Here is a 120,940-nt window from a genome sequence, read left to right as displayed (position 1 = left end):
TGGTCTTGGCTGTGTATGCCTTTTCATCTACCTCAGGCAGCGGCGTAGACGTTGGTGACGGGTGCTCGGCTATCGGTGATGGGAAGGTGGTCCGTGACCAGATCGTGGCGGCGGCAGGCCATGAATTGTATGGCACTGGTCTCTTTTCTGAGGCGAATGACTAGGTGGAGGTTCGAGTTTTTGAAAGGGGTTCTCGAATTGATGGGAAGCCTGTTTGGTTTCAGGTCAGTTTGGGACGGATTTGCATAATGGGTCTGTAATGAGTTCAGCCAAAGAGGATGGGGGTGGCCAAAGATCCCAAGCTTGTCGTGGCAGAGTACTTGGCTTAGGTGTCTTCGATGGGGCGCGCTCATTTGGCTAAACTCATGGTGGCTTGCCGGCGGTTTGTTGTCAATAGTGAGGAAGATGGAAGTGGTTCATCATAGCTTAGTACTTTGTTTTATTAGGTTTTTATGTTTTGGTTTTTGGTTAGTTTTAATAAGTCCCTCCTCCTTTGAGCGAGGGTTTTGGTGGTTTTCCCTATTGGTTGTGCCATTGTTATGGTGTCATATCCAGGGACTAATTGTTTTAATTTCGATGTTTTCTTGTTGTCAATGTCATGGAGAGATCGATGTCCCTGCACATATACTGGCAGTATTGGTATATGGTGTGGAAGGGGATTAGTCTTTTCTTGAGGTTGGCTGTAAGGATGTATCGGGACTCCTAGAAAAAGTTGAACGGTTGTAGCCCGGAAGAAATGGCGATTCATGTGGTTAGAGTTGAGCCCCTATCGGCTCATGGTATCTGTAACCACCGGTTCTATAGTAGGGGTATGAGTAGGTCCTATTCGATCTCTAGTTGGAGTAGTTGGGATTTTACGATGTCATCCCCGTCTTTGTAATCTTTTGGATTAATGGAATTTCTTATTTTCTCCAAAAAAAAAAAAAAAAATGGTAAACGCATGAATGCTTTTACTCGGAATCATTCTGATTCCTTTATGTGTTAGTAGACGTAAGAATAGTTTTACCCCGTAATCATTCCCTCCCATTCCAAGTAAGTAAACGTGCCTGTAAGTCGTTGGAATAATTCATTATATGAAATGAAGTACATTGTATATAATAAGTGATGTAATAGTTCATCTCTTCATATCAACTCTCCGGAGTAAATAAAACTTTCAATATTCTTGAATTCACCTATATATCTTAAGAAGCACACTTGCAAAAGCTAGGCTGTCCTACAGGACCTAATCCCATTAATCCCACCCAGAGGTTTGGTTTAATTTCTTGTTGGACGTAGTTGGAGCTTAATTATTTGGATGACCAATATCAAAGTTCTAGATTTGTTTCACCAAATGACAAAAACTAGCTAAGATTTAGATTTCCCAACTAATTAATCATGCAAATACAGTTGATCACATTACAATTTGGTTTCTCAAATCATTTGTAACATCTTGCCAGAAAAAAAAAATCATTTGTAACATGGATTATGGAATATTTTGCATGCCAATGCTAGCAGTGCAGCCTAGATTGGAGAGTGACTGCATAACTAGCAAAGATTTGACCTTGTCACCCCTCTACCTACATATTCGTCTCTCACTCGAATCCTGCAAATATAGATACATATATTGCTTATTTATTATGCCCTCTTTCTCTCTCTCTCTTCTCTCCAGAATATCCTATTAGGGTTGGGCATTTTAACCCGGAAACCCGAAAAACCGGTCCGGACCGCCGGGTTCGGGCCGGGCTTTGTAAAAAAAAACACGAAAATTTAAGGCCCGGACCGTTTATGAATAAAACGGGCCGGTCCCAGGCCTGATATCTCAGCTATGTAAAAACCCGGATAACAGCCCGTATAACCCATATGCCATATGTCCCTCTGTGATAGGCTAGTTATTTGAGTATACTGTGGAATTGACCACAGGTGATCACTGAAGCCTACTCAATACTCACCTAAACGACTCGTATTGGAAAACCCTTTCGTTCAGCACGACCTCAGGTCCTCAACTCTCTGCCTCTCTAATCTCTATTCTTCGAACCCTAAAACCCCCAATTTTAGATTTCCAATCCCAGCCTATTTTCACTATTCGTTCAGCACGACCTCAGGCCCTCAACTCTCTGCCTCTCTAATCTCTATTCTTCGAACCCTAAAACCCCCAATTTTAGATTTCCAATCCCAGCCTATTTTCACTATTCGTTCAGCACGACCTCAGGTCCTCAACTCTCTGCCTCTCTATTCTCTATTCTTCGAACCCTAAAACCCCCAATTTCAGATTTCCAATCCCATCCTATTTCCAAAATCAAGCTTCGATCAATTCGGGTATAGCTTCATCAGCCTATTTCGTCCAATATCCAATTCAAAGCACAATCCAGTTAGTAATTCATCATTCATCAGTTCGAAATAGCCACTTCTGGGACTGAGATGGTGCCGGTTAATCCAGCCACTGAGGGCGGTGCGGCGATTGATGGCGGTGGGGCGACTGGTGGCGATGCAGCGACTGATGGCGGTGAGGAAACTTCAAGCCAGGTGGACACAGCAAAGAGAAAGAGGGAGGATTCGATTCGGACTTGAAGCAGTAGCTGTCGCTCTAATGTTTGGGAGCATTTCAGGCTTTTTTTCCAAAAATTATTTGGGCCCGAAAAGCCTAAAGGACCGGCCCGTTTGTTAACGGTCCGGGCCTTCCCGGTCCCTAGATGTTGAAAACTTAATATGGGCCCGGCCCGAACTATTCGGGCTCGGTCCCGGGCCCAGTGAAATACCAAACGGGCTCGGCCCGTGCCCAGGCCTAGATCCTATTGTATTCATTTCTATTAGGTGACCCTCTGTATTAGCCTTGGCCAAGAATAAAATCAAAGAAATTGTTGGTGACCATGTCCAATCATTCGTTTGGTGTTGTCCTTAAGTGAACCCTTCTACAGTCCCCAACTATTGATCCATGCTTCACCATGTGCTCTCCTTACTGCCAAATAGATCAAAATCCAATTGAAATCGCTTCATACATTTAAAATACAGAACTGTCAGTAATAGGACATGTTAAGCTTACTCGTCTCTGTAGATTGGTTCTCCATCCAACCAAATTGTAGGGCTGTGTAATTAAAAATTTTACGCCTCATTTAAAATGTTAGTTTGATATCTATTGTTAATTTATTTTTTTATAATTTAATTATTTTTTATAAATTGGTTGTGTAACATGGTCACAAAACTATACTCACCTTAAGTCCTAGACTTGGAGAAATCCCTCAATTTTATCACTAAACTTGATTGATTTGTAAAATTTATGTATTATAAAATGAATCAACAATGCATATTATACTAACTTTACAGTTAACTGCATGTGAGAAGAGGAGGTATGAAATTTCTATGCTATGAATCCTATTGAGTGACATGTATACTTGTACCAGCTGATGGCCGACAAATCCCTCTCTTTCTCTAGTGAGTCTAGTCTCAACTACCATCATACATGCATGCACAAATTTCGTTTATATATATATTCCAAGAGACTCCATGCCAATACCCCATCTACCATACAATTCTCTGTCACCAACTAATCCCTATTCTGCTCTCCTCTCTTTCTCTCTTTGTTTCTCAATATGGGAAATGCAGCAGCTTCTTGTGCTCCTTCAATACTCTCGAACAGTACAACAGTCAAGGTCCTATTCTTCGATGGAAGATTGGAAGTCTACATCAGACCAATCAAAGCAGCAGAGCTAATGCTAGAGCATTCAGGCCAGTTTGTGGTTGAGTCTAGCAGCCTCAGAGTAGGGAACAGAATCCATGGCCTTACAGCCGATGAAGAACTCGAAAGACGAAGATTCTACTTCCTTCTTCCCATGGATCTGCTCTACTCAGTTCTCACTCATGAAGAACTCAGCTCCCTAACTTACAAGGCTTCAAGGGCACTCAAGCACAGAGGAAGCTTCAACAACTTCAGCAAGATTTTTCCGGTCCTCAGCGAGTTTTGTATGTTTCCCAACTCAGAATCAAAGACATTGGATGGTTCTGATCATCACAGTCCTGTAAGCAATTCGTTAGTGCCATTGTTGGAGAGGAGGTACTCAAAGCAAAGATCATGGAAGCCTGCATTGGAGACCATTGTTGAAACCAGTACTACATGTCCACATTGATCCTCCTCATTTCTTAATAAATTAAATTTTGGTGTTACCTAATGTATAATTTGTCTTTGAGTTTAGAAATTGTTAGTTTATTAGCTTCATGACCTGGCTTAAATGGATGAACAAGTTAAGTGAAGCCGAGTCAATTCATGTAATGAGGATTCTAGTTCAGGTTTCCAGCATGTACAAGATTAGCTGTTTCTTATATATATATATATATTTTCTATCAAAGGAATGTGGTTGGGATCATATACATAATACAGAGCTGTCTTGTTTGTCTTGATCTAATTCTGAAAATGAAAGGTGAACCTTTTTGCTATTTAGAGACTCCAGCCAGAGCCAATCAAGCAAAGCATATAATTAAACAATTAGACAGCTCATCTGCACTATTTAGTCTCTTCTCAATTTGGTACGGTTTCCAAGTTTGTAGATTCCATATATTAATAATCGGTGCCGTTCACCTGGTCACTAGCTGACCAGGGATTATATGGTCAGTGACCTTCCGATTGAAATCGGACGGTTGACAGTTCTCTAACTTTTTAAAAGATAAAAGCTGTCAACCGTCCGATTTCAATCGGACGGTCACTGACCATATAATCCTTGGTCAGCTAGTGACCAGGGGAACATCTCTGTATTAATAATAACCTTGGTATGATTAGTGTTCCACCAACATCATTATTATTTGCAAATGATGGGATCATAGTCATCATACATCGTTTTGAATTTTGTTTTAAAACATTGCTGAAACCGTTAATGACTTCCCCAATCTTTGAAATGGATTGAATTGGACTGGATTTATATTTCATAGTTGTCAATGTCTCTTTCTCATGGCCCTTCACTTGGTGAACAACCCACCGCTCCTTGGTCCTTTCACAACTTGGGCTAGCTAGCTAGCTTCTTGAATTGATCAAGGACTTTGAACACTTCCAATTCTATTTCTTCTACCCGCTAGAAATGAGACTCTTTCGGTTTCGTGGGGGCGGTCAAACAAAGCTGTTGGTCAAACTGTCTTGATAACAAATTTTATACATATGAGTTTGTAAGGTGAGGCTCTCATCAGAATTCCATAAACCTACTAAATCAATTGTTAGATGACTTGTGTGTTGTAGAATTAATATTTCAATTAAAATTAAAATCACCCATCCCACCGTTGATTTGAAAATTTTCATTGAGTCATCACTAAAGCCTCTTGTGAGTTTGTAATCAATAAAGGGTATTTTTAACTCTTTGTTGGCAAAAATTTATCTAAAACACGTTTTATGCTTCTGATATTCAATTGATGAAAAGAAACAAATTCCACACGAGAAAATTTTAACAAAAATTAACCAAACAAACTAATTAGGATATCAAATCAAATAAATTATCACCAAAGTTGTATTATTGCTACCATAAGCAACTTGTAAAGCAGCGCATTATACTCTAAATTGCGACTTTACACAAAGCAAATCGATAACTTTATGTGACTTGGCACTTCTTCAATGTGACATGATGAGGATTGAGGAAGAAAGCAAAACACACCAATAACCAAAACTCTGCTTTTCTTTTCTCCATTTTTGATTTTCCACAATAAGAAAAGTTAAATACACCGAGACAAAATAAGAGATTTAATATCGTCATTAAAAATTAAAAATTAAAAATAAAAAAGATTTACGCTAAACCGCCACTACAGATGGCAGTGAGAGCAACGGGAAATCTACACAGAACGCCGGCCGTCGACGAAGAAGCTCCGTCGTCCACATTCGACGGCGGCAGAACTCTCCCATCAGCAAACAACATCTGCCCTCCATTTCTCGGCTGCTGCGCCACCATCACCCCTTCAAGCTCCGCCGCCGTATTGTAAAACGCGCCATCGCCGAACCGCCTCTCCACCTCCAGAAACTCTCCAAGAGACGCCGGCTTAGTGCCGTCGTCTCGGCAGAGCCTCCACCACCTCCGCCGCCGCTCCGTCACTCCGGCAACCGCGGCCGCGGCGCTCTTCTTCTTCGGCTTCTTCGCCTTCCTCGAGCCGCCGCCGCCGCTGGTGCTGCCGGCGGACTGGAGCTCGCGGCGGCTCTGGCTCGGCGCTCGGAACGTTATCGCCGGGAAACTCACTCCCATTAAAGTTCCCAAGGTGGTGCTCCGATCATGAAAAAATGAGCCCGTAGACTATGATTGAAAAGTAGAAAAAAATCCGAAAAATTCATGGCGAAATTTACGATAAAAATTAGTGACGCAATTTAGTGATTCGAAAAAACTAGACATGATATGGAAATGAGAGATACCTCAGTGTCGAGATCGGAGGAGGAGACGGAGGAATTGGTGGGAGATGAAGGTGGAGGAAGCAGGTCATTTCTTGGATCTAGCATATTTCTCTTCTTTCTGGTCCCGGTCCTCTTCTTCTTCGTTTTTGAAATTTGAAGGCTTTTATGTCTTTATGCGAGAAATGTGAAGATGATAGAGTCTGGGCCTTTGTTTTTGGGTGACTGGGTCTGATAGAGAGAGTGAGAAGTACCCGAGAAAGATGGTGATGGATCCGATTTAATATAAAGTTAACTGGAACTGGGATTGTGTTTCAAATCATTATTAATGTTGCCAACTTTGTCCTTGTCATCAATTTCTATTTTCGTTCTTTTGAATTAATATCAAATAAGTCCTTTTTTTAGATTGGTTTATTTTTACTAATACGAACTATTCATTTTCTTGATAACTAAGTGTTTGATGCGTGAGAAAAAATATTAGCACTGAAAGTCTAATCGATTCATCTCACTGATCTTAATTATTATTAAAATCGTTTATTTATTTGATACAATTAGATAATCAAATTATCTTCAATATGAAAGATGGGTGGGTGAACGAACAAGCTTAAGAATCGTCCCTTTTGTTTTTGTTGGGTGGCTAGTGTTCATTGCATTTAACCATCTAAAGGTTGTCTTGCTTTAAAAGATACGTCAATGAATCTAGTATATGTTCGATTTGTTTGGTATAAGTAACTTGATATTGTGCATTTATTATTACTCTAAGAGGTTGTACTTGTACCAAAGCTCAGGTCTTGTCCAAAGTAGGAAAGCTGCCGACACCGGAGACCAGAAGAGTCATGGCCCCAGTTCCTGTTGGACATGGTGCTACAATTACTATTTTAGTCAAGACCATCCATCCATTAAAAGCTTCTTTGATGCGCGCATCGTTATGGTTAAGGCCTTAAGGGTACGTACTGGTAATGTGACTCCTACTAGGTCCTCATTTGAGCCCAAAGCATCTTCTTCTAGGCCATGATTCATGGTCTGATGGTCTTAACTCTTATGGGGTCACAAGCAACAAACTTACAGCTACAAATTGGGGGCCATGATTCATGTGAAAAAGTCTTGAGTGCAGAAGTGGCACTCATTGGCGTCACATGAAAAGTCCTGCAGATTATGATTCTCCAATGGACCAATCTTGCTTCTTAATGATCGATCGGGGCTTGAGAATCCCATGCAATCAAGTGATCAAGAGAAGGATTGTAAGACATTATTCCGCGCTTAATTAGACTAATCAGAAAAAGAGACGAGTACAAGACCTATGATAAATACCTTCCTGATTAATCACCCTTGCAAATGAAGCTATCATTGATCATGTTCATGCATGATGCTCAATGATCAATGCACAGATCCTCACTATGGAAGAATGGCAGAATGCCCAAATGGTCCCCTTGAGCAAGTGATAAGATTCCCTTTGTATCACTGGCAAAGATGAAAGACACACTACAGAAGAGACTTTACTTTGCATAACTAAGACTAGTTTATTTGGACCCACGAGCTACTGAGACTACTGAGCTAAGCAAGGATGAATCATTCTATAACAGCCTGCTATGTTGTTAGAAGGGTTACTTTAGAAGGACCCAAAAAAAAAGGGTTACTTTACTTGGTGTCCTAGGTTGTACTATTGGCAGAAGAAGGAATAACACGGGACCAGGCTGTGTATTTGTCTATATCATATTTCACAGGCTGCCCCAATTAGGAGGGAGACAAGCTTCATGAATTGTCAAGCTCAACAAAGCTTGAGCCTCATAGCTCGCTTCATTAGAATCTTCTTCTAATCTAGATTGAAGAATTATTCAAAAATTCGAAGTGTTATGAATGCAGAGTGCAAACAGTAACAAGAGATTATACCTCCTTTGCATCCGCCGTTGGAGAAGTGGCGGGGGCCATGGTCCTCGTGAGGCATGAGGAGTAATAATTTTCTGCCTGATAGTAGCCACCGCAGTGCGATATTCAGTTTCTGATAATGTTTTCCATGTACCGTTGTACTCGTGGAATAGAGGTAAGAAAGCTCGAAATGTCACATTAAACCTGCGAAGTTACAAGGAAATAAGAGAACATATATAACAATTACAAGGGAGACCAGACTTCAAAATAGTGAAGAGAAAACTACAAGAATGATCAAATCAACTACTGAACCAGTTGGTTTACATGGAATTGCAGATCAGCATTGTAATCATTGCTCGATCTGTCACAATGTATTCCCTACAACACATGCAAGCCATCTTCGCAATTGCCGACACCATTCTGAAGTTCATCTGTAAGACTAAGGTGTAAGAGACTACAATATCAACCCTTCCAAATGGCTGTTCTTTTTGTTAGGGAAACAATATATATATTTCTTTTGCTATCAACGAAAGTTCCGATGTATATCCACATGCATAACCAAAATCTTTCATTTAGTTTTGAACCCAAAAGAGTTTCAGACCTAGCTTGAAACTATGACCGGAATCAATTGATCTAACTAGGAGATAAGTCATGGATATAGTCCTCCCACATTTCAGCTGCAATCTAGTCCCGCAACTGTGAAGTAAACTCTAGCTGTTCTGTCTCAAAAGCAATGTCCAAAGCAGAGTGCCTAAACTGCATGATTGGTTCCACATCTAATGGGGTTAACGATTCTCCAATTGGCAGTATGGTGTCCTTTTCAAACATTTTAAAAAGCAAGTCATCTGGATTCTCCCTACCAATAAAATTGTGCAGGGCACATGTTACCACAACCAGCTTGACTTGTGTGTTGCAATGGGTATATATGGAGGAGCCAACAACAATATAGGGAAGCTATGTCTTTAAAGCCCCAGAATACGATCAGATGCATCTCATAATAAAGAGTGTCGTTGATTGACTAGCTCTTTTGAATTCTCAGGATGATAATCACTAGGAAACTCCTTCAAGTAGTAAGGTACACCACGATATGGAGCAATGAAGCCAGGCATATATGTTTGCATACTTGTAATCCACAAGGTAGTATCTACCTGCACAATTACAAATTTTGAACCCAAGATGCTTGTAATATCTTACAGGAGAGACCAAAATATGGACAGTCGAAGATTGTTTCCAATGTTTGACAATCCAATCCGACATTGACTTCTACTGTTTTGAAAAACATGCATATACCAGAAATAGACTTTAACTGGCATGGTATGTAAAAACATTGCAAAGAAAAAGCATTGTGCCACATTAACTGGGTGTTCGATCAAAGTCCAAGTCTGGTTACCAATACCTTCTGTGGTCTGCAAGTTTTTACGTCGATCGTCTAAGTGCGCAAATGAAAGTGGAGGAGCTGTTGCATCACAAGCGTTCTACACTAATTATACTCTTGTGAATCACAATTGAAATAAGAAATTATATGAATCCGCCAGGAAGATGTGTACAGTGATTTATATTACAAAGAGTTTTTTTAACAATGTTAGGACCGTAACATTAATTCACCCGATAAAGAGGAATCCAAAGACTACCCTTACGACTCTTGTCTATAATAACTTGTTAGAATCAACATGGACTTGTCACACATTAACATATAGTAAATTGATAATTAGTTTAATGTCAAATAGTAAATTGATAATTAGTTTAATGACTACAAACTGATAATCAATATTGTAACTTAATGAAAGAGTGTATCAATTCATTAAGCTAAGTAATCCAATTCTTGGTCTGCAAGAAAGACTACAATGATGTGATATATTAAGAATCTAACTAGGAAACCTAAACCGATATGAACTGCTTTAATGAGAAGCTTCTTGAGGTTTAAGTCTCCTATATATATGGATGAATTGGTCCCTGTTGCCACCACGATTATTGCATTAGTTCTGTCCATTAAGAAGCAAGGTTGGTAAGCAACAGAAGGCCATATTCAGTGATCGAGTTTAGAAGCTACAGAAGATGGAATCCATGCCTGTGATTGCTGAAGGTAAGCCTTAATCATTTTGTGATTGTTGTCGAGTTGATGTGCATATGTTGTAAGCATGAATATGATTTTTACATAACCTTCATAAGTTAAAATGGCGGAAATCGAAATCAAACCTTGCACTTTAACGCTCAGTGAGTAGTGACCGACAATAGTAAAAAGACAAATGGCGGAGGCAGAATTGAACCCATACCTGAACTGGGGCTACTGCTGCTTGGGGAGGCAAACGACGTCGTTCGGTAGAGCAAAAGAGAGGGAAATGTGATTTCTGGCGACTCGCGCGAGCCTTTGTTCTTCGGTCCCTCCAGAATTCGTGCTAGTCTCACTCTTTATATGACAAAGGAAAACACCGTCACTCTGTGGGCTTATACCCGACTTCGTTGGCAATTGGAAGAGGCCCAAGTAACCCCCTAAAAGCCCATTCCTTCAATAGGTCAGATAGGATAGTGTCGGGTTTCTACGTTGCGGAGGCCCGAGGGAAGAAGATGAGCTTCTTTTTTTCTTTTCCATAAGGATACTTACGTAAAATAAATAAATAAAAAAGTTACATTGTTACAGAGACGCAAATGAGAGACATATTTCTCCGTATATAGATTAAAGATGAAATCCAAAATATTGATGATCCATGGTTAGAATAGACTCTAACTCACGTCAACGAGAGAAACACATTTGCACCAGCCCACAGTAAAAAAGTGGCTGAATAGTAGTTATTCGGGCGGTTGGGTTTGGCATGACAACGAGTTAATAGTTTTTGAACCATGACAATTAAGCCATATACATACATACATACATACATATATTTTTTCCTCATAAAACCAATTGAGAGAGAGAGAGAGAGATGTATTCCTCCAAGTTTTATTGTGATTGGTGAGTTGGTCCAAATTTGACTCGAAATTAATAAATTTGGCATTGTTTCTTGGTCATATAAAGTTCATGTCAAGAATTACCACTCATTCTCATTGGTGGTATATTTCTATTACGTAATGTAAACAACTCGGACGTATCGTGGTCTAACCACAATTAACATGCCATTCGATAACGTAAGACAAGCATGATGCGGAGAATCAAAACAACTACAATTCAGCTATAAAATTAGAACATAACTGATTTAAAAAATATATATATATATATATATATATATATATATATTAATAATATTATTAAGAGAAAAGGTTTTGTTAACCAAAACTGATTTTTTTACCTTTTCAACCGTCAGAGCTTAAAATATCATGGATAACATTTTATTCATCAAGGACAAAAGTGTCAAAACATAATAAACAAAATAAAAAACTAATTAAAAAAATTTCCTAAAACTACCCACTACTCCCACACCGTAGGCAATTTCTAGTATATTATTAACACACTCTAAATAAGTAAATATCAATCTCCAAGGTCTTTATGTTATGGCCAGCATTTGATTGTTAAAAAAAAAAAAAAAGTGTCAATAACAACTTGCTTAAACCAACGAGGATGAGAATCCTTTCTCCTACAAGATTTGGAATACGTCTTCAATTTGCATAGCTAGCTACTTGGTAAAATAGGAATGTTCCAATTAGGTATGCAAATTGTATTGCATACGTTTTCTCAACGTGTAACACCCTCACCCAAGTATATATTTGGATTGCAACACTTGAAAATTAAAGCCTTGAATTTGGCCATTTGTTTCTTCTTTTTGGACCGACGGCAAGAAAATTACGGATCGGATATACGTAGACAATGACGTAGCAAAATAAACAAAAACAGATTCGAGTCATTCCTTGCAGAAGTGAAATTGCCTAAAATTGTCGTTCTGCAATCAAGAAGCTAGGTCCCCATCTTTTGTCTTCACACACCTCTCCTTTTCTGTAGCTCATATGAAGCTTCATTGATCCACATAAAAACGACAAGTTGAAACAATGGTTTACTCGATCACATTCAACGCCAGAAATTTCTGAGTAACCTTCCATCTGCAACCATGAGTGACTCGAACAAAAACACAGATTCGTTGAACAGATAAAATATCTAAGAATATTTGAAGATTAATTATGAAAATATAAGAACAAATTTGGATAAACATGTGTTTTAATTAAAATGGATAAGTACGTGGTCAATGCCTCATCATTGCCACTTCAAATGTGGATGTTGGCTTTATTCATGGTCCAGCAAGAATCTAATCGCACGCGCAACAGTCCACTTTCTCCTCTTTCTTTCTTTTTTGTTTTTCTACTTTTATTTTTAATCTGTCTACTTTTAAGAAACATTAATTTCAAAAAAAAAAAAAAAAACATTTTATGGCTTTCAACCAAAGAAAAAAGAATATTTGTGACTGTTAAAACCTCTCCAACATTATTGTTTCAGATAATCGTACAATTCGTCTCAAAATCTTAAGGCAAAGCGTATAGAAACTCAAAGTCATTATTTTTGAACAAATGAATAATTTGGAATCCGGCATTCTTTTTGCACACAAAAATTATGAAAAAAGTTGGATTCACCCTATTTAGCAATACCAGATGCCTTTGCATAACTTTATGAACTATGTCTCATACAACCGACTTTTTTTTTTTTTTTTTTGTTATATTTTTTTTTACTCTTACTCACTCTTATATTCGAGGCGAAATGTTGTCTAATTAAACCGCGAATTACAATGTCTGAAAAAAATCTAATGCTATTTCGTGAGGCAATCCACATCGATATAATAAAAGCAAAAAACCTACAACAATAATAGAACGCCCCCGAATTATCAACTCGTTTGCCGGGCAGATTGTCACAAAATATTCCATCTTTTCCTTCAATTACATATGAAAAATATAGATCATTATAGGTACTTGGTGGTACGATTTTTTAACTTGAATTTTCATTCATAATGTGTATTACCATAGAGATATGGGTCCACAATTTTTTTTTTTTATCAATTTACAAATCTTTATCCTTGCATCACGGGATTGGAATTCATCATTTATATGAGAATTAACATCACATATCAAGGGCAAAATCCTAAAATTAAAAAGTTCATAATGATGATTCCTTAAATATACGATCACATTAGTTACAAAATTAATCGGCTAACACTCAAATAATTTAAAACAGCTTTCTCTAAAAAGAAAATTATTATACAATTAATTAGGAAGAGTAAATTTCCTTGTTCCAGAAGAAAAAGGACATTATGTCATTATTTTATGAAAAAAAGAAAAGAAAAGAAAAAAAAAACAAAATAAGAAGGGTCCTAGCCTTAACCGTAGATTTGACAGTACAGGCGCGTGTACAGAAAATAGCTCAATGGAAACGTGGAGGCTTAGGACACCGTCGTATGTGTCTCTTCTTCTATTTTGATTTTGATGAATTCCCTCGTACAGTCGTACACCCCCTGACACGACTTAATAGCACTCCGAGAAATCACATTTTGTTTTATTTTCGGTTTCAGAGTCAGCCTGACGTGCAAAAGGAATCCACTTTATACACACATGTTTGGTTCTTCTCGTTTTTCATGTGATTCCATTTCTATACAAAGCTCACTTTCCTCCTCTTGCTATTGGGTTCTCTCATAAAGTTCCATCAAACTGAGTCAGTTCCTAAGCCAAAACCACTGAGCAGGTCTGGCTGTAATGGCGTTTCATGGTGTTGTTGGGTTTGTGGGATTGGATGACTTGAGCTTGGACCTGGCTTCTTCACTTCTCCGCAGCGGTTACAGAGTTCAAGCATTTGAGGTTTCCCTTTTCGATCTCACTCTATCTTGATCTTTGCTCTATCTATCTGTTGTTATATTTTGTATCATGCTCAGTGTTCTCTCCAGCCTAGCCTTTGGACTTGAACTTGTCAGATTAGTAGTTATGATATTGCAAGTGTAAACTGTACTTGCTTCACTGTTTTGAAATGACATTGTCGAATTAAGACCATTTGGCCTGGGTGGGTGGTGGAGCCACCATGCCCACCTGGTTGAACCCCAATCCAATCATACATTCATTGATCCTCAGCTCTCTTGGATATGGGGCCTCAATTTGGGTCTTCACTGTCTTTTATAATTTCGGTTTTGAAACTAAAAAAAAAAAGTTTCTCATGGTTTTGGTTAATGTTTAAGCTAATCAGTTGTCTGGAGATTTATCGATGTATTAAGAACAAGAAGAGTGTCCTTTGGTAAAGTTATAAAATTTATCAAAAAGCTATAGTTTTAATCTTTACATTGATTATTGATGCATTTGAGATGGATGACATCTTTGATCTCAATGCCACTAGGGAGTGATCTAATGAACCTAATTTGAGATTTCATCCTTGAAATTCATAATGTGAATATGGATTCTTCACTCCTTTGGCCAAACCATTGTGTGTGAAAGTGAAATATGCAGCATAATCATACTAACAAATTATGAGGCGTTTAATTGCTCTTTATTAGTTTATTTAGAGAAATGATTAAGCCAAAAACATATATGATACGACTTCATATGTGAATGAAGAAATATCTATAAGCCCTGCACATAAACCTAAAATGATGTGTCATTTTTCTCTCTATGTATAGACATGGTAATAATCTCCTTCATTTTTTTTGTTCGCGTAATTTTTCTCTCTAAAAACAAGAATTTCCTATGTGGAGGGTTGTCATTTCTAATGCAGTTGTTTCATCTGTAGACATATGAACCTTTGATAAATGAGCTTTTGAAGCTAGGGGGAACAAGATGTAGCAGCCCAAAGGAGGCAGGAAAAGGTAAAGCGATGTCCTGACTCTTATCTGATCTGAGTCATTAAGCTGTCTAGTAGTAATCTTCATTTCTAATATTCATTTACTTTTTCTGGTTCAATATGATCATTCTTAGGGTTGACACTCTAATCTTACTTACAAAAGGCTTGGGACACTGATATTCCTATTTCTCTGTCTGTCTCTTCTATGGCTTGCAGATGTTTCAGCTTTGGTTCTGTTAACTTCTCAGGCAGATCAAATTAATGATGCAACGTCAGGTAATGAGGCTGCTTTTAAAGTTCTTTCCAAAGCTTATATCCCGTATCATCTCTTTTTCCTTGTTTACTTTATTGATATACTGATACTTAACTGCATGGGAATGCAGGATTGCAGAACGATACTGTTCTCATTTTTAATTCAACAATGTTACCGTTGTACATTAAGAATTTGCAGACGTGTTTCACAGGTAATTTGTTTCTAACAGCTATCAACTTGAGTACTTTCAAGATACAGCATACAAGCATCGATTTTTTTTTAATATATAATATCTATTTTGAAATTTGAGTTGATGTTGACCATTTTATTTTTCTTGCAGCTGATTATAAGCCAGCTTATGTTGTAGATGTATATGCCATGAAGGCAGTATCTGATAGTTTAAATGGAAAAATCATGGTAAAATTATTTGCTTTCTTATCTTCCCTGACTTCTTGTAGAGGTGGTTGTGAAGGTTCTCTTCTTCTCAGCCGCTCTAATAATTTAGTCTATTTTGAGTAGATTGCTCACATTTTTTTTCCCTTGACTCCTTAGATTGCTTCTTCAGGAAGTTCAAATGCCATTTTAAAGGCACGACCAGTTCTCTCTGGTAATTATTCAATCAATAAACTACAATTTTCACATTGGAATGTATTTTTGATAAGCATTGTCATTTGTCAAGCGTCTTTATATCATTTCTCAGTCAACTTACTTTCTTTTGATTACAGCAATGTGTGAAAAGCTTTATGTTTTTGAGGGTGAAGTTGGTGCTGGAAGGTAATGTATTCTCTTGATCTTGAGAACCTTTTTATATAGTTGAGAATGCATATAGACTCAAGTTTTCTATATAAGTGGATATGGTACATGTTACTTGTTCTTAATGTGTCATTTGAAGGGATAATTTCTCAATTAATGTGTGAGAGTTCTAGGTCATGCTCAAATATATGTTTCTCATAATCTATATTGTAGTGCAGCAAAATTAAGATGGTTAAGGAACTGCTTGAGGGTATTCATCTTGTTGCATCTTTGGAAGCTATTTCTCTTGGTACCAAAGCTGGTATTCATCCGTGGATAATCTATGATATCATATCTAATGCGGCCGGAAACTCATGGTGTGTGCTTATGCATTAATGTTGTATCTGTATTACATTAATGACTGTGTTTTATGTCAAAAGTCAAAGTTAAAGCACAACTGAGGATATATTTTGTAGTTAAATCCCATACAGTAATGTAACTGACTAGAATAAGTAAGATTCTTAATTTTATTTTTTCTGAACTCCTGTCTATAAGAATTCAGTTTGAGATAAAATAGACCATTTTATATGTAGTGCATAGTTGACGACATCAGATTTAGGTTTATGAGAATATTTATGAAAATATATCAGTTTCTAGTGGTTTTGAATTTTCTTTAAAAGAGATTGACAAAATTTATCCAGAAGTTCGACAATAACCCAGACTTTTCTTGAGCATGTAATTGCATAGTCTTCCATTGATTGGGATTAGATTGTATGAGAGCAAACTCGTAAGTTTACTTTAACAGTAGGGAATAGAACACAGGAAATCGATGTGCCGGAGCAATTTTTTTTCATCCACTAATGAGATACTTATTATGTCTAATGTATGTTTTCTTCATTTCATATGTTACCATAAGTTTAAGCATTTATTATTGATTTAATTGATCACTTCTGATTGCAGGGTTTTTAAGAACCAGGTGCCCCAGCTGTTAAAGCACTCAAAGGGTGCTCCTAAAGATCATTTACGCGACACTCTGGTTCAAAAATTGGTAAGATTTACTGCAATTATATGTATATTGAGATTTGGGTGTCCTTTTTTTTTTTTTTGCCCTAATGATAGCAGATCACTAAGTAAAGATGAGTTTATGTTTTCATGCATGATTAGATTATACTCATTGGTATTCTTTAAGTACGCAAAATACTAAAAAATGATGTAGGTTTGCTTAGCAGCACTGGATTGACATTTAAATCAAGCTTAACTGAACTCTTATCTAAATTGTGGTAATGTAGAAGCTGTTACTGAAGCAATCATTATGAATTCAAGATATACAGAATGAAAGTAGGAAGAGAAGTAGGAATAAAATGTGTGAAATAGAACTAAAAAAAATCCTGACTTAGCTGTAACTTAAGAACTGTTGGTGCCAGAATCAGTTTACATATTACTTTGTTGTATAGGGTTGGGCTTGAATGAATGTAGCTTTCATTGTAGTCTTTGTCTTGGTGCTTTGATTATGTCTTCTCGTAATATAAGTCCAATATAAATTTTCCATATTGTAGGGGGTTATATTGAATCTTGCCAAATCGCTTACTTTCCCTCTGCCACTTTTAGCAGTAGCTCACCAACAACTTATTCTTGGTACGTGTACACAAATCACTTATAAAACTATCAAACTACTTGCTATTGTTTGATGTTTGGAACTGACCAGCTTTGTTCTATATACTTCCTAATACATTTCCTTTTTCAGGGTCTTCAGATGGTAACACAGATGATCAAGATGCCACATTGATTAAGGTTGGTCAATGTTTTAGCTAAAGTAAATGTGATTACCTCTGGTCTGAGTTAATTCCATGTCACATTAATTTATTTTAAGATATGTATTTCATATATTAACTTCTGCTTGTTATCTCTCATTTGTATACTGTCACTGGTCTACAGGTTTGGGAAAAGAAACTTGGAGTAAAAATTTCGGATGCAGCAAATGCTGAGACTTACATCCCTGAGCAATTGGCGAGCCATATTGTTGCTAAATCAGATATGGTGAAGCGGATTGGATTCATTGGTCTTGGAGCAATGGGATTCGGCATGGCAACTCAACTTCTAAAATCAAACTTTTGTGTTCTTGGTTATGATGTAATTCCTCGTTAGATTTTCAATAATCAATTGATATAGAATGGAATCAAAACAAAAGCTCACCAATATAGTCACTCTTTTAGTCATTCACTGTACGTGTGTTTGGTTTCTTTCTCCTTCACTAGAACTAATCTATTTTTTTGTGTCTTTTGGGATGCAGGTATATAAACCAACACTAACGCGATTTTCCAATGCTGGTGGCTTGATTGGAAGCTCTCCAGCAGAAGTATGTAAAGGTAATTGGAAGCTTATTCAATTTATAGAATTAGAAAGCAGTAAATTATTTAACAGTTATTCAACGAAGCAGTATTCACTTTTGGTTTTTTTTTTTGGCAATAACAAAATTAGTTTCAGGAATCCCCCTCTTTTTTAATGATGAAAGCGGACCTTTTTGTGTGTGTAAACTAAATTAAGGAATTAATCTATTTTTACCTGATGCCTTTTCTCTCATAGATGTTGATGTTCTGGTAATAATGGTCACAAATGAAGCTCAAGCTGAGAGCGCTTTATTTGGAGATTTTGGTGCTATTTCAGGTACCAAATTCTACTCAGCATTCCTACTCCCTTTTATATCAACACTGACCCCATATTCCTGTGTCTTATAGCACTTCCATCTGGAGCTTCTATTATCCTTTCATCCACTGTTTCTCCTGGATTTGTGAGCCGACTAGATCAACGCTTACAAAGTATGTCGTATGTGCCATATCACACCATGTCACCGTGCTTTACTTTGCAGTTGAAATCATAGTATTCATTCTGCAAATGTTATTGTTATAGATGAAGGAAAGGATCTGAAGTTGGTGGATGCTCCTGTTTCTGGTGGTGTTGTGAGAGCCGGCAATGGGACACTTACGGTTTGCAAAAACAACCATTTTTAAATAGTTATTTTATACCAACATTTTGCATAAATATTGGTTACCAATCTTCGAACCTATGTGTCTTTCTCAGATCATGGCATCTGGCACAGATGAAGCTCTTAAGAGTACTGGTTCAGTCCTCTCAGGTAGTAAGCATGTACGATAATGTTCAGGGTGTAGGGCTCTTTTACAGAACTTTGTGGCTGATACTTGGCTTTCACTATGAACAGCATTAAGCGAGAAGCTTTATATTATCAAAGGAGGCTGTGGAGCTGGAAGGTACTCCTGGGTTGATGTTTGTTGTATTATTATTGTTTATGTATATGATTATGTCTATGTTCTTCAATTATGATTCATATTGTTCTGATTTCCTAGTATCATTACTTTTTTCCCTACATATTGTTTTCTGTAGTGGTGTAAAGATGGTTAATCAATTGCTAGCTGGAGTCCATATAGCATCGGGAGCTGAGGCAATGGCGTTTGGAGCTCGGTTGGGTCTTAATACAAGGATGTTATTTGATTTCATCACAAATAGTGAGGGATCATCCTGGTAACTATCTTTCTTGTTCTAGTTCTCAATTCCATCCAAGACCCAAATTGGATTTTTTTTTCTTTTCAAGTTCAATTAACCTTGTACTAGCAATCCCTGTGCAGGATGTTTGAAAATCGTGTTCCACACATGCTGGACAATGATTATACACCACTTTCTGCGCTTGATATCTTTGTGAAAGATTTGGTCAGACTGACTTGCACCCTGTGCAGTGTTTTCAATAGAAACAGCGTATAATTACAATAATTGGTGATTATCAGGTTACCATAATCATATGCTAATCATGTACAGGGAATTGTTACTCACGAATGTTCAATTCGAAAGGTTCCACTTCATGTATCGACTATTGCTCATCAACTATTCCTATCAGGTTCTTTCTCCTGAAAATACAGTCTCATGACTCTCATATTTTCCTAGCCAACCTATTTACGAATTAGTAGGTTGCCTCACATTCACTTTCTCAATTAGTGGAGAGAAGATGCATGACTTATTGTTAATAGGCATGTGGCAAAGCACATTTCTTCTTGTTAGCTTAATAATGTGTCATAAATATGTGCTATACAAACTATAAAACTTTTAATGGGATAGGATAGTATAAACTAGTGTTTATACTTGCAAAAGATATTGGAAATTCGGTAGACAATTGTCAGGTGATAAATATAACACTGAAATATGTAATAGGAACCAGAAATACATACTAGTAACTATGTAAGAAAAGAGTTCTGTTATTTTTAAGTTGTTAGCATGCTCATGGAAACTAATACTTGATATAACTGTCTGGCAGGCTCTGCTGCAGGCTGGGGTCGACAAGATGATGCTGGTGTGGTTAAGGTACGGGCAAGTTTTAATGGTTTTCTCTTTTAGCTGAGGGAGATAGTTTACTGGTTACAGAGAATAATTACAAAATTCATGTACCAATCCAAAATAATTTCATAGATGATAATTCGCTATTAGATTCAATTAACTGGATTCATAAAGACTTACGATGATATCAGAGTGCTAAACCAAACCTCAGCACTGAAATGAAATTCCTCAGTATCTGACCCTTGTTTTCGAAAAGCTTTCTTACACAATCAATACCGTGAAACAACTTTTCTCAGAATCCAGATTTATGGATAACGACATAGAGATTCACCACAACTTATTACCTGTTACCAGTTCATAATGTGTAAAATATATTATCAAAATTGAGTAGTGAAACTTATCATTTGAATTCATTTCCTGTCCTTATCATGCATTTAGTATGCACAGTGTAGTCCATTCTGAGAACAGTTGGAAGTTGGAACATGGCTGTTGCATTTTTTCCCCTCAACTAGAACTTTTGTTTGTTTGTAGGTTTATGAGACACTCACAGGCGTTAAGGTAGAAGGAAAACTTCCGGCTGTTAAGAAAGACTTTGTATTGCAATCTCTCCCAGCTGAATGGCCATTAGATCCCATAGGTGAAATACAGAAACTAAATCAGGACACATCAAAGACTTTGGTTGTTCTTGATGATGATCCGACTGGAACTCAAACTGTGCATGATATTGAGGTCTTAACTGAATGGTGAGTGTCTTTAATTGTCTAATATGTAACTCTAATTACACTGCCATTCTGAAGAAAATAAAAAGAAATAAAATAAATATGGGCTAGGCACTACTGATAATGGATCATATATTCTATATGGTACTCTAAAGTGTAATTGCTGCAGAGTTTGTATAAATGTTGCTTTTCTTTGCTACACATATTACATTATGTGATGGAAACCATCAGTACCTGTAACCAATATATCATAAACCGAGCAGACATTCAGGAGTTGTTATGAACTGTTCATTGGTTTTTTGCAGGACTGTTGAATCACTAATTGAGCAGTTCAGAAAAAGCCCGAAATGCTTTTTCATTTTGACCAACTCCAGGGCAATGAGCTCTGACAAGGTAAGGGTTTTGTGCAATTATAAAAGAAGAAGAAAAAATCCTTCTTACTCCAAGGAATGTATTTTGTATACATTTTTCCTTTCACTGTTTCAACAATTGATGTTGTTTTACAGGCCACCACATTAATCAAAGACATCTGCACAAACTTGCATACTGCAGCCAAATCAGTTCAGGACGCTGATTATACTGTAGTTTTGAGAGGTGATTCGACTTTGCGTGGTCATTTCCCAGAGGCAAGTGATGTAACTATATTTAAGTATTTACATTAGAGTCACTCAACACTATAGAGACTTGTCATTTAATGAATGAGGATACTATGTGTGTTTAGGAAGCTGATGCTGCTGTTTCAGTATTGGGTGAGATGGATGCATGGATCATCTGCCCCTTTTTTCTTCAAGGCGGGCGTTATACCATCGGAGATATACATTATGTGGCTGATACTGATCAGTAATATTCATTCTTTTTGCTTTAGGAAATTCTTAACAATGAATTAATCCTGTATCTTAACATCTGTCATGGTTCATGGATCTTTAGGCTTATCCCTGCAGCAGATACAGGATTTGCTAAAGATGCTGCTTTTGGCTACAAATCTTCGAATCTTCGCGAGGTCTGTTTATGCTATCTGCTTAAATTTCATGGCTTTAATATCCATATTACCCAAGTATGTTAGTTTGAATTGTGAATTGCAATTTCTTTGAAGTGGGTTGAGGAGAAAACAGCTGGTCGCATACCAGCCAGCAGTGTTGCATCCATTTCTATTCAACTGCTGAGAGAAGGTGGGCCAGATGCTGTTTGTGAGCATCTTTGCAGTTTGCAGAAGGTACAGGCTACGGATTACCACACAAAATCGTGCAATCTTTCACTCCCCCATGCATGCAAAATAAATGACTATCTTGTACATGGCTTGACATAAATCAGGTGGATTTACATGTGGATATGGCAGTCTTATTGCTTTTATTAGCTTGGGACATAGATACATACTGCCATACTGTTGGGGAACATCTGAAATTGGGTTTCTTTTTGTTATAGAAATGGTAGCTTCTGTAATATGGTAACTGACTTCATGTGAAACAAGTGTGTGATTACACAAGGATCAGATGAAGTGATCCTGTGATAGATGAAGTTGATGGTAGAGAATAGCTTGTTTTGCTTTTCTATGCCTGCAACTGGTGGTTCCAAAATCATGAAATTATATTGGTTTACATAAGAAACAAAGAGTCCATTCATGACCAGAGAAGTAACTGTTGATAGGAACATCTGCATAAGGATGAGAAATTGGTAGGATCAGGAAGAGAAAGTAGACAAACTAAGAAGGGGAGTCTTCCTGTATAAAATAAAAAAATATCAAAAGTTTCTGTCAACTGGTGGAGTTTTCTTTTTGGATTAGTGGCATTTATGCCTGCGTTACATCCTATTATTCTAATTTTCACATGGAACAGGGATCAACATGCATAGTTAATGCTGCTAGCGAAAGAGATATGGCTGTTTTTGCAGCTGGAATGATCAAGGCACGTCTCTTCTATACTTATTTATTTATCCATTTTTCAAATTTCCTCTGGTATATTTTGATCAAGTTGTTGAGATGTCTGCTTATGTCTTTGTGTGTGATGCGACAGGCAGAACTGAAAGGCAAGCAATTCTTATGCCGCACTGCTGCTAGTTTTGTTTCTGCAAGGATTGGAATTATTCCCAAAGCTCCAATTTTGCCCAAGGATCTAGGAATAAACAAGGAACGGAATGGTGGTCTCATAGTTGTTGGATCATATGTTGCAAAGACGACAAAACAGGTTGAACTGAAGTCTAGATCAGTGGATAATGTATCACATCCTATCCCCTTTTCTAATTTCAGCTCATGGCTCACTCTTATAATTCTTAGGTAGAAGAGCTTAAGTTACAATGTGGCCAGATTCTGAGAAGCATTGAGGTGAGCAGACAGAATCTCTGTCTCTTGAATTTATTTAGTTGATGTTGATTCCAAGCACACTGTACTACATTTTATGACCTATTAAAGAGAAAAATACACAAGAATTGTGTGTACATTTATATGTGTGTGTGTGTGTGTATTCTTATACGAATATATATAATATATATATTGTATATAATAATTGAAGCTGAAATAAGAGCTTGGAAACAACTTGCTTACAACTTTTTCTTCGTTGGATGCTGATTCGATTTTGTCTAGTCAACTCCAAGTTTGACCTGTTCATATCCCAAGTCCACGTAATATGTAACTTTATTTTAGCATGAGGGATCTGAATATGCCTTCTTCATCATAATCAGGTTTCGGTTGCTAAAGTTGCAATGAGGTCTGCAGAAGAGAGGGAGGAGGAAATCAGTACAGCAGCTGAGATGGCTGATATTTTTCTTGCAGCTCAGAATGACACACTAATAGTAACCAGTCGGGAGCTTATTACCGGCAAAAGTTAGTTTCCTGTTACTTTTATTTAAAGAAATATATTAATGTACCCTGTTTGCAAGAATTCTGAAAAAGGAGAAGAGCATGATATCTACAAGAACCAAAAAAGAGCTTGCTCTGCTGTTTTGTATATCAATTTTCCAAAAGAAGAAAACACATAATTTTTTTCCTTTTCTTTCAGACAACATTGGTTAATAGTAACTGCTCATTGCCTCCATTAGTAAGAGTCATTGTGATGGACTGTCTGTCCATCCCTCTTGTGGATCTTTTTTGTTAAAGTTATATTTCCTATTTCATTGTCAGAATAAATAAATGGAAAAGTTTGGTAAAGTATTTTGTCTATATAAGAAAAATGTTCTGTATGTATTCTGTCCTGAAATGGCAACTAATTGCTCATTGTGCAGGTCCCTCTGAGAGTTTGGAAATCAACTTCAAAGTTAGCTCTGCACTGGTGGAAATAGTTAGGCGAATAACTAAAAGACCTCGTTACATCCTTGCAAAGGTACTTTGCACTTTCAAATGACACCATGCTCTTTCCTTATCTTGTTTTTTTTTTTTTGGTTATGAAAGTTATTCATTAATTTGTACTTTTATTTCTTATTATTATTTGTTTATTCCTGTGTATCTGTCAATTTATCACAACATCTTGCATTGTATACAACTATGGGTAATGAAGTTTTAGTAACGGTCACTATTTATCTGGATCTTGTATGCTCATGCTGAAGTTATTTCCCCTTCTAGGGTGGAATCACATCTTCTGACCTTGCTACTAAAGCCCTTGAAGCAAAATGTGCTAAAATAGTGGGACAAGCCTTGCCTGGTGTTCCCTTATGGCAGTTGGGTCCTGAAAGTAGGCATCTGGGAGTTCCATACATTGTTTTTCCCGGTGAGTAGCAGGGTCACATGCACATTCTAACAGTTAATAGTTTTTGGGAATCAAGGTAAACCAAAACAACTAAACATATTGATATGGGGCTTCCTCCCTTCTTCATTCTTAGGTAATGTTGGTGACAGTGGAGCATTGGCCGAGCTAGTGAAATCCTGGGCTCGTCCAATCAGATTTTCAACGAAAGAGCTTCTTCTGGTAAGGGCCATTAATTTGATGTTCATACATTTTTTTTTTTTTTTTCACGTACTAACAATTTCATCTGTGTAAAGAACGCAGAAAAGGGTGGATATGCTGTTGGAGCATTCAATGTTTATAATTTAGAAGGAGTAGAGGCAGTTGTTGCTGCAGCGGAGGAACAACAGAGTCCTGCCATATTACAGGTTAGAAGCAGTAGAACATCTCATATTACGTGACTATTTTTCTGAATTGTGCTCTTTTCAAGTGTGAGTTTCAAACGTAAGCTTGTCTATAAAAGCTACTTCCAAGTTCTGCATTAACATTACCTGACGATATATATATGCTAATTTCAAGTTCTAGATCCTAATAGAACTGCAGATCTTTAGTGACTTTAAGATCCCAAAAAAATAAGAATACCAATGCACTTGGTTCAATCTTTTTAAACATGCAACATAGTTAGAAATTCTCAATATATTTGCTGCATGAGGTGATTTCACAATTACACATATCTTCAGGGAAACAAAGCAGCATCCAATATATTTATGCTAATTCCATTCATGTAGTCTTTCTTACATGTATAACTGCATCATAGATTTAATCAATATTCAATAACTTATTGATTGTGATTGACTATCTAGATCCATCCCGGTGCCTTGAAGCAAGGAGGCATGCCGTTGATTGCTTGTTGCATCTCTGCTGCTGAACAAGCCAGTGTAAGTCACTTGAACTGTTGAACAACTGTAGTTTGCGACTTTTTGTTAATGACAAGATAATGTACATATAACGGCAGGTACCCATAACTGTACACTTTGATCATGGAACTTCAAAGCAAGATCTGGTGACAGCTCTTGAGTTGGTAAGTTGACTTCTACCATTTGATGTCGTGTTCCATCACTTTCTAGTCAGAATGTAATCTGTTTATCATTGGCCAATGCTAATCTTGATTCTTGACTTTGACATTGCCAGGGATTTGATTCTGTCATGGTAGATGGTTCACATCTTTCCTTTACAGAAAATGTTTCGTACACTAGGTTCATAACATTCTTGGCTCACTCAAAAGGCTTGCTAGTAGAAGCTGAACTAGGGAGATTGTCAGGGACAGAAGATGATTTGACTGTTGAAGATTATGAAGCAAGGCTGACCGATGTTAAGCAGGTTATTTTTTCTTTCTAACAGTTTTAAGACCAGCTTTCCATTTTATGTTAGACATGTCCAAATTCATCAGAAGGCCTCACAAATTTCAGGCTCAAGAGTTCATCGATGAAACTGGTATAGATGCTTTGGCAGTGTGTATCGGAAATGTCCATGGTAAATACCCTGCAAGTGGCCCAAATCTGAGACTCGACTTGCTTAAGGTAAACTACAGTTACTTGTTATACAGTGTTGTTCTGAATGTGCATCAACTCCAATATGCTATCCCCTCTCCAGAACCACACAATATTTCTTCATTATCTAGGTTACTGACTTTACTTCCACGTTAGGAATTGCACGCGTTGAGTTCAAAGAAAGGAGTCTTTCTGGTGCTTCATGGAGCTTCTGGTGTGCCCAAGGAACTTGTAAAGGTATAATGTCTTTATGTAACAAGGCCCTCAAAGATGTTTCCTCTGTAATGCGTTCTGATGTTTACAGACATTATGTTGTTACTCCTTGAACAGGGATGCATAGAGCTAGGTGTGAGAAAGTTCAATGTAAATACCGAGGTACGGAAAGCTTATATGGATTCCCTTAGCAACTCAAAGAAAGATCTGGTCCATGTTATGGAGTCAGCGAAACTAGCCATGAAAGCAGTGATTGCAGAGAAGATGATTCTATTTGGCTCAGCAGGAAAGGCATGATGGTCTGTGCATTCTTATATGTGATTTGTGAAATATATGTATGATGTATTACATATGAGCATCTACTCACATGTTCCCAACAATTGGAAATTGGAAATTGGAAATTGGAAATTGGAAATTGGAAATTGGAATTGGGGTGCAAAAATAACAGAATCAATTCAAGTCCATGAATAAAAGTAGAGCCTTTTCATTTCTCCTAGTTTAGCTCATGTTGATAATGATTTGGCCTAACCTATGCTCAATCTGAAAATCTTCTGCATTTCCTCTCGGCTTTCTTGGATTCCAAACTTCCGTATTGTTCGTTTAAGAGCCAAGCGAGTCCACCGACGAATCGAAGTTGGGAAATCAAACTCGTTTAATGAAGTCATCCGAAACAATTAAAATCGAGGATGTATATATATTTCAAGTTTTTCAACCAAAAAAAAAAATGTATATACGAGGAATATTTTTACCGACGAATTATTTATATCCTATCAAGTCAAATCAGCTCAAATTCCTATTTATCAATATTAAGTCAAAGTCATTTTTTTTTTTTTAAGGAAGTTGAGTGTGAATATATTAATCGTAAAAATATGTAACACAACTATCATAATTGGAGGGCACGACAGAATTGTATCACTATCTAGGTAGCCCTAAAGCTCTAAAAATTAGTAACTTGACACTATTAGGGTAATCAACGAACAATTCAAGTTGGAAACTTGGAATCGTACTTGGATTATGGGATTGAGTACAAAAATTTGAGGATAAGTAGAATAATACGAGAAGAAGAGAGAGATCGCACAGGATACGGATTTTTCTACAGTACAGGATAAACTAGGAAACATACGTGGCAACATATCTAGAAGACATGACGTGACCATTCCGTTTAAAACTAAAGCTGCACACGTATGTATATATATAATCCAATCCAATCCATGCCCCAATAGAAACAGAAACAGAAAAGAGAAACAGAAAAGAGGCATATGGCAGATCAGAAAGCAGAAATCTTTGAACTCAACAATGGCACCATGCGAGTCCTCATCTCCAACCTGGGCTGCACCATCACCTCCCTGTCCGTTCCTGGCAAAGACGGTGAGAAATTACCCTTCACTCCCTGTTTGGTTGTTGATTTCACTGTAAAGTTCCAGTTTTTGATGAATGTTGCTGATGTTTTGGATTCGATTGTGGGCTTTTGAAGGAAAATCGGCTGATGTTGTTCTTGGATTCGACTCTGTTGAGCCCTATTTGGTAAATTTCTCATATTATTTTTTTCGATCGGAATTTGATTCTGGGGTGTTTGTATGTTGGATTTAGATTTGATGATGTTTGCATGTGGATGGTAATCAGAAAGGGCTGGCTCCTTATTTTGGCTGCATTGTGGGCCGGGTCGCCAATAGGATCAAGGATGGCAAGTTTACACTCAATGGAACTGACTACTCTGTGTCTCTCAACAGGCCTCCAAACAGTCTCCATGGTATGGATCCCTCTGTCCTGTTTCGATTAGCCGAGATCTGCTACGTAAAAAGTTGAGAATCAAATCATGGAATACTTAATTGGATCTTTGCATGTTTTATGTGCAACTAATGGACTGATCTGCATATTGCATTTGTGGAGGAACAAGGTTTGTGATTGGCATTGATATCATAGTAATAATGATGCTTACAGGAAGATGGGTCTGATTGTTATTAATGAATCATCATATGCGGTTTGCTTGGTGTGTTTTGGAACAACTGAATTTATGTGGTGCATTTTCTGATGTTGCCTGTGTTTCTCTTTAGGTGGTAACAAGGGTTATGACAAGCAGATATGGCAGGTAGCCGAACATAAGAAGGGCGACAAGCCATCCATTACTTTCAAATATCAGAGTCATGATGGGGAGGAAGGTTATATCTCTGTCCTTTTTCTTTCTTTCTTTCTTTCTCTGTGTTGCGGTCTGATGTTTTTTGCTGGAAATAGGTTACCCCGGGAGTGTTTCTGTGACTGCAACTTATACACTTACTTCAAGCACTACCATGCGACTCGACATGGAAGCAGTGCCTGAGAACAAGCCTACCCCTATCAGCTTAGCTCAGCACACTTACTGGAACTTGGCTGGCCATAACTCAGGCGACGTACTTGACCACAGAGTTCAAATATGGGCTAACCACATTACCCCTGTGGATGAAAACACAGTTCCCACAGGTGAAATCATGCCAGTTAAAGGCACCCCCTTTGATTTCACTGCTGAGAGGAGGGTCGGTGAGTCCATCCATGAGGTTGGACTAGGGTACGATCACAACTATGTGCTTGATTGTGGGGAAGAGAAGGAAGGTTTGAAACATGCTGCTAAAGTGAGAGACCCTTCCAGCTCAAGGGTCCTTAACCTATGGAGCAATGCCCCTGGGATGCAGTTTTACACTGGGAATTATGTCGATTGTGTTCAAGGTAAAGCAGGTGCTGTTTATAATAAGCATGCAGGGCTCTGCTTGGAGACTCAGGGATTCCCAAATGCAATCAACACTCAAAACTTCCCATCTGTTGTTGTCCAACCTGGTGAGAAGTATAGAAACACCATGTTGTTCGAGTTTTCAGTTGAGTGAGGTAGTGTAAGTTGTTGCAGTACTCTTTTGAGGAGTAGACATCGGGTTTGGTTTTACATATGGTCTGCTTGCTGGGTTCAATTGTTAAGGAGACGAATCTCTTGATAATAAAGTCGGTGAATGCATTGTCTGAGTACTTTCTAGTTGACCTTGTTCAAAATTTCAATTTCATGAATATTTTGATGAGTTTGGCATGCTGATGTGCAAATTATTATCGACTACAAATCTACAATCCAATTGAGAAAATCAGTTTATCCGAACTAAAGAATTCTAACAATACATGGTAAATAAGGACGTTCATTCATCAAAGATTTTTTGTTTCAAACTCATTTTTTACAAAAAGATCAGCATCTCAAGGCAGGTACCCATACAAAGAATTGGACTCGCCTAGATGAAGCTAAAATTACCATACAGATTTCGAATGTGCTTATGTTATTCTTTTTGGCAAGGGGCATGAAGCCGAAAAACTTGACACAAATACCAAGAGGCCTGACATCTGGGGAGTCCTCACCAAGATGGGTCAAATGAGGGAAGGGAGGAGTTCAACGAACCCTGTAGATGTTTCAATCCTGTTTGTAACCTTTGTCCAGCTCATCTTACCTTGTTCTAACAAGTTCAAGCGGTAGAGTCTCCATTGCAAGCTGAGATTGGGGAAGAGAATTACAACAGCACTAAAATCTATCAGTTTGAATCAATATCTAAAATGATGCTTACCCATAGTCTGGGAGTTGTAGGATCAGATTTTGAATGCAATTTGGCTACCTCTGACTGAAATGTTATGACTATGACAACTTTAAATTCAATCGAGAATGGCCTGCACAAATAGTTAACAAGGATTTGTGACATTTATCTTAAACAATATCAGTCATTCCTAAATAACACAAGCATGGAGAAAAACTGTATGGCAATCAGAATTATTCTTTACTTGATCCCAAAATACTTCAATCAAATGCCATGTTGAGTTTTGTAAGCATGGTACTACCAATTAGGATTGCTCTATTCCGGTTTTCAGTATAATTTAATATTTCAAAAACAATTCACACTAAAATAGGATTTTGAGGTGAATATATTTTGTTATTGGCAACTCACCCTGCTGAGACTGTAGGACATGTCAAAAGACGGGGAAGTATAACATGAATGGGCAGAGTCATATTATGACAGACGTCTCCATCTGCTATCTGATATATGAAAAACAACCGGTAGAGTTGTTATGACAAGTAAATTGAGTTATATATGTTGAAAAGATAAGAAAGGGTACATACCTGTGTAGTCTGAACCACAGACTTCTCAGTCACAATTTTCTCCCCTAGAAGGATTGACTCTACACGAAGCAAGTGTATATCAATGGAAGAAATTGGAACTGCAGATGCTTCTACTGTTAGTTCACCACTAACAGGATCCGATAAAGAACATTGAGTGGCCATTTTTCCAATGATTCGAAATCCACCTATTCAGCAATACCTCTTGTCAGTCATGGTATCATGAAAAAGAAAATGAGCATTCCCTTTCCAATAATAAAGGCTGACAATACTCCAAACTTTTAAGAACAGTAACTAGAGATGGATAGGATATAACAGGAAGTAACCAGCAAACCTGATTTCAGTTGAGGAAGTAGCGGATGTCTTTGGGTATCCTGAGTAATGTAAAAGACAACCATCTCCGGAGAAACTGGTCGCTCAATTACATCAGCTGATTAAATACAAAATCAGAAAGCAAGTTACTTTTAACTAATATATGTAAATGAAACCACACAGAATAAAATCAGATAGCATCTTAATCTATAGTCAATACATACCTTTATCACTTTCAACTATGAACTCCATTGTTGTAGATAACGACTTATACAGGTATCCTCTCGATATATCTACAGTCACTAAATACTATGGCACAATTCATTATCATGTCTCGGTTAAGTATGAAAAAGGAAAACGCATTTCAAAGGCAATCAGAAGCAATGATACATTCCCAACTAATAGGGTTACCTACTGAACATCTGTACTTTCCAAGGCAGAAAGATGCACCTGAATGTTAATATTTCCTCCATGGAACGTCTCATAGAACTTTTCGAGGTTATCTTCTCTTGGTTGCCTGATATGCATGGAAAACGGTATCTGCCACAAACACAGAACTTTAATTCGCAAATGGTATAATAGGAATTCGAATCCACCATAATTTACTGCAACTGGAAAATCGAAAGTGGCTAGCTAGAGGATACACTTCTAAAGTTAAAACTACTTGTTGTTCGTACCTCGGTTATGCCTGAAGCAATCTTTCCAGCAGGTCTAAGGTCAACAATTTTGTTCCTGCTTTCAAGTGAGAAAAACAAATCGGTTGCAGAACGCTTCCATATTAGCCAAAACAGGAGACACCAGAAACACATGAAACTTCACTCCATTTTTCCTTACATAATTTAAAACAAAGCATACTACTAAGAAAGATGTCACTCACAGAATCGAAATAGGCTTGGCAGCACCAACCAAAGTCTCTATAACTCCGGCCGTCCCTCCCCGAACCTTCACAACAACAAAAATAAGAAAACCTTTAATTCACCTTTACCCCAGTTTCTGAAGTTAAACCCAGAAACTACGTTTCATTTTATAACACGGACGGTGAAATTCGAACCTGCAAGCTGACAGATCCATCAACCGCGATGCGAATTCCATAGTGCGAGATTGAAGACGAAGACTTCACTATGATCTTGCCCTCAACCAGTTCCTGAATATCACCTTTCATCATCATCATCATCATCATCATCATTAATATAAAATAAATAAAATGGTAAAGAATTTCAAAGACAGAGAATTACACAAGGACGATAAACTCGATTAATCCGGGAAAGCTTGAGCTCAATCGACATTGTTAACGACGCAGCCAGCCAAAGCAAGTCAGCAACTCTGCTGCTAATACAAGAAGACAGAAGCGGCTTTGGCTTTGGCTATGGAGAGGAGGATGACGTGGCGGCGTTTTATTGGTTACTTGACGGCCTTCTACGTGGCAAGTAGTAACTGTAATACAAAAAAAAAATATATATATATAACTAACATCTCAATCTTACTTGTTGGTCTTCTTCTTCTTCTTCAAATCGTTGAGAGATGATGAATCTGGTGAATCGGAAACTGGTTTTCGCGGCGGTGGCGGTTTTCTCTCTCTCCGCCGTCACGATTTTCGCGCGGCCGTTTGTTCTGGTTCTCTCACCAGACGACCTCTTAAACGCCGCTAACCCGGCCGACGGCGGCGACTCTCCCGCCACCGATCCGACTCAGAATGACTCGGCCGACTGGGACGAGTTCGGCGACTCGGCGTATCCGCAATCCGAGGAGGAGCTCGACCCGGGCTCGTGGCGTCCCATCTTCGAACCCGACCCGTTCAAGCCCGACCTGGCCGCCCACCCGGACAAGGAGTACTACTCCACCGTGTCGAAATTGGTCGACTCCGTCAGCTCCGGCGACACGGCGCTCATGGAGGACGCGGTTTCCGAGATCGAGGCGTCCGCTGCCCGCGGTGTGCCTCACGCGCGGTCCGTGCTCGGGTTTCTGTTCGGCACGGGACAGATGAGGAAGCAGAACAAGGCCAAGGCGTTCACGTACCATTACTTCGCCGCGGACGGCGGCAATATGCAGTCGAAGATGGCTCTGGCTTATACTTACTTTAGGCAAGATGTATGGAAAACTCTATAGCTATATAAATTTTACGATTTTCATGTTCAATTGATGATGATAAAGGAAATGCTGGGGGATGATGATGTTAGTGTTGTTTTTACGTTGCAGATGTTTGAGAAAGCGGTGAAGCTGTACTCGGAATTAGCCGAGGCAGCTGTGAATAGCTTCTTGATTTCAAAGGACTCTCCGGTGATTGAGCCGGTGAGGATCCACAATGGAGCTGAAGAGAATAAGGAGGCATTGAGGAAAAGCCGAGGCGAAGAAGATGAGGACTTTCAGATTCTGGAGTATCAGGCTCAGAAGGGGAATTCTCTGGCAATGTATAAGATTGGCCTCTTTTACTATTTCGGGCTCAGAGGGTTGCGCCGTGACCACGCTAAGGCATTGTCGTGGTTTCTCAAGTCTGTGGAGAAGGGAGAGCCTAGGGCTATGGAGTTTCTTGGTGAGATTTATGCTAGAGGAGCTGGGGTTGAGAGGAATTACACTAAGGCTCTGGAGTGGCTTACATTAGCATCTAAACAAGAACTGTATTCGGCTTATAATGGGATGGGCTATTTGTACGTTAAAGGATATGGAGTGGAGAAGAAGAACTACACTAAGGTAAGAATACACCTGGCTCCTATGTCTATATGTGTTTTAAAGCTTCATTTGTTTTATGTGCTCTGTGAAATATGGCATTGGAATTGTTGTTACAGTTATCGTGTTCAGTGGTATGATCCCTGAGAATAAAATCCAAACCTTGTAATATTTCAGAGCATATTTCCTTGAATTTTGTAATTGTTGTTAGTGGTATAAAGTCAGATTCATTTGTAGACTGATTCATGTGTTTGATCCTCATTGTTATAGGCAAAAGAGTACTTTGAGAAGGCTGCTGAGAATCGAGATGCTGGCGGGCACTATAACTTGGGAGTACTTTATCTCAAAGGGATTGGGGTAAAAAGAGATGTGAAACTTGCATGCCAGTACTTTATAGTGGCTGCTAATCACGGTCAACCAAAGGCATTCTACCAGCTTGCAAAGATGTTTCATGCTGGAGTGGGGCTTAAGAAAAATCTTCCCAGGGTAAACTCACAATTTTAATTTTTCCTTTAGCTTTTCATTACAATGATGTGTGTGCTGTGCGTATTATATTTTTGTTTTCTCTGTTTACACTTGCTCTCATTTCTGCTAAGAGAAAAAAAAAATTACTTGTTGAAATGAAATTGTTTTGTCATTTGCTTTTAATTGTAACGATCTGAAGTTGCACCAACACCCATATCGATATGTTTACTCTAGTTCACTTCATGATATAATTTCATTGGTTTCAGGCTACTGTGTTGTACAAACTAGTTGCTGAAAGGGGGCCATGGAGTTCCTTGTCCAGATGGGCACTGGAGTCATACTTAAAGGGGGATGTGGGGAAGGCATTTTTCTTATACTCAAGGATGGCTGAGTTAGGGTATGAGGTAGCGCAAAGTAACGCTGCATGGATTCTTGACAAGTACGGAGAACATAGCATGTGCATGGGAGAATCTGGCTTTTGTACAGATGCAGAAAGGCATCAGCGGGCACATTCTTTGTGGTGGCAAGCATCTGAGCAGGGTAACGAACATGCTGCTTTGCTGATTGGGGATGCATATTACTATGGTCAGGTAGGTGTCACAAGATGAAATATGCTCATCATTTAGCTAGGTTCAAGTCTTCAAGATATTTCATTTGACTTTTGCAGCTTCATATCTGCTTGACTATTTCTGTTTCTTCGTTTCTTAGGGTACTGAGAGGGATTTTGAACGTGCAGCAGAGGCTTACAAGCATGCTAAGTCCCAATCTAATGCACAGGCCATGTTCAACCTCGGCTACATGCATGAGCATGGACAAGGATTACCTTTGGATCTCCATCTTGCCAAACGTTTCTATGATCAAGCCCTAGAGATTGATCCAGCAGCAAAGTTACCAGTCACGCTAGCCCTTGCAAGCTTATGGATACGAAAGAATTATGCCGATGGTTTTCTGGTAAGTTCTTTGCTTTCTCACTGCCTTCTGGAATAATAGTTTTGGTAATCATTGATATCTTCCAACCAGTGTAGATTTATAGTACACCATACCATCATTTTTTGACTTTGTCAAGGGGAACCCAAAGGCTTCCTAGGCCCAAGATAAACCCCTTCGGCGCATGTGAAACACCATACCATCATAGTGTTAACTGGCAGCTCAGATATTTAAGTTGTCTTTCCCAGGAATCTTTCTGAACGAGAAATTGCGTTATTATACTCATAGAATTAAGTATAAACACTGAGATAGTCGACCTCTACGATATGAATTGCGAACCCATGTTTAGTCAAATCAAGTGAAGTTAGGCATTGCTCATGGTCCTTTATTCTTTAGAACGTAAATTCCTTTATTTGCAATGAATTCTTTTGAAGTGCATTCTTAATCTGTAACTTCCATTTCAAAATCTGAACTTAGATTGTTTAATTTCCTGGAACTTTCCTTCATTGGCCCTTTTTCTCCTTTTGGTTTTAAATGCAGGTCCATTTGATCGACTCATTGCCTGAAGTCTATCCAAAATTGGAAGAATGGATAGATGACGTGTTGCTGGAGGAAGGAAATGCAACAATATTGACTCTTTTTGTTTGTCTCCTCACTGTCCTATATCTCCGTGAGCGACAACGCAGGCATGCTGTAGTAGTCCCTGCTGGAGTGGCTATGCCGCACCAACCAAATGAGCTTGTTGCACCTGCACCTGTCATTTAGTTTTATAGGAATGGTGCCTTCACTGGTTCAAAAATTAAATGGCTTTTTTGTCGCTCTGTGTTAACAACAAATATTTTCCTCTAGGTTATATGATGTACAGGCAGGAATCTGGTGCTCTTGAATTTGTATGGAAAAGAAAGGAAACCTTCATTTTTAGCGTTGTACCATAGAGAATTAAATAGAGAGATTTGAGTTAGGATATGACAGCTCTCGCCTTGCATATTTAAACCATGTACTTGCATTGGATTTTAATTTTATAGTTGCCAACTACAGTTCTTTTCTCTTGTCCGAGTTGCAAACTTCGGTTGGACTTTAAGTCATTACTCTTTACGTTAAATTTTTTTTTCAGAAGACCACCATCAAGAAAAATAGGCAATGACAATTAAGATAGGTCTTTCTGGAATATATACATATTAGATATAAAACCAGTTACAAGAGTTGTATTACAAATATTCTCTCTTCCAAAATAGGTTAATCATATAAGCATGTACTCTAATCTCTAAGCTTCGTGCCAAATACTATGTACTCCCTACTCTCTAAGTCACCTTCAATTTGATATTGCGCCCTTAAACAAACCTGCACCCAAGGTGGGTTTCGAGGAGTATCCTCTTCTTCCTCTCCATCAATATTTGCAGAAGCTCCTACCAGTGCATTTCGCTTTGTACTCAATACCTCATCAGATGAAGGTCCATTGAAAAACTTCAACTATAAAAAAATATATATTAATGATCAGAATAGAAATACTTACGCAAATATCAACTGATAAACAAAATTACTAAAATGGATTCTTACCCCATCTTCGGCATACAAAAAGGCATGAATTCTGGTAGTTGGGTCTTCTAACGTTAGTCTAATTCTAAGGACCCCATTAGGGTAGTGATAGTCCATTGCCCGGCATGGCAAAACCGATACAACACGAACAACGCACTTATAACCAACCATCACCTATATAAGATTTGTAATTTAAAAAGACAAGTGATTATGAAATAACATACATTATTAGCAAATAATGTGCAAGTTACTATAGTGAGACAGGAATATAAATCCACATAATACAACTGTAAAGGGAAGTGAGACGATTTTTAAATAAGCAAACAAAACAATTAAAAATCTCAATGAGAAAGTATGGGATGTGAGATAGATGAGATACCTCCGTACTCGTGACAACATCCATTAAGGTACGAAATTCACAATCATCATCAATATCAACCTCTAGGAGAGCAAAGAACCTCGTCAGCATCATAAGATAAGTTCCAAAATATAAATTAAAAAAAATGGCAGAAGTTGGAAAACTTGAAAATTCTCTATAACACTAAGAAATCAACAATGTGCTACCTGTAATTCGAGAAGGCCAAGGTAAGCTCCATTGTGGCATTCGTCTCAAATTTCTAGGATTTCGTAACAACCGCTCATCATATAACCTGATCAATATACGAGTATTTTAGTAGGTTATGCAACCAAACAATGCAATAGATAACAATATGATGAAAATGTGTATACTAAACACAACCTTTGTGGCTGAGGTTTGAATTGATCCCCATTTGATGCATAATGAATCCTAGAGTACTGAGTCAACACAACACGCCATAGTCCATCATGCAATTCACACATCAAATTTGTAAGTTTTACCCAGTTGCCAGCTCTCAACAAAGGAAGGAAGTCTGGCTCAATATCTTGAGATATCACCCTTAACACGGTTCCTAAAGTTGGAAAGCTACATACAATATCTCTTGCTAAGGAAAAAGATTCCAAATGTAGAGCTAATGGCTGGTGCATCTCCTCTGAGAGCCTGCGATTCAGAACTTGCATGATTTAGTATATCAGTCAAACATAACTTTTTTGAGTACCCTCTCATTCAGACCCCCAAACATGGATGATTATTGCTATTACTTTTTGTGAATTATGGCTGGAGGAGCATCACTTCCATCCCAAACAAAGGCTGTCCACTGACTTCCAGCTCCTTCATAGACATAAAGTACCTTGAGATATATAACAAGAGAAAGAATTTGTACTCAGTATGCAAAGAGAAATAAGCAAGTTAACCTAGTTGGATGTTTATCAACAAAACTATATTGTAATGAGGATACATATATACCAAAAATGATAGACTTACTTTACAAAACAAATTAAAATGCTCTCCCTCTGTCAATTGTCTCGCGAAAGAGAAATTACTTGGGCCTACAAAAGCACATACATTTTTATGAAAATTAAATGAGCAATGATGCATAATGACTAACTTCTTCACCAATCAAAATCATTAAGAAGCATACATCCCTGCCATCGCACGTCTAGACTCTGATAACTTTCAGAATGTAGGTATATATATATATATATATATATCATTACAAAATCCCAATTCATTTGGAACTTTAACCAAATTCATATTACATAACTCTAATATGTAGCATGTCATCCTTTAGAATCATGTCAACATTTATCATCAATAACCATGACATTTTAATTTGTTTTGGAATATTATTAATCCATAAATGTATATAAATGAAGATTATACTATTTCTTTCCACAATACCTTCATCAATAGGGAAATCCCGAAACCATCTTCTCAAGTCTGTGACAAATCTCTTGTCTAGGTCCCTTTCGCGGAATCTTTGAGAAGTCTGATAAGGAACACTACCATCTCTTCCGTCATACAGGGAAAAGCTAGAGTACTGCTTGTTATAAACTGCAGACATTTCATCTCCAAAAACTTTCACCTGCAAAACAGTATGCATCAGGTCAAATTAAACCATGATTCATAATGTAAGGTCTAACAAATACAAAATGCTTGGCAACTGTTTGTGTTCATGTATCATAAAAGATTGAGGAAACATGTATATTCTGACTTATTCTGTATTTACTAAGTCGTACCAAGGTGAAAGTTTATGGTTTAAAAGAGAATGAATTTATTTTATTAAAATTAGAACAATTTTCTTCCAATTTTCAATTGATACTTGAAAAGAAGAATCAATACAAATTCAATCATTTGTCGATTTGAATGAAGCAAGAAATAGCATAGATAAAATGGCTTTAACTGGCAAATTACCGTAACACTTTGAAATTGAATTATGTCTCCAGGAGACAAAACACGAGGACTTCTATCCATAGTTTCAAAGAATATATGAACGGGTAACCCAATATCATGATAAGTCTCATCAATTATCCTCACGAAGTAATACCAATCTGCAAAAGATGTGACCAAAATAATCAATATACAAATAGATTCTAACATTTTGCATCTTTTGCTTTAGCCAAATTTATTAAACAAAGCAAGCAATGGCTGATCGATTAACACCTTTGTACCAATCTACGATGTTGTACCTCTGGCTTTCGTTTATCATCGCCACAACAAAAGTCATACATTTGAATAATTGCAATTACCTAACATGCAACCCAAAATTACGCAAAACCTCATAAAATGCAGAGCATATATTTAGCAGAAATGTGAAAACAAACAAGGAAGAAAGCAAGCTGTGGCTCAGCAAACAACACCTTTACGTCAAGAGTCTCATCAATCTACTACCAACCAATATCAGGCGGCAGCCGTAAGTCCGGCCTTTGTTTCATCATAGCCACCACAAATGTACATCATTGCAATCACTCAAACTCAATCAAAAACAAAAATTAACACCATGCATCAAATACAGAGCACAGTTTCAGCAAGCAGTGGCTCAGCAAACAACACCTTCACGTCAAGAGTATCATCAATCTACTACCGAAACCAATATCGGCGGCAGCCGTAAGTCCGGCCTTTGTTTCATCATAGCCACCACACCCCCAGATTCATAAAATAGCTCTAAAACCAATCAATCAAACAAAACCAAACTCTCTGGACTACAAAAATGAACATCAGAACACATTACGACTCCGCAGACTAGAACAAACCGTGAAGAAGAATCGAGCATTCTCCGAGCACATTACTACTAAAAAGGGAAAATTTACCGGTGCCTTTGGACTTTCTGGGAAATCCGTGCTCGAGAACGACGCCGATGATGTTAACTTTGCCGCGTTTAACATTCCGGGCGGCTCTGATCTTGGTGAAGTGGTAGAGGTCGCGCATTGACGACATCGTAGCTCTACTGCCTCACTCTCTCTCTCTTCTAGGGTTTTGTTTCTCGAAGGGAGGGAAAGAGAGGAAGAGAGTTAAAAATGTTCGCGCACTATGCCAAATTACAACATCTGCCCTCGAGCTCCGAATCAAGTCTGCTTCCTCAGAAGGGCTTTCTCGCCATCACAGATAATTCCTATTTCTCTTTTCTTTTTCTTTTTCTTTTTCTTTTTTTTTGGGTGTACACAAAGTACTGATTTTGAGCTATTAACCTTGAGCCATGAACATGAAGTAAGCACACGTACAACTTTTATGGGTTTCGAGTGATGACTCCGTTGGTGTGCCGACGTTCTCTTCACCAACAATGTTGGTCCTCTATCGGTTTGGGACTCTTTATTGGTTGGATTGACTGTTTTTCTAGTCTTATGATGTACTGGAGAGTGTGTAGCTTTTATGTCGTCGTTAAGAACGTTGACAACTAAGTTCAAATCTGCTGGTCTGACATTATGTTACAAGTTGGCCCGTTAGTGCCGCCTGTTTATATCATTCGTACCACTTGTAATGTTTTCTTCCGCATAAATTTAAATCACTTCATTTGATAAAAAAATAATAATAATAATAACTTTGCAGTGATCTAAATGTTGCGCCAGTTTTCGCAAAGCAACAAAATCTCATGCATGCTTGAGTTTGTTTTGGAAAAGCTATTCGACATGATAGTAAGAAGATAATTGTTCATTAACTGTCACAAGAACAGTATTGACAAAGATGAAGACTGACTAATTACAATTCTAAGAGATTGTTAAGTGAAAATTATGAAGAAATACTCTTCCGTAATAGCTTTAAGTTCATAGTTCATGCTAATGTTCTGGGGATAAGTTATAGCTAAAAACATGCTAATGTTCTTGCTCCAGTATACAAAAATTAATGAACAAAACTGCAGACATATCATCAATACACCCGAGTGCTCTTCTGTGTGATCACAAACCAGAATAATTATGAGTGCTCGGTCACCAGGAGTAATCATGTCCTGCACCACCTGCCTTGAAAAAATCTCCATAAAAACAAAGTTTTTGTTCTATAAGCAAAAGACACTAGCGAGGACGCCTCCATATTTGCTCCTCATATTCGGTATGTAGTTTCTTCTTAGGGTATACTGTAGTTTCTCCTTCAGGGCGTTCACATTTACACTTCAGGCATTCTGTGTTTCTCCCATAATTCATGAAATTACATCTACAAATATGCAATTCATTTAGTAATTTGTATACAGTCAACCTAAATATTAAATCTAAGCCACACACGAACAAAGACCAAGAGAGACTTACGAGGGACAGTCCCAATCTCCAGGGTTTATCTTGGGCCGCACCTCTTCACAGCGCAAACAATTCCTTTTGCTTGCAAAATTCATGAACCCACACCTGGAAAACAAAAGCTAACTGATGAAAATAGAATTAAAATTACAAATGAAAAAGGTAGAGCATTTGGTGGTGTTGGTTCTCCTCCTAAAGTGGTAATCTTGCTGATTTGGTCAGTTCCTCTAGGGTTTTAGAAGAACATTATTGTTGATCGGGGCTTTTGATGTGCCAGCTTAGGGTAAAGCTGGCTAGCTGAATATCTTTGCATTTTGCCAAGACAGAGAGAAGACTTACTGTGGGCAGTTCCAGTCTCCTTTCTTCATTTTGACATCATCTATACCGGGTCGCTTTGGCCCTTGAGTTTTGCACTTTAGGCAGCGAAAATTTCTAGAGAAGTTCATGAAATTGCACCTGTAACAATATAAAGATATGTAAAACTCGGAAACCAATGTGGTGGTGGCCTAAACTAAGAAAAAGCACGAGTATATTCCAAATCTTCCATGTGTCACTAATTTATGAAACAATTTTATGCTCCATTATATCTCCATCTCATGCAGTCAAAACCTCTAGCCCAATATAAAGTCAGCATTGGGAAGTCGCTTAGACACATGTGAACAACCTATCCTTAAGGAAGATGACATACAAAATAGCTCTGTCCATGTTGAAGTATGACAATCACATCAACATTATCAGATTTCAGCTACTCGAACAAAATTGATGAAGAAGAGTTGGTGGAAACCTTGTACACATTACAAGTACAATAATCAAATTCAACAGCTTTAGAAACTCCAAAGGTTCAAACTTTACTTTTTTGGAGCAGTGGCAAAAACAAAAGAAGTCTAATAATATTGGATCCACTTTAAAACAGTAAAATGAATTACATGGTTATTTCGCAATAGAAATGACTTACTCAGAGCAGACCCAGTCTCCTTTTTTCATTTCAACATCACCCATATCAACTTTTCGCGGGCCCTCTTCTTTACACTCTAGACATCTTATATTTTTAGCAAAGTTCAGAAAATTGCACCTGCAATACAATAGAAAAGACAGTGGTTCAGAATCTAGTGAAACCGGGATTCAATTTCAAGGAATGTGTTACTACAAGTACAATGCAATGGAACTAAATGTAAGATACGGTGCATAGACAGACACAAGCAAATACAAGAAAACTTGTTAAGGAAAAATAGTGGTGATAAATTCAAGGCTCACATGTAGAACCAAAGCATTTTCTTGTTTAGACAAAGAGAAAAACTCATGCTCTATTACGCCAAAGACTGAGTAAATCATGAAATCCAAGTCTGTATCTCAAAAATAAGGAATGGAAAACGGATATGACTCCATATCACTCAGGTAGCATCACCATATCATTTCTATATGCATTAATATGTTCGTATACGGGAAAAGCATTAATATGTTCGTATATGGGAAAAGCAAAATGAAACCTCCTAAGTCTCCAATCAAGTCTTAAAGCAATGCAGATATGTAGTTTAAAATATAATATTTATGTCAACTAAGAAACGTCCATATGGTGTGACTCACCTGGGACACATCCAATCTCCTCTCTTCATTTCAGCAGTTTGAGACGGCTCATCATCCATGAAACTAACAGATGGTTTTTTCTTCGTAAGAACTTTGGCCGCAGGCATTGGCAGTGATGGGTCAACAGCTGTTTCACTGAGTTGAAGCAACCTGGACAGCAGTTTTCTTGCAGATGTTTCTATAAGCTCTCTGCCAGGAGGTTTCTCTTGCCCAGAAATAACGAGTGGATCTAGTGCATAATACATTAATATTCGCACTATATCCACTGTGCGGGCAGCGGCTTCAGATTCGTTAAGAACAACATAAGCTCTATCACAGGAACCTCGCAGATTGCAACCACCACAAACCTATACAAGAAAGCATTATCCCACTCACAATCTACAATTCCATTTATGCAACAACAAAATAAATTTAGCATCATAGAACGCCTACATTCTACATTTTCACATTCTAAAAATAGCTTTCATATGCATGTGTGCACTTTCCATCAACAAACTATGATTCATAAATCTTGAAGATCAGAGAGATTACATACATCGCCTTCATCCAGCTTCACGTACAATCTCAATCGCTTTCCTGAATTCACAGCTTTTCGCAACAGATTGGGACATCCACCCTCCACAAGTGCTTGAATGTCTTCCACAGACAATGATCTGCACAGAAATCAAAAACCAAAAGGTCAAAATCATGCAAGAAATGATCAAAACCTTCAGATGCTCATGCACTAGTGCATAGTTGGTTAATGTTATATAAGAATTCACTCGAAAACTCAAAAATTCATGTTCTTTAGAGCATTCACTTTATAATGCAGTCCTACTTCATCTATAATCCAAAAAGCCATAGAATTTGATCAAATAAAACATCCAAATTGAAATGGGACTCATGATTCAAACAGAGGAATACATAAAAGAATCTTACTTGAAAACATCAAAGCGGTCACGAGCAAAGCTAAGGCAAGCATCCTTCAACTGATTCATGTCCGTATACACGCCGTCACTCTCGCCGTCCTCCGCAGGCGGCGGCGGTTTGATGAAGTAGCCCTTGGTCTTCAGCCCGTCGACGAAAGCCACCCACTCCGGCCAGGGGTGGTGCACAGGGGCTTCGGTGCCAGTGGCGGTGAAGGTATCGACGGAGGCGACTGCGGCGGAGGAGGAGGAGGAGCAGTGGCGGGAGAAGAGGAGAGATTGTGAGGTGGCGAAGGGTTTGAGAGGGAGAAGGGAAGGAGGGGGAGGAGGAGAGAGAGTTGGTTTGGGAAAATGGAAGAGGGCGGTGCCGAAGCGAATGAACTTGGAAGCAGAGGACATGGTGGAGCGTGGGGTGTGGATAACGGAGTGTGTTAGTCGAGCTCAGAGAGTGAGCATGGAGGAAGATGAAGGATTGAAGGTAAACTGGTGGGTCAAGTAAAAGGGTTTTTGTCATAGTGGGGAGAACTCGGGGTTTTAGACGGGGATAAAAATCGGAAAGATTTTTTTTTATTGTTTTGAAAGAAAAATTATAAATAAAAATATTTTTTATTCTTCAACAGTCCTTTTACTTAATAAAAAAAAAACCTCTAGCCCACCCCACCTACATATACCAGTGAGAATCGAACTCATAACCTTTATAATGTTGGAAGTATAACTTACCAACAGGTCACAACTTTTTCATGTCCCTTGACTTCTTGAGTATCTTTGGAATTGTCCAATTTTCGCTGAATATATCGCTTGTTCGGTTAACTTTGTTGGTGATAAGTTTCATTTATCAGCTTCTAAATCAATTTATTAGGTTCAATAAGATTAATAAATGTAATGTGGCTGATTCACGATCATAATATACTAAAGGTCACCTAATAGGAATGGACAATCTAGCACCAAGAGAGTAGGCCTCATCAAAAAGCCCGCGGATCAAGTGGGCCGATGGAGGCCCGCCGGCCCTGAGGGCTAAAAGCCCGGCCCGGCCCGTTAAAAAGCCCGCAAAGCCCGCCTCGGGTGGGTAGTGGGCCGGCCCGCAAAAGCCCGGCCCGGCCCGTAGGCCCGGCCCATAAAAGCCCGTAAAATATTTTATATATATATATATGTGTGTGTGTGTGTGTGTGTGTGTTTATATATATATATATATATATATATATATATATATATATATATGTAGATATGTGTGTGTGTGTTTATAAATATATATATACACACATATAGATATATATTTGTGTGTGTTTATATATATATATATATATATGTGTGTGTGTGTGTGTGTTATATATAGATATATCTATATATGTGTGTGTGTTTATAAATATATATATATATATGTGTGTGTGTGTGTGTGTGTGTGTGTGTGTGTTATATATAGATATATCTATATATGTGTGTGTGTTTATAAATATATATATATATATATATATATATCATGTATGTGTGTGTGTTTATATATATATAGAGATATATATGTGTGTGTGTGTGTGTGTGTGTGGAAGTTCTTATACTTCTATATAAAATATGTGCATATATATATATATATATTCTAAATATCGGTTGACCAATTCGATCGGATTCGAAAATATGGTGAAATTGGCTAAATTTTTTACCACACTCATAATTTATTGTAATAAACTCATCCAACGGTCGGTTTTTCCATTGTCTTTGAATTGATAGGGGTTGCTCTTAGGAGTGTATGATATATAAATATAGGTTTATAAGAGTAACTACGTTTGACCTAGTTGATCGAATTCGAAACAATAACCAAATTTGCTAGATTTTTTACAACCACCATAAAATATTACAATCTCTCAATCGAGCGGTTGGTTTCTCCAAATTCATCTTCCACTTCATGGTTGTTTTAGAATGGACCTCAACAATTTAAATGCAATGTATAAGTCATACAACTTTAGGAGACAAATTAGTATAGGCCAACGTATTTGTAATTAAAAATTGAAATTTTTATCTTATGTCCACACACATCCATCGATGAATTATTTACAAGCGTGATGTAAAAAAATAAACAAGTTTTGCGTTCATCACGCCATCGGTCAACCAAGAAAACATGCAAGTGACTACAGTTGACCAATCCGATCGAGTTCGAAACTATGGTGAAATTGACTAAATTTTTAACCACAATCATAATTTATTGTAATAATCACATCCAATGGTCGGTTTTCCCATTTTCTTTGAATTGATAGGGGTTGCTCTTTGGAGCGTGTGATATATAAATATAGGCTTAGAAGAGTAACTAGGTTTGACCTAGTTAATCGAATTCGAAACGAAAACCAAATTGGCTGTATTTTTTACAACCACCATAAAATATTACAATCTCTCAATCGAGCGGTTGGTTTCTCCAAATTCATCTTCCACTTCATGGTTGTTTTAGAATGGACCTCAACAATTTAAATGCAATGTATAAGTCATACAACTTTAGGAAGAAAATTGGTATAGGCCAATGTGTTTGTAATTAAAATTAATTTTTTTTTTATCTTATGTCCATGCACATCCATCGATGGAATATATACAAACGTGATGTGAAAAAATAAGCACGTTTCGCGGTTGTCACGCCATCGGTCAACCAAGAAAACATATAAGTGACTACGATTGACCAATCCGATCGAATTCGAAAATATGGTGAAATTAGCTAAATTTTTTATCACACTAATAATTTATTGTAATAAACTCATCAAACGGTCGGTTTTTTCATTTTCTTTGAATTGATAGGGGTTGCTCTTTGGAGTGTATGATACATAAATATAGGTTTATAAGAGTAACTACGTTTGACCTAGTTGATCGAATTCGAAACGATAACCAAATTGGCTAGATTTTTTACAACCACCATAAAATATTACAATCTCTCAATCGAGCGGTTGGTTTTTCCAAATTCATCTTCCACTTCACGGTTGTTTTAGAATGGACCTCAACAATTTAAATGTAATGTATAAGTCATACAACTTTAGGAGACAAATTAGTATAGGCCAACGTATTTGTAATTAAAAATTGAAATTTTTATCTTATGTCCACACACATCCACCGATGAAATATTTACAAACATGATGTAAAAAAATAAGCAAGTTTTGCGTTCATCACGCCATCGGTCAACCAAGAAAACATGCAAGTGACTACAATTGACCAATCCGATCGGGTTTGAAACTATGGTGAAATTGACTAAATTTTTAACCACACTCTTATTTTATTGTAATAATCACATCCAACGGTCAATTTTCTCATTTTATTTGAATTGCTATATGTTGCTATTTGGAGTGTATGATGTATAAATATAGATTTATAAAAAATTAGTGCCTTTAAAAATTTATTTATCAATAAATTAGTATCTATATATAAATAAAGATTTTTTTTTGGTACAATATAGAATTATAGATATGTTATCTTTGATTGTATTTGATCATTATCCAATGAGTTTCCAAAGGTTGATTAAAAAAAAAAATATTTGTGTCTTTAAATATTTATTTATACATAAAGCCCGCAAGGCCCGGCCCAAAAAAGCCCGCAAGGCCAAGCCCGGCCCGGCCCGAAAAAGCCCGCTTTATATGGACGGGCTTGGATCCGTCTATTTTTAATAAGGCCCGGCCCGGCCCGTTGACGACCCCTACAAGAGAGCAACAACAACCCCGAACTATGACGTTGATCACGGTTTGATTTGACCAAGCTGATCATCAACAGAAATTAAATAGCCAAGCATGCAAATTAGAACGATTTACCCATATATATGAGGAAATGTAGCCTAGATATGGTTCATTTTGAGAAATATTTGATTGATACCATCAACCTTAATTCTTAAAACGCTTGAATAAAGTTCGATTTTAGTCGAAAAACTAAACCATTTGCATCCATTCCAACCCTTACAACAGAGAATAAAATTCTCTAACATCACTTCTTAAGTTTTGTTCATTGAAGGAGATTCTAAGATCTCGATTGACACAGTAAATTATTGCATTGAGGTTTCTTGGAGAATCAAGTTTCCGGTCCATGGATATAAAAAGGTTGGCTACCCATTTTTCTCATGTTTTCTTCTTGCATGCTTGGTGTGAGGCAAATTTTGTGGCCGATTCCTTAGCAAACTTGGTTCATTCCCTCCCCTCTGCTTCTCTGTGGTCTTATCAGCCCCCGCTTCCTGTTTGCTCCGCCTTTTAGTTTGATCAGTTTGGAGTCGGTTATAGCCGTGATTTTTATTTCTAATTTTTGTTTTGATCGTATTGTTTTTTCCTCAAATAAAAAAAAAAACAAATAATAAAATTATAATGTATAAAGCCTCAAAAATCTTCCTAAACATTACCTATAGTTTCTCTCAGCCAAAGAAAAAGAATTTAGAGGTTTCCATTGGCCAAATAATAATTATAGACCTAAAGCTTGGCCGCGTAAAGAATAATCAACATACTAGATCACACCCGCGGGTGAGATATGACCACGCAAAGCCCAAAACCCCACACAGTACTTGGATCACAAAATCAACATAAACCCTTTCTGCTCTACACTCTTCCAAAACCAAATCGATCTTCCCTTAACCGCCAACAACCATGAGAAGGGCTTCCACTCTCGCCTCCTTCCCCATCCTCTCCCGATCCATCGCCACCCTCCACGGCGGCGCAACCGCCACGTCACCCTCCCACCGCCTTCTCCAGGTAGCTCTCTACAGCTCCGCCGGCGCCGGCTCTCATGGTCGCCGTCCCTGGTTCGAGTCATTTTCCGGCCGGAAGCTGGCCGTCGGCTTCGCCGGAACTCTGGCTTCGGTGGCTGTTGCCACGTCGCTCGCTCAGGAAGTCCACGCCAAAGAGCCGCCTCCGGCTGAGCTCGTCCCCAAGGAGGTTGTGCTGTACCAGTACGAAGCTTGCCCTTTCTGCAACAAAGTGAAAGGTGAAAAATGCTCTCTTTCTCTTTTGCTTCAGGTTCTGGAATTTTAGCTATGAATGTTGAATCTCATCCACTAGTTGTTGATATGTTCGATTTTAGTAGAAATGTTGTGTCTGCTAGTAAGGATGAAGCATTGAATTTAAACTGCGCATCGATTCGGTTCATCATTATGAAAGGAAATTAATCGGATTTTTTACTTGTAATCGACGAAACTTTTGCTTGGAATTGGAATTTGTTTAAACAGTAGTGCACTAGGGTTGATGGTACTGTGATAATCAGTTAAAAGTTTGAGTTTTTAACAAATCTCTCGAACACCTTAATTTGTATATTCGGTATTGTTACACAAGACTGTCCATTTATCGTGAGGTAACATGTTACTTTTATTTGGTTTTTTACGGGATGATTTGTTGTTTCAGCATTCTTGGACTACTATGATATACCGTACAAAATTGTGGAGGTGAACCCACTCAGTAAGAAAGAGATCAAGTTTTCGGAGTATAAGAAGGTTCCGATATTGATGGTGGATGGGGAACAGCTAGTTGATTCATCAGGTTGCTGTTCTTAGATTGTTTACTTTTTCACGGTTTGATTTCTACTTGTAATAGTATATTCTATGATTGGTTGAATTTTTGGTTATTTTCTGTTTGTTGAGATAGTTTTACATGTTTCAGTTAAATTTAATTATGCATCTGTTTGCAGATATAATTGATACCTTGACTGAGAAGATTCTTCCTGACAGAGTACCGCAGAGAGTAGCAGTTTCTACCTCAGAAGAGGATGATGAAGAGAAAAAGTGGCGCAAGTATGCTATCTTTTCTTTCTCTAGCTTATTGTGCTTATGTTCAGGTTTCGGAAAAGTACATCTCCAGTTCTCCACTGAGGCCAAACTCTTCATAAGTTAGATTTTTTTAACCGCTTTGATTTTAGTGCACCCTCCCAATTGCAAACTGATTTATAGTCATGTTATTAACTTTTTCAAATTGAGCTGTCCAAACATTTTGAAGTATTAGTGCTCTTCTCTAGTGTTGTGGCATGCCTGGAGCCTTTACATTCATGATCACATATTACTTGGTAGTAAGCTTGATACTAGAAATATTGATACTTGAGTGTGCTTATTATTGTGGTATAGGTGGGTTGATAATCACCTGGTGCATATGCTATCACCAAACATATACCGAAATACATCTGAGGCCCTTGAGTCCTTTGACTATATCACAAGCAATGGTAAGTACATCCCATATAATGCAGCATCTTGGGCCACTCTAGGGCAATTTTCTTTTTGTATTTACTGAAACATGTACTTTCTTCCATTTTCTGTATTACCATTTTGAACATTGACTTTGGTGATTATTAGTATTCTAAGTTTCTAACGTAGTTCCTTTGTAACTGCAGGTAATTTTAGTTACACAGAAAAAATTACAGTGAAGTATGCTGGTGCTGCAGCTATGTACTTTGTGTCTAAGAAACTGAAGAAAAAATATAACATTACTGATGAACGTGCATCCCTGTATGAAGCCGCAGAAACATGGGTTGATGCTTTAGATGGGCGGGAATTCCTTGGTATGTGCTCTAACTTGTGGCCTATGCACGTTGTGTTCCATAGAGATCGCATGAGATTATTACTTTTAATTAGCTGGTGATCAGGGATGCATTCATTAGGTGGCACACATAGACAAACAGATAGATGAATCTGCTTATGGCCAAGAAAAGAAGAAATACAGTTGTAGTATGTAATGCAATTCTTGATATGAAAGTATACTCACACCATAAAGGAAAACTAGTAAAATTATGTCTTTATTTGTCAAGTAGTCTCTTTCATCCAGTCTAAATTAGAAGTTATATTTTAGTCAATTTGAATAATAGTTATGCAATGAGAATACTGTCATTAGCATTAGTTGTTTCGGACAAAGTTTGTAACACTGTCTGATAACGACTTGAGTTTTGGTTTGCCTTGAGGTGAGCCTTGATAAGCAAGCTATGTGTTATCTCATTCTTATTCTTGTCCGGGAGACAATGTTCACGTTAATATGTTTCTTGTGTCAGGGGGGTCAAAACCTAATTTGGCTGATCTTGCTGTTTTTGGGGTGTTAAGACCTATCCGTTATTTGAGGTCTGGTAAAGATATGGTTGAGCACACACGCATAGGTGAATGGTACTCAAGAATGGAGCGTGCTGTAGGAGAGCCTTCAAGGATTAAGGAGTAGATGGGAAATCCTCTGGAGTTGGTAGCTGGATTGAGTGGATTCTATACTTCATTTTTGAGTTTGCCGTTTCCGTCGCCAAACTAAATCAAATACAAAGAACAAACATTTCTCCGGGAACCAGTTATAAATTAACTGGGATATATGCAATATTTTTGCTACCGTTCGATTATTTTGATAACCGAAATTGTTTATTATCACACTAGATATGATTGTTCAGCAGTGTAGGGAATAAAAATCTCAGTTGTGGATCATCTGTGGTAACTTTGTTCAGATCTAATTAATATCCTTGACAACCTACTCTGTCAATTTGATTGATTTAAAGAATGAACCTTTGCTCTTATCGTAGTTTTAATGCTTTTGAACAATTCTAGGTTTGGTGCTGGAGCTGTTTGTCCTTTGTTCGCGCCATGGGAACATCATCTAGGTTGTAAATCCATTGCACCTCTTGAAGAAAGTCAAGAAACAGAGCCCTTATATGATTCTTTTAGCTATCAAAATAGTATTTTCCTTGCCCTAAAGAAGCATAAACTTTGCCCTAATTGAAGATGTGCATAAATTCGAAGTGTTCAAGACATGCAGAAGCAATGAGAGACTCTCTTACTAGTGCAGAGGTCGATACACATTTTGTAAGCAAACTAAGCATGATTGGTTGGGACTTTTCAACTTTCATTTCCGTTCGGTTTGTTATTTATTATTCTGAGAAAAGATCTATATTTCTTTTTAATAAAATTTCTCTCGCACCGTCAGAGTTTAAGTGAAGGGAAAAAATAAAAAACAAAAATTCGAGTGGATGCACTTTGGAAGCATCTCGAGAAATGTCTAGTATGTTCAGACTGATCGTTTGTCTTCACGCGCACGTCAACCCGAAGGGCCATACTGAAATTTACACAAACTCCAAGTCCGAAAAATTAAAAAGAAAAACAAAAACTAGGAGGACCTACCTGATATTTCACATTCCCACGGCCCTAGCTCACTACTCATAACACCACGAACCGTCTCCGCCTAGGTTACGCTGCTGCGCTTCGTTATCCTCATCACTACTTCAAAAACCCAAACCCTCAGTTTCGGTAAATATCATCGGAAAAATTATCGCCGACGAGACTCATGGGGGCTTCTCAGGCCGCCAGTCTATGGGTTCTGCTGGGCTTGGGCTTGGCCGGAATCCTGATAATGACTCGGAAGCTGAAGCAGGTCATCCGAGAAGACTTCGGCGCCTTCGTTGAGAAGCTTCAGCTCCTCCCTCCTCCGCAGCCGGCTCCGCCCAAAGCTCCCCACCCCCTCACCGGCCTCACCTTCGCCGTTTCCGACGTGTACGCTCTCTCTCTCTCTCTCTCTGCCACTCGTTTTTTTTTTTGTTTACTGATTAAAACCCTAACTGAGGGTATTGAAAGGTGTTTTGGCTTTAGATAAAGGGAGAGAGGACTTTGGAAATTTTGTATTGCTGTTTTATATTTTTATGAGATGGAGTTATGGTTAGTGTGGTGTGCATTGTTCGTCTTTCATTTTCGGCGCATTTGATTTTGGTTTAATTGAAACTGAGACTGAATTTGAGCTGTGTTGTAAGTAGTACTTTGTGTGATGTGCTTTGTCGAGAGTGTTTAGTACAGTATAAAGCATGAGTCTATGGACTTTGGAGTACAGTGTTTGGGTTTATGGTGAATGTGACTACAAATATATGAACAGCTTTTTTGTCCGTCGAATACATGTTTGTTCTTTGAAGTTTTAAATTTTGGGAACTTTATGTTATCCAGAAAGTGAAGAAATTTGTAATGTGGTTGACAGGTTTGATATAGAGGGATATGTGACTGGATTCGGTCATCCTGATTGGGCTAAAACACATGATCCAGCTTCTCGGACATCTCCTGTGGTTACCATGCTTGTTGAAGGAGGAGCCACATGCATTGGAAAAACTGTTGTGGATGAATTGGCATATAGGTACGTATTATTGAGCATATGTGAATTTTCCTGGTGCTCGTCCTAATTGATGTTTTGGGACTTACTACCATTATCGGAGTTAATAATAGGTCTATTCAAGTCTCCCTCTTGTATTCACCGATACAATGTGCTGGTGCCAGATATTAGTGCACAATAGACATCTCTGTTGACCTTTCAGTGTATCTATTTTCAGTTTAGATTAATTCATGTAAATTCCTTTTGGCATGTTTATTTTCAGCATTTCTGGAGAAAATGAGCATTACTTTACACCTACCAACCCTACAGCGCCATCAAAAACACCAGGTGGATCCTCTAGTGGAGCTGCGGTGGCTGTAGCGGCTAATCTTGCTGACTTTTCCCTGGGTGAGCTTCATCTTTTCCTTGTTTTTCTCAAAATGTTGTACATCCACTTTAACATTTCCCCTTGATTTATTATTTTTCATTGAACACACAAACATTGAAGATGTACGAAGGGCTTGTGGGGGTTTCAAAGGCAATTAAGTTTGTTCTTTGTCGGATTTGGTTTTCTTTTTCAGATATTTAAAGTTCTCTTATCTTGGAACTGCAGTATGCTCGTAGCATTAACATGCCTTGAAATTCTCTTTTCTTCAATTGTTGAGCTGATAATGTTGTTTTTAAAACGTATGATATTTACCATCTACCCTTATGTATCTATGGCCAAGCACATCTTTGCTTAGAAGATAAATCAAATATGGAGATAAAATCGTCTATAAGTTCCTTTACAGTGATGCATGATTCCTTCATTAATCTACGTCCTGTTTTAAGTACAAGTTAAGGTGTGTTTGAACCATTTAGATAGGTACCAAACATCTATCGAACCGGTGTAGGTAAATACAGTTGTTTGATAATTTGCTAACATCATGGTGCAGGTATTGATACTGTTGGTGGTGTTAGAGTACCTGCGGCGTTTTGTGGCATTATGGGATTCCGACCTTCACATGGGGCAGTTTCTCACACTGGAATTATACCTGTTTCTACAAGTCTTGATACCGTTGGTATGTATGAGTTTTCGTATACATCTTCAAGAATATATGATAATGTGCAACTATGTACGTGCAAGAAAAATCAAACAAACCTGTAATGTTATGTTTGCCGACTCTATTGTTATCAAGGAGATAAAATTAGCTAGAATTTTGAATTTGTGGATTTTGTTCCTATACTTGTGCAAATATCATCTAGTAATGGCCGTGCACCTAGTTCTTCTCTAAGGTGTTGATGATGGTGCATGGTTCAGTTATAGACAGATCAATTTTTTTTTTCAATCTAAGGTGTTGATAGAAGAAAATATAGACTTTATGGCATATAGTTCTGGATTGTTGGACCACTGCCTATAATTTGGTAAATAATCAACTTCTTTTTAATGTGGCATTAAATTGCTGTTTTTGGACAATTATTTATTAAATAGTATGTTGAGGTATAGAAAAGTAAGCATAAGGTATCTGGCGTCCCTTAATGTTCTCATTGTGTTGACTTCTTAGAGCACTTCTGCAGGATGGTTTGCCAAGGATCCTAAGGTTCTAAGTAGGGTTGGTCACGTGTTGCTGCAACTTCCCCTTCCATTTTCACGCAGTCCAAGACAAATTGTGATGGCTGATGATTGCCTACAACAAGTAAAGGTTCCTACTGACAGGATTGCTCAAGTAGTTGTCAAATCCACTGAGAAGCTTTTTGGAAGTATGTTTTTTCCCTTTCGTTTAGAGACCTGTTCTATGTTACTTGTCCAGGGTGGTCAGGTGTATTATTGTTATCATTTTGTATTTTGCCAAGCTTTACACTAGTCACTGCTAGCACCATTGGTTTTATCATTAGGGTCTGTGAATGTCTACACTTGTTCAGAGTGTTTTGTTGTAAAAGGAAATGGTGAACTGCAAATGTTCTTCTAGTGCTGTTTTCGAAAATGCTCTGATGATTTCTCAATATGCTGGTTCAGGACAAGTATTGAAGCATGAAAATCTTGAGGACTATTTCAATTTGAAAGTTCCAAGCTTGAGAAAGTTTCATGGTGAGAAGACAAATGGTGTTGTAAAGGCTTCATCAATAAAACTGCTTGCCAATGTTGCTCAGTTTCTTCAAAGGTGAGGTTACTTGGCCATTAGTAAATCTTATGCTTGATCTGGAAGGAGGAAGCTGAAACTCTTGAAGTGAGGGAGAGTGTATAATTTGATAAGATAGTATTTCTTTATAGGAAAATGTACTTGGCAAAGATGTGGGAAATGTCTGAAAATAGTATTGGCTCATTAAGCATTTGCATTGAATTAGTGACATATCATTTAGATGTAAAATTTCCACTTACATGACTCCAATCCCTCCTCGCTGTAGATATAGAAACCTATGGTTATTTGAATTGTACAATCTAAGATGATACATATTCAATTTTGCTATGGTTTTATTTGATCGGTTGTATTGTACATTTTTATAGATTTTTCATAAGGAGGCAGTTTCTCATTTTCTTTGTCATTCGATTGTCTTCTTGTTTTGTGCTTCCTTTGAACAGATATGAGTTCAAACAAAATCATGACGAATGGATTAATTTGGTGAAGCCTACTTTGGATCCTGCTACTTCAGCTCAGATATGTGGGCCACCGGAGTCATCAGAAATGGAGGTTGAGATCTGCAAGTCCATTAAAAATGAATTGCATGCAGCTATCAACTCTCTATTGAAGGTATTATTATCTGTTATTAACTAGTCAATGTTTTCCTTATGAATGTTGTGTAGTCATATAGATACATGAATGGCAGCTCCCTAATTGTACTAATTAAGCCAGACTACTGCTTTTTCATCTGTATCTATCTTTTCTTTGAGTGGGCTCATTTCATGTTTAATTTTCTTCTGTAGGATGATGGGATTCTGGTGATCCCGACTGTGGCAGATCCTCCTTCAAAACTTGGTGGGAAGACTCTCCTCTCTGAGGAATTCCGTAGTCGTGCTTTTGGTTTGTTAAGTATTGCAAGCCTATCAGGATGCTGTCAGGTGAAAATCTTCCCCCCTCCTCCTCTCTCTCTCTCTCTCTCTGTGTTCATAGTAGTGTAGTTTCTTTTAATGACCTTTGTTATTTTGATCTCCAGGTCACAATACCACTTGGACTTCATAACAAGAATCCTGTTTCAGTTTCTTTTATAGCCAGGCATGGGGGTGATCGCTTTTTACTAGATACATTGCAGACAATGTACAAATCTTTACAGGAGCAGGCTGATCTTGTTACAAACACCAAATTATCAAAAAATGCACTCACCAGAGAGCAATCTGCTGAAGTTTCCAAGGAAAAGGTAGATCATCATTATCGTGCTTTGTGCGTTTTACTGTGTTGCTGTCTCTCTCATGTCCTTGTAAATAAATGGCATCAGGATATTATAATCAAATTTGCCATTACTTGACAAACTCGAATTTTGCAAGCATTTTACCATCTGTATGTTGATAAAAATGTTAATTTGTAGACTATTGACTTTGCTATTCATTTGAAGTAATTAGCGTTTTCATATCCTAAATGACCTCTGTTGTCTTCTTTACAACATATTTAGGGAAACAAAGCATACAAAGACAAAGAGTATCAGAAAGCTATTGGGTTTTATTCAGAAGCCATAAAACTTGGTGGCAATAATGCAACATATTACAGTAACAGGGCCGCAGCATATCTGGAAATTGGAAGGTACTGCATCATGTTTGGGTTTTTAGCTACTTAATTTATACTTGGTATAGGCTTATGACTTATTTCTTTTCTCCCGACCAGTTTCGTTCAAGCTGAGGCGGATTGTAGTCAGGCTATCAACCTCGACAAAAAGGTAACTTCTTTTCTCCAAAAAGACACGTTATATAACTCATTAACTAATAATTGTTATATAACTGACTTATTTATCAACTCCATCATTTGCATGCAAATATTTTTCTTGTCTTTTCTTTTGCTGAGTTTACTTTATGGTTGTTCAGAATGTGAAGGCTTATTTTCGAAGAGGCACTGCAAGGGAGGTCCTTGGGTACTATAAGGAGGCAATTGAAGGTCAGTTTGGCTTCTTTATTAATTATTTAACACTTCTAATGCTGTTCCATATCTAACAAGGAAAAAAAAGCCTGTAGAATTGTAATGGAAATAATATGAGCCGGATACATAGATATATTCTGGCTTGGAGTAAAATATTTCTCATCAGTTGTATTATCCTGCAGACTTTAAATATGCACATGTTCTTGAACCGACGAATAAAAGAGCAGCTGCTGCTGCTGATAGATTGAGGAAGTTATTTCTTCAATAAGTGATCAAGTCCATGCGCAATTTTTAGAAAGCACAAGAAAAAGTTTCTGCAAATCGTTAAAGTTCACTCCGCCTGGAAAGACAATTTATACAGTTGACAGTTTGCACAGCAGTTCTGATGAGAAGGGATGCTTTTAGGAGGGGGTCTGAATTATTGTTTGATCTGAAAAGTTTTTGGAGCATTAGATTATTGTCATTTATTATTGTCACAACATATGTAACTAGTCAATTTTGTTTCTCTAAATATTCTCTGTTGTAGCAATTCTAAGCTTTGAGCTGAGCTTTAAAGCATTTGATCATGGTTGAGCAAAGCCATTATGATAGCATTTTCTCCAACTTCTTAATTTCTTTTTGGTAGTTCAAATTTTTAGTAATGCATTATAATGTCATAATGCATGGCTCGCTAAAAAGCATGCCAAAATATAAATGCTCAAAGACTGATGCCATAACTGGAATGTGTCAATGCGTCCTTTGCATATACACCTAGATGCAGTGCCAACTCCAAAAGCAACAACACCAACGCCTACACTGCAGGTTACAGTGAACCTTAGCCAATCTTGGAAACAAATAATACAACTGCAAGGAGGTTCAGGCAACTACGAGGGATGTTCGGGTGTTAAGGTAACGCAAAATTGAAAATTCTCATGTACACGGAAAACAACATAAAAAAAGCGCATAATTCTCATTCGTTAATATCTCGTTGGTCAGTCTACTCCAAACTATTACATACCAAACTCCAAATCCTCTACATACTAAACAAACTAATACCCAGGTTAGATCTGAGCACGCTTTCTCTTATTAGCTCCACCCCTTTCCAAACTTTCTTTGATGCAGGAATAAGCATTGCCCATACTTTCTTTTGCTTGTTCTGGCAGGTTCAAGGGGGTCAAAGTCTCCATTTCTTCAATTTCTGTTATATCTCTACATACTCTGAGTTGTAAAATAAAATCAGAAATCATATAAAGCAGAAGAAAAAATACTCCAGATTTTATTTAAATTACAAGAGGAAACCAAAACAGGTGATATAGGAATCTATGGCTTGAAGGAGAAAAGTAACAACTCACCTTTTTTCTTCTTCTTCTATCTGGTTCACGGGGGCAGCAATCCCTTCTTCAGTTGGTACCATATTCTTCTTTAACTGGATCAGGCAAAAAGAAAAGAAGAAAATAAAGCTTAAATGCAGAACTGCAGAAGCATAACACAACAACAATTAGCAACAAATCACCTCAAAAATATTATAGCTAGGCTGCCAAAGTTCTGAAAAATCTCATTTGCAAAACTCGTATATTCTAACATCCCGTCAAATACATGAATACCAACAATATTTGTGAACCACCCGCCAAATAAAGCAAACGGTCTTTTATAAACCATAAGCGAGACAAAGAGCACACCACTAAAGGACCAGCGAAGTGCTTCAGAAAAGTATCAACATCAGTCAATCCATCAAAAAATTTTAAACCAAATCTCATTCACAGGGGGGAAAGAGTCAAATCTTGCTTTGTTCAGAGATTTCCCAATAAATTTGGAGGGAAAAGGGCAGTGCAGACACAATATTAAGTGCCGAAGGAGGCATTATAGCACGCAAACCTCTTTCAGCACTTAAAGAAGCACAATATGAAGTGCCGAAAGAATAGGTTTTGGAGATCAGATCAGAAAGAGGTTTGCAGATAAAATAGTAGGTAACAACTAACGGTGGTTTTTTTTTTTTTTTTTTCCCTCTTTTCCTCTAGAATGAAATAGACAGAACCTAGTGGCAGGGATGAGAATAACACAAATCAGAAACAATCCAGATGCACAAAGCATAGGTTTTGGAGATCAGATCAGAAAGAGGTTTGCAGATAAAATAAGTAGGTAACAACTAACAGCGGTTTCATTTTTTCCGCTTTTTCTCTAGAATGAAATAGACAGAACCTAGCGGCAGGGATGAGAATTAACACAAATCAGAAACAATCCAGATGCACAAATTCCAGTGTGAAAATGTCCTCAAATGTCCAAAAATGATAAAAAAAAGTATGCCTCATTTTTATATCACTAGGCAAGCCCTAGCTAACAATGTAAAATAAGACAACTTTGCTAATTGCAAACGTTGGGAGCAGCAAAGGGACTCAAACGCACGATCAAATGTACACCTAATAACTTTCTCAATTTGTTCGAAGCTGCTGCTCATTAATTACTTCTAAGTTGATTTTGCAATACATGGCTGCAAACCTTAAAATCATTACCGGGCAGTCCTTGACTAATTTGCAAATCTTACTCAGTATTTAATGTTTGATATTCCTGATAAGGTTCCTACACTTTGTTCAATAGGTCAAACAAAACGTTCATTGAGACATGTACACACACAATCCAAATAACACTTTCAGTCCATGCAAGCATACACACAAAACAAAACGGCAACAAACAGAACAAAAAGGAGGAAAGAATTGCGTCCCCACTCCTTAACAAACTACATTCCCTCTTCTCCTTTCGATAATGCACTTCCCTCCAAGGCTTCTACCTCACAAAACCAAGAGCACACTGATATAACAAACCCCATTTTCCATACACCAAAATGAATTCCAACTGGTTCGAGCAACGCAATCCCAACACCCTCATTTCTAAACAAAACCAAGCCGCCCCGAAACCGCATTGCATAATCAATTTCTAAACAAAACCAAGCCGTCGAAACCGCATTGCATAATCAGAGACAAAAGCAAGCACCCTAATTCAATCATTCAACATGATGCAATAGCAAATACGTACACCCCGGAGATTGCAGCGATCAAACAAGAGCATAGCGAACATAAAAAGAATAGAGGAAAGGATTTGTGCATTACCAGTTGATTAACTTGGTCCTCAGCATCAGCCATATCCCCCTCCTATGTCAAAGAGGTCAACATAAGAATGGAGAAATAAAATAAAAGAGAAAAGTTACAAGGCTAAAGCAGTTGTGTGTCAAGGGGAGAGATCAACATAATAGAGAAACTGAAGTTTACAAGGAGGAGGGAGAAGTCAAGATAACAAAACAAAACATAAAATAAAAGAGAAAAGTTACAAGACAAGCAAGCAAGAGGATCGATCAGTACACACGTACCCTCTTGTCCTTTTTCCAGTCCTCATATTCTTCACGAAAAATGCTATTCTCGAGGGCGGCCTTCACAGTCTCCAAATCGTTGAGGGTGCTACACCTATCCATATGCTCTCTCACCCTTTTCAGGAAAATCTTGATGCCCCGGGAATACATAAGGCATCCGCGGAGGTGGGGAATCATCATATCCAGGATCTCATCCTCATCGCCTTCTTTCACACTCAATCCCTTCTTCCTGGACAGTAACAACAGATCCTCGATGCAATTTTGTCTCGTTGTAGGATCATCTTTTAAATCATCTTCATCTTCATCTTTTTCAAATCCAGATCCGAATCTTCTTCATCTTCAGACTCCTCCCCCGAGCTCTCCTCCTCCTCATCCGCCGAACCTTCCTCCTCCTCCTTCTTCTTCTCCACGCCGCGGCGGCGGTTTGAAAGATACTCGACAACTTCTCTAACCAACTTTACGTCGATCACACTCCTACCTTTTAGGAGCTCTTCTCTGATCGCAACGCTAATCTCGCCGATCACTATTGTCCAAAAGCATTCCTTGTATTGTTTGAGGAACGAATCGATAGCCTCGACGGCTTTTGCGCGAGATAACCCATCTAGAGCGATCGTCACCCCTTTGGATTGGACTATCCTTAACACGTCATTGGCCTCCTCCGTCAAGATTATCGGTCTCCACTCCATCATTTTCTTTCTTCGTTTTTTCGCTCTGGTATCCTTCACCGTCCCCAAACTATGCTGCCAAGGCCAATTTGATACCCGAACTCTCAAAAGTATCAATGTGATACCCAAACACGTATTTTGACATCAACGTGATACTTCCGTCAAAAATTCCTAACGGGACCGTCTGTTTGCTGACGTGGCAAACACGTGGGTTCTATGTGATATTTTTATCAGGAGCAGAATAGTCTTTCACTATTAAGTAATTAAAAAAAACAAAAAAAAACACAAAGCTCTCTCTCTCCCCCCACAGTCCCACACCATCCCCCCCCCCCCTTTGATCGGCGACTCCTAAACCCCAAAAACACCAAAGCACAGAGCTCCTCCATCTCTCTCTCTCTCTCGCTCTCCCTCCTCTAATCGGCGACTCTCGTCTGGTTTGATTGGGGAGGGTTCTAATTTGGCGATCACCGAGAGGGCGACGACGAATTTGAGGGCCTCAGTGATATTTTCTAGCGGGAGGGATTGAGAATTTGAGGAAGACTTGGAGGAGTGAGAGGAGAGGTAGGAATTGATGGAAAGTGGGTAAAAAGGTGAGAGAGAGAGTGAATTCGGGAGAACCGACTCCAGCCCCCCCCTTCTTTCTCTTTCTCTTCTCTTCAGACCCGGAACCCATTTCCGGTGGAATCACCGCCGCCGGCCTCATCACCGGCTATTAGAGGATCCTCTCTTCCTCCTCTTGCATCTAAGGTAAGATTTCTGAATTGGGTAGCCTTGATTTGAGAAGAAATTGAAGAGGGATTTCCAGAAAAGGGGGAAATCGGAGATTCCTTCGATCTCCGGTTTCCGGCGGGTTCCGACCGGATTTCTTTGGGATTTTTGTTGCTGGGTCGAAGTTAACCTTCATTCCTAACCTCTTGCAGCTTTTCATGATCGGTGGAGGAAGATTTGAAGGTGTTTGAGAGTGTGAACAGTGGCGTGAACAGTAACTGACGAGTTCTTGGTTTTTTTTGGTTGATTTTTCCGGCCAAATCGTTGAGAATTGTTGATTGTTGCAGGTGGGATTCCAATTTTGGGAGTGGAGATGGGAGATTGAAATTTTGGATTAGAAGTTGAATTGTTTGTTCTTGTTTTCTCAATTTGAATTGGATTAGAAGTTGTCAAATTGCTGCATTTGCATGTAATGTGATATTTTTGATGTTGGGGGCGGTAACTGTGGTCGGGGCCGAGCTCGCGTTCGAGGCCGAAATCGGAATTCATTTTGGGGTGAGTGGTTGGTGGCTGGTGGCGGAGCTTGCTTCGGAGGTGCGGCGGTTTAATTAGAACAGAAGAAGAAGAAGAAGAAGAAGAAATGAAAAGAAAAATAAAAACAAAAATGAATTAACAAAAACAAAAGGGTAAGTTGGTCATTTAACTTCTTTTTTTGTCTCCACGTGCTTGCCACATCATCAAATAACGGAGCCGTTAGGAATTTTTGACGGAAGTATCACGTTGATGTCAAAATATGTGTTTGGGTATCACATTGATACTTTTGAGAGTTCGGGTATCAAATTGGCCTTGTCAGCATAGTTTGGGGACGGTGACTGAACTTTTCTCTTTATTTTATAGTCGACCTGCCTATTTTGTTTTAGGTTACGAAACCTGGCAGTGCTGGCACCGCTTTAGCTAAAGCCCAGGGCTTGACGGCCCAATTTTAACACATGAGAGCCCAGTCCACCAGAAATTATACCAACTCAAAATTCAAATTTATACACTAGATCGAGTAGAAAAAAATCAAAAATTGAAAGAGGAAAGATTTTATTCTTTTTCTTCAAGTAGGGTCGTAGGGACTGCGTGAACGCAAGCCCCCATGGTAAGAAATTATGACGTTGGCTCTCCTACTATGACGAGCACCCCTCCTAAGTGCAACGGAAGTCACAAGTCTAGGGCTCTAGGCCATGTTCTTGATCGCCCATTGTCCCCGTTCAGGTAAGTAAAGAGGAAAGATTGAAACAAAAGTATACCAACTCAAAATTCAAATCTTTAGAATGTCGACTAGATTAGAAAAAATTGGACGGGTCAAAAATTGAATCAAAATTATACTATTTTAGAAATATTGAGGCTTCTTGGTGATCGAGGAAGAACTCCTAGATTTAATCCAGATCACAAGTTAAGTTTCTTTCCTACCCCGACGAAACATATCTACAAATATTTCTGGATTATTAAAGTTTTATCTTGACTTCCCATTCTTAGAGCAAGTTCACCGGGCAACCTTATGCCCGGGCACCACGTCAAAAGGAGGCTTGGGGGCAAGGATTTTCCACTGTTCATCCTTCCACCGGATCTGGGGCAAGACCACAGTGGGAGGCCCAGGGCACCATGGTGACTGAGGCCGTGACCCAGGCTGCCACGCTGGCCCAAGAAGAAGAGAAGAGGGGAGACGCGCTTCAGCTAGGAACTGCATTCCAGTTGCTTGTCCTCTAGCGGGGACAACCTTACAGGCGCGTGGGAGCCTCTATTTTGTCCGGTAGCGGCATAATGCATGATGAAGTGGACGGCTGGTTTTGTTTTTGAAGCCAAGGGTCAACAGATCTGGTGCGTGGGTTTTGAATGTGAAAATGATCCTACGGTGGATAATTAAGGACGAATGAAGGTGGAAAAAAAAAATCAGTTAGATTACAAAGGTAAGAAAAATAAAAAATTATAAAATTTCATATAAATACCTCACCTCCTATTTTATCTCTCACACAAAGAAAAAAAAAAAATCTTTTTTACTTCCTAAATTTTTTTTATTCCTATGATAAAAGTGTCGGTGGAGTTATTAAAAAAAAAAAAAAAACTAAAAACTCGTCGGTGGATATATCATTTTTTCTACCCAAAAAATTTCCTTTCGGTGGATTTTCAAAATTTTCATCAATAGTATTTATTTACATCATACAATTCTCATTTACACTTTAAAAATTAATAAAATATTCGATGAACAGTAATTGACTGGTGACCCTGACCCCAACGGGTGGAAGCAAAGGTCTAGTGGCAGTGAATAGTGTCCTGCCCTGGTGACCCAACGGGTGAACTTGCTCTTACAGAGGAAACAAATCTAGAAAGTTTTCTCTTGATTTTCCTTTCCCACGTAGGAAACAAATCTAGAAAGTTTTATCTTGATCTTCCTTTCCTTTCCTACAGAGGAAACATATTGGGCAGGGGCGGATCCAGCCACGGGCCAGGTAGGGCTCAAGCCCCACCGGGCTTTTTGGGCCCAAAAAAAGAAAAGAAAAAGTAGGTATATATCTTGGGTTTTTTTTTTTTTATTCGGGGAACACTCTTTTCCTCTCTCAAGCCTCCTGAAGTGACCGAACTCCAGCGCTATTCCTTCACTTCTTCTCCGTCTCCGAGCTCCAGCCTCCAGGTATCTCTCTCCCCCTCTCCGTCTTCTTCTCCTTTATATTCAGATATACCCTTTTTTTGAAGTTTCTGATTTCCGAATTCTGATCTTCAGTTCTTCCGTTTTTCGGCGGCTCGCGGCTCAGCCCTTGATCAATGTTCAAAATTGCTGGGTTATTCACTCCAGTCACTCCACCGAAAGAGGTATTCTAGTAAAACCCGATTCATCTCCAAATTGAAATTGTTAATTCTGATAAATCCCAGTTATTGGTGGGTTGGGTTTGCTGAATTTGTGCGTGTATGGAACTAAAATTTGTGCGTGTATGGATTAATTGGCATATAGGTAAGTATTATTGAGCATATGTGAATTTTCCTGGTGCTCGTATGTTTTGGGACTTACTACCATTATCGGAGTTAATAATAGGTTAATTCAAGCCTCCCACTTGTATTCACCGATACAATGTGCTGGTGCCAGATATTAGTGCACAGTAGACATCTCTGTTGACCTTTCAAGGTATCTATTTTCAGTTTAGATTAATTAATGTAAATTCCTTTTGGCATGTCTATTTTCAGCATTTCTGGAGAAAATGAGCATTACTTTACACCCACCAACCCTACAGCGCCATCAAAAACACCAGGTGGATCCTCTAGTGGAGCTGCGGTGGCTGTAGCGGCTAATCTTGCTGACTTTTCCCTGGGTGAGCTTCATCTTTTCCTTGTTTTTCTTAAAATGCTGTACATCCATTTTAACATATTACAGTACCAGGGCCGCAGCATATCTGGAAATTGGAAGGTACTGCATCATGTTTGGGTGTTTAGCTACCTAATTTATACTTGGTATAGGCTTATGACTTATTTCTTTTCTCCCGACCAGTTTCGTTCAAGCTGAGGCGGATTGTAGTCAGGCTATCAACCTCGACAAAAAGGTAACTTCTTTTCTCCAAAAAAACACGATATAATTCATTAACTAATAATTGTTATATAACTGACTTATTTATCAACTCCATCATTTGCATGCAAATATTTTTCTTGTCTTTTCTTTTGCTGAGTTTACTTTATGGTTGTTCAGAATGTGAAGGCTTATTTTCGAAGAGGCACTGCAAGGGAGGTGCTTGGGTACTATAAGGAGGCAATTGAAGGTCAGTTTGGCTTCTTTATTAATTATTTAACACTTCTAATGCTGTTCCATATCTAACAAGGAAAAAAAAGCCTGTAGAATTGTAATGGAAATAATATGAGCCGGATACATAGATATATTCTGGCTTGGAGTAAAATATTTCTCATCAGTTGTATTATCCTGCAGACTTTAAATATGCACATGTTCTTGAACCGACGAATAAAAGAGCAGCCGCTGCTGCTGATAGATTGAGGAAGTTATTTCTTCAATAAGTGATCAAGTCCATGCGCAATTTTTGGAAAGCACAAGAAAAAGTTTCTGGAAATCGGCAAAGTTCACTCCGCCTGGAAAGACAATTTATACAGTTGACAGTTTGCACAGCAGTTCTGATGAGAAGGGATGCTTTTAGGAGGGGGTCTGAATTATTGTTTGATCTGATAAGTTTTTTGAGCATTAGATTATTATCATTTATTATTGTCACAACATATGTAACTAGTCAATTTTGTTTCTCTAAATATTCTCTGTTGTAGCAATTCTAAGCTTTGAGCTGAGCTTTAAAGCATTTGATCATGGTTGAGCAAAGCCATTATGATATCATTTTCTCCAACTTCTTAATTTCTTTTGGTAGTTCAAATTTTTAGTAATGCATTATAATGTCATAATGCATGGCTCACTAAAAAGCATGCCGAAATATAAATGATCAAAGACTGATGCAACAACTGGAATGTGTCAATGCGTCCTTTGCATATACACCTGGATGCAGTGCCGACTCCAAAGGCAACAACACCAACGCGTACACTGCAGGTTACAGTGAACCTTTGCCCAATCTTGGAAACAAATAAGAATCTACAACTGCAAGGGAGGTTCGGGTGTTAAGGTAACACAAGTAAACGGAAAACAAAATAAAGAAAGCACATAATTCTCATTTGTTAATATCTCGTTGGTCGGTCTATTACATACTAAACTCCCAAATCCTCTACATACTAAACAAACTAATACCCGGGTTAGATCTGAGCAAGCTTTCTCTTATTAGCTCCACCCCTTTCCAAACTTTCTTTGATGCAGGAATAAGCATTGCCCATACTTTCTTTTGCTTGTTCTGGCAGGTTCAAGGGGGTCAAAGTCTCCTTTTCTTCAACTTCCGTTATATCTCTACATACCCTGAGTTGTAAAATAAAATCAGAAATCATATAAAGCAGAAGAAAAGATACTCCAGATTTTATTTAAATGACAAGAGGACACCGAAAAAGGTGATAAAGGAATCTATGGCTTGAAGGAGAAAAGTAACAACTCACCTTTTTTCTTCTTCTATCTGGTTCACGGGGGCAGCAATCCCTTCTTCTTCAGTTGGTCCCATATTCTTTTTTAACTGGATCAGGCAAAAAGAAAAGAAGAAAATTAAGCTTAAATGCAGAACTGCAGAAGCATAACACAACAACAATTAGCAACAAATCACCTCAAAAATATTATAGCTAGGCTGCCAAAGTTCTGAAAAATCTCATTTGCAAAACTCGTATATTCAAACATCCCGTCAAATACATGAATACCAACAATCTTTGTGAACCACCCGCCAAATAAAGCAAACGGTCTTTTATAAACCATAATCGAGACAAAGAGCACACAATAAAAGACCAGCAAAGTGCTTCAGAAAAGTACCAACATCACTCACTCCATCAAAAATTTGTAAACCAAATCTCATTTACAGAGGGGAAAAGAGTCAAATCTTGCTTTCTTCAAAGATTTCCCAATAAATTTGGAGGGAAAAGGGCAGCGCAGACACAATATTAAGTGCCGAAGGAGGCACTAAAGCCCGCAAACCTCTTTCAGCACTTAAAGAAGCAGAATATTAAGTGCCGAAAGAATAGGTTTTGGAGATCAGATCAGAGGGAGGTTTTCAGATAAAAGAGTAGGTAACAACTAACAGGGGTTTCATTTTTCTTTTCTTTTCTTTTCTTTCTAGAATGAAATAGACAGAACCTAGTGGCAGGGATGAGATTAACACGAATGAGAAACAATCCAGATGCACAAATTCCAATGTGAAATTGTCTGCAAATGTCCAAAAATGATTAAAAAGTATGCCTCATTTTTATATTACTAGGCGAGCCCTAGCTAACAATTTAAAATAAGACATGTTCGCTTATTGCAAAAGTTGGAAGCAGCAAAGGGACTCAAACCGCACAGTCAAATATACACTGAATAACTTTCTCAATTTGTTCGAAGCTGCAGCTCATTACTTTACTTCTAAGTTGATTTTGCAATACATGTTTTAAAGGCTGCAAACCTTAAAACCATTACTGGGCAAGTCCTTCACTAATTTGCAAATCTTACTCAGTACTTAATGTTTGATATTCCTTATAAGGTTCCTACATTTTGTTCATTAGGTCAAACAATACGTTCAATGTACACACACAATCAAAATGACACTTTGAGTTCACGCAAGCATACACACAATCAAAATGCCAAAAAACAAAACAAAAAAGGAGGAAAGAATTGCCTCCCCACTCCTTGACAAACTACATTCTCTCTTCTGAGCCTTTCGATAATGCACTTCCCTCCAAGGCCTCACAAAACCAAGAACAAACTGATACAACGAACCCCATTTTCCATACACCAAAATGAATTCCAACTCGTTCGAGCAACACAATCCCAACACCCTCATTTATAAGCAAAACCAAGCCATTGCATAAACAGAAACAAAACAAGCACCCTACTTCAATAGCAAATACACCCCGGAGATTGCAGCGATCAAACAACACCACCATAGTGAACAACATAAAAAGAATAGAGGAAAGGATTTGTGCATTACCAGTTGATTAACTTGGTCCTCAGCATCAGCCATATCCCCCTCCTGTGTCAAAGACAAAGACGTCAACATAAGACAACAAGGAATGGAGAAATAAAATAAAAGAGAAAAGTTACAAGGCTAATGCAGTTGTGTGTCAAAGATAATAGAGAGAGAAATAGAAGTTTACAAGGAGGGAGAAGTGAACAAAACATAAAATGAATAGAGAATCTGTTACAAGACAAGTAAGCAAGAGGATCGATCAGTACACACGTACCCTCTTGTCCTTTTTCCAGTCCTCATATTCTTCACGAAAAATGCTACTCTCGAGGGCGGCCTTCACCGTCTCCAAATCGTTGAGGGTGCTACACCTATCGATATGCTCTCTCACCCTTTTCAGGAAAAACATGATGCCCTTGGTATACATAAGGCATCCGCGGAGGTAGGGAATCATCATATCCAGGATCTCATCCTCCTCGCCTTCTTTCACACTCAATCCCTTCTCCCTGGACAGTGCCAACAAATCCTCGATGCATTCTTGTCTCGTTATTGGATCATCTTTTAAATCATCTATCTCCTCATCCGATTCCTCTTCCTTTTTCAAATCCTGATCCGAATCTTCTTCATCTTCAGACTCCTCCCCCTCCCCCGAGCCCGAGCCCGAGCCCTCCTCCGAGCTCGAACCCTCCTCATCCGCCGAACCTTCGTCCTTCTTCTTCTTCTCCACGCCGCGGCGGCGGTTTGAAAGATACTCGACAACTTCTCTAACCAACTTTACGTCGATCACATTCCTAGATTTTAGGAGCTCTTCTCTGATCGCAAAGGTAATCTCGCTGATCACTATTGTCCAAAAGCATTCCTTGTATTGTTTGAGGAACGAATCGATAGCCTCGACGGCTTTTGCGCGAGATAATCCATCTAGAGCGATCGTCACCCCTTTGGATTGGACTTGCCTTAACACGTCATTGGCCTCCGGCTCCGTCAAGATTATCGGTCTCCACTCCACCATCTCTCTGGCTCTATCTGATATCAACTCTATATATTATTGGTCCTTGACCCAAAGTGTTGGGTTGCAACGATAAAGACAAGGAAAAGGCAATTAATTCAAAGTTTAATCATCATTCATCAATCATCAATGCCCAGGAAAGAAGAAGAGGCCGCGTGGTACAGGACGGACCCATCACGTCCTTCCAAGAATACTGCTGGGCTACTGGGCCTAATGGGCCAATACCTAATAGGGCTTAAGGTAATTAGGTGGGTTGGTCCTAACACAAAGCACCAAAATAGATCAAAATCATCCCACTTACCCCAGTAACAAATTTTTGTTTCCACTAACACAATGTAAGAGAAAAAGACACTTTTAGGTTTAACTTAATTATAAAATTACGCCCATGCCACTAATAATCTCTCTCTCTCTCTCTCTCTCCATTCTTAAAAAAACTTAGGCCCCGTTTGTTAGCCAGGAAATCAAATCTGGATTGTGAAATAGTTTCTCATTCCATTAAATTGTCGTGTTTGGTTAAGTCATAAGTCTGGAAAGGAAAGTAAAATAAATGAGTTGACCGGAGTTCAATTCCATAAAAGAGGCGGAATAGAAATACCATCTAGGGTGTGGTATTTCAATTCATTTATTCAATGGAATTGAAAATTTACTTGTTTAGCCATTCATAAAATCTAGTCAATTAATAATTCTTATCTCCACTCATTCATTTTAATCTTCCATATTTAATTCGATTGGGCATTATTGGAAAATCATTAACAAATCAATTCTCTCAAACCATTTTCTAATCTCAAGTCTTGAATCCTTCCAAACACTACAAATGGAAATGCTAAATCAATTCCATTCCATTCTTGAAAGAAAAATTAGTATAATTCATTTTCCCACTGTAACATTCCGGTCAACCAAACGGGGCCTTAATGGGGTAAGTGGGAAAAAAAATCCCTAGAAATGGGGTAAATGGACAAAAACCCAAAAAGTTTTGTTTTGGAAATAAAAATTGAATACTGCAAAGGAATTCGTAAATGACACATATTTTAGTGGAAATTGAAGTGAGGAATTTAAATAACGAATTCCTTCGTTTTTTTCCACTGAGAAATTTAAAATTTCTAATCTGATAATGTCAAATGAGGGAATTGACTTTTAAGAATTATGAAATCCTCACTTTCAATTAAATTCCATCATTTTTTCCCTCATCCAAACACACTCTTGGAGTTGCTCTAAATATTCTATGCTATAGGAATTCTAAGCTTTGAGCTGAGCGTTAAATTAATCATTTGATCATGGTTGAGCATAGCCATTATGATATCATTTTCTCCAACTTCTTAATTTCTTTTTGGTAGCTCAACTTTTTGGTAGTCACAATGCATGGCTTGCTCAAAAGCATGCCGAAAGATAAATGCTCAAAGACGGGTGCAATAATTGGAATGTGATCGTTTGCATTATAGCCAGATGCAATGCCAACTCCCAAAAGCAACACCAACGCCTATGGCTCATGTTACAATGATCTTGGAAACAAATTTAGAAGAAATAGACATGATTTTCAGGCAACCTACAACTACGTACAAGGGAGGTTATGGAGTTAAGGTAACGCAAAATTCTCATGTAATCGAGAAACAAACAAAAAACAGCATAATTCTCATTGTTAATATCTCAAGTCGGTTTTTTCCAAACTATTACATACAGGGCCGGCCTTGCTGCTGGGCAGCGTTGGCGACCGCACAGGGCACAACAACGAAGGGGGCACCATATTTTTTAAATAAAATTTAATATATATATATATATATATAATTATATATATATAGTTATGTATAAATATAAGTAAAGAACATTAAAATAATATTGCAGATTTCTAGACGCAATTCTTTTCTTCTTCTTCTTCTTCCAATTGCACGCACGGCGTCATTATTCTAGCGTCTCTTACTCTCTCCCAAACCTTGAAATCAAGCAAATTCTCTTTTAAATGGTTTCTTTGGTTATTCAATCCTTCAATTTCTTCTCATCATTTATCATCACCCACTCTTTCTCCTTTCTATGCTTCTGTTTTTCTACGGTGTTCATACGAATCTTTGGCTTTCCATCGTTGCAGGCTGACATACAAATCAAAATAGGTATTAGATGTTTTTCAATTTTGATATTGGGGTACTTGATTTTTGGGTTCTGTTGATTTCTAACAACCTGCTAATTCGTTTTCAATTTTCAATATTAGGTGCAATTGGAAGTTAGAAAAGGAAAAACAAGAAGGAACAAAGTTGATTCCACGTTTTATTGTTCTATGCAAGTATTTACATTCAAAGTTTAGTGGACTTATATTTGGCTTCTCTTTAAATATCTCAATTATTGAAGACTTTTTTTTTTTCATTTCATCTTATTGATGAATATACAAGTTATGTTATTTTTCGCCTAGGACCTTGAAAAACTTAGGACCGGCCCTGATTACATACTAATTAAACTCCCAATCTTGAACATACTAAACAAAATACTGGGGCTAGATCTGGGCAAGCTTTCTCTTATTAGCTTCACCCCTTTCCAAACTTTCTTTGATGCAGGAATAAGCATTGCCCTTACTTTCTTTTGCTTGTTCTGGCAGGTTCAAGGTGGTTAAAGTCTCGCATTCTTCAATTTCTATCAAATCTCCACATTCCCTGAGTTGTAAAATAAAATAAAAAATCATATAAAGCATAATAGAAAGATACTCCATATTTATTTAAATTAAAGAGGAAACCAAAAAATGTGATAAAAGAACCTACATATGGCTTGTAGGAGAAAGTAACAATTCTCTTCTTAAGTGTTTTATCTGGTTCATGTGGGTAGCAATCCCTTCTTCTTTAATCGGTAGGATATTATTCTTTAACTGGATCAAGAAAAAGAAGAAAACTAAGACTAAACGCAGAAGCATAACACAACAACTATTAGCAACAAATCACCTTCAAAATAGATTAGCTAGGCTACCAAAATTCTGAAAGTTCTAATTCGCAAGACTCATATATCCTAACATCGATGTTAGGATATATGAATACATGAATACCAACTTATTTTTTGGACTATCCACAAAATAAAAACAAACAATCCTCTATAAACCACAAAGCGAGACAAAAAGCACAATAAGAGACCAGCAAGTGCTTCAGAAAAGTATCAACATCAGTAAAGAGGCACATGGTCATTCTCACAGCCATTAGCGATTAGTCAATCTATCAGACATTTGTAAACCTTTTCAGAGGGGAAAAGACTCAAATATTCTTGCTTCCTTAAGAGGTTTCCGAACAAATTTGAAGGAATAGGGGTGGTGCAGACACTAATAAGTAATGAAATAGGCAGTTAGGCGCGCACTATAGCCAGCGGATCTTGACTTGGGGTCCATTCTTTGGTTACCACCCTCACAAAAAGAATAGGTTTTGGAGATGAGATGAAAAAAGTCTGCAGATAAAATAGTAGGTAATAACGAGAATTAATCAACCTAGAAACAATTATATGAACCTAGCCAGGAAGCCTAGGAAAACAACTATATGAACCTAGCCAGGAAGCCTAGCAATGTACTAAAATTAGTTGTTTCTTGTTTAGCTTTGTGCCTGTGGTTCTTAATAGTTAATAGTACATATTTAAGAGGAAAGGTTTTCTGCATTACCAGTTGATGAACCTGGTCCTTAGCATCAGCCTTATCCTCCTCCTCCTGTTTCAGAACTTGGTCCTTAACATCAACCTTATCCTCCTTTTCCTGCTGAGAGGTCAACATAAGAAAACTAGGAATTGAGAAATAAAATAGAAGAGAAGTTACAAGGCTAAAGCAATTCTGTGTCAACGAGGTCAACATAATAGACAAATAAACTAAAAGAGAAGTTTACACACCCTACTGGTGATGGTCTGCTCTTTTTTCCAGTCCTCATATTCCTCTAGAAAAATGCTACTCTTGAGGGCGTTCTTCACCGTCTCCAAATCGTTGAGGGTGCTACACCTATCGATATATATGCTCTCTCACCCATGTCATGAAAATTGTGATTCCCTTGCGATACATAGGGCATCCACGAATGTAGGGAATCATCATATCCAGGATCTCCCCCTCATCGCCTTGTTTCATACTCAATCCCATATATCCGACTGCACACAAGCAACAGATCCTCCATGCATTCTTCTCTCGTTGTTGGATCATTAAAATCATCAATCTCCTCCTCCTCATAATCCATCACCACCTCTGTTTTCCCCTCCGCCACCGCCTCCACATCATCATCATCGGAATCCTCATCCGACTCCTGATCCGAATCTTCTTCATCTTCCAACTCCTCCCCCAATCCCTCCGAGCCCTCCTCGTCTTCCACATCTTCCTCCTCCAATCCCTCCTCGTACGAACCATCCTCCTCCTCCAAACCTTCCTCCTTCTTCTTCTCCACGCCGCCGTTTGAAAGATACTCAACAACTTGTCTAACCAACTCGACGTCGATCACATTCCTAGATTTTAGGAGCTCTTCTCTGATCGCTGTGCTGATCTCCGCGATCACTATTGACCAAAAACATTCCTCGTATTGTTTGAGGAACGAATCGATGGCCTCGATGGCCCTTGCGCGAGAAACTTCGTCTAGATCGATTTTCACCCCAATTAATTTGACTTGCCTCAACACGTCCATGGCCTCCGGCTCCGTCAAGATTATTGGTCTCCACTCCATCTCTCTTTCTTCCGATCCAAGTAACAGCTTTCATAAGCAGTTATATGTGTTGGGCCATCCCTCCTTAATTGGAGGAAGAAGAACGTGGGAGGCAAAGAAAGAAAGCAAGATAAAGAAAGTGGAAGACAAAAGGGAAAAGCATGCTGCAGGAAACATGGAAGGTGAAAGCAAAAAGAGAAAAGGTGAAAGTGAAAGGAAATGAATAGTGACTGTTCCTTTCACACCTCTTTTTTGTTTATAAAGAGCTGGAGAGAAAGAGAAGGAACGGCAGAAGTTCACAAAATCCTCTTATCGGCCAGCTTGTGTAGAGAGAGTAAAGGCAGTGAGTCCAAACTGCAGATAGAGAGAAAAACATCTTCATCCAAGTAGAGAGTGAAGAGTGTTTTACTACATGTTGAGAGTGTAGTTGTTGTTAGGTAGAAAAACAAGTGTGAGAGAGAGTTTCCTTCAAGTAGTGTTCTTGAAGTTGTGTATCTCTTGTACCCACATTATCATAGTGGAAGTTCTTGTTGTTGCTATCCCGTGGACGTAGGCATTTTGCTGAACCACGTTATATCTGGTGTTCACTTTCCTTTTACTCGTTTTATTTCTTTGCATATTATCCTTTTGTGGTTGGAGTTGTTATTTCCATTCTATTAATTTTTCCAACAGTGGTATCAGAGCTCTTGGTTCGTGAGGTGTTAGAATGGAAAGTTCACGGAGTACCATGATCCGACTCAACCACTCTAATTGGATTACATGGAAGTCGAGAATGGAGGATATTCTCCATTGCAAAGATTTGCATGAGCCAATAGTAGGAGAGGAGGCCAAGCCGGAAGGAACTTCAGTTCCGACTTGGACGAAGATGAACCGCAAAGCCATCGCTCATATCCGCGAATGGGTGGATGACAGTGTATTCCACCATGTGTCTAATGAAACCAATGCACGTGAATTATGGCTGAAGTTGACGTCCTTGTTCGAGAAGAAGACTGCTGCCAAGAAAGCATTTCTAATCAAGGAGCTTGTAAACATGAAGTACAAAGATGGTGTTAGAGTGACCGAGCACCTCAACAACTTCCAAAGTTCAATCAATCAATTGGCCACGATGGACATGAAGATTGATGATGAGTTGCAAGCCTTGTTGCTATTGGGATCATTGCCGGACAATTGGGAGACCTTTGTTGTAACTGTAAGTAATTCTGCTCCAGATGGTGTATTGTCTATGGATAATGTTAAAAATAACATGTTGAATGAAGAAACCAGAAGAAAAGCTTCAAGCTCGGACAATAGCCAAGTCTTTGTGACGGAGTATAGAGGAAGGAGCAAAAGCAGGGGACCCAAAGGCCATGGAAGGAGTGTGAGCAGATCCAGAACAAGATTCAATGGAAAATGCCATCATTGTGGTATTTTTGGCCACATGAAGAGGAATTGCAACAAGTTGAAGAAGGATCCGAAGGAGAGTCGAGATGGCAATACACATCAACCGAACGATGACACGAGAAACACTGCAGCTTCCGTGTCTCAAGATGAATGTGAGTTCCTTTGTCTTGAAGGTGAATGCTTACATGTTGATGATTGTTCCGGTGTTGCATGGGTCGTTGATTCTGGAGCCTCTTTTCATGCTACTCCACACTTGGAGTACTTCACTACATACCAAGGCGGTGACTTTGGGACGGTGAAGATGGGCAACGATGGTTACTCCAAGATTTCAGGAATTGGAGATATTTGTTTTGAGACCGATTTGGGCAACAAGCTTATGTTAAAAGATGTTAGACATGTTCCGGGTCTACGTCTCAATTTGATGTCAACCGGTGTGCTTGACCGACAAGGGTTTCATCATCATGGAGGTGATCAAAAGTGGAGGCTTACCAAGGGATCATTGGTGGTTGCAAGAGGGAAAATGTGTTGCACCCTCTATAAGACATATGGCAAGATATGCAAAGGAGAGTTGAATGTTGCAGACGACTCTTCTCCAAGTTTATGGCACAAGCGACTAGGTCATATGAGTGAGAAGGGATTGCAAGTTTTGGCAAAGAAGTCTCTAATTCCCTTTGCCAAAGGTACCTCACTTGACTCTTGTGATTATTGTTTATTTGGTAAACAACATAAAGTTAGTTTCACAAGAACATTTACAAGAAAGGAAAATGTATTAGACCTAGTACACTCAGATGTATGTGGCCCCATGGAAGTTGAATCAGTAGGTCATAATAAATATTTTGTCACTTATATTGATGATGCTTCACGAAAGGTTTGGGTTTATTTGTTGAAATCAAAAGACCAGGTGTTTCAAACCTTTAAGGAGTTTCATGCCATGGTGGAGAGGGAGACAGGAAGAACCCTCAAATGTATCCGTAGTGACAATGGCGGAGAATACACTTCAAACGAGTTCAGAGATTATTGTTCGAAGCATGGCATCAAACACGTGAAGACAATTCCTGGCACCCCACAACATAATGGTGTAGCAGAGAGGATGAACCGCACCATTCTAGAAAAAGTGAGAAGCATGCTGAAGACGGCCAACCTGGCAAAGAAGTTTTGGGGCGAAGCAGTGACAACCGCATGTTACCTTATTAACCGAACACCATGTGTACCGTTGGACTTGGAGACTCCCGAAGGCGTATGGACCGGTAGAAGCCCTTCATATTCCCACTTGAGGATGTTTGGGTGCAAAGCATTTGCACATGTGCCAAAGGAGCAAAGATCAAAGCTGGATGACAAGGCCATGCCATGTATCTTTCTTGGATATGGCAATGAAGAGATGGGCTACCGGTTGTGGAATCCAAAGACCAAGAAATTATTCAGAAGCAGAGATGTGGTGTTCCATGAAGGTCAAACCATTGCGGATTTTGACAAAAATGAAGTAGAACATGCAGACCAGCTCACCTACGATTCATCACCGCTTCAAGAAGAACCTAGTGACAAAGCTCAAGATATGGTAAATGAAGATGTTCCTGATATGGCGGAAGCAGAAGCAGCAGAACCTGAAGATAATGATCAGGGGGAGCCAAATCAGGGGGAGCAGCTAGAAAATGCCCAAGTACCAGTTCGAAGATCCAACAGAGAGCCAAAGCCAAATACCAAGTATCATTCTTCACAATATATATTGGTGACTAGTGATGGAGATAATCCATATTCCAGATACATTCTGTTGACCAATGATGGAGAGCCTGAATGCTTTGAGGAGGCAAAGACTCATGCAGACTGTGATAAATGGATGTTGGCGATGAAGTCTGAAATGGAGTCCTTATTGAAGAATGACACCTACGAATTGGTGGAGCTTCCTAAAGGCAGAAAATCACTCAAAAATAAATGGGTGTTTAAGTTGAAGAGAGACGAGAATGAACAGTTGACAAAGTTCAAGGCTCGCTTGGTAGTGAAAGGTTTTGGGCAGAAGGAAGGAATAGATTTTGATGAGATCTTCTCACCAGTTGTCAAGATGACTTCTATCAGAATTATTTTGGGCATGGCAGCTAGCATGGATCTTGAGGTGGAGCAGCTAGATGTGAAAACGGCATTTCTTCATGGTGATTTGGAAGAAGAAATATACATGGAGCAACCAGAAGGTTTCGAGGTCGAGGGAAAGGAGCACATGGTTTGCAAGTTGAAGAAAAGTCTATACGGGCTTAAGCATGCACCAAGGCAATGGTACAAGAAATTTGACTCATTCATGGTGGGTCATGGATACAAGAGAACTGATGCAGATCCATGTGTGTATCTCCAGCGGTTTACTGGAGGTAACTTCATTATTTTGTTGCTCTATGTTGATGATATGTTAATAGTGGGCAAAGATGTTTCTATGATTCGCAAATTGAAAGCAGATTTATCAAAGTCATTTGATATGAAAGACTTAGGGCCAGCTAAGCAGATTTTGGGCATGGAGATTACTCGTGACAGGCAGGCGAAGAAATTGTGGCTGTCACAAGAGAGGTATGTTGAACGGGTGCTTGAAAGGTTCAACATGAAAGAAGCTAAGTCAGTAAGCTCACCTCTAGGTAATCATTTCAAGTTAAGCAGATTATTATGTCCAACCACACAAGTAGAGAAAGACAAGATGGCAGGTATCCCTTACTCATCAGCTGTTGGTAGTCTTATGTATGCCATGGTATGCACTCGCCCTGATATTGCACATGCAGTTGGTGTTGTTAGTAGATATCTTTCTAATCCTGGCAGAGAGCATTGGGAAGCTGTCAAGTGGATACTCAAATATTTGAGGGGCACCTCAAAGTTGTGTTTATGTCTTGGTGGATCAGAACCAATCTTGGAAGGTTTTACAGATGCAGATTTGGCAGGAGACCTTGATAATCGAAAGTCCACTTCTGCATACTTATTTACATTTTCTGGGGGAGCTGTGTCATGGCAGTCCAAATTACAGAAGTGTGTTGCCTTATCCACCACAGAATCAGAGTACTTAGCAGCAAATGAAGCTGGCAAGGAAATGATATGGCTGCAAAGGTTCGTTCAAGAGTTGGGTGTGAAGCTATTCACTTGAGCAAAAATTCAATGTATCACCCTCGCACTAAGCACATTGATCATCGGTATCATTGGATCCGAGATGCAGTGTCAAAGAAGTTTTTCCAGTTAAGGAAAATCCACACCAACAAGAACATTTCAGATATGTTGACCAAAGTTGTTCAACAGCAAAAGTTTGAGTTTTGCAGAAGCGCGTCAGGACTGACGCATCCCTCCATTTAAGTCGGGAGGGGGAGATTGTTGGGCCATCCCTCCTTAATTGGAGGAAGAAGAACGTGGGAGGCAAAGAAAGAAAGCAAGATAAAGAAAGTGGAAGACAAAAGGGAAAAGCATGCTGCAGGAAACATGGAAGGTGAAAGCAAAAAGAGAAAAGGTGAAAGTGAAAGGAAATGAATAGTGACTGTTCCTTTCACACCTCTTTTTTGTTTATAAAGAGCTGGAGAGAAAGAGAAGGAACGGCAGAAGTTCACAAAATCCTCTTATCGGCCAGCTTGTGTAGAGAGAGTAAAGGCAGTGAGTCCAAACTGCAGATAGAGAGAAAAACATCTTCATCCAAGTAGAGAGTGAAGAGTGTTTTACTACATGTTGAGAGTGTAGTTGTTGTTAGGTAGAAAAACAAGTGTGAGAGAGAGTTTCCTTCAAGTAGTGTTCTTGAAGTTGTGTATCTCTTGTACCCACATTATCATAGTGGAAGTTCTTGTTGTTGCTACCCCGTGGACGTAGGCATTTTGCTGAACCACGTTATATCTGGTGTTCACTTTCCTTTTACTCGTTTTATTTCTTTGCATATTATCCTTTTGTGGTTGGAGTTGTTATTTCCATTCTATTAATTTTTCCAACAATATGTGCTCACGGTTTGGCAACTTTTTGTCATTTTGATTCAGTGTGCAAACAAATGTTGAACTAGCATCAAAACAATATGATAAACTTCTAATGCATACTATTTACAAGTCTGCGAGTCGAATTCAGGTCATTACATGTACTTGTATGATTCTAAGCAACTGAGTATCAAGGTAAACCTCAGTCAAAATCAAACAGATTTAGTTGTTCTTCTGTATAGTCTGGGAGTGAAGTTGTTAATCCCAGTGGCTGCCTTGGCCTTTTTGCTCCTGTTATTCTCCCATGATTATCAGGAATCTCAACCGAGTTTGCTGATCGAACCACTAATGGGTTGGCTGATGCTTGATGAATTGTCCTCTTCAGCCATTCTGAGCTCCTCAGCTACCCAAGTTACTTGTTCGGTATCAATAATGTCCTCTCTAACTGACATTTCAGTGATTCCATTATGAAGAGAAATGGAATATGCTTGATTGAGGTAGATAATTGATTACAAAGGAGAGCACATTTAAACTAGTACAAGCATAGAAAATCAGAGATGCCAAACAAGGTGTGGGAGACAAGATTTTTGTCTTGATGTATTTGCTCCAGATTTGTCTTGGCTCGTAGCATAAGGATGGACATTGGCATGCTTGTGAGCAGAGTACAGAATTGCTTCAGGCTTCAGTCTGTTCTGGTGCTTCATATATGGTAGAGTATCTTGTCTGATGGTCCACTGCATTGCTTTTATGTTTGCGAGGATTGTTGGTATGCTGATATTAGTTTTCAATCCTAAATTAGGATTATGCTTAGTTTCCAATCCCATACACTTAACACATTAGGCATATAGCCTTTTACACCAATGAAGGTTCTATCTAACAGCAGCAAATTGGCTTCCGGAGTGCATGTGACCAGATAAAATCCTTCCTAGCCTGGTGCCGTTTAGCCAGTTTCCATATGCTTCTCAGTATTTTCACTCCCAATCACTTGGGAATTTTGTCTCAGATATTTCATGATTCGCTGATATCTTTCATGTGCAGGCAGAATTTTTCTTGTGGCATCCACAACATTTAACTATAAAGAGTACAAACAATTAGGTTTTACTAAGAAACATAAGAATTTGTGTTACAATCTCACCTCTCGCACCCACGAGCAACAATAAAATGAGAAGCAACTTTTCTCTGTAATACAAGATGACAAGCAGATTGAATATAAGAAGATTGCCTACTTATAAGTTTGACTTACCACTGATGGGAGCAGGAGTATTAACTGACGAAATTGGAAATCTTTTGTGGCAAGAGGCCCACTATCCTTGGAAATTAATGACCTGTAAATGAAACATTTCATCAGTAAACTTCAAATGAAATAACAAGAAAACAGAAAGAATGTGGGATGTGGTGTGAGTGTATCTGGTTGGTTGCTCATAGGAAAATAAATACTTGTGACCAACTCCAACACAAGGAGATCTTATCTTTATTTTAACATTGTTGAGATTTTTGAAATTGAAAGGGAGAGCGATGTGTTAATTAAGAACATTAGTTCCCCAGAAAGGGGGTATGTGATTGAGGACTGGATCAAGCACATTGAGGGCACGTTTACTTACTTGGAAGGAAATGGAATGATTACAGGGTAAAAACATTCCTGCGTTTACTAACACATAAAGGAATCGGAATGATTCCGGGTAAAAGAATTCTTGCGTTTACTAACACATGAAGGAATCGGAATGGATGTAGGTCCCACCTCCTTATCAGGAATCGATTCCTGAATACTCAGGAATTCGATTACGAAGGGGGGAGATGGGTTTAGGAATCATTCCTCCGGAATCAATACCGATTCCTTTCTTCTCCCATTCCACTCGTCTCCGATTCATGATTATTTTTCATTCCAAGTAAGTAAACGTGTCATGAATATATATATATATATATATATATATTTTTTTTTTTTGGAAAAGGGGATCAATTAAGCTGCCCCATAGCTAGCCCAATGGGCTGAAAATAGACACACACAATCAATCTGTTGGACAGGCCCAAACAGACATAAAACTAAGACGAAAAATTAATTTCCTCCTGGGCTTCAAAAGAGTCAATATCAGGAAACTAATCAGTAAAACAATAAAAACTAAAGCATAGGCCCAATAAGAGGCCCAACCCACTACTAAAACCCTAGCTACTGCCGTCCAAACCGCGCCGCCGCCGCCAGCCACGAACCTTCGCCGAAGAGACGCCGTAAACTGAACATCCAGAAAATCGGTATTGGTGAACCGATGCCATCCAACTCCCAATACACAAATCAAAATACAAACAACAACCAAAGGGATGAAATCCCTCACAACAACATCATTTCCTCCACCATCAAGACGAAGAAGAAGCCATGGCTGCCAAACAGGATCCGAGATCCAACGCAAAGAACCAGAACCAGAACAAGAACAGTAACAATGGAGAATGGGGGGTAAAATACCCATGCGTGAGCACCCATACTCGCCTAGGTAAGTGACTTGCACTTTGTAATTGCAGCCATATGAAACCTTCTGGAGTTTGAGGATGGAGAGAAGAGATTTGTTGTGGGGTTGATTGATTTTTGACTTGGAAACGTGAGGGAACGTCTGACAGAGAGAAGAAAATAAGAGAAAAATCGAGGAACAAGGTCCTCCTTTGCTGGACATAGCCAGGTAATACACCACAGAGGGTACAAAATCACCACAAGGGTGAGAAAAAGCTGAAAACAGCTTGAGGAAGATGATGAACAGTGGAGATGGAAGGAAAAAAGTTGAAGCCTTTGCTATTGTGGCCTCCCCCAGCTCTGCAACCGTCGATCTAGATCCAGATGGATCAAGATCTGGGTGAGAGAGTGGGGAGGGGGATTGAAATCTCAGATCGGGTTTCTCTCTCTATGTTCTAGAGAGAGAAGCTCTCCACGGGTTCTGTCCAAGCACATTGAATATTGATTGTAGGAAAGCCTCTAACTCTGGCATTTAAGGGCTTTCCTTCATCAAACACATCCAAGTGAATATGAAGATCATCAAATAGCAACCCTCTAAAAGCTCAAGCAAAGTGATGAGAAAAATGGATGGTCGAACTCTCTAGACATGTTCCTAACCAATCAAAGATGCCTTTCTTTGCCAGTTTCTACAGTACTCAAATAATTGTCAACACTAAAAAGAGCATGCACCTTGACAATGTTGTTCAACTTCACATTAAGATAACATGCAGAATGCGAGGGGGAAAACACGGCAACCTGATAAAAAAACATTCATTAGTCATTCCCATGGTGTTGATTGTGACATTAGTATATAAATTACAACTCGCTAAAGATAATCAGTGTTTAAGAAAACATGAAACTCTAACTGTAAATGAGACATCGGAAACCCAACCTTCTGCAGAACCAAAACTGCACCCACAGAAATGCTCTTCCCAAACTCTCCTTCGGAAAGGGCTTTGCGGTGAATGGTGGCACCAATTTGTACCTGTAGGATCCTGAAGCCAAAACTTCAGCCACATACACATTGCTATCTCTAATGGCACAAAGTGAAAAGTTCAGGGAGCAAATCTATTTCTTAGTTTACGAAAGCTAAGACCGACAAATAACCACAGAAAAACCCCACATTTATATACACACTCACCTTCAAAGTCAACTCATGAGATCACCAAGACCATTTGGGGTGCAAGATTTGATCATAGCAATAACCTAATCAACCAGCAAGCACAGAACACCACACGAATCAGATTTTGTATTATCCTGCAGATTTTAAATAAGCACATGTTCTTGAACCAACTAATAAAACAGCTTTCTTAACAAAGGAGTTCAAGAAGTTTCTCAAAAACAAAACTCCATGAGGAGTCCCAGTGCTCCCCGAAAAAATTTTCACAGTAGCAATAATGGAAATAGTGATTACGGTGGGAAGAATGGGAAAAGTAGCTTCAAAGGAACTCATTCAGGAAAAACCAAGTGTTATGAATGTGGAGGTTATGGTCATATTTCCACTGACTGTGGAAATAGAAAACATGGGAACAGTCAAAATAAGTCGCTACTATCAACATGGAGTGATGATGAAACTCAGGAAAGTGAAAATGTGGCATTTGTATCATCTTTATTAGCTGACTCTGAGAGTGATGAGATATTCTCAGATGATGAAACTACTATCCGCTGCAAGCAACTCTATAAGGCATCAAAAGCCACATTGATCAAGAACATGGAATTGGAAATAGAAGTTGAGAAGTTGAAGGCTGAAAAAGGAGAGATGCAGCACCTGTTAAAGGAATCTCAGACCTTGTTGGATCAAGAACGGAATAGGTTCGCTGATGAATTAGCAAATGTGTCAAATGACGAAGAAGTGTCAGCATGGAAAAATGAGCGTCTGGAACTTAACAAAAAAATCAAAGTGCTGGAACTTGAGGTAAAAGGGCAAGACACTTTAAACTTAAATTTGTTAATAGAAATTGATTCCTTGCAGGATGAACTAAAAGTCACACAAGAAAAATTTACCAAGTTCGACATCAGTTCAGGAGCTATATCCAAACTGTTTGGATCAGGTAAAGCCCCACATGACACTTCTGGACTTGGCTACTCTGGTGAAAGTTCTAAAGGTACAAAGTTTGTAAAAGAAACTCGACAAACTGTTGAGAATAACGAATCAAGCACCGAACCTGTCAAAAGGATCAAGGAGCATAAATATGCTCAACAGGTAAAGGTTGACCAAGGAACTGCTACTGGTCAAAACAGGTATCTCAATTCCAAGAATTTTATTCCTACCTGTCATTACTGTGGTAAGATAGGACATATTAGACCAAGATGTAACGAGAGAATTAAGGCACAGATTGTTCAAGGAAGGTGTAGTGTAGAATCACTACAAATTGAACTTAGAGAGCAAAAGGAACTTATCAATAAGCTGACTGATTTATTTTCTACAAGCAACTTAAAAATTGCCAAAGATAAACCTGTCTGGACTAGGAAAAGCAGTTCTCTTGCTCACACTGATGCTACTTGTCTTATCACATGTGTGAAACCAGGTGAAAAAGTGACACACATTGAGGCCACCTGTCTAGTTGCTCTAACAGCTTTGGAAGACAAACGCAAAGATTTCTGGTATGTTGATAGTGGCTGTTCGCGACACATGACTAAAGACAAAGCATGGTTCTCTTCCTTTGAGGATGAATGCACAACAGGATCTGTCACCTTTGGTGATGGGAGGAAAGCAAACATACTAGCACGAGGCACTGTCAATACACCCATTCCAAATCTCAAGAATGTACTCTATGTTGAAGGACTGACAGCAAATTTAATTAGTGTCAGTCACTTGGCTGATGACTATGAAGATGTATGGTTCAATAAACAACGATGTCTAGTGTTAAATCACAAAGGGGAAGGCATCATGGGAGGTAAGAGATCCTTTGATAACTGTTACCATATTAAAGCTAATTAATGAATCTTCTTCTGCGCAGTCTTGTCTTTCAGTGCAATCCACAGAGGAGACATTTGAATTATGGCACATGAGACTTGGACATGTGAACTATTAAGATCTGCTAAAGTTAGCTTCCAAGCAATGTGTCAGAGGCTTACCATCCCTAAAAGGCAAGACAGATAAGATGTGTGGAGGCTGCAAAATTGGGAAGCAGATCAAGACTCCTCACAAAGTGGTGAACTCAGCTACAACCACAAAAGTTATGGAACTGCTCCACATGGATCTTATGGGACCAGCTCAAACCGAAAGTATTGGAGGTAAAATCTATATGTTGGTAGTGGTAGATGATTTCTCAAGATTTATGTGGGTAAATTTTCTAAAAGACAAAGCTGAAACATTTGAATCTTTTAAAAGTGTAAGTCAGAAAATGTTGATAGAAAAGCAATCATCTAATCTGTGTATGATAAGGGTCAGATCTGATAATGGAACTGAGTTTAAAAATGCTGCTTTTACTAACTATTTCAATGAGCTTGGTGTTTCCCATGAGTTTTCAGCCCCAATCACTCCTCAACAAAATGGAATTGTTGAGAGGAAGAACAGAGTCCTGTTGGATATGGCCAGAGTCATGCTACATGATGCAAGTCTTAGCACCAACTTTTGGGCTGAAGCTATAAGCACTGCTTGCTACACCATAAATCGAGTCTTTCTCAGACCGGGCACTGACAAAACAGCATATGAACTTTGGAAAGGTAAGAAACCAAATGTAGGACACTTTCATGCTTTTGGAAGTATCTGCTACATTTTAAGGGATCGAGAACATCTTGGGAAATTTGATGTAAGGAGTGATGAAGGTGTGTTCCTAGGTTACTCCCTAAATAGTAGGGCTTATCGAGTTTACGGTGTTTACCACAAAAGAACTCGTGTGGTGATGGAATCTATCAATGTATCTATTGATGATCAGCTTGTCAAGCAGGAAGAGTCATATGCAGATACTTCTTCAACCTCAAACACACTGGCAGAATCTAAGTTAAACAATGATGAGGAAGAGGAAATAACTGACAGCATTTTTGAACCTACTCCGACAATGAGACAAGGTTTCAAACAAGTTCGAAAAGGATCATTCTAGTCAAGACATCATTGGGAGAGTTTCAGATGGCCTAAGGACCAGAAGTCAAGCTACCACACAAGTAAGTCAAGATCAGGTAAGCCATGACAATGTATTGCTTTGTTTTATCTCTGAAAATCTGATGAACATAAATGTAATATCCCAGTTTGGTTTTGTGTCATTGGTTGAACCAAAAAATGCTAGGGAAGCCTTATTGGATGATCAATGGATTAGTGCTATGCAGGAAGAATTGAATCAGTTTGCTAGGAATGATGTGTGGTACTTAGTACCAAGACCTAGTAATTGCAATGTCATAGGGACTAAATGGATTTTCAGAAATAAAAGTGATGAAAAAGGGAATGTCATTAGAAACAAAGCTAGGCTAGTTGCACAGGGATATTCACAGGTCGAGGGACTTGATTTTGATTAAACTTTCGCTCCTGTTGCACGACTAGAGTCTGTGAGATTACTTTTGTCTGTGGCTTGTCATCTTAGGTTCAAACTGTTCCAAATGGATGTCAAAACTGCTTTTCTCAATGGTATATTACAAGAAGAAGTTTATGTGGAACAACCTCAAGGTTTCAAAGATCCACATAACCTGGACCATGTCTACAGACTCAAGAAAGCCTTATATGGACTCAAGCAGGCTCCACGAGCCTGGTATGAAAGGCTTTCCAATCATCTTGTGGGAAAAGGGTACACGAGAGGATCAATTGATAAAACATTATTTGTAAAACAAGTGAAAAATGATCTTATCATTGCTCAGGTGTATGTTGATGACATTGTTTTTGGTTCTACATCTAAATATCTTGTCAATGAATTTCAATCTGTCATGGAAAGTGAATTTGAAATGAGCATGTGTGGTGAGCTAACCTTTTTCCTTGGACTGCAAGTAAAGCAACTTGACGTAGGTATCTTTCTCTCTCAAACCAAATATGCTGAGAATCTCATCAAGAAATTTGGCATTGAATCCAAGAAAGTGGTTAACAATCCCATGAGCACCACTACTAAGCTGAGCGAAGATCCGCATGGAAAATCAATCGATTCCACTCTCTATAGAAGCATGATTGGAAGCTTGCTGTATCTCACTGCCAGTCGACCTGATATTTCCTACAATGTGGGAGTGTGTGCTCGATTTCAAGCAAATCCCAAGGAATCACACTTGGAAGCTGTCAAAAGAATCATCCGATATATTTCAGGTACAGTTAACTGTGGTATTTTCTATACCTTCGACACTAACGTGGAAATTGCAGGGTATTCTGATGCTGACTGGGGAGGAAACTTAAAGGATAGAAAAAGCACTTCTGGAGGCTGTTTCTTTATTGGGAACAATCTTGTGGCTTGGCACAGCAAGAAACAAAATTGCATTTCCCTATCTACTGCAGAGGCTGAGTATGTTGCAGTTGAGAGTTGCTGCACACAAATGCTTTGGATGAAGCAAATGCTTCATGATTATGGCATCGCTCAAGGTAAGTTGTTTATCTTCTGTGACAACACAAGTGCTATTAACATCACAAAAAGTCATGTTCAACACTCTAGAACAAAACACATTGATATTCGCTATCACTTTATTAGGGATTTGGTTTAGCAGAATATACTTGAGTTAAGTTTTGTGCCCACTGATAGTCAACTTGCTGATCTGTTCACAAAACCACTGGACACTGCAAGGTTTGAATTTTTGAGAAATGCACTGGGGATATGTTCCAAGTATTGAGGCACAAGAATGTCTGTCTACTGTTGAGTGAGAAAATTGTGATCTTAGTGTCCTTTGACCACTGTCACTATTGAATTGCACATATATTCAGTTATGTATCCATTATTGCCATGCCTTATTCTGGACAAAAATTGTGTACTCATGTTTAGTATCTTAATCAGTTAAACTTCTTATGCACTCTCACTTATAGCCTACGTGGTGGCATGCTCCTTGTTTACTGTCAAGAGAGCATCGGTGAAGTCGGAGAACTGCCCAAAATGCTCAGATGTTTCATTCCTTCTTCTCAAAGTAATCAGGTCCTAGTTGTGGTGAACTTTCTAGGATTTGTAAGAAACGAGAATGGATAAATGCAGTCCTCCTCTCAAAGTCATCAGGCCCTAGTTGTGGTGAACTTTCTAGGGTTTGCAAGAAACGAGTTGGTGGGTGACCTATGTACATAAATTGTGAAAATACGAACAACAACTCGAGACTCTCTCCATGGAGCATCCTTGTTATGCTTAGTACCCTAAGATCGTCTGGTCTGGGAGTTACTGAGAAGGGTCTTGTTACATGAGTTATTGTCGTTACAAAATAAAGAAGTCTATGACTCAACTAAAATAAGTACCTAGGAACAATGTTTCCTACTTCTCCTAGAAGACTTCCTTAGCTCAGTTTATATGATTAGTTCTTCTCCTTCACTTCTCCTCTCTTTCCTTAAACCTGTTTCTAAGCCCTACGTACTGTTATACTCACATTTGTCACAAGTTTACTCCTTAAGGTCTAATATTGAGTACCAATTCTATTTGTTGATAGAATACATCATGGTTGATGCTTTGGAATATATTCCTTTCACTAATTGATTTGTGCTCTCTGTGTTTCGACTATGCTATATTTTCTCCTTCCATTATGACAAATGCATTCATTGCTTCGATACTTGGCAGCGGCATATATTGTGTGATATAATTGCAAATTCTGGGAATCTATATTTCTCTTGGACTCTCTATATTTGACTGCCATCTGGTTGCACTTAATTTCCTTACTGATTAAGCCTAAGTTGAGGGGGAGATGTTATTTGCATGTGTGTATCTCGGAACCATCTTGGAAACGCTATCTCCAACTGGCCTGTCTCTTCGCTTTCTCTAACCCTACTGGTTCGATATATATCCCTTCTATCATACCTCTCTCGGATTTCACTCTGGTTTGTCTAAGTGTGCAGGCCTTTCAAACTCTCTCATCATGGTTCACACGAAGATCACCTCACTCATTGGTGGACATCAGCGTCTCCCTCCTCCTGAGGAGGGCCACTAGGCCGCTGCCAAAGTCGGCGTCCTCCATCCTGGCATGCATCGCGAACGAAGCCGGAGTCCTCCTCCTCTCTCTCGTCAGCCTTCTCACATTCCTCTTGAAGCATCTTCCTCTGCCTTGCCTTCTCCAGTCTCTCTGGACAGTCTTCGTGACACCGTCCTGGTGGCTGACTGGCGGATCGCTTGCCTCACAAATGATATGGATGATATGCACTCCCTCCTGGTCCGCACCAACCACACTCTGACCAACCTCCTCAAGGAAGTCCGGAACATGCAGCGCTACCCTCCTGGGTTTGGCGCTCCTGGTCCGTCCACTAATGTCAAGGAAGAAGATGCACCGGAGGACAGCACCGCTTCCATGGATAGCGAGGAGTTTCCGGACACCGTGACCAAAATGCTGGAGGAGTTTGATGTGCCTTCCCATTCTTTCTGTTTTATTTCTGTTTCTGCATTTTATTTTTTCTTGAACAATATTTAGTTTGGTTTTGGGTTTGTAAGTGCATAAGCACAGACCTTTTGGGATGCTTATTATTATTATTTGATATTTGTTTTGATGGCTTGGATCTGTAAAAGGATGGAAACTGATTCCTTAATCCAAGTAGCATTTTTTTGTTCATGATAAGTGGCTGTCTGTGAAATCTAACATGCAGGAGTACAGAGATGAAAATTGTCATGTGTTGAATGGGAATGCCCAAAGGGGGAGATTGTAAGTACATTGGACTATTCCTATTCAACACATGACTTTCCCAAGGCCACTAGGAAATCAGAAAGTGAAAAGCATTAGGAGAGTATCTCTCCTACTTGTTCGGAGGCTCAAAGAAAATAAAAGAAGATCGCAGAATCGTATCATGGAGAGGAAATCAAGGAAGATAACTCTCACTGATCTCGAGATAAAGGTGTCTTTTAATCCATACATTTTGCACGATTCTAAATTGATATGCATTGCCTTTAATTGATCTGAAAAATCTCATTTGAGTGCATATCCGATTGAGACACTGTTTACAGTTAGAAAATATTTGATTGTATATTCAAAACAGTTTTAAAACCTTTCCATGTTTATCTTATTCGGTGATTAAGAAAATATTTGATTGAGGGGGAGTCTTGCTCCTCTATATAAGGTTTTCGAACTGATTCATGATGTAGAGTTTTTGGCGTTAGGCATCTTTAACTGTTTCATGTGTTGCATGATCTTCATAAACTGATTTATGAAAAACTCTCTTTGATATTTACCTTTCATGTTCACTGCATTCTTTCTCACATATCATACTTGAGATAAGTGAGCCCTTGATACAAGGCGAAAGGGAAAGATTGATTCGTTGAAGCTTACCAAACATTGAGAGACTTAAGTTTGCAGTATAGGATTTTCAAATTGTATACAAGTTAGCTGTGTTGCTAGTAACGTGGTTGTGTTGAATACTACGACTTGTGATCTGTAACAATTTGATTTAATAGTGGATTTGTTTCTCGTGTTGGGTACGTTAAAAGTCACGCAGTGAAGTTTCCTCAGTGGTGAGGTTTACATTGCGTCAGCAATTGTTGAGGTATTCCTAATTGTGTTGTTTATTTACAAAGCATAGGGTTCAAAAACATAGGGTTCTGTTCCATCTAGTGTTTTCAACAATGTTGTACAACTTCACATTAATATAACATGCAGAGTGCGAGGGGGGAACACGCAACCTGATAAAAAACATTCATTAGTCATTCCCATGGTGTTGATTGTGACATTAGTATCTAAATCACAACTCGCTAAAGATAATTAGTGTTTAAGAAAACATGAAACTCTTAACTTTAAATGAGACATCGGAAAACCCAACCTTCTGCAGAACCAAAACTGCACCCACAGAAATGCTCTTCCCAAACTCTCCTTCGGAAAGGGCCTTGCGGTGGATGGTGGCACCAATTGTACCTGTAGGATCCTGAAGCCAAAACTTCAGCCGCATACACGTTGCTGTCTCTAATGGCACAAAGTGAAAAGTTCAGGGAGCAAATCTAGTTCTTAGTTTACGAAAGCTACGACCGACAAATGATCGACCAATGAAAAACCACACATTTATGTACACACTCACTTTCAAAGTCAACTCATGAGATCACCAAGACCATTTGGGGTTCAAGATTTGATCATAGCAACAACCTAATCAATCAGCAAGCACAGAACACCATACGAATAAGATTTTGTATTATCCTGCAGATTTTAAATATGCACATGTTCTTGAACCAACAAATAAAACAGCAGCCGCTGCTGCTGAAAGATTGAGGAAGTTATTTCTTCAATAGGTGATCAAGTCCATGCACAATTTTTGGAAAGCACAAGAAAAAGTTGCTGAAAATCATCAAAGTTCACTCAGCCCTGCAAGACCAATTCATACAGTTGACAGTTTGCACAGCAGTTTTGAACTTCTGATGAGAAGGGATGCTTTTAAGGGATCTGAGTTATTGTTTGATCTGATAAGTTTTTTGAGCATTAGATTATTATTGTTTACAATTGTCACAATATATGTTACTAATCAATTTTGTTTCTCTAAATATTAGCTGAGCTTTAATGCATTTGATCATGATTGAGCAAAGCCATTATGATATCATTTTCTCCAACTTCTTAATTTCTTTTTGGTAGTTCAAATTTTGGTAATGCATTATAATGTCATAATGCATGGCTCGCTCAAAAGCATGCCGGAATGATGCTCAAAGACGGATGCAATAATTGGAATGTGATCCTTTTCATATATCCCTAGATGCAGTGCCAACTCCCCCAACGCCTAAAGTGCAGATTACAGTGATCCTTAGCCAAATCTTGGAAACAAAATAAGAAAAAGTAAAGGTCATGACATGATTTTCAGGCAATCTACAACTAAATTAAGAGAGGTTAGGGAGCTAACGTAACGCAAAATTCTCATATAAACGAGGAATAAAACAAAAATCTGCATAATTCTCATTTGTTAATATTTTGTTGGTCGGTCTATTCCAAACTATTACATACAAAACTCCCAAATCCTCTACCTACTAAACAAACTTAATAACCGGGCTAGATCTGGGCAAGCTTTCTCTTATTAGCTCCATCCCTTTTCAAACTTTCTTTGATACTGGAATAAGCATTGCCCGTACTTTCTTTTGCTTCTTCTGGCATGTTCAAGGGGGTCAAAGTCTCCATTTCTTCAATTTCCATTATATCTCCACATACCCTGAATTGTAAAATAAAATCAGAAATCATATAAAGCAGAATAAAAGATACTCCAAATTTTATATAAATTTACAACTCATATAAAGCAGAATAAAAGATACTCCAAATTTTATATAAATTACAAGAGGAAACCAAAAAAGGTGATGAAGGAACCTATGGCTTGAAGGAGAAAAGTAACAACTCACCTTTTATCTTCTTGTTTTATTTGGTTCATGGGGGTAGCAATACCTTCTTCTTTAGTCGGCAACATATTCCTCTTTAACTGGATCAGGAAAAAATAAAAGAAGAAAACTAAGCTTAAATACAGAACTGCCGAAGCATAACACAAGTACACAACAATATTCAGCAACAAATCACCTCAAAAATATAATAGCTAGGCTGCCAAAGTTCTGAAAAATCTCATTTGCAAAACTCGTATATTCTAACATCCCATCAAATACATGAATACCAACAATCTTTTTGAACCACCCGCCAAATAAAAGCAAACAGTCTTTTATAGACCAAAAGCGAGACAAAAAAGACCAGCAAAGTGCTTCAGAAAAGTACCAACATCAGTCAATCCATCAAAAATTTGTAAACCAAATCTCATTTAAAGAAGGGAAAACAGTCAAATCTAGCCTTGTTCAAAGATTTCCCAATGAATTTGGAAGGAAAAGGGTAGTGTAGACACAATATTAAGTGACAAGAGAGGCACTATAGCCTGCAAATCTTGACTTATGGTCCAAACTTTGGATAATACTCTCCCAAAGAGAATTTACTGGAAAAACAAGCATGACTTAGAGCTAGTTTATGTTCTGGAAAGAATATGTTTTGGAGATCAGATCAAAAAGAGGTTTGCAGATAAACTAGTATGTAACAACTAACAAGGGTTTCATAATCCAGACAAAAAGCAAATGAACCTAAGAACCCAACAACCTAAAAACAACATCTCACTATGTCAAAAAGGCCTTCAGACGACAGAACTGTTCTGTCGTCTGAACGAACCAAAATGTGTCGTCTAGTACGATGTCGTGTCTTGGGCGTATCGAACGACAGAAGAGTTCTGTCGTCTGAATTTTCAGACGACATAAAAAATGTGTCGTCTGATGAGTTTTGCATTTTGGGAACATTGTGATCTGTTTCTTTAAAAGCATTCAAACAACTGTTTTGTATTGTCTGATAAACAAAACAATGACAGTATTTTTTGAAATACTATTCTGTGAAGCATATTGCAAGACTTATTTGTGTGGTGTGAATGCCTTTAAATAAGAAATATGAAGACTCATATGTAGTGTCTTCTCTCATATAACAACACTTAAAGGTTGTGCTAATTTACTTTACACGACAATTATATGTGGTTGTAATGTGTATCAGAGGACAATTAAGTGTCGTTCTATGGTTTATTTGTATGACATTTAAGTGTTGAGTGAAAGATTTTTCAATTATACATATGTGATGTTGGGAAATGGTTTAGACAATAGATTTTTGTTATGTCAATCTCATTACGACGACAAATTTTTGTGGTCTGAATATAACAAGGACCACTAATTTATATTGTCTGTAATCACGTCCAATCACACTTATTTGTTGTTGTTATACACTTTAGCCAGTACTTTGAACTAACTTATGTTGTTGTTTTGGCTTTCAGACTACAATTTTCTGTTGTCCCATTGTCAAACAGACAATAGACTTATTATTGATTTTTGTGTTATGTCTGTGCAGCTGCAACCACACATTTTGGTGTGCTTTTGTTGTAGCTTGCAGTTTGTGATGACACATTTTAGTAGTCCCCTGTACAATTGGTATGCATGCATTCTGGAAATTAAAATTGGCTATTCCTGAAACCATAAAATCCACATCCAAAATCATTCATTGCAATTTCCATTAATCCACCATTGTCTCAGGTACATAGTTCTAATCATCAACATCAGAACCTAATCATCAACATCACAGTTCTAATCATCAACATCAGTTCTACCATTGTCTCAGGTACATAGTTCTAATCATCAACATCAGAACCTAATCATCAACATCACAGTTCTAAACAGCCCATATATACTAAACTGGGCAGCCACCAAAATATATGCATGCAGTACTGCTTGCTAATAAACCAGAAGCACAACACAATGTGGGCAACCAACTAAACAACAAGCAAAATAGCTAGCAGTACTGCAATCAAAATCTGGCCTATATATATATATATATATATATATCAACTATCCATGTCCAAAAGTTGATGCACTAGTTAATAAACCTACACATGCACTAGTTATCTCTGAACTTCATAACATACTTTGCCCACTCTGCCCGGACAACATCAACATTCTCCATTGTGTAATAGTGATTTGCTTTTCTTTCCCACTGCAAGGACAGAAGTTTAGTTATGCATAACAATGGATAATTAATCCAATAAATCACTAGTACAATAAATTAGTTACTGATTACCTTAGCACTCCACTCTTGGTTTTTGTCCTCTACTATATCCCTCATGTAATGCATAATCCAATATCCACAAGTCTTATCACCCATCTGCTCCGGAATGCCCTGAAAGAAATAAATATTTTCAGTACCTAATAAACCTTGCCTGAACTAGAAAAATGCAAATATAAATAGTTAGCTAGATGGGGAACACATACTGCACAGTTTTTCCATTGAACAGTCTTTCGGCCTTTCCTATGTTTTTGGGCATTGAATATTTTGATGGAGCTTCAACAACAACATAATACACAAAATTATGATGAAACTAACAACTTATAAATTGAGAATCGATAAAGATTGCAAAAAAAAAAGAGGACTAAACTGTTTGTACATAATACCAACAAAAAACCAACAAGCTAGCTGCACTTACTTGTCCACAATAGTTCTCCATTCACCGGTGATGAGTCGCCTCTTTAGCGGATCCATAAAATACACAACTTCTTCAGTGGGGTTCGCCACCGTCAACATCCAATGACAGCTGGCATTCAAATTTTTGATAATCAATACCAACATGAATCTGATCTAGGTACTTGCATTGCTATATTTATGAGATCAAAAGTCAATATTTACAAAAACAAAAATGCATGAATGAAGCTTTCGTACCCTGAATTATAGGGGACCAAAAAAATCTGACCAGGCTTCCCTCTTTCATAAGAAACTGACAACGAACGAGCCCGTTCAGTCGGATTTCCACAGCCAATGACACCAGTATTAGCAGGATCTACGAAGCCAATCATGTCAAGCATCTTCGATTTCTTCAACACTTGATAAAGGAAGCTGTAAAACCACAAGTCTCAAAATATCATTCAATAACACTGAATTAACAACTCCATTTAAAATGCATTACAGACCTCATATACATCACAACGCAGCCGGCAGAAACCTCCTCCATGTTGGTCATGGCATACACATCCCTTCTGAAGATGGCGACCTTCTTTCGATATCCAAATAATTCCTCGCCTAAGGTTGTGTGGATGGTGATCCCATCCTTTAAGTTATCATTAGCCCATGTGGCCAACGTCTTAAGTGGTGGAGGCAAATTGGGTGGCAGCTTGTCCAAATCATCATGATCAAAAAAATCATCATATGTATCCTTCTTTTTCCTCCTCACAATTTTATGCTTTTGTTGCTGCAATTGATATAAAAAATAACATTGCATGATTAGTATTTCTATATGATGTAATATAGCAGCTCATATGGTCATTTTGGTAAGAATAAAAAGGTTAAAAATGACAAATAATTTAAGCAAACTGCATTACCTTTGCATCAGCTGCAGTGGGTATAACCCAGTCTCTAGGCCAAGCAATGCATGTACCAATTGCATCGCGGACAAACAGAATCTCATCCTTAATAGGAATTGGTAGCAAAGCATTGGCAACAATAGATTTGGTGATCGACACTCGGACATTTTCCTCAACCAATGGAACACCATGGATGGTTTGCTTGCTGGACTCAACATCCACTTCAATGATCGTTCCTTCAGCCACTATGTTGTCCAATGAATCTATCGCAAGTTTACACCCTGACTGGACAATATTGGTGGACTGAACCTGCTAATTCAAACCAAAAAATATGTAAGCATTAGTCACATTTGAGGCAGCAATGTCATCAATATGGTTGATCAAATGTAATTGTAAAGAAAAGAAAAGAAAACTAATTGTAAGGAAAAAGAAAGTAAAGCTAGGGTAGCGATTAATTACCGGCACTTGCACTTGCTCCACAACTGCATTTTTTTTTGGAGTTAAATCATTCCTAACCTCCTCCTCAATAATCGAGGTTAGTTTGATGTTCAGCTCCCCATCCACAAAGACTTCATTCTCTTCAACTACTTTCTGCTGGTCCTCCCCTAAAACTAACTTCTTCTTGGCAGTTTTGGCGGCTTGAATTTCAATAGCTTTCAAACCAGCCTGTTCAAGTAGCCTTGAACAGCTGCCCTGACCAGAGCCTAAATCATTCAGCGGTGTCACAGGTTTGGGTGAGTCAGCTGGCATCTCTTTTCCCTTAACCATCGCTTCTAACTTCTGAAATCTTTCCTCCCAAGCAGCTCTTTCCCTAGCAATTTGTCGCTCCATCTCCAACTCCCATTTGGCTCTTTCCTGAGCAATGATATTTTCTTTCTCTTCTGCTAGTATCTTCTTAACACTTACCCTAACACTATCTTCTACATTTAGCATTGGGCGTTTAGGTAGATGAAAATATGCGGAAGGCTTGACGAAGCCACCAACACCGCGTACCCTACCAGGATACTCAGGATTTCCCAACGCCAAAGTCAGAACATCATCTGTTCCTTCAGGGTTGATTTCTCCTTCAGACACTTTCCTCTTCAAACTTTCCTGATATAGACATCAATCACAGCACACAAAAATTATCCTTCGGATACAAAACCTGGAAAAAAAAAAAAAAAAAAAACAACAAGTAATAAACAATTATAAAAAACTGAACTTACAATTTTTTCGACCTTCTTCTTCACTGCTGGCCCTTTGAAGTTGCCGCTCTTGTCTTGCCGGGCCTTTATCCACATCGTAGCACGATCCAATTCTTCAATCGGTATTTTTTCAGCCTATAAATATGAATAGATACGTGTGAGATCATGATCAGCTTTATGTAAACCGAAAAGAATAACAAATATATTGTAAATAGATTGTAAGACGAATACTGACCAATTCTTCTTGGAAGTTAGCATATCCTTTCCGTGACAATCGATGAGGATACTTATTCTCCTTCCTCTTTATTTTCTGCTTTTCACGGAGTACCTACAAAGCATATGTGAACTTATGCATTATATTTTAGTATTTGCATAATCAGTAACTAATAATGCATAAACTGTTCCACAACTGCATGTCCAAGTATGGTATTAGAGAAACCTGAAATTGTTCTGAAGTTCTATCAGCCACGAACGTATTCCATTCATCTACCTCAATGGATCGATAATCATCTGGAGGGAACTTTAAAAGTTCAGGAGAATCCAGATAGGGAATAATGTACCAGTTCGTTAGTTTGCTCTTGAACTCTCTCCATTTGTGGCCGGCTGATGTAATCACCAATTTCTTCCATTCTTTTGGCACCACATAAGCATCCTACACATTAACGAATACAAAGTATCATAGCTTTAGTTACTGTGTTTTGAAAAAAATAAGAATAATGAAATGTAAATTAGTGAACAGCAACAACTTATATATCGACTGATTGTTTACCTGAATACTATTCCAAATCTTGTCTTTTTCATCCAAAGGCACATTTCTCCAATCATTTATAGATATTGGGATCTTGGTGCGTGCTAACACCCCAATGTATGACTGCATCTCCTTAGCTGCCTTCCCAATTGGCTCCCCATCAGCATTAGAATTCACCTTTAGCTTCTTTCCTCGAATCAGTCGCCTAGTAATTTTATTCATGCTTACCATCCCTCGCTTAAGCAACCTCAATCCACCAGTGATGTTGTCATCATCATCAGAATCCTCGGATGACTTGCTCTTTGCAGACTTACGACCGGACGACGACTTCTTTGCTGCCACAGCCACCTTGGAATTTACTGCTTTAGGAGGTGCCATACGTCTCCTAGAGGACACATCCTTGCTGGACTGAGTAGCTTTATGTTTTCGCGGACTTCTCCTAGGAGAGGTAGCCTTGTTGGCTTCTATCAGTCTTGCTGCAGCCTTTTTGGGGGTAGTAGGTTTACGATTTGGAGAAGTAATAGGTGGTTCAGAGACGGTTTTTCTACAACGTTTCATCTGCACCGCCTTCATCCTTAAGGCTATAGATCTAGCAACTTTTGATGTGCTTGCAGATGGAGCCATGACCTGCAATACACAATAAACACAGTTAGCCCCATAATATAGGTTAACAATTAATGTCAATAAACATATGAAACAAAAACACATAAAACAATGAAATAACAAACACATAAAGCAATTAATGAAATTACTAACACAACTCAAAATTAAACAACACAGAAGACAATGAAATAACTAACATAATTGGAAGTGTTAATATACATGTTTCATCAAACACATCAGTACATAGGTGGGGAAATTTTAAAACAAGTCAATCATGAACAAACAACTTTAACTAAATGTTTTTTTTTCCCCTCAGCCACGTTGATTGCAGTCATTTTCCACCCATATTGCTTCATCTCCAGGACGCATATAATTGCTATGCTGATCACCATCTATATTATCAAAAGTCTCGATCGATGGCATTGTTGCTTCAAATGGCTGTTGTTCTACTTCAATATCTTCTAACTCCTCATCTGAATCAGTCCCTTGATAGTCTCTATCTGGGACCCTTACAACCACTGACCATTGAGGATCGAGGGGATCCTCAATGTAAAATATTTGCTTAACATGGCTAGCTAAGACAAAAGCATCATTAAGATGACCTTTCCTATTCAGATTTACCAATGTAAACCCTAGTTCATCTACTTTAATGCCCCTAACATTCTCAACCCAATCACATTTAAACAACGGTACCCTAAACTTGTAGTAGTCCACCTCCCATATTTGTTGTATGACACCATAGAAGTCCATATCATTAGTTTTGGGATTTTTATCCTTTGCACTAGAAACTTGCATTGCATCAGCCACCAAAAAAACCCCACTGTTTTGCACTGATCGCACATTGTCCCGCTCCTTAGTGTTGAAATCAACACCATTAACCTGGTATCCACTAAAGGTCGGCACTACATGATTCGGTCCACTTGACATCCACCTCATTGTTTCCGAAACATTATTGTCCGGAAACTGCAGTTCATTTGAAACCTTCAAATCAATAATAGATTACATTAGCGTAATGTTAAAATCTTATTTTTTGTTAATCACTAAGAATCAAGTATATGATCGCATACCCTTTCTTTTAACCAGACAGAAAAGGTCTTGTTTTGTTTATCCTTGAGCCACTTTTCATTTTTGGAAAACCTTGGATTGAGAAGCTTCAACAATTCCAGATGTTCACTGAATATCAAACACAGAAAACTCAATGATTTAAGTAACAAAATATTGAATCAATTCATGGACTGTAGGAAAACTGATGATAATTAAAAGTTTATGACTTACATGAAATAAGGACTTGCATCCTCGGTATTCTGCAATATACACAGATGTGCTTCATGCATCTCCTTGCCATAGACAGAAATCATGGTAGCGCCTGATAGCGGTTTGGATGCATTACGGGCTCGTGGTTTGGAACTTTCAGGGATTCCAGCAGTAGAAGCATCACTAAGCATACGTTCAGTGCAAAACTCAACAGCCTCTTCAACAATATAAGACTCTGCTATGCATCCCTCAGGATGCCTTCGACATCTAACCCACCCTTTAAAGACTTTCATGTACCTCTCGAAGGGGTACATCCACCGAAAAAATACTGGACCACAAAGCTGAACTTCTCGTACGAGATGCACAGTTAGATGGATCATAATGTCGAAAAATGAAGGCGGAAAATACTTCTCCAATAAGCAAACAGTAACAACCAAGTCTGCTTGCATTTTTTCCAGCTTCGAAACATCGATCACTTTAGCACATATTGCCTTGAAGAAAAGGCAAAAGCGGATTATTGCATACCTAACCGGCTTCTCAAGAACAGAACGTAAAGCAACAGGAAGAAGAATCTGCATGATAGTGTGACAGTCATGCGATTTCAGACCAGCAAGTTTTAAATCCTCCATAGAGACAAGATTCCTTACATTTGACGAAAACCTAACAGGAACTGTCATTTCAAAAAAAGAGCCACAAACTATTTTTTTTTCAGCAAGCATCAAGTTCCAACTAGCCAGAGGTAATTTATCCCTTTTGGCACCAACTTTTGGGTTCAAACCAGCCCTAATACCCATTTCCACCATGTCCAAACGCGCTGCAACCCCATCCTTTGTCTTCCCGGGAATGTTCAGCAGCGTACCAATGATGGCATCACAGCAATTCTTCTCAATGTGCATGACATCGAGATTATGTCGTACCGGAATATATTTCCAGTACTCTAGTTCAAAGAAGACAGACTTCTTCTTCCAGCAAGGTCTCCCTTGCTCTTCAACACCCTTGGCAGGAGGAGAGCGTTTCTTTTTCCCACACACACAATTCAGACCCTCTACTCTAGAAAACACCTCCTCTCCGGTTAATGGTAGAGGAGGTAGGTCCTCCTCTATGGTGTTGTCAAAAGCAGCAGCCTGTTTCCTATACGGATGATGTCTAGGTAGGAACCTGCGATGCCTCATGAATGCCATTTTTTTACCTCTCTTCAACCTATGAGGTCGAGTCTGGTCAAGGCATATTGGACAAGCATTGTATCCTTTAACAATGCTACCAGACAAGTTCCCGTATGCGGGAAAGTCATTAATAGTCCACAGCAGCACCGCTTTCAATTTGAAGTAGTCCCCTCTTAGTGCATCGTATACTCCCTCAACCCCATCCCACAATATTTTCAGATCATCTATTAATGGCTGCAAGTAGATGTCTATATCGTTACCAGGTTGCTTTGGTCCCGATATTAACAATGTTAACATCATAAACTTCCTCTTCATACAAAGCCATGGAGGAAGGTTATATGTGACCAGTATAACTGGCCAACAAGAATACTTGCTGCTTAGAGAACTATGCGGGTTAAATCCATCAGAAGATAGAGCTAGTCTGAGGTTTCTAGGGTCGCTACTGAATTCTGGATATTGCTTGTCAAGTAATTCCCAAGTAGGAGAATCAGCTGGGTGTCGCATCATTCCATCTTTCTTTCTACCAAACTCATGCCAAGTAAGATTCTTAGCTGTGTTGGTCGATTGATACAATCGTTTGAACCTTGGGATTGGTGGAAAGTACCATAAAACCTTTGCAGGTATCCCTTCTTTCACAGTTTTATCCCTACCCAATTTCCACCTTGGAACACCACAGTTGGGGCAGATGAGTGCATCTGCATGCTGCTGTCTATACAAGATGCAGTCATTAGGACATGCATGAATTTTTTCATACTCCATCCCTAAAGCACTAAGTGTCTTTTTCGCTTCATACAAAGACAAAGGAACCTGATTCCCTTCAGGAAGCAGACCCCCAATCATGATAAGCATATCTGAATAGCAAGCATCGGTCATTCCATGCTTTGCTTTCAAATTGAAGGTCTGAATCAGACCATTCAGCTTGGTTGTCTTCGTACAACCAGGGTACAAAGGTTGATCCCCATCCTCTACATACTTCAAAAACTCATTAGAGTCTTCGGAAATCTGCTCATCCTCACTTTCCCCAAAGCCCCAATCATTCTCCCCCATCCCAGGTTCCCAATCTACAGTTTCAGATTCAACTCTATTGTCATTCATAGCAGATGTAGCAGCTTCCCCATGCCACCTCCAATGCTTATAACTTTCGTTAATACCATTCCAAAATATATGATCCTTAATAACTCCAACAGAAAATCCCTCCGTGTTACTACATTTCAAGCAAGGACAAGAAATCTTGTTTTTGTTATTGGCATTAGACTCGGCAAACTTGAGAAACTCTGCTACTCCTACCTCAAACTTCTTTGATCTTCTATCAGCATGCATCCATGACTTATCCATCTTAAATATATAGGTTCCTTCATATATAACAAATTCAACACACTCAAATAGATGCTAATTGTAAAAGTAACATTGCTTAACATGCTCATACTTCTAATATACAGTATATTTGTTAAGACTAGTACTGGTAAGAGTGGTCTTAACACATACAAATTCATCCACATATAGCTGCAACAATTACATCGATCCATGACAATTCTAATGTTCAGATTGCATTCCATGCTGATACTTCTATTATACAAAATAATACAATACTCTATCACGGAATAAAAAATGAACTTATGATTATACTCAACTAGCTAGCAGTAAACATATAATCATTATGTGCAGGCAAAGACATCAGCAAAACGATAATTAGCTACTTGCTGACTCATATATATATATATAAATCACAAACATTGAAGACTCACCAGAAATTTTAACAAAAAAACCTTCTATTTTTCTCCACTACACTACTAGCAGTGAGCCTTCCTTCACAAATCCTTTTGTACCACCAAGTTTCCCTATCAAGGTCAACAAAACAAAAGGAACATGTTAGAAAAAGAAGAACTATTATTCAAACTCAAAACAAGAAAAAAAGACAAACAAAATCAAAATATCAAAAATATTATAAAGGATCATAGTGTCATATAAATTGCCGACTCACTTTGGGAATAAAAATTTACAAAATGGTTACTTTGTGTTCAGAGCGTCTCTCCTGTACGCCAATCTCGCCCTCCTGCTGCATTTGATATATTCTTGTGTTAGTACAACAAAGGCAAAAGAAAAAAAAAATGCAGATGTACATTTGACCACCCATCATGAAGAAGTTACAAAATAAGTTTAAAGAGGGTAGAAAGGGGTTACAATCTGACCTCAGAGTATTTAGCCTCTAAACACATCACTAAAGTGAGCACTAGAATTATTCAATCCTTAAGAGTTTACTTTTATAAAATAATAATAATAATCATATATGGCAGTCTTAGCAATGCATAAGCAAAGGGTCCTCGAACATTTCAGCTCTTAAAAGAGCAACCTTATTATTCTCCGTTTCTGATTTTTCTCATTTTGTTCTTTTCAATTTAACCCCAACCCAATGGAATGTAATTCTGAGAGCTATAGTAAAAAGAGATTTAGCAAACTATCACTACATTTATTAAAGAAAATCATCCAAATGCATTACTGTAAAGACCCAGCTCAAAACTTGAACCAAAACATCATTAACTACTAATAAAGCAAGTAAGAAGTTTATGGTAACAAGATTACCGACCAAACCACAGAAAGTACTCCATATAGTAATTACAAAGTAGAAGTATATGCACAGCTGTAAAGTATAATCAATAAAACATAATTATCAAGAAAAGAAACACAAAATCAGAAAGTAGAAGCCACTCGCACCACTACACAATTAAACAAAAGCAACAATCTCACAAAAGAAATGATCAATTTAAAATGTGCTTCATCCTAATCCAGAATATTAAAAAATCATTGATCTTTACCACATGTATCATCACATATGTAGTAGACTAACCTTTTCTAAAGTTAAAGACAGATCATCAGCATCACATAGAGAGACACCACCCTGCCAATAAGAAAAGAACAAACAGTTACACCACTTAAATTTTCTTGCACTAGTGATCTGAACAAATATCAAAATATACCACCACATTTCTACCATTGAATTGAAAACCTACTCTCTTTTAGGCAAATACCATTCCACTGCTGCACTAATTCAATTCATCGGGCAACAAAATAGACCATAAAATTATTTCAATCACCAAACTCAATTCAGTTTTTGGTTCTTCAAAAAATCAACCATGCTTATCGGGACGGTGTCCTCCCCATTCTTAATCTGCTATTAACAAAATCAGTTCAAAAGTGTACAAAGGACTAACCTTGCTACAATCACACCAACCAAGCCCCAATGGTCGATATAGCAAACTAATCTTTCTTGTAGGGAACTCTTGTGTTGGCTCTTGATTGCTTCGGGGTGAAGAATTTGAAGGTATAGATCTGCAAAACAACCGTGTTTCAATTAAACTTACCAATTTCATCTATTGAGAAACAAAACACATGCATTAAAAACCCAATAAAAACGAAATTGAACGAAACCCAGATCATATAAATCCCAGAAAAATTGACTAAAGCCAATACCTTTCTCAAAACAACGCTTCAATGGTGCAGTCGAGCTTCGAGAACAGAGGGAGAGCTAGGGCTAGTACCGGCGACCGTCCATGAGAGATTGAGAGAGAGAAGACGATGACTCACTGAGTGATTGACTTCGGATTGAAGGAGACACCAAGCAAAGTCATTTAATGCCGCCGTTTCGCCGCCGTCGTCTATCAAGGAGGCTGAGAGAGAGAGAGGTCTGGGTTTTAAGTAATCGGAACACTGAACGAGGATGAAAGGCACCCCTTCCCCAAATTGAAAAGAACCGAATCGAAATTGGCTGAGAGAGAACTGAGATCAGAGAGACCTAAGTGAAAAGGACAGAGAGAGAGGCTGGTGTTTTAGGTTTCACCGGTTCTAGGTCGAGATGAGACTGTTTCGCCGTCGTCGTCTATCAAGGAGGCTGAAAGAGAAAGAGAGAGGTCTGGGTTTTATGTAACCGGAACACTGAACGATGATGAAAGGCACCCCATCCCCAAATTGAAAATAACCGAATCGAAATTGGCTGAAAGAGAACCGAGATCGGAGAGAGCTGAGAGAGCTAAGTGAAAAGGAGAAAGCGAGGCTGGTGTTTTAGGTTTCGCGGTTTCTAGGTCGAGATGAGAGAGCTGACTGATCGAGTGAGAAGGACAGAACGAAAGTGACTTAATTGCGAGGGATATATGTCAAATAGCACAAGTCAAATAACTTGGGAAATTTTAAAACAACCCCCACATTTAGACAACAATTAAATATTGTCTAAATGTCACAACATATTCCAGTCAACTAAGGCATACGGCTATTTGAGAGGGAAAAGAATTAATCAACTTTTGGATATCCCTCCAAATTTGAGATAGGAAATCACCACCTTCTACAACTACACAAATGTGTTATCAGAATTCTCACCATTTATCCAAAATTGAGATAGGAAATCACCACCTTCTACAACTACACAAATGTGTTATCAGAATTCTCACCATTTATCCAAATTTGAGATAGGAAATCACCACCTTCTACAACTACACAAATTTGTTGTCTGAATTCTCACCATTTTTCCAAACTAAACCAGTATGGTTTCAGTGTATATTCAGACAACATAAAAAAAAATTATGTCGTCTGAAAAACCCAGACGACATAAAACAAAACTTATGTCGTCTGATGTGTGTCGTCTGAAGGCCTTTTTGGCATAGTGTCTTTATGAACCTAGGAAGCCTAGCAGTCTCTAAATTACAATACTAATGCTGGTCATTAATGGTATTTATTTCAGTCAAAAAGAAAAGGATTCATGCATTACCAGTTGATTAACTTGGTCCTTAGCATCAGCCATATCCTCCTCCAGTGTCAAAGAGGTCAACATAAGACAACTAGGAAGGGAGAACTAAAATAAAAGAGAAAAGTTACAAGGCTAAAGCAGTTGTGTGTCAGAGAGAGCAACATAATAGAGAAACAGAAGTTTACAAGGAGAAGTCAACATAACAAAACAAAAAATAAAAGGGAAAAGTTACAAGACAATTAAGTAAGAAGAGGATTTGGTACACACCCTACTGGTGATGGTCTGCTCCTCTTTTTTCCAGTCCTCATATTCCTCTAGAAAAATGCTACTGTTGAGGGCGTTCTTCACCGTCTCCAAATCGTCGAGGGTGCTACACCTATCGATATGTTCTCTCACCCTTGTCATGAAAACTGTGATTCCCTCGCGATACATAGGGCATCCACGAATGTAAGGAATGATCATATCCAGGATCTCCCCCTCATCGCCTTGTTTCATACTCAATCCCATCCGACTGCACACAAGCAACAGATCCTCCATGCATTCTTCTCTCGTTGTTGGATCATTAAAATCATCAATCTCCTCCTCCTCATTAAAAAGAAGAACCGGAAAAGTATCCTACTGTTTTGTTCTGGAATTGCCGTGGGCTTGGCGACTCAGCCATAGATATGTTAAAAGTTCTTATTAATAACTATGAACCTTCAATTATTCTTCTTATAGAGACTCGCTTGTCGTCTGAAGTTATCAAAGAAGTCTCTTCCTCACTAGGGTTTCAAAATGTTTGGGATTCTCCTGCAAGCAGAGCGGCAGCCGGTAAAGATAACTGTGTTGGTTTGGCCATGTTAATGAAAACAAATGTAAATGACGACTTTTTAAATAAGACAAGCAATTATCTTGATTTCGTGATTAACGTAAGTCCTACAGGTCAAAAGTGGAGGTTGACAGGATTCTATGGGGACCCAAAATTGAAGTACCGCTCATGGGAGTGGCTCCGAAGCTTATCAAAAATTAAGAAGAATCTCCCATGGATAATTTTTGGAGACTTTAATGAAATTTTATATCAGCATGAGAAAAATGGCGGGCCGAAAAAGAGCAAATCGAAGATAAAAGCGTTCAAGAATGTCGTCAAAGAATGTGGTCTTTGTGATGACATGCCTTTTGAGGGTAGTAAATTTACGTGGAAGAAAGATAACATTAAGCAGAGGCTTGATAGAGGATTGGTCTCAGTGAAATGGAAAAAAAATATTTGATTCTCCTAGGGTATTGCATCTGACAGATGGAGATATCTCAGATCACATTCCTATAGTGATACAAACCAATGGTCAAAAACAAAAAAGAGAGAATGGAGATGCTCTACGTGATGTGATGGCCGATGTGTTTTTATTTGCTCAACAGTTGGAAGAGCAGTATCGTCTTTTGAAACTTGGGCTTAGAACGATCTCTAATATTGTAAACAAGATACAACTGAAGCGCTCAAATTTCTATTTCGAAATAATAAAGATGATTGCGCCTCAAGTTATTCATGCAACATATATTGCAATACATGACAAGGAAACTGATACAGTTAAACATGAACGTCTGGTTACTCTTAAGACTAGTTATAGCCTTGATTTCATATTATGGAATTGCATGGTCCTCCCCAAGTCAAGTCGAGATGACCTTGAAATTCCACCGGAGTGTCCAAGTGCTTCTTGTCAAAAAATCATCACGAAGGAGGTTAATCTTTCAGAGTATCTTGCGCAAACGTGGAAACTTGTATCGTTGATTCCAGCTGGTGGTAAAATAACCCAAAAAGAGATTATCAACCAAAAGATAAATGAGCAAGTGAAAAATTCGATTACGTGGCTAAAAGACTTGCTTCCACAAAATGATGACAAACATTTTGTGATCGGCATGACAACTTCGGAATACAAAGATATGAGTGAGAAATTAGTGAAGAATGCAATTAAGATTGGCCGTGCAGTCGTTCTGTACAACATCATTATATCTCTAATTAGAGGGGAAAGGATGGCATCTGCAAGAATAATAACAGAACTTGAGAAAAAGCTTAGTGAAGATATCAGATATTACGTTCCGTGGAAGTTGGATAAGAAAAATAAAAAGAAATTTGACGTTATAGAACCTCTACAGTATTTACTATATATTTTGGAGTGGCAAGTGGGTACTTCTGGATATAAAATTAATATAGAGGCAGAGCAATTAAGCAAACTTGAGGATAGAAGGTTTAAAGCGGAGAGAAAAGCCATGATGAGTTTCAATTTGTTGCACTTAATAAAGGTAATTATAAGAAGTGGCTCTGTTGAAATAGAGAAGGTTGAAAAGCTCATTAGAGATACATATACAGTTGACAAATTTACAATTCAAAGCCAGATTAATTTGCTAATAAGTATGAACATTCTACGTTCGAATGGGAATGATCCGAATGGAATTGATTTAGTAGAAGCTAACAAAAACTGCAAATCAATAGTCGATCGGCTTGAGCTGGCAGCAGCTATAGCCTTGAAAAGTCTTAAAAACACAACGTCCAAGAAGCCTATGAAGTACTCGGCGTACATGAATAAGATTACAAAGGCATACAAAAAATGAAGGGCATAAAAGGGGCGGAGCGACGTTTCTTAACTTGTAGGATACTTTTTAGGATTTTGTGAGATCTTTTGATCGACAACATTGTTGGTGCTTTCCCATCTGTTGTGTGTTTCTAGTCTTAGATTGATGGCCAGTTCTTTTGTATGTTTGTAATTGATACGCTAAAAGCAAGCGTATAATTTAACCCTGAAATTTTATATCAGCATGAGAAAAATGGCGGGCTGAAAAAGAGCAAATCGAAGATAAAAGCGTTCAAGAATGTCGTCAAAGAATGTGGTCTTTGTGATGACATGCCTTTTGAGGGTAGTAAATTTACGTGGAAGAAAGATAACATTAAGCAGAGGCTTGATAGAGGATTGGTCTCAGTGAAATGGAAAAAAATATTTGATTCTCCTAGGGTATTGCATCTGACAGATGGAGATATCTCAGATCACATTCCTATAGTGATACAAACCAATGGTCAAAAACAAAAAAGAGAGAATGGAGATGCTCTACGTGATGTGATGGCCGATGTGTTTTTATTTGGTCAACAATTGGAAGAGCAGTATCGTCTTTTGAAACTTGGGCTTAGAACGATCTCTAATATTGTAAACAAGATACAATTGAAGCGCTCAAATTTCTATTTCGAAATAATAAAGATGATTGCGCCTCAAGTTATTCATGCAACATAAATTGCAATACATGACAAGGAAACTGATACAGTTAAACATGAACGTCTGGTTACTCTTAAGACTAGTTATAGCCTTGATTTCATATTATGGAATTGCATGGTCCTCCCCAAGTCAAGTCGAGATGACCTTGAAATTCCACCGGAGTGTCCAAGTGCTTCTTGTCAAAAAATCATCACGAAGGAGGTTAATCTTTCAGAGTATCTTGCGCAAACGTGGAAACTTGTATCGTTGATTCCAGCTGGTGGTAAAATAACCCAAAAAGAGATTATCAACCAAAAGATAAATGAGCAAGTGAAAAATTCGATTACGTGGCTAAAAGACTTGCTTCCACAAAATGATGACAAACATTTTGTGATCGGCATGACAACTTCGGAATACAAAGATATGAGTGAGAAATTAGTGAAGAATGCAATTAAGATTGGCCGTGCAGTCGTTCTGTACAACATCATTATATCTCTAATTAGAGGGGAAAGGATGGCATCTGCAAGAATAATAACAGAACTTGAGAAAAAGCTTAGTGAAGATATCAGATATTACGTTCCGTGGAAGTTGGATAAGAAAAATAAAAAGAAATTTGACGTTATAGAACCTCTACAGTATTTACTATATATTTTGGAGTGGCGAGTGGGTACTTCTGGATATAAAATTAATATAGAGGCAGAGCAATTAAGCAAACTTGAGGATAGAAGGTTTAAAGCGGAGAGAAAAGCCATGATGAGTTTCAATTTGTTGCACTTAATAAAGGTAATTATAAGAAGTGGCTCTGTTGAAATAGAGAAGGTTGAAAAGCTCATTAGAGATACATATACAGTTGACAAATTTACAATTCAAGGCCAGATTAATTTGCTAATAAGTATGAACATTCTACGTTCGAATGGGAATGATCCGAATGGAATTGATTTAGTAGAAGCTAACAAAAACTGCAAATCAATAGTCGATCGGCTTGAGCAGGCAGCAGCTATAGCCTTGAAAAGTCTTAAAAACACAACGTCCAAGAAGCCTATGAAGTACTCGGCGTACATGAATAAGATTACAAAGGCATACAAAAAATGAAGGGCATAAAAGGGGCGGAGCGACGTTTCTTAACTTGTAGGATACTTTTTAGGATTTTGTGAGATCTTTTGATCGACAACATTGTTGGTGCTTTCCCATCTGTTGTGTGTTTCTAGTCTTAGATTGATGGCCAGTTCTTTTGTATGTTTGTAATTGATACGCTAAAAGCAAGCGCATAATTTAACCCTAAAAATATCATTAGTAGTATAAGCAAGTAGGGATCGTTCTATTCCGGGGATTGAGGGTACACCTGTCAACAAAAATACAAAGACAATTATTTACAAAAATAATACAAAGTATAAACATATTTACGAGAAAATAGGGGTTTTTGTTTTTGGTTTTCGAAAATAAAACTAAGTAAGTAAAACAATTAAAATGCAAAAACATAAATACAAGGATGGAATGAGAGAAACAAAGATCAAAACCGAAACTTATAATCAAATTCGATTCAACCCTAATATTGTTCATCTAAGTCATGAGAAAGGAGTTGATCATGTGAAACGTTAGAAAGAAAACGATTTCCCATATTTTACTTTTCAATGCTAATTAACCTAAGTGAAAGCACCTAGATCAATCCTATCAAACATGCATTCAAAAGTTAGATAATCATAACATGTTTAACGCATTAGACATAGAGAAAGGCTATCAACTCAAGTATTCAACTTAGTATGGAAAAGTCCACCTAATTGCAATCCTCTTCAATTAAATTCGATCTTTGTCCAAAACCTTTACTACTTTGATTCAAGTTTACACAAAACAAAAAGTTGAATTATGTTCTTAAACCTAGCAACAATTATGCATAAACCCTATATGTTTCGAACCACACAAGATTAACACACAAAGGATATCTATCAAGCAAATTTAATCAAACAAACTCACAAAAGCAACCAAGAATCACAACATAGGAATCGAGAATTCTCATTTAATCATAAAAATTCCAGAAATAATAACTTTGTTCAAACATATATGTCAACTAGTTCATAACCAACGAATTCAAAACAAAGGTTACAAAGGAGAATCGGATTACACCGTGGATGATGATGAAGACGAACGATTAACGTTGTGGTCCCTGAATCTCGAAAGCAAGCTTCAAGGATGGTGATGGATGATGATGATCACGGCTCTTCTTCTCCCTTGGCCTTGCTTGAACTCGTGGAGATGACTAGAGGATGGAGAGAGGGATGAAGATGCTCACGGCAACAAAGGGTTTTCTGATTTTTTTCTAAAGTGTGAAAGTGTAAAATTCGGAACCCTAGACGTCTAGAATGAGGGAGCATATATAGGGGACGGCATGTCTTGGTCTCCAAGCCGTGTACTTCTCTAATAAATCCATGGAATTAATCTGAAAATTCCACATAGTTTCCTCCAATGATAGCTTGCCAAATAAGCCCTATGATGTGGTCCAACCAATCACAAAATTCTCTAAAATACCTCCCTAAATAATCTTGCCGAAATTCCTTGATAATATTCTGATTTTCTCTCTTTTATTTCGGCCAAACTACCTTTAGGGATTTTAGGAATGTATCTAGACACCTTTTAGCACTTTTCTTGGTCTCCACACTTTTGCTTTCCTTTAAAATTGCCCTAGAAAATCTCTTGCCGAAATCTTCTTGGTTCTTGCTTGATTTTCACGCCAATTCTCTCTCCCCCTTTGTATTTTCACGGCAAAGCTTCCTAGGGTTTATTCTTTGCGTCACAAACCCTAATTCCATGGGCCTTTAGTGGGCTTTGATCCAATTGCCGAAAATCCACAAAGTCTTGAGAGTTCTTGGGCCTTGTTGCTTCAACTTCAAGCCTTGTCACCTTCCAACGTCATGACACTTCATTTTTCCATTTCCTTTTCATGGTTGCGTTGAAAACTTGCTTGGTAAGCTCTCCTCCTTTTCGCAGGGTTTCCTGGTTGAAGCAGGAAAACTTCTTTTCTTCATTTCTGCTCATTTCTGTGGCCCTTTGTGTCTCATTTTTGCTCCCCTTAACGTTTGCAAGCTCCTCTTTCATTTCGTGAGTTCATTTCCACTTTTTAGCTCCGAGGTCCTAAAAATAGAATCCGTTAATGAAAAATAGAAACTTTCCTAAAATGAAAAATGGCAACTTTCCTAAACTGAAAATGGAAACTTTCCAAAAATGAAAAATAGAAACTATAAAATAGAAACTTTCTACAAATAGGAACTTTCCCAATCGAAGAATGGAAACTTTCCTAAACAGAGTTTTATTAAGGAAATAACGCAGAAAATGTTGGGAAATGCAGTTAAAACGTCGCATTAAAATGCTCCTATCAGTAATCCTTTTAGATTCTTGTTAATGAAATATTATTACTGATAAAGAAAAACAAGGTGATCAATTTCATATTCCATAATTTGTATATGTGGCAGATCAAAACAATATGATAACTTCTAATGCATCCTATTAACAAGTCTGCGAGTCGAATTCAGATCATTATATGATTCTAAGCAATCGAGTATCAAGGTAAGCCTCAGTCAAAATCAAACAGATCTAGTTGTTCTTCTGTATAGTCTGGGAGTGAAGTTGTTAAGCTCAGTGGCTGCCTTGGCCTTTTCGCTCCTGTTATTCTCCCATGATTATCAGGAATCTCAGTCGAGTTGGCTGAACCACTAATGGGTTGGCTGATGCTTGATGAATTGTCCTCTTCAGCCATTCTGAGATCCTCAGCAACCCCAGTTACTTGTTCCGTATCAGTAATGTCCTCTCTAACTGACATTTTAGTGATTCCATTAGGCATAGCCTTTTCCACCAATGAAGGCTCTATCTCTACAGCAGCAAATTGGCCTCCAGAGTGCACGTGAGCAGAGACAATCCTTCCTCGTGCCGTGTGGCCAGTTTCCATATGCTTCTCAGATGTTTCATGATTCGCTGAGTACTTTCCTGTGACGGGCGGAATTTTTCTTGTGGCATCCGTAACATTTTACTGCTTTCTGCTGTAAAGAACAAAGAGTACAAACAATTAAGTTTTACTAAGGAATAAGAATTCATGTTACAATCTCGTCTCTCGCACCCACAGGCAACATATAAAATGAGAAGCAACTTTTCCTTGTAATACAAGCAGATTGAATATAAGAAGATCGATCACCTACTTATAAGTTTGACTTACCACTGATGGGAGCAGGAATGTTAACTGATGAAATTGGAAAATCTTGTGTGGCAAGAGGTCCACTGTCCTTGGAAATGACCTGTAAATGAAACAATTCATCAGTAAACTTCAAACGAAATAACAAGAGAACAGAAAGAATGTGGGATGTGGTGTGAGTGTATCTCGTTGGTGACTCATAGGAAAATAAATACTTGTGACCAGCTCCAACACAAGGAGATCTTATGTTTATCTTCACATTGCTGAGATTTTTGAAAAATAAAGGCAGAGCGATTTGTTAAGAATATTAGTGCCCCAGAAATGTGGTATGTGATTAGAGACTTGATCAAGCACATTGAATATTGATTGTAGGAAGTCCTCTTATTCTGGAATTTAAGGGCTTTCCTTCATCAAACACATCCAAGTGAATATGAAGATCATCAAATAGCAACCCTCTAAAAGCTCAAGCAAAGTGATGAGAAAAGACTCTCTGGACATGTTCCTAACCAATCAAACATGCCTTTTTTTGCCTGTGTCTACAGTACTCTAATAATTGTAAACACTAAAAGGAGCACGAACCTTGACAATGTTGTTCAATGTCACATTAAGATAACATGCAGAGTGCGAGGGGGAAAACATGGCAACCTGATGTGGGGGTAATCAACGAATTTGACCCACCATTATGACAATTGACCCTCGCCATAAGTACGCGGACAATGACAATCGTAGATGCGGTGGCAATCACCGTTATTAAAGACACAATGAAGATGGCGTTAAGGAGGCGCAGTCGTAATGGATGACATGATGGTGTTATTGAATAAACGCCATAACGCGGAGCGATGGCGTTATTCCATAACGCGGAGCGACGGCGTTAATAACGCCATAACGCGGAGCGACGTTAATAACGCCATAACGCGGAGCGAATTTAATAACGCCATAACGCGGAGCGACGGCGTTAATCCATAACGCGGAGTAATGGTAATGGCGTTATTCAATAACACCATAACGTGGAGTAATGGCGTTATTCGATAACGCCATAACGCGGAGCGATGACGTTATTCGCCATAACGCCGAGAGATGACATTATTCCATAAACGCGAAGCAATGGCGTTATTAGTAACGCGGAGTAATGGTACAACGTGCAGTGATTACGTTATTGATGGCAATATAGAATAACGGTGATGGCGTTATTCAATACTGCGGAGTTATGACAATAATGAGTACAGTTATCGATATTAAACGCAACTGTGGTGCAAGCTCTCCCTCATCTATAAATAGGGGGCATACTGACCAGGTAAGACATCTCATTCCAGCCTGTTTTACTCCACTACTGAGAAACGTACTGACTTAGGCATCGGAGGGTTTTCTGCAGGTACCCCCCCCCCTTTTCCTCGAGCCGGCGGTCAAACTCCAGGTCAACGCTCCAAGGGAGCTTCTCGATCATTTCTGGTCGGCTCCCGCTCCAGTCCGCATTCATTGGTGAGTCAAACTCCTCTACGGAATTTTTCGACACCAACACCTGATAAAAAAAACATTCATTAGTCATTCCCATGGTGTTGATTGTGACATTAGTATCTAACTGTAACTGTAAATGAGACATCGGAAAACCCAACCTTCTGCAGAACAAAAACTGCACCCACAAAGATGCTCTTCCCAAACTGAAAGGGCTTTGCGGTGGATGGTGGCACTAATTGTACCTGTAGGATCCAGAAGCCAAAACTTCAGCCACACACACATTGCTAACTCTAATGGCACAACGTTAAAAGTTCAGGGAGCAAATCTATTTCTTAGTTTACGAAAGCTAAGACCGACAAATGACCACAGAAAAACCACACGTTTATAATTTCATATATACACTGACCTTCAAAATGATCATAGCAAGACAATTTGGGGTGCAAGATTTGATCATAGCAACAATCTAATCAACCAGCAAGCACAGAACACCACACGAATCAGATTTTGTATTATCCTGCAGATTTTAAATATGCACGTGTTCTTGAACCAACGAATAAAAGAGCAGCCGCTGCTGCTGAAAGATTGAGGAAGTTATTTCTTCAATAGGTGATCAAGTGCATGCACTTGTTTTGGAAAGCACAAGAAGAAGTTGCTGAAAATCGTCAAAGTTCACTCTGCCCTGAAAGACCAATTCATACAGTTGACAATTTGCACAGCAGTTCTGAACTTCTGATGAGAAGGGATGCTTTTAAGGGGTCTGAATTATTGTTTGATCTGATAAGTTTTTTGAGCATTAGATTATTATTGTTTACAGTGTCAAAATATATGTAACTAGTCAATGTTGTTTCTCTAAATATCAGCTGAGCTTTAAAGCATTTGATCATGATTCAGCAAAGCCATTATGATATCATTTTCTCCAACTTATTTTCTTTTTGGTAGTTCAAATTTTGGTAAATTTATAATGTACGTCATAATGCATGGCTCGCTCAATAGCATGCCGAAATGATGCTCAAAGACGGATGCAATAATTGGAATGTGATCCTTTGCATATATCTCCTCCTCCTCATAAGCCACCACCGCCTCCGTTTTCCCCTCCGCCACCACCTCCACATCATCATCATCGGAATCCTCATCCGTTTCCTCTTCCGACTCCTGATCCGAATCTTCTTCATCTTCCAACTCCTCCCCCGATCCCTCCGAGTCCTCCTCGTCTTCCACATCTTCCTCCTCCAATCCCTCCTCCTCCTCCTCCAAACCTTCCTCATTCTTCTTCTCCTCCAAACCTTCCTCCTTCTTCTTCTCCTCCAAACTTTCCTCCTCCTTCTTCTCAACGCCGCCGTTTGAAAGATACTCAACAACCAACTCGACATCGATCACATTCCTAGATTTTAGGAGCTCTTCTCTGATCGCTGTGCTGATCTCGGCAATCACTACTGACCAAAAACATTCCTCGTATTGTTTGAGGAACGAATCGATGGCCTCGATGGCCCTTGCGCGAGAAACTTCGTCTAGATCGATCTTCACCCCAATTACACGTCCATGGCCTCCGGCTCCGTCAAGATTATCGGTCTCCACTCCATCTCTCTTTCTTCCGATCCAAGTAACAGCTTTCATAAGCTAAAAGTTATATATGCTTACGTATACCCCCAAACTGGGGCTCAGTGGTTTTGAAAGTTGAGAAGTTCCGGTTTGGCAAACTTTTTGTCATTTGATTCAGCGTGCAAACAAATGTTGAACTAGCATCAAAACAATATGACAACTTCTAATGCATCCTATTTACAAGTCTGCGGCTCGAATTCAGGTCATTACATGTACTTGTATGATTCTAAGCAACTGAGTAGCAAGGTAAGCCTCAGTCAAAGTCAAACAGATTTAGTTGTTCTTCTGTATAGTCTGGGAGCGCAGTTGTTAAGCTCAGTGGCTGCCTTGGCCTTTTTGCTCCTGTTATTCTCCCAGGATTATCAGGAATCTCAGTCGAGTTTGCTGAACCACTAATGGGTTGGATGATGCTTGATGAATTGTCCTCTTCAGCCATTCTGAGCTCCTCAGCAACCCCAGTTACTTGTTCTGTATCAATAATGTCCTCTCTAACAGACATTTTAGTGATTCCATTACGCATAGCCTTTTCCACCAATGAAGGCTCTATCTCTACAGCAGCAAATTGGCTTCCAGAGTGCACGTGAGCAGAGAAAATCCTTCCTGGTGCCGCGTGGCCAGTTTCCATATGCTTCTCAATATTTTCACTCCCAATCACCTTGGAATTTTGTCTCAGACCTTCCATGATTCGCTGAGTACTTTCTTCTGATGGGAGGAGTTTTTCTTGTGGCATCCGTAACATTTTACTACTTTCTGCTGTAAAGAACAAAGAGGTACAAAACAATTAAGTTTTACTAAGAAACATAAGAATTCATGTTACAATCTCATCTCTCACACCCGCAGGCAACATATAAAATGAGAAGCAACTTTTCTCTGTAATACAAGCAGATTGAACATAAGAATATTGCCTACTTATAAGTTTGACTTACCACTGATGAGAGCAGGAGTATTAACTGACGAAATTGGAAAATCTTTTGTGGCAAGAGGCCCACTATCCTTGGAAATGACCTGTAAATGAAACATTTCATCAGTAAACTTCAAATGAAATGACAAGAAAACAGAAAGAATGTGGGATGTGGTGTATCTGGTTGGTGGCTCATAGGAAAATAAATACTTGTGACCAACTCCAACACAAGGAGATCTTATGTGCTGAGATATTGAAAAAGAAAGGGAGAGCAATGTGCCAATAATATTAGTGCCCCAGAAATGCGGCATGTGATTAAGGACTTGATCGAACACATCAAATATTGATTGTAGGATGCCCTCTAACTCTGCTTTTAAGGGCTTTCCTTCATCAAGTGATCAAACACATCTAAGTGAATATGAAGATCATCAAATAGCAACCCTCTAAAAGCTCAAGCAAAGTGTTGAGAAAAATGGATGGCCGGGCTCTGTAGACATATTCGTAACCAATCAAAGATGCCTTTCTTTGCCTATGTTTCTACAGTACTCTAAAAATTGTCCAGACCAAAAAGAGCACGCACCTTGACAATGTTGCTCACCGTCACATTAAGATAACATGCAGTGTGTGAGGGGGAAAACACAGCAACCTGATAACAAGCATTCATTAGTCATTCCCATGGTGTTGATTATGACATTAGTATCTAAATCACAACTCACTAAAGATAATCAGTGAAACTCAAACTGTAAACGAGACATCAGAAAATCCAACCTTCTGCAGAACCAAAACCGCACCCACAGAAATGCTCTTCCCAAACTCTCCCTCAGAAAGGGCTTTGCAGTGGATGGTAGCACCAATTGTACCTGTAGGATCCTGAACCCAAAACTTCAGCCACATTGCTTTCTCTAAATGGCACAAAGTGAAAAGTTCGGGGAGCAAATCTAGTTCTTAGTTTACGCAAGCTAAAGACCAACAAATAACCACAGAAAAACCAACACATTTATGCACACACTCACCTTCAAAGTCAACATGAGATCACCAAGACCATTTGGGGTGCAAGATTTGATCATAGCAACAACCTAATCAACCAGCAAAAACAGAACACCACAAGAATCACCGACTCAGTTCTACTCAATCGGTTTCGCAATTTTAACAAAGCTCAAATCTTTAAAACCTAATTTGCCTGATACAGATTAAGGGTTTCCAATTTTTCTCAAAGTGCTCCCAATTCTAATATTCCAACCCCAAATCCGAGATCACAAAATTTCACCAATTGACACCAAAACGACGACGTAATAGAACTACCTTAGCTACTCTGTGAGTGCCAAGCCCCTTCTTGATCGAACCCAAAGGGGTCCGAGGGCCGCCACCGCCTTCTGAATCGAGAGCGCGGAGCCAAGAATCGGCGAAGAAATCGTCGTCTTCCTCGTCGCCGTTCTCGAAGACTCTCCTTATGAACTCCTGCGTCGGAATCGGCTCGTCGGAGGAGGAGGAGGTCTGGGAGCGGCGGTGCATCGCGGCCTGAACGGCGCCGGCGGGGCCCGGAATGAGGGCCGGAGATGGAGAGGAGGGTTTGGGTTGGGGGTTTAGGGAAGGAGACGAAGAGTGGTTGCAAGGGCGAAGAGAGAAAGAGGGGAGCTCCGAAACGTCGTCGTCTACGTCGAGAGCTTCTTCCCAGGGTTCCATATGGTGGTACTGCTCACAGTGGGAAGCGCGGGAATGTGTTTTGGGGTTTTGGTTTTGCAGTGGGCCGGGTTTTGTATTGGAGAACTGGGCTCAGAATCTCGGGTCCAAAAGAGTTCGGTTCGGTTTTTGTTTTGCATATTGTACAAGTCACTTCGGTGTCCCGCCTTGTGAAGGATGCGAAGCATAGGATTCTTGTGAAATTATTATTATTAGGATCAATACGAGGGTACATGAGCAAACCATACATGTGAAGCAGCATTATGATTCTTGTGGAATTATTAGGATGAATATGAGGCCAGATGAAAAGCCGTACATGTGAAATTGTGTAATTGGCCCAAAAGGACATTGTACTCGTGAAAAATGAGGGGTTGAGAATTTATGTGGAACACAATTTAGGTATAAGGATAAGCTTAAGCAAGCTTAATAGTATGCTGGATCTTGTCAAGAGAAAGTAGAGAAACCCAAGGAATGATTGATCACAAAATGAGGTGCCGTAAGAGTCCCTCGAACTCCTTTCTTGACTTCATGGAAACAAGTCACAAATTAGGGAAATTCGTCCAAACAGTGTCTGAACTTTTCCAGACTATTAATTTTCATACCTATACTTTGAAAAATGTCATAATGGTACCTGAAGTTTTGGCCCCGACCCAATTTTCGTACCTAGCAACAGTAAAGTCGTCAATGACGTTAAATTTTCAGGGATATTTTCATCATTTTACTATTCATCTTCTCTCACCACTCGTCTCCATCCTCTTCTTTTCCTCCACCGAAACCATGACATTCCCAGAAAACCCTCTGTGCTCAAATCTCTCTCTCTTTGTCTCTCTCTTTCTGAGGATGGAAATAGACGGCTTTGATCGGCTCCCGGACCCCGTGATCCTCCAGATCTTCGACCTGGTCTCGGACACCAAGACCCTCATTCGCTGCCTCGCCATTTCAAAACCCTTTAACTCCCTCGTCCCCCACATCGACTCCCTAGTCCTCATCGTCAACCGCCTCATCTCCTCCGACTCCGACAACGACGTTTCCAACCTCCTTGCCTCTGCACTTTCCGTCGGTGTCGGTGATGCGATCGATACAGGGTTCGGGAAACGATGTGTCGTTGTCCCAGACGAGCTCGTCGTTGATGACGATGTGTTTGCCGACGCTGCTTAGTCTTTCGCCCATGATTTCCGGGGCACGCTGGGATGCAGGGTGGAGTGGGTTGCAGTGTTCAGAGCGTCGTCTCCTCCGACTCCTACTCCGAATGACTGGCGACGGTGGCAGAGTGAAGCCCGAAAGCTTCTCGGGTTTTCCGATGTAGTTTCTGAAGAGAGAAGAGAGAGAGACAGGGCTGGCCTCGGCACAAAATCGAGGCATTTTGTTCAAAACCATCTACCGAGGCAAATACACCATACAAGCTGACGAGTTTGAGGTTTGATCTCCAGATATATTAACAGATATGGAGGAGAAGAAAGGAGATGAAGAAAACAGAGAAAAAGAAAGAAGAAATAGAAGAATTGGAGAAGGAACAATTGAGATTTTGGGCTATTGGTATTTGCAACTTAAGAAGAAAAATTAATAGTAAGAAACTTTGTGGCTGGGAATCTGGAATGAAGGAGGAAGAGAGAGAGAGATACTTGCAGAGGCTGCAACACGAGAAGGAAGATGACAGAATGGTCAAAGAAAAAGTGTTTTTAAACTAAATGATATATATAATTTTTGTTGACCAGATACTAACGACAGGCAAGCATCCTGGTGGTTGGGGCGTTCATTCCCATATGTGTTGGGATGGGTTGGGGTTCGAGTCTCCCCAACGTTAAAGTTTGGGGATTATTTTGGATTTTCATTGTTTTAAAATTAATTTACTGTACCAAAATACATGAAGTACCGCTTTTACCCCTGAAAATTTAACGCCGTTGACGACTTTACTGTTGCTAGGTACGAAAATTGGGTCGGGGCCAAAACTTCAGGTACCATTATGACATTTTTCAAAGTATAGGTATGAAAATTAATAGTCTGGAAAAGTTCAGACACTGTTTGGACGAATTTCCCCACAAATTATGATCCACTTACTACATGTCTCAAATCTGTGAGATTAAGCAATATAGAAGATACCATCAATATATAGTTCAATGGTTAAGTGTGTTGGTTTGAATTCAAGTTTGATAATTGAATTGGAAATGTTCTAATTGACTGATCAAAATACTAAACTATAATTTTGACTATTTCTGAAGTGAAGATAGGCTATAAACTCTACTGGTAATGAAGTTCAATCTCGACTTCTTCTTTTTTCTTATACAAAGAAGAATGGACTGAATTTTTCTTTGACTTGAATTGGTTCTTATACCAGTCCCTGCTGTAGATCTAGGCTTCTACTGGTGCAATGTTCAATTTTAATCCTCATCAACAACAACAAAATGTCAAAAGGACTGTAAAAATGATGTAAAAGATTTCAACATAATCTTTGTCCAAAAAAAAAAAGTTTGAGCACAATCAAGTATATTTGCTTACCGCATTTCACGACTATTTAATACTGTTTCTTTGTTGAATTCTCTCAAGTCTCAACCTTTTAACAATGTTTAGTCGGCAATGCTAATGGTTGTGTCCCTATAATAGGAATGAAATTTGTAACTTTTGTATGCCAATACCTGTAGATTGCTGATTATGAAGCATAACTATTCTAGTTTTGGTCCGATTCATTTCTTAAACAAAAAAAAATTACTCTTTGATCTTTCTAGTATTATGTGATGATTTTTTTTTTATGCCAAAACAACAACAACCAGAAAACTAAAAAACAAACCCACGCGGAACACCCCCCCCCAGCTGATCCAAATGGAACGCTGGAGACACAGAAAGGGGGAGACAGAAAAACCAAATATAAGGTCCAAGATGGCTATGAGCAAGATTAGCTAGCTTATCAGCCACAAAATTAGCCTCCCTATGCACATGTCGAAAAGCCACTGCAAGTGGCCTAGTGGTTCTTGCCTAGTTGGGTGTGCTCTCCAACCTAGGTTCGAACCATGAAGCTGTCAAAGTGGCCAGGCATTGTGCTGCAATGCGCAGTTTGAGCATTTCACATGCGCCGAATGGGTTTATCTTGGACCTAGGAAGTCTTTAGGTTCCTCTTGACAAAGTCAAAAAAAAAATGCACATGTCGAAAGAC

General features: G+C 38.7%; 16 protein-coding genes, 2 long non-coding RNA genes and 3 other non-coding genes across 30 annotated transcripts; 8 read left to right on the top strand and 13 right to left on the bottom strand.

Moving 5' to 3' along the window:
* The first annotated feature begins 3,454 nt into the window (after nucleotides 1-3,454).
* On the top strand, nucleotides 3,455-4,321 carry LOC133707538 (uncharacterized). The gene has a single exon (XM_062133188.1). It carries the CDS (start codon nucleotides 3,567-3,569, stop codon nucleotides 4,098-4,100), a length of 534 nt encoding a protein of 177 aa, XP_061989172.1. The 5' UTR covers nucleotides 3,455-3,566; the 3' UTR covers nucleotides 4,101-4,321.
* A 1,111-nt stretch (nucleotides 4,322-5,432) lies between these two features.
* LOC133746089 (uncharacterized protein At3g17950) lies at nucleotides 5,433-6,591 on the bottom strand. Its single transcript, XM_062174252.1, has 2 exons — nucleotides 6,350-6,591; nucleotides 5,433-6,233 (listed from the first exon to the last, which is right to left on the bottom strand). Exons 1-2 carry the CDS (start codon nucleotides 6,431-6,433, stop codon nucleotides 5,736-5,738), a joined length of 582 nt encoding a protein of 193 aa, XP_062030236.1. The 5' UTR covers nucleotides 6,434-6,591; the 3' UTR covers nucleotides 5,433-5,735.
* A 7,047-nt stretch (nucleotides 6,592-13,638) lies between these two features.
* Nucleotides 13,639-26,872, top strand: LOC133742277 (uncharacterized). Of its 2 annotated transcripts, none has more exons than XM_062169950.1 (42): nucleotides 13,639-13,954; nucleotides 14,871-14,946; nucleotides 15,138-15,197; nucleotides 15,305-15,385; nucleotides 15,515-15,591; nucleotides 15,727-15,781; nucleotides 15,900-15,948; nucleotides 16,146-16,283; nucleotides 16,867-16,954; nucleotides 17,463-17,541; nucleotides 17,651-17,697; nucleotides 17,842-18,036; nucleotides 18,197-18,272; nucleotides 18,490-18,570; nucleotides 18,642-18,722; nucleotides 18,814-18,890; nucleotides 18,985-19,039; nucleotides 19,124-19,172; nucleotides 19,306-19,443; nucleotides 19,548-19,629; nucleotides 19,735-19,813; nucleotides 20,228-20,274; nucleotides 20,779-20,990; nucleotides 21,272-21,359; nucleotides 21,473-21,596; nucleotides 21,692-21,806; nucleotides 21,894-21,966; nucleotides 22,060-22,179; nucleotides 22,799-22,871; nucleotides 22,980-23,146; nucleotides 23,236-23,283; nucleotides 23,640-23,781; nucleotides 24,180-24,277; nucleotides 24,517-24,661; nucleotides 24,774-24,859; nucleotides 24,934-25,044; nucleotides 25,480-25,554; nucleotides 25,632-25,697; nucleotides 25,808-25,996; nucleotides 26,086-26,196; nucleotides 26,323-26,403; nucleotides 26,497-26,872. In XM_062169950.1, exons 1-42 carry the CDS (start codon nucleotides 13,853-13,855, stop codon nucleotides 26,674-26,676), a joined length of 4,116 nt encoding a protein of 1,371 aa, XP_062025934.1. In that variant the 5' UTR covers nucleotides 13,639-13,852; the 3' UTR covers nucleotides 26,677-26,872. The 2 variants fall into 2 exon arrangements, with proteins under 2 accessions (XP_062025934.1, XP_062025933.1); XM_062169949.1 differs by having other exon boundaries at nucleotides 13,640-13,954; nucleotides 21,473-21,592; nucleotides 21,688-21,806.
* Nucleotides 26,873-27,588: 716 nt separating this feature from the next.
* On the top strand, nucleotides 27,589-29,370 carry LOC133742280 (uncharacterized). Its single transcript, XM_062169955.1, has 5 exons — nucleotides 27,589-27,747; nucleotides 27,854-27,903; nucleotides 28,003-28,129; nucleotides 28,434-28,538; nucleotides 28,612-29,370. Exons 1-5 carry the CDS (start codon nucleotides 27,639-27,641, stop codon nucleotides 29,232-29,234), a joined length of 1,014 nt encoding a protein of 337 aa, XP_062025939.1. The 5' UTR covers nucleotides 27,589-27,638; the 3' UTR covers nucleotides 29,235-29,370.
* Nucleotides 29,371-29,513: 143 nt separating this feature from the next.
* On the bottom strand, nucleotides 29,514-32,193 carry LOC133742282 (uncharacterized). 2 transcript variants are annotated; one of them, XM_062169956.1, is made up of 11 exons: nucleotides 32,041-32,193; nucleotides 31,857-31,949; nucleotides 31,683-31,747; nucleotides 31,483-31,540; nucleotides 31,256-31,345; nucleotides 31,030-31,114; nucleotides 30,828-30,923; nucleotides 30,497-30,681; nucleotides 30,324-30,412; nucleotides 29,949-30,048; nucleotides 29,514-29,875 (listed from the first exon to the last, which is right to left on the bottom strand). In XM_062169956.1, exons 1-11 carry the CDS (start codon nucleotides 32,089-32,091, stop codon nucleotides 29,831-29,833), a joined length of 957 nt encoding a protein of 318 aa, XP_062025940.1. In that variant the 5' UTR covers nucleotides 32,092-32,193; the 3' UTR covers nucleotides 29,514-29,830. The 2 variants fall into 2 exon arrangements, with proteins under 2 accessions (XP_062025940.1, XP_062025941.1); XM_062169957.1 differs by having other exon boundaries at nucleotides 31,483-31,537.
* A 96-nt stretch (nucleotides 32,194-32,289) lies between these two features.
* On the top strand, nucleotides 32,290-35,908 carry LOC133742278 (ERAD-associated E3 ubiquitin-protein ligase component HRD3A). The gene is made up of 6 exons (XM_062169951.1): nucleotides 32,290-32,893; nucleotides 33,002-33,493; nucleotides 33,740-33,955; nucleotides 34,201-34,524; nucleotides 34,643-34,885; nucleotides 35,402-35,908. The coding sequence occupies exons 1-6, from the start codon at nucleotides 32,327-32,329 to the stop codon at nucleotides 35,624-35,626; spliced, it is 2,067 nt and encodes a 688-aa protein (XP_062025935.1). The 5' UTR covers nucleotides 32,290-32,326; the 3' UTR covers nucleotides 35,627-35,908.
* An 87-nt stretch (nucleotides 35,909-35,995) lies between these two features.
* On the bottom strand, nucleotides 35,996-39,862 carry LOC133742279 (protection of telomeres protein 1b-like). 3 transcript variants are annotated; one of them, XM_062169954.1, is made up of 11 exons: nucleotides 39,566-39,701; nucleotides 38,919-39,004; nucleotides 38,670-38,806; nucleotides 38,157-38,340; nucleotides 37,740-37,804; nucleotides 37,517-37,605; nucleotides 37,137-37,415; nucleotides 36,962-37,047; nucleotides 36,777-36,838; nucleotides 36,419-36,571; nucleotides 35,996-36,331 (listed from the first exon to the last, which is right to left on the bottom strand). In XM_062169954.1, exons 2-11 carry the CDS (start codon nucleotides 38,980-38,982, stop codon nucleotides 36,119-36,121), a joined length of 1,332 nt encoding a protein of 443 aa, XP_062025938.1. In that variant the 5' UTR covers nucleotides 38,983-39,004; nucleotides 39,566-39,701; the 3' UTR covers nucleotides 35,996-36,118. The 3 variants fall into 3 exon arrangements, with proteins under 3 accessions (XP_062025938.1, XP_062025937.1, XP_062025936.1); XM_062169953.1 differs by lacking the exon at nucleotides 39,566-39,701 and adding an exon at nucleotides 39,116-39,361; XM_062169952.1 differs by lacking the exon at nucleotides 38,919-39,004 and having other exon boundaries at nucleotides 39,566-39,862.
* LOC133707591 (small nucleolar RNA snoR113) lies at nucleotides 39,097-39,198 on the bottom strand. Its single transcript, XR_009845205.1, has one exon. It is a non-coding gene; the product is annotated as a small nucleolar RNA snoR113 (small nucleolar RNA).
* On the bottom strand, nucleotides 39,290-39,392 carry LOC133707592 (small nucleolar RNA snoR113). The gene has a single exon (XR_009845206.1). It is a non-coding gene; the product is annotated as a small nucleolar RNA snoR113 (small nucleolar RNA).
* A 520-nt stretch (nucleotides 39,863-40,382) lies between the features above and the next one.
* Nucleotides 40,383-43,990, bottom strand: LOC133743856 (zinc finger protein VAR3, chloroplastic). Its single transcript, XM_062171916.1, has 7 exons — nucleotides 43,481-43,990; nucleotides 43,098-43,215; nucleotides 42,563-42,909; nucleotides 41,934-42,050; nucleotides 41,318-41,434; nucleotides 40,994-41,086; nucleotides 40,383-40,901 (listed from the first exon to the last, which is right to left on the bottom strand). The coding sequence occupies exons 1-7, from the start codon at nucleotides 43,864-43,866 to the stop codon at nucleotides 40,763-40,765; spliced, it is 1,317 nt and encodes a 438-aa protein (XP_062027900.1). The 5' UTR covers nucleotides 43,867-43,990; the 3' UTR covers nucleotides 40,383-40,762.
* Nucleotides 43,991-47,948: 3,958 nt separating this feature from the next.
* On the top strand, nucleotides 47,949-50,931 carry LOC133743850 (uncharacterized). Its single transcript, XM_062171904.1, has 6 exons — nucleotides 47,949-48,390; nucleotides 48,804-48,938; nucleotides 49,087-49,189; nucleotides 49,517-49,611; nucleotides 49,780-49,947; nucleotides 50,431-50,931. Exons 1-6 carry the CDS (start codon nucleotides 48,054-48,056, stop codon nucleotides 50,589-50,591), a joined length of 999 nt encoding a protein of 332 aa, XP_062027888.1. The 5' UTR covers nucleotides 47,949-48,053; the 3' UTR covers nucleotides 50,592-50,931.
* Nucleotides 50,932-51,549: 618 nt separating this feature from the next.
* LOC133743847 (translocon at the outer membrane of chloroplasts 64) lies at nucleotides 51,550-57,127 on the top strand. Its single transcript, XM_062171901.1, has 13 exons — nucleotides 51,550-51,901; nucleotides 52,374-52,526; nucleotides 52,765-52,889; nucleotides 53,417-53,542; nucleotides 54,039-54,221; nucleotides 54,478-54,622; nucleotides 55,042-55,210; nucleotides 55,384-55,518; nucleotides 55,614-55,814; nucleotides 56,067-56,194; nucleotides 56,276-56,327; nucleotides 56,473-56,542; nucleotides 56,707-57,127. The coding sequence occupies exons 1-13, from the start codon at nucleotides 51,696-51,698 to the stop codon at nucleotides 56,790-56,792; spliced, it is 1,779 nt and encodes a 592-aa protein (XP_062027885.1). The 5' UTR covers nucleotides 51,550-51,695; the 3' UTR covers nucleotides 56,793-57,127.
* Nucleotides 57,128-57,449: 322 nt separating this feature from the next.
* Nucleotides 57,450-60,602, bottom strand: LOC133743851 (uncharacterized). Its single transcript, XM_062171905.1, has 4 exons — nucleotides 59,865-60,602; nucleotides 59,608-59,649; nucleotides 57,856-57,929; nucleotides 57,450-57,721 (listed from the first exon to the last, which is right to left on the bottom strand). Exons 1-4 carry the CDS (start codon nucleotides 60,042-60,044, stop codon nucleotides 57,565-57,567), a joined length of 453 nt encoding a protein of 150 aa, XP_062027889.1. The 5' UTR covers nucleotides 60,045-60,602; the 3' UTR covers nucleotides 57,450-57,564.
* Nucleotides 60,603-62,348: 1,746 nt separating this feature from the next.
* Nucleotides 62,349-62,502, bottom strand: LOC133707594 (U1 spliceosomal RNA). Its single transcript, XR_009845208.1, has one exon. It is a non-coding gene; the product is annotated as a U1 spliceosomal RNA (small nuclear RNA).
* A 268-nt stretch (nucleotides 62,503-62,770) lies between these two features.
* Nucleotides 62,771-65,600, top strand: LOC133743852 (uncharacterized). Of its 4 annotated transcripts, none has more exons than XR_009863288.1 (7): nucleotides 62,771-63,189; nucleotides 63,490-63,911; nucleotides 64,002-64,090; nucleotides 64,460-64,679; nucleotides 64,761-64,812; nucleotides 64,956-65,025; nucleotides 65,190-65,600. It is a non-coding gene; the product is annotated as an uncharacterized LOC133743852 (long non-coding RNA). The 4 variants fall into 4 exon arrangements; XR_009863290.1 differs by having other exon boundaries at nucleotides 62,777-63,189; nucleotides 63,689-63,911; XR_009863286.1 differs by lacking the exon at nucleotides 62,771-63,189 and having other exon boundaries at nucleotides 63,361-63,911.
* A 115-nt stretch (nucleotides 65,601-65,715) lies between these two features.
* LOC133743848 (uncharacterized) lies at nucleotides 65,716-68,878 on the bottom strand. 2 transcript variants are annotated; one of them, XM_062171903.1, is made up of 5 exons: nucleotides 68,063-68,878; nucleotides 67,810-67,851; nucleotides 66,299-66,372; nucleotides 66,003-66,164; nucleotides 65,716-65,855 (listed from the first exon to the last, which is right to left on the bottom strand). In XM_062171903.1, the coding sequence occupies exons 1-4, from the start codon at nucleotides 68,792-68,794 to the stop codon at nucleotides 66,008-66,010; spliced, it is 1,005 nt and encodes a 334-aa protein (XP_062027887.1). In that variant the 5' UTR covers nucleotides 68,795-68,878; the 3' UTR covers nucleotides 65,716-65,855; nucleotides 66,003-66,007. The 2 variants fall into 2 exon arrangements, with proteins under 2 accessions (XP_062027887.1, XP_062027886.1); XM_062171902.1 differs by lacking the exon at nucleotides 65,716-65,855 and having other exon boundaries at nucleotides 65,912-66,164; nucleotides 68,063-68,877.
* A 2,235-nt stretch (nucleotides 68,879-71,113) lies between these two features.
* On the bottom strand, nucleotides 71,114-74,002 carry LOC133706975 (uncharacterized). 2 transcript variants are annotated; one of them, XR_009844847.1, is made up of 4 exons: nucleotides 72,629-74,002; nucleotides 72,408-72,500; nucleotides 71,533-71,636; nucleotides 71,114-71,427 (listed from the first exon to the last, which is right to left on the bottom strand). It is a non-coding gene; the product is annotated as an uncharacterized LOC133706975 (long non-coding RNA). The 2 variants fall into 2 exon arrangements; XR_009844846.1 differs by having other exon boundaries at nucleotides 72,408-72,497.
* Nucleotides 74,003-82,534: 8,532 nt separating this feature from the next.
* LOC133745095 (uncharacterized) lies at nucleotides 82,535-88,915 on the top strand. The gene is made up of 6 exons (XM_062173088.1): nucleotides 82,535-84,080; nucleotides 84,220-85,208; nucleotides 85,375-85,487; nucleotides 85,704-86,677; nucleotides 88,337-88,617; nucleotides 88,856-88,915. The coding sequence occupies exons 1-6, from the start codon at nucleotides 82,535-82,537 to the stop codon at nucleotides 88,913-88,915; spliced, it is 3,963 nt and encodes a 1,320-aa protein (XP_062029072.1).
* A 4,347-nt stretch (nucleotides 88,916-93,262) lies between these two features.
* Nucleotides 93,263-102,087, bottom strand: LOC133707123 (uncharacterized). Its single transcript, XM_062132661.1, has 14 exons — nucleotides 102,012-102,087; nucleotides 101,776-101,868; nucleotides 97,032-97,637; nucleotides 96,702-96,914; nucleotides 96,498-96,590; nucleotides 96,284-96,397; nucleotides 95,538-96,170; nucleotides 95,097-95,387; nucleotides 94,689-94,966; nucleotides 94,441-94,614; nucleotides 94,208-94,315; nucleotides 93,996-94,065; nucleotides 93,805-93,903; nucleotides 93,263-93,720 (listed from the first exon to the last, which is right to left on the bottom strand). Exons 3-14 carry the CDS (start codon nucleotides 97,632-97,634, stop codon nucleotides 93,625-93,627), a joined length of 2,772 nt encoding a protein of 923 aa, XP_061988645.1. The 5' UTR covers nucleotides 97,635-97,637; nucleotides 101,776-101,868; nucleotides 102,012-102,087; the 3' UTR covers nucleotides 93,263-93,624.
* Nucleotides 97,926-101,365, bottom strand: LOC133745094 (uncharacterized). The gene is made up of 3 exons (XM_062173087.1): nucleotides 98,889-101,365; nucleotides 98,681-98,786; nucleotides 97,926-98,594 (listed from the first exon to the last, which is right to left on the bottom strand). Exons 1-3 carry the CDS (start codon nucleotides 101,363-101,365, stop codon nucleotides 97,926-97,928), a joined length of 3,252 nt encoding a protein of 1,083 aa, XP_062029071.1.
* Nucleotides 102,088-111,512: 9,425 nt separating the features above from the next.
* LOC133745093 (uncharacterized) lies at nucleotides 111,513-117,978 on the bottom strand. Its single transcript, XM_062173085.1, has 13 exons — nucleotides 117,415-117,978; nucleotides 117,126-117,188; nucleotides 116,881-116,982; nucleotides 116,693-116,758; nucleotides 116,138-116,216; nucleotides 115,471-115,964; nucleotides 114,923-115,229; nucleotides 114,580-114,868; nucleotides 114,311-114,386; nucleotides 114,019-114,075; nucleotides 113,771-113,854; nucleotides 112,182-112,260; nucleotides 111,513-111,955 (listed from the first exon to the last, which is right to left on the bottom strand). The coding sequence occupies exons 1-13, from the start codon at nucleotides 117,793-117,795 to the stop codon at nucleotides 111,546-111,548; spliced, it is 2,487 nt and encodes an 828-aa protein (XP_062029069.1). The 5' UTR covers nucleotides 117,796-117,978; the 3' UTR covers nucleotides 111,513-111,545.
* Between the last annotated feature and the right edge of the window lie 2,962 nt (nucleotides 117,979-120,940).

This window comes from Rosa rugosa, chromosome 4, assembly GCF_958449725.1.
Source record: "Rosa rugosa chromosome 4, drRosRugo1.1, whole genome shotgun sequence".
Taxonomy (NCBI): domain Eukaryota; kingdom Viridiplantae; phylum Streptophyta; class Magnoliopsida; order Rosales; family Rosaceae; genus Rosa; species Rosa rugosa.
Note: the sequence above shows the minus strand (reverse complement) of the source record. Positions and strands in the feature narration are given on the sequence as shown.

Bases quoted from the DNA above. Each gene is read 5' to 3' on its own strand.
- LOC133707538 (XM_062133188.1), top strand. From the start codon at position 3,567: ATGGGAAATGCAGCAGCTTCTTGTGCTCCTTCAATACTCTCGAACAGT.
- LOC133743851 (XM_062171905.1), bottom strand. From the start codon at position 60,044: ATGATGATTCCCCACCTCCGCGGATGCCTTATGTATTCCCGGGGCATC. The intron at 59,650-59,864 runs GTACGTGTGTAC...TCTTTGACATAG, and splicing joins ACTGGAAAAAGGACAAGAGG to GAGGGGGATATGGCTGATGC. The intron at 57,722-57,855 runs GTGAGTTGTTAC...TTTACAACTCAG, and splicing joins ATAGAAGAAGAAGAAAAAAG to AGTATGTAGAGATATAACAG.
- LOC133743850 (XM_062171904.1), top strand. From the start codon at position 48,054: ATGAGAAGGGCTTCCACTCTCGCCTCCTTCCCCATCCTCTCCCGATCC. The intron at 48,391-48,803 runs GTGAAAAATGCT...TTGTTGTTTCAG, and splicing joins TTTCTGCAACAAAGTGAAAG to CATTCTTGGACTACTATGAT. The intron at 49,612-49,779 runs GTAAGTACATCC...TTGTAACTGCAG, and splicing joins TGACTATATCACAAGCAATG to GTAATTTTAGTTACACAGAA.
- LOC133746089 (XM_062174252.1), bottom strand. From the start codon at position 6,433: ATGCTAGATCCAAGAAATGACCTGCTTCCTCCACCTTCATCTCCCACC. The intron at 6,234-6,349 runs GTATCTCTCATT...TTTCAATCATAG, and splicing joins CCTCCGATCTCGACACTGAG to TCTACGGGCTCATTTTTTCA.
- LOC133742279 (XM_062169952.1), bottom strand. From the start codon at position 39,692: ATGTCGTCAATGCGCGACCTCTACCACTTCACCAAGATCAGAGCCGCC. The intron at 38,807-39,565 runs GTAAATTTTCCC...CATCTTTTGCAG, and splicing joins CAGAAAGTCCAAAGGCACCG to ATTGGTATTACTTCGTGAGG. The intron at 38,341-38,669 runs GTAATTTGCCAG...ACTGTTTTGCAG, and splicing joins TTCAATTTCAAAGTGTTACG to GTGAAAGTTTTTGGAGATGA.
- LOC133745093 (XM_062173085.1), bottom strand. From the start codon at position 117,795: ATGGAACCCTGGGAAGAAGCTCTCGACGTAGACGACGACGTTTCGGAG. The intron at 116,983-117,125 runs GTGAGTGTGTGC...TTTTGGGTTCAG, and splicing joins ATCTCATGTTGACTTTGAAG to GATCCTACAGGTACAATTGG. The intron at 115,965-116,137 runs GTAAGTCAAACT...TGTTCTTTACAG, and splicing joins TACTCCTGCTCTCATCAGTG to CAGAAAGTAGTAAAATGTTA.
- LOC133707123 (XM_062132661.1), bottom strand. From the start codon at position 97,634: ATGGCTCCATCTGCAAGCACATCAAAAGTTGCTAGATCTATAGCCTTA. The intron at 96,591-96,701 runs GTTTCTCTAATA...TATGCTTTGTAG, and splicing joins GAACTTCAGAACAATTTCAG to GTACTCCGTGAAAAGCAGAA. The intron at 95,388-95,537 runs GTAATTAATCGC...TTGAATTAGCAG, and splicing joins TGGAGCAAGTGCAAGTGCCG to GTTCAGTCCACCAATATTGT.
- LOC133745094 (XM_062173087.1), bottom strand. From the start codon at position 101,365: ATGGATAAGTCATGGATGCATGCTGATAGAAGATCAAAGAAGTTTGAG. The intron at 98,787-98,888 runs GTAAGTCATAAA...TTTGATATTCAG, and splicing joins GATGCAAGTCCTTATTTCAT to TGAACATCTGGAATTGTTGA. The intron at 98,595-98,680 runs GTATGCGATCAT...ATTGATTTGAAG, and splicing joins CTGTCTGGTTAAAAGAAAGG to GTTTCAAATGAACTGCAGTT.
- LOC133743856 (XM_062171916.1), bottom strand. From the start codon at position 43,866: ATGTCCTCTGCTTCCAAGTTCATTCGCTTCGGCACCGCCCTCTTCCAT. The intron at 42,051-42,562 runs GTGAGTCACACC...ATTGTATTGCAG, and splicing joins GGAGATTGGATGTGTCCCAG to GTGCAATTTTCTGAACTTTG. The intron at 41,435-41,933 runs GTAAGTCATTTC...ATATTGTTACAG, and splicing joins GGAGACTGGGTCTGCTCTGA to GTGCAATTTCATGAACTTCT.
- LOC133742280 (XM_062169955.1), top strand. From the start codon at position 27,639: ATGGCAGATCAGAAAGCAGAAATCTTTGAACTCAACAATGGCACCATG. The intron at 27,748-27,853 runs GTGAGAAATTAC...GGGCTTTTGAAG, and splicing joins GTCCGTTCCTGGCAAAGACG to GAAAATCGGCTGATGTTGTT. The intron at 28,539-28,611 runs GTTATATCTCTG...TGCTGGAAATAG, and splicing joins GAGTCATGATGGGGAGGAAG to GTTACCCCGGGAGTGTTTCT.
- LOC133742278 (XM_062169951.1), top strand. From the start codon at position 32,327: ATGATGAATCTGGTGAATCGGAAACTGGTTTTCGCGGCGGTGGCGGTT. The intron at 33,494-33,739 runs GTAAGAATACAC...TCATTGTTATAG, and splicing joins AGAAGAAGAACTACACTAAG to GCAAAAGAGTACTTTGAGAA. The intron at 34,525-34,642 runs GTAGGTGTCACA...TTCGTTTCTTAG, and splicing joins ATGCATATTACTATGGTCAG to GGTACTGAGAGGGATTTTGA.
- LOC133743847 (XM_062171901.1), top strand. From the start codon at position 51,696: ATGGGGGCTTCTCAGGCCGCCAGTCTATGGGTTCTGCTGGGCTTGGGC. The intron at 54,222-54,477 runs GTATGTTTTTTC...ATGCTGGTTCAG, and splicing joins CACTGAGAAGCTTTTTGGAA to GACAAGTATTGAAGCATGAA. The intron at 55,815-56,066 runs GTAGATCATCAT...CAACATATTTAG, and splicing joins CTGAAGTTTCCAAGGAAAAG to GGAAACAAAGCATACAAAGA.
- LOC133742282 (XM_062169956.1), bottom strand. From the start codon at position 32,091: ATGTCGATTGAGCTCAAGCTTTCCCGGATTAATCGAGTTTATCGTCCT. The intron at 31,950-32,040 runs GTAATTCTCTGT...GGTGATATTCAG, and splicing joins ATCGAGTTTATCGTCCTTGT to GAACTGGTTGAGGGCAAGAT. The intron at 31,748-31,856 runs GTTCGAATTTCA...GTTGTTGTGAAG, and splicing joins ATGGATCTGTCAGCTTGCAG to GTTCGGGGAGGGACGGCCGG.
- LOC133743848 (XM_062171903.1), bottom strand. From the start codon at position 68,794: ATGGTGGAGTGGAGACCGATAATCTTGACGGAGCCGGAGGCCAATGAC. The intron at 66,373-67,809 runs GTAATGCACAAA...TGCCTGATCCAG, and splicing joins AGGACCAAGTTAATCAACTG to TTAAAAAAGAATATGGGACC. The intron at 66,165-66,298 runs GTGAGTTGTTAC...TTTACAACTCAG, and splicing joins CAGATAGAAGAAGAAAAAAG to GGTATGTAGAGATATAACGG.
- LOC133745095 (XM_062173088.1), top strand. From the start codon at position 82,535: ATGAGGAGTCCCAGTGCTCCCCGAAAAAATTTTCACAGTAGCAATAAT. The intron at 84,081-84,219 runs GTAAGAGATCCT...TGAACTATTAAG, and splicing joins AGGGGAAGGCATCATGGGAG to ATCTGCTAAAGTTAGCTTCC. The intron at 85,209-85,374 runs GTTCGAAAAGGA...GTAATATCCCAG, and splicing joins TGAGACAAGGTTTCAAACAA to TTTGGTTTTGTGTCATTGGT.
- LOC133742277 (XM_062169950.1), top strand. From the start codon at position 13,853: ATGGCGTTTCATGGTGTTGTTGGGTTTGTGGGATTGGATGACTTGAGC. The intron at 15,592-15,726 runs GTAAAATTATTT...TTGACTCCTTAG, and splicing joins GTTTAAATGGAAAAATCATG to ATTGCTTCTTCAGGAAGTTC. The intron at 19,814-20,227 runs GTTCTTTCTCCT...ACTGTCTGGCAG, and splicing joins TCATCAACTATTCCTATCAG to GCTCTGCTGCAGGCTGGGGT.